Source organism: Aythya marila (genome assembly GCF_965140915.1).
Source record: "Aythya marila genome assembly, chromosome: 7".
Classification (NCBI taxonomy): Eukaryota; Metazoa; Chordata; class Aves; order Anseriformes; family Anatidae; genus Aythya; species Aythya marila.
In genome coordinates, this window is record NC_139048.1 from 19,363,112 (window position 1) to 19,506,815 (window position 143,704).

The 143,704-nt window shown below is 42.3% G+C and overlaps 2 protein-coding genes across 3 annotated transcripts; both read left to right on the forward strand.

Moving 5' to 3' along the window:
• The first annotated feature begins 9,561 nt into the window (after positions 1 to 9,561).
• Positions 9,562 to 104,047, forward strand: MARCHF8 (membrane associated ring-CH-type finger 8). 2 transcript variants are annotated; one of them, XM_082765455.1, is made up of 8 exons: positions 9,562 to 9,754; positions 31,583 to 31,761; positions 78,573 to 78,623; positions 89,472 to 89,551; positions 89,860 to 90,705; positions 92,663 to 92,843; positions 96,759 to 96,906; positions 99,091 to 104,047. In XM_082765455.1, exons 2-8 carry the CDS (start codon positions 31,666 to 31,668, stop codon positions 99,393 to 99,395), a joined length of 1,707 nt encoding a protein of 568 aa, XP_082621581.1. In that variant the 5' UTR covers positions 9,562 to 9,754; positions 31,583 to 31,665; the 3' UTR covers positions 99,396 to 104,047. The 2 variants fall into 2 exon arrangements, with proteins under 2 accessions (XP_082621581.1, XP_082621580.1); XM_082765454.1 differs by lacking the exon at positions 89,860 to 90,705 and having other exon boundaries at positions 9,565 to 9,754.
• Positions 104,048 to 111,577: 7,530 nt separating this feature from the next.
• Positions 111,578 to 141,696, forward strand: ALOX5 (arachidonate 5-lipoxygenase). The gene is made up of 14 exons (XM_082764390.1): positions 111,578 to 111,793; positions 119,132 to 119,330; positions 121,143 to 121,224; positions 123,022 to 123,144; positions 125,118 to 125,224; positions 128,386 to 128,558; positions 129,323 to 129,469; positions 129,567 to 129,770; positions 129,988 to 130,074; positions 130,466 to 130,644; positions 134,477 to 134,598; positions 136,895 to 136,995; positions 138,941 to 139,111; positions 140,385 to 141,696. Exons 1-14 carry the CDS (start codon positions 111,644 to 111,646, stop codon positions 140,562 to 140,564), a joined length of 2,025 nt encoding a protein of 674 aa, XP_082620516.1. The 5' UTR covers positions 111,578 to 111,643; the 3' UTR covers positions 140,565 to 141,696.
• The last annotated feature ends 2,008 nt before the right edge of the window (positions 141,697 to 143,704 follow it).

Here is a 143,704-nt window from a genome sequence, read left to right on the forward strand (position 1 = left end):
GGAGAGAAAACAATGAAAAAAAGCAATTTCCTTTGTGTAGTTGTTGTCCTGTTTAAGATTATTGCCTATTAAAGTCATAAGATGTGCTCAATAGAAAGATGAACTCTAGGATTTTCCTTGTGAAGCAAATGTGTTTAGAGCCATTGTGATTTTTTGGGTCGTAATGCTTGTTTTTTAATACACAGAACTGTAATTTTTTCATGTTCTTAGATGAAGTTTCCCAAAACAGTCTCCTGTTTAGCTGTTTTCAATTCCTGTTTTATATTTTATGTTCCTAAGGTTACTTGAGAATACTATTGAGTATTACAAGCATATCTGTACATGAGTGAAGGGAGGGATATTCCTTTTTGTGATATTAGTTTCAATTCTGCTTTTCCCTACACACTGAGCAAATACAGAATGAACAATTTTGCATGCAAAACTTTACTGCTAGTCAGAAATGCTTTTCTACCCATTAATCCAAAAAATAACAATTGCTTGAAAAGATAACAAGGGTCGTGTTTCTACTAAGGAATGTCATGCAAAGCCCCTAGGTGTCAGTGGAGATGCCAGTTTGAGCAGGTTCAGAATAAACCATTCAAACATACCTTCAAAATTGGACAGAACCAGGTATTTCTAATAATGCTTAGGTGTTTGCTGTTTTGACCTATTTTATGTTCATAGCCTATCTTTATTTCCTCATCAGTGAAGCTTAGATTCTTTTATTTGTCAGGTGACCTTCTTGGGCCAAGTATTTTAGCAAGCTGTTTTTTATCTTCCTCTCCTTGCTCTGTTTACAGTAAGGTGGATGCTTGCCTTATTTTTTTCTCATGAGGGAAGTCCACCACTCCCTTTTTGTCAGAGTTTACAGCCGTGGGTTAAAGAAGCAGGTCCTCTACTGTAGTTGTTAGCTCTGGGGACCTCCTGAGATTCTGTAGGGTTATTCCTGATGAATCTTTCCATCGGATAAGAGTTCCACTAAGAAAGTTGTGCAGTTAAAGAACAAGCTACACTTAAAGCCTTTCCAGTCTTTAAAGATTGACATGCCAGATTTTATGTGTATTTCTCTCAAAAGAGAAATAGCCATGTAATCCCACACATGGATCAAAAAAAGAAGAATGCACCATTTAAGAAAACTACGGAATCCAGTGTGCATCATCCTGAACCAATATGTGAAACTCTGTGGCTTAGGTAGGTTCTGTCTATTCCAGCCATTCCTTCTCCCAGCCATAATACTCTTGGTGACGTGGAAGTTTTGTGTTTTCAGCTCTTCTGTATTTCAAACATCATCTTAATCTTTTAAATTATAGCAAGTCCATAAATAAGCCAGTATGTTTGGGTTTCTTTATCACTCTTGTCAATGCAGCCTTGTATATTTTTTTCCTCTATTTTTAGGGCTATCTTGTGCATCTGTTATGGAAAATAGTTTGTCATTGCTTCAAGTTTCCCATTTAACAGTTCTTTAGCCAAGAAAACATATGCTTACATCAGCAGCAATTTAATAGCATGTCTGCAGAAGTTTTCAGAAAAGAGGAAACCAGCCATTTCCCAGCTTACTCTTAAGTCATCTTCAGTGCAGTCCGGGTTAGTCTATTGGAACTCCAGCTAATTTGGAGTAACTTGGTCTGGAAATGTTCAGCATAGGACATTTTGGTTTTGTTTGTTCTTCGGTATCTTATTAGAATGAATCTTGCTTAGTAATTTTATCTTTTTTAGAAATTATTGTAAGCACGCCAAAAAAAATAAGTGTCTGAAAGTGTGGTCCACTGTTTTGCAGCATAACTTTCCTCTGGAATACGGCCTTTCTGGCAAAGAACTATGTGAGGTGTTAACTTTCTGTATGAAGCTGCAGGAAGAAGACACCAGGGGGCAGCGGAGGATTTAAGAATGGGAGAAATTTTTGGTTTTATCCAATGAGTTCTGCAAAAGAAAGCCATAGATAAGACAGCAGTTTTTTATGACCCTTATTTAGCCCACTCTGAACAGACCTGAGGAGGGTACCTTGCCTAATTCTGAAGTGTTTCAAAAAGCTTTGAAAAGAACAGAAGAATGATGCAAAAATATGCTTGAACACTAATAGTTTTTCTTATGACGAAAACTATTATCTAATTTTAGTATACTGCAGAATAGAGAGGTTTCCTCTGTTCCTCCCTACTAACCACGCAAATGTGTATTTCAGCAGTGTCTGCTAGCTAAGTCATACAGGATGCTGTATACATAGTAAAAAATATTAACTGTGCCCATAATTTCATACTGCAAAGAGACAAATATTGTTGTCTTACGGATACAGAATGAGAATATGAAAGAATAAATTCAGTGGTATGTGAGGAGTGTATGCCAATAACAGGTCAAACAAGCTCTGACCGTCTCTTGCTGCTTGTCATTTCTGCCTTTGCAATTCAAGAAATTTTACAGGTCTTCAGCAACAAGAATTTATTCCTAATCCACACTTTCAGGTTGTTTTCAATCCTTTTTAAGCCAGTCTTCTGTAGGGTTGATGACTATGTATCTTTAGATAAGGATTATGCATTCTGATTGCAACTAGATGGTGAATTGTTACGGAAATAAGGCATTCTAGCTGGCATCAGAAATTTAAAACAAGACCTAATCACTAAAATAGTATGATTTACATGGTATATCATTAAGAGGGTTAATGAGTTGGAAATAAAAACCAATAAAGTTTTTCAAAAAAAAAAAAAAAATCAAGGGCTTCAAAACACCCTTTTCTTTCTCCCTTGTTTTATTAATTACAACTTTTTTTTAAAAAAAAAAAAAAAAAAAAAGCTTTTTTCTCTCCATAAACTTTGTGCAGACAGGTTTTTTGTTTTTTGTTTTTTTTTTACTTGAAAATAAGTTGTTTGAACACCACCAGATCTTAGATTTATTTGACATGAACCTATTTTATAGTTAATGTCAAGTTCTAGAACTGTTGCCTGTAATGGGCCACAATGGTTTGCTTAAACTCCTGTGCTGGCCAATGCAACGTTACAGTACAGGGATTTGTAATGAAATATCTTTGATTTTACGTGTGATTGAGAGTTCAGTGACAGGATTTCTTCCTAGCATTGCTGTTGCTGGTCTTGCTGATCATCCTAGGTAGTTTGCTTCAGTGGAAACATAGGATTTACCAAAATAAGCTGGATTGGCTTGAGATCAGTCCAGCACATGTCTCCAGGAATAGGAGCTAACAGACACCTTCAGAAAAAGGTGCAAGAATTCTTCAGTAACTAATGTGCAGGAACCTGTTTTCAACACTGGATCTTAATCTCCTATGCTAGAGGATGGTGAAGAATTTACTGTCTATATCTGCAGTATGAGATTAATTTGGAGGTCTATAAAAATCCAAAACAATCTTTGAATCTTAGTACTAATTGTGTGTACTGTGAAAATCATTTTCTTTCACTGCAGTTTTTACTTTCCTACCATTTTTTAATTGAAATTAATTTGGTCTAGTGCTGTGAGAAAGCATGAACAGTGTCTCCTAAACAATTCAATTTGTTCTATGTATTGCATTTCCTCTTACTCTTTTTTTTTTTTTTTTTTTTTTTTTTTTTTTTTTGTGGTACCAATTCACTGTCTTTGCTTTTCCAGGGCCTTAATTGTGCTTGCTGTCTGCTGAATTTCCTCTAATTTTGCAGTACACTTTCAGAGATCCTTCTGTCTTCTTCAGTTCCCTGTTTCCCATTTTCCTGTCTTGTATATTAAGCTTCAAGTTGCTCAAGGTAGTGACTGTCAGCTACTAGGTAATGGTACAATGGAAACCTTTAAAAACGTGATTCAAATGGTAAAATATACCCAGGGTTCTTCAGAGGGAGGTCCTACAGAAATGCTTAGTATTAATCTGTCCTCTCTGGACAGGATATAAATAGCAATGCAGTATGGGGAGAAAATGTAAGGGGAACATCTAGCTGAGAAGCTCAGCACAATAGCTGTGCTTAAGAGGAAGATGATGTCTGGGTTTTGTTACACAGAAACAGGCTGTCTATTTTTATGTCTTCACTGCATGCACGTGTTAGATGCATACAAGCTGTTCGTTACAGTAGGAGAGCCAAATCTGCAAACTAGATTGCTAAGAGAGGCTTAGCAAGGACAAATGTCTTTCCTCTGCATGTTTGAGGTTGGGAGGGGTGAGTTTGCATACCTTTGTATGCTCCTTAGGAGTCTGAGTAACAAACCTGGAACTGCAGCAGACCAGTCGGATCCTTTTTCCAAGTTCCGATCAGCAGAGCTTGGAACTTTTTTTGCATGTTGCAAAGTAGGAGAATAGTGAGCTGTAGGCATAGCTGCAGCACCATCTGATCTCTGGAGATGCATCAGTTCCCACTGAGCTTCCTTTTTATTTTTTTCCTCCCCTGAGTGGTGTATATCCTACTTGAACAAGCATTAAATTTATTGGGGTGCAGAGAAGGGACCAAGGAGAGCAGACTTTTTCCTTTCTTTTTTTTTTTTTTTTTTTTTCTGGATACCAGATAGCTTGTAGTGCTATAAGCCTTAATCAAGTGTGATGCCTTAATGTTGTGGTTTGGATTGCCCTAGAGCTGGCTCACCCATACCTAGACTTTATCTAGAGAAATTGCCTTAAAGGTCAATTTGTTGCATTTGCCAACCTTTTCCTTAGTTTTGAGGTTCAATAATGAGAAAATTCCTGTTAATACTTCTACAGAGGTTAGCGTTTATGAGGCCTGGGTTAGGCTTTATGACTGCAGAAGCTTATCTGCTCTGAGACAGATTCAAAGCTGTATCCAATCTTGTCAGTCTTCAAAGGCACCCTCACATGACTGTAAGGCCTGGCTGAAGCCTGCTGGGGTGTGTAGCCGTACGCCTGTTTGTCACGCGCCACGCCAGATTAAACCCACTGCGTGTAGGGCTGGCTGCAGTCATTGTCTGCTGAATGCACAATGTACCAGGGTCTTTCATCCCTGTACTGGGAGAAAGGTTACGATTTGGTTTGCAGGCAGGAATGCTTTTTCTTCTGTTTGCTTTCCAAGTGAAACTTTAAGGGTAGATGCCACTCAGTCTCAGAGATGGATGTCAGATGATCTCAGCTTAGTGATTTTTCCAAGGCTGGGTTTTACTGAAATGTATTACTGCACTGCTAATTTACAGCCAGCATCCAAGACAGAAGAAAGTCTGATAAATTTCAGGCACTTAGGAATGCACTGGTTAAGATATCTGCAAATCACCTACTTGGAGCTCTGGCGGTGTTTTTATTAAAGGTGATACAAGCTTTGAAATCTGGTGCCTCACTGGCTAAAGCTGCAAAGCAGTCTTTAAACAAGCTTTGGTGTGTTCTGTTGGGTGCAAGTCACAGACAAATGTTGCTCTCAGACGATCTAAGAAAGAAAAATGGTTTACTTCCCAGTGACTGCAGCTCTGGATATGTTGCCTGTATATATTTAATGAGTAACCTCACTTCTGGACTTCCTTTCTTCCCTCTTTTCTTACAAACAGAGGCAATGCTTTAACACTGTGTGGTTCTTGTTTAGTATGCAGTACCTTTCAGATGCCTGCCATGCAATTCTCATGCATCATCTAAATTCGCCTTTCATTTCTAAGCTGTTACCCTTTACTGGAGCAGAACAGTTTTCAGACAGTGAGCATCTTTCAGTCATTGTATGTCTGAGCACTGCTGGTTCTAACATTGGTGTTCTGGGCTGGTGAAGAAGGGGAGTGGTACTTGTTCCTTTCCTGTTCTCGAAGGAATTAGAAAAAAAAACAACTTTCTATACTCTTGAAAAAATGTCAGCAAATAGTATTCATCTTGAAATTGGCAAGAAAGGTGCATCTAGCTTTCTAGCTGGCAGAAAGCACTCCTGTTTATACTACAGAGCAGACTGAAATGTTGCTGTGTGAAACACACGAGTAACAGGTGTTAAGGAGTTCCAGAGGTTAGAGAGGTAAGTAAGGTGGTGTTTTGTTGTTTGTTTTTTTTCTCCTTTTTCTTTCAGAACCTGAAATCATCTTTGCATGGATAAAAAGATGGTCAGAAAGGACATAAACATTATTTTTATTTCCTTCCATCCTTCCACTTAGATTTGTCATTCTTTTCACCTTCACGCTTTTTCTTTCTTGTACCAGAATCTGTTTTATTTAGCACAGGCAGATAATGCAGAGACAGCAGTGCAGGAAGTCAGTCCTGGGTTCATCTGCACCAAGGGCCTTCAGAGAACTGAAGAAATTCCTCTTTTCTCTGTGAGTAGTGTGCATAGCAGAGAACAAACAAATGGGGTAACACAGCACAGGATATGCAGATGGAAGGAAGTAGAGGAACTGATCTGACTTGGAGAAAAGGTAGCAAAGAAGGTTTGGGAGGAGATCCTGTCTCATCTGCATGCTTGCATTTGTACATAATAAGCACATACACAAAGGGAGGCTTGCATGTTTCTAGCAGCCTGACCGGACACTGTCTAGATTTAAGGCTTCCAGGGTACACATTCTTTTCTTTTAGTTGTTATTATCCAGTCTAATAAATCTGCTGCTATACTTTTTTCGTTAATACCCACAGACGGGAGAGGTGATGCACATGCATGTGAAATGAATGAGCATGTATGTACTGAAGTGCATGAAGGTACTTACACCTGCCTATTCTTTTCCAAGGGTCTTTTGGGGATGAGGTGGCCAGAAGGATTTATGGGAATTAGTCCCCCATCTGCCCCTCGCATTTGTGTGATCCCCTGCAAGACATCTGGGGCTGCTTCCAGTCCTGAGTTCCTAATGGCTGCAACACTAATTAAGTACAGTATTACCATATTGCATGTTTTTGTGTAGAAAACTGCAAGAAAATGTTTCAGTTTCTTAAGATAACAGACTGGTATAGCTCATTAAATATGTGGTAGCGATAATTTCAATTTATATCAGGAAACAGATTTTACCCAGAAAATCTGAATAACTTGGAGACCCAAACCACAGTGGAATTCTGAAGTAATCCCTTGAAGGCTTGTGCAGTTTCTATGGAAACATGCAGGTGCTCAGGCTGAGTTTGTGGAATAAAATAATCAGTTATAATTATCTGGGAAAAGTGAGTGATTCTTTTCCACATAAGAACTACTGTGTGTGTTGTCATAACTGAAGACAAAGAGGAGTGCACGATTGTCCAATGCATGTTTTTTAGAATTCAGCATTTCTGCACCACAAGACTTGTCAGGCCTTCCCACTGAAAGGAGTAAAAGTATTTCTGGAAAGCATAGTCTTAACAATTACGTTAAATCTGTGCTGCACCTGCAGAGAATTGGAGTCTCGTGGGCACAGGGATAATTCTGTTATTCTGACTTTAAACAAATTGTATTTATTTTTTGATGGCAAGTATATAAAGGCCACATCAGTATGCTCACAGTCCACATCCCATCTGCAGGGCATCAGGACAGCCCTTTTCTGCAGACCTAACACTATCTTCAGCTAAGTGTGACATGTGTTTCTAGGAATACGTTGCCCAGCTACAGTTTCCCCTAAACTTTGAGCCAGTGGTATCCAATTATCGAGATGGAGATGTTCAGTTTCCGTGTTTTGTTGTGTTGTAGCATTTAAAATGTGGGATTGTCAACAGCAATGCTAGCTGGAAGAATGTAAGTTTTCCACTCGACTAATGGCCTTAAGTTTATAGTTTCTTCCTTATTTTTTAAATTAGTTGCAAATTTTGAGGGAAAACATTTGCAAGCGGTTTGCATTTTCTACTGAAGGTCTGTCAGGCATTGAGGGAGGGTGTTCCCAGTAGTGCTCCTCAGTACCAAGGCTTTGGTCCTGGTTCTGCAGTATTGCAAGCATGGTGATGCAGGGACTTTTAACTCCAGAACAACACGTTTAAAATACTAGACAAGCTTTCTGGGGAAACAAAAAGACTGTGGTGTGATAGTTGCAAAACACTGGGAAGGTTTAGATCTGCAAAGGAATTTAGGCACCTTGCTCTCCTTTGGAATTAAGGGGGTTGTACTGATGGTTTATGGTGGCTTCTTTCAATTCAGAAATTTCAATTTCCCGTTTACCTGGGAAATCTGCCCTCTATGCGGCTGGGTTTCTGTGTAATTTCTATTCAGCTGTATCAACAGTTGCCCTGTCTAGTCTGGCACACTGAGTACTGGGTGGTGAGCTGTGCTGAACCCATAGTGAGATAAAATCCTACCCTGAAAAGTAATTAAAAAAGAAAAGGACTGAAAGTATGAAGGAAGAAAACAGCCTCCTTTGAGATTTCCCTGTGGCCTCAAGGTAAGCCAGCAGCACATCTGAGAACAGAAGCTGGTTCTCTTTACCAGCCGGTGTCATACTACACTGCCTACTAACAGGACATGGTTATCATCACACACAGACATCACCACCCCCTGTCTCCTAAAGGGAAATGAACTGTCTGATGTTTTTTTTTTTTTTTTTTTTTTTAATTATTTTTTATTTCAGTCTATGTAGGACTAAATGGGAGCTGTAAACAGGCTCTCCTCCTCCCAGGAAGATGCACTGTATACTTGTAGGTGGTGCTTCTCACTCCTTCACTACATGGGTGTGCTGGGTCCTAGCTCTGATGTGTAATAACAGAATTTCAGCCCGGCATCTTTGGTCTCTGAAAACCTATCGTGGCACATTTTTATGTAGGGGGTGGTTGTGCTCTGCATCAAACGGGGTTGCCTTGCTCAGCTTATTCCTTTTCACTGTACTCTAAGGGTAAATGTAATCTCCCTGGAGCCCTGTAAATTATTGATGTGAAAAACTGCAGACTCAGGAGATGAAAAACTTTGCCCGGATTCAGTGAATGAACTTGCACGTCAAGTCAGGAGCTCTCCTTGTTTTCCGTCTGGTTTCTCTCTTAGCAGTGCCTGCTTTCCTGTCTGGGCTGCACTGACGGGAGCAGTTTAGCAGTGCTGCCCATATTCCTGTTCTTTTTCACTTATTCCCAAGTGTGATACATACCATGCCTGGACAGGGGAGTCTCTCCTTTGGCATTTTCTCATAAACCTCTAATTTTTCTTTCTCTGCATAGCTCACCTCTGTAGCATATACAATTCACCTGTTCCTGCAGATAACAAGCAGATGTTTATTACCAGTTTTCTGTCTTTAGGAGGAAACGACGAAATGTGCAGTATGCAAGTGTAAAATAGCTACAGCATCTGGCACCCAGACAGCTCTGGGGCAAGCTTCATTAGTACTTGAACCTTTTCATTTACGTAACCTTGGAAAGGATAAATTTACAAGATAAATTAGTAAGTGCATGTTAAAAATTAGCAACGCCGTCAAGGTGGCTCTGAGCCACCGCCAGGCTTATAGCATATGTAAAATAAAAAATAAAGTTATAGGGCAGCTCGTGGAGGTGGGGGAACGACCCCAGCCGAGCCATGCCCCGAGGAAACGCCCTCAGCACCTCCACCGGGGGCCGAGGTGAGCTCGCGGCTCCAGGTGAGGCTTCCCCCGGCCGGCGGGGCAGCTTTCTGCGGGCCGGCGCCAGAGGCAGCAGAGGGAACCCGCAGCCCGAGGGCTCCTCCCGGGCCCTGCCTCCCCCGGGAGGGCTCCGCGCCGCCCCCGGCCCGGCCTCGCTTCCCCGGCCTCCCCCGGGCCATGGCGGCGGGGGCGGGCCGGGGCGGGGCGGTGCGCTGACAGGCAGCCCGGCCGCCCGCCGTAAACAGCAGCCGGGCGAGGGAGCCGGGGCTGCCCCAGCCCAGCCGGAGCCTCGCAGCCTCCCCCCGGCCCCTCGGCAACGCCGCGGCTCGGCCGCCTCCCAGGGGCATGGGCGCGGGCACGGGCAGCAGCCGCAGCCGGAGGAGGAGCCGCCGGGCCGGGCCCTGCGCGGGGCACCGAGGTAGGCTCGGCCGCCGCCCCGGCCGCGGGGAGCCGCCGCCGCCGCTTCCCCCGCGGGGGCCCAGCGAGCCCCGCCGCCCCCCTGCGGGCTCGGGGAGGCCGGGCCGGGCGCTGCGGGGCTGCCCCCGCCCGGCGGCCGCCGCTCGTCCCCGCCGGGCCCCGGGGAAGGCGGCGAGCAACAGGCGGCCGGGCCGGGGGCTGCGCCCAGCACGGGGAGCGGGCGCCAGGTGCAGCGCTAAGAGGCTTTGCCCTCCGCCGCCGGCTTTGTCTGCGCAGCCTGACCTCGTCCTGCGGAGAGGGAGGGCGCCGGGGGTAGCGGCGCTGCCCGGGGGCAGCCGAGGGGGAGAGGCGCCGGCTCGGTTCCGAGGGGGACCCCGGCTCCCACCCGGGGAGCGGAGCGGGGAGAAAACTTTGTGCGAGGTGCGCCGGTCGTGGCGTGACCGTAACGAGCCGGCGGGCTGGGAAGCCGCATCGCCGGGCGGCTGCGGGAGCTGGAGGGTGGCAGCCGTCCGCCGGCTGTCTCCCCAGGGTAACGCCGGCTCCAGCGTGCTGGAAGTGCGAGCGAAGCCAGGCGTGTGAGATGCTCACCTTCCACGCTCACGCCTCTGGCTCTGGCACTGCACAGTCCCTGCGTGGTCCTGAGCAAACCAAACCTGCGGAGCTACCGGTGGCATAACCGGCCGGGGACACCCAGGGTAGGGCCCGGTGGGTGTGCACAGAGAGCTTGGGAGGAAGGTGGTGCTGGCAGAGGAGCCCTGGTCTGGCAGCAGCACTTCAGCACTCTTTAAGAGCTTGTGCCGCCGACTTCAGTTCTGGAGTAGTGTCAGGTCAGGCTGGGCTTGAAGCAGTAACAGCCCTAAAATAGCCCGAAAATTTTCAGAGGAAAGAAGTTTTCTTTGGAAAATGCTTATCAAGCCCAAGATGTTTGCTTTGAAACCTGTCAATGCTGATGAATTTTTCCTGACACAGAGTTCAGCTAATTTCGTCTCTGGACCAGGATTACTGGAAGCAAAAGTCCTGGCTCAGAGATGTGCTCAGGATAACAAACTGTGCCCAGGATAACAATACCTGCTGAGGGGTGCTGCAAGCTGCTCAGCTGTGACCCACGCTGTTGGTGCCAAACTCCCTGGAGCAACCTGTAGCTGCACTGTGAGAGCAAGACCTTCCCCAGCATTTAGTGCTGCTGCTGGACACCCAACAACTGTCTCTTCTCTGTGAGCTTCACCTAACTTCAGTTACTGTCTGATGTGAACCTGACAAATCCAGCATTCACTGACTATTTGGTGTTGTGGTGCTGTTTGTGGATTTTTCTCTGGCGTGGCTTTCTGCTAGCCCTAGTCAGCAGTCTTGCTTACAGAGGTAGACTAGTTGAAAAGAAGCAATTTTCTGTTTTGGGGTGTCAGGTTGGAAGAAATGCTATAACCTTTTTCATAACTGAGTGTACGGATATGTAGTCAGAACTGGCGGAGGTGTCTAAATGAAGCAGTTATTATTCTAGTACCAGGAAATCCACCTGTTCTCTGGTTGGTTTTGCCTAGTCTTAAGCGTCACAGGGACGTATTAATTCAGCAGGCTGGCTGAACTTCCTATATTTTCAGAAAGTTTTTCTGCTCTCATAGCTCTAACCCTTTGGACAAACAACTCTCCCATGTTCAAGGGTGAAAGGACTCAATCTTCCCAGCTGCTGGGGCTGTCAACACATGCCAAAGTCTCTTCTCTGCCAGCCTGGTTTCCTTATTGCTCTTCCAAGCACTGTTACTAGGGGAGGAGGCAGGTCACTGCAGGAGCGTGGCAGCTCCTAGTCGCGATGCTGCTCAAGGAAGGAGAGGTAGGTTCTTATAACAAGTCCTAAATTGATTCAGCATCCTGAGAAAAAGGAGTTTCCTGCTCTGGGTCTTTCCTGTCATATCTGTCAGAAGCAGTCAGCCCGAAGGTGACAGAGTGATAGCCAACCTCATAAATAGTTACTGAAGACTAGAGTGAGAAGGGTCATTTGCCAGGAAAAATGCAACCAGGAATTAAGTGTCCTTCTCTTTGTTCTTTTTGAATTTTGCTTTATATTTTCTTTTGCTATTGTGTCTGTACCTTCCTTGCCCCCAGTTAGATATAAGGAACTCTTGAGCCTTGTAAGTGTCTAATGAGCATTGTGTAAGAGCTCAAAGCTCTGCAGTGCTTTGGATGTGGCTGGAAAGACAGGGAGGTGCTTCCACTCTGTTTGCTGTAGAAAGAGGTGAAATAGAGGCAGAACTTCCACTTTTTATTTGTAACCAGAGAGCACTGAAAAAAAAATACAGAGGCACTGTATTTTTATCATGGCACTTTTTGGAAAAAAGTCTTTTCCATTGTTTTTTTTTGGTCTGATTTTTACTGTATGTTCTCAAATGAACAGTATGTTTATATAGTGTGTTCTGAAGAAACGCGTAGGAAGTAGTTCAAGTGCCTGACTTCCCTTAGATGTCAAGGCAAGTTAATGTTATCCACGTCTCTGGAAATCCACCCCAAAACTTTAATTGCATTATCTGTTTGTATATAAAGGTTTGGAGATCCAGAACTTGGGTAAGCAGCAAAGCAGAATTTAAGACATTCAGCAATCCAGTCAAATCCCCTTGTGGGAATGCTGTCCTGTTTTCTTAATTATGGTTGTTCTGGCCTCTGAGACCCTTGAACTGCTCATCCTCTTTTGAAACACTGCTTAGGAAAATAGGTCATCTCTGGTCTTTAATTTGATTTGATTGGTTCATAGGACCCAAAGATGTTTGTTGTTCATGGATAGCTGCCTTTCCTGGGTGCTCTTGTGGGTTTGCATACTGGAGAATAAGAACACTTGTAATTCTAAACAATTGCTCTTGTCTAGGTTTTGCATCCACTTCATCCTTCCCTGTTTCTAAAACCAATGGGAGGCTCATTTGTCACTTTGGGTAGCATGGGCTGAGCAACATAAGGTTCTTCTGAGTAAGACTTGGTCATGCAAAATTTTTAGAAACAATGTGCATTGAGCTTGAGAGGTCAACGACTGTCACTTCTATGGAAATGGCATTTTATTCTCTTCAGAATATGCTGAATTAATTTAATACATAGTATTTATGCATACAAATACTGAATAGCAAAGCTGTAGAAGGCTGTAAAGAACGGAAAATTAGAAGTCTGGGAAAACTTCAAAGCTAGGACATATTAAAGGGGCATTTTTCCTAGAGAACAAACAATGTTGTTACTGCCTACTCCGGTGCTTCCTTCTCCGAAGGGTCAAGGCTGGCTGCTGCAGCAACAGCACCAGGGAACCACATAAACCACACGTCTAATTCACTGTATGAATTCTTACAGTGAGATACGGAAATAGCAGTATTCATGGAACTTGTGCGGCGTTTGCTGTGACTTGTTTTGTTAACTTGTGCATTGGCTGTAACGATCTGGTGGCAGCTTGTTTGTGCATTGCAGAGCTGCATTCAGCTTGCTGGATGGGTTTTGTTAGTGGAGAAGGTCCACAACTCCAGGGCCTTGAAACCATCTTCACAAAGCTGGGGCCAGTTTTACTATTTCTGTTGTGTGGCCTTTCCTGAAAACATCAGCTGGCTAAAGAACTTGTAATTTCCAAAGCAGATTCTCTTTCACTGCTTACCACAGTGTTTTTGTGGGTCGTTTATCAAGCAATCTAACCACATTGCTGCGAAGCACTAAACAAGCATTTAACAGATTACATTGTGTTTATTGATTCTGGGTTAGGTAAATGGACAAGATGCCTTTGCACAGTCTTTGCAAGCACTGTTTTTTTCACCTGTTCAATGCAATTAACAGTACGATTTAAGAACTGTGTTATTCTTAAATGTAACTCATTGCCAGACAGCTCACAAACAGCAGCAGAGATCCGTCTCAACCATCAACGGTTTCTAGTGCTTGCAATTTCTTTCCCCAGGGACCAGGGGGAAAGCCGGCCTTTATTCTGTGCCCAGCTGGTTATCAGGTTTGGGCTGCTGTAAATAAAAGGTGCATGTAAATGGCTGTTCAGTTTCTATGTCATTTAAAGTAGGTGCCTGTCTGGAGTTCACCTGGGAGACCTCCAGACGAGTAGGGAATCTTGGCAGCGCATCTCGCGTTTAACCAGAGACCTGACAGAAAGTCAGAGTTGATTGAACTCAGCTGAAAACAGTGCTGGGATTTGTGGCACCAGGTATATCTCTCATGGGTTACAAAATATTAACAGATCCTGGAAACTGTGGTTGAGATTTTCCAGTGTTGGATGAAATGAGATGCTTAGTCAACTAGGAGGTGAGCACTTTGCTCTGTGAGGCTCATGTAAGGGTCCCAATTTTAAACCTTGCAGAGCAGGTGGCCAGGATCAATACAGAACACGAATATCATATACATGTATGTAAGGATGGGTAAATCCCATGTTTTAGTTAGGCATACCTTGATACCTGCCACTAAAAGTTTCTGTCCTTAAAGCGCAGTAGGAGGGCAGAATACATGTCAGTGTATTCAAGGGCAACTTTGTCCCCTACTTTGACCCCAGTTTGAATAAAATCCTTCTTTTACACACCATGAAGGGTAAGAGGTTCATTACAAGGAAAAAAAATATTCCCAGCTGTTCATCCCTACCTAAGCAGGTAGCTTGACTTCTGTCATGTTTTGGACATGCAACAAGAACTTGACCGTCTGAACCAGGAGGGGCAGCTGAACTGAACAGAGGAGAAAAAAAAAAAGAAGGAACTTGGGTGCCAGGCCAAAAATACCTATATATGGATAGAAGCTCGCACACATGGTTGCTACTTTTTAGAAAAGCAAACCGATCCCTTCCTCTCAAACATACTTTATTTTTAAAAAGCCTTTTGGTTCCTCTTTATCATGTGTGCTGCTCCTGCAAGGAAGAGTATCTGGGGGGGTGGGGTGGGAGGGGAAGGCATTTCTTAATAAGCAGTCAGGCTTCCCTTGGGTCTGATCTGCTGGTTCCGATGACCAGAATAATCTGTCACTCTGACTTACTGCTAATAACTCTGTGCCATGGGTGTAGCTTGAGGATGGGAAACGTTCTTCTGTTCTTATCAGCGGTTTGTTTATAACTTCTGGTCTCCTGTTATCCAAGAATTTTTGGGGTTGCAATGGTGGGGGTCCAGGCATTGCCGTGACTCAGCACCGAAGGCTGTTCCTTCTTCACAGGTGAATTTTTCGATAGGTGATTTTTGCCTGTAGAGGGTCATTTGAATAATATCAGCTGAAGAGGAAGCAGCAGGCTCCCTGTGTACGATCCACCCTGCAGCACCAATTAAGCATTGAGGAAGTGTTCAGGCAAACCTTACTACGGTAAGTGCTTCACGTGGCAGCAGGCATGAGTCTGGCCTCCCCCTTCCTGCAAGGAGGAAGGAGATGTTATGCGGGTCATTGATGGGAGTGCCTACTCTCCTGATTACTGCAGGAATTCCTTTATTTTGATTCTTAATGGCCTCTTAAAGCATATCATGCTGACAGAGTCTCCTTCAAAATCAGCTAGGGGGGTGCTGTATCAAGGCGAAGAACCATCTTTGACTATTTCTATTTGCTTTCACTGTCCCCGCTCCTCACGTCAGCCAGGACAGAGGATTAATCTCTCTGATCCCTCTATTTCTAGTTGTAAAAGCGCAGTGTGCTATTGAGGGTGATTCACTACTAGGCCAATCCTTGTTATAATCTATTGTAACTATGAATGCATCAGTCAGAACAGGAAGGCTAATGGAAAAAAAATGGCTTATTTCTGTGTTGACTGTATGTGTGTGTGGGAAGATGGATGGTTTGAAACGCGCAGTCATGCGATGCAGGCTCTGCCGTGCTTTCACACCATGGGCCATGTTACAGCATCAAATTCCTGCAGATGCCTCATCTTGCCCTGTCTGTGGTTTTGTCTCCTCCTCGCCTGTTTCCCGTGGCTGCCTTCAGCAGGCTGCTCTTAAGGGACTTGCTCTGAGCAGCCGGACAAACTCTGCTACAACAGAGAGAAAGTGAAAGTTCGCAGTGGCTTTACTGTTCTTAATGAGGCCGGTAACATCTGATATTATCAGAGCAATGTGAAGAGCACTAGGTAAAAGTTTACTGTAGGTGACAACAGAGTGCAAATTGCACATGGAAACAGTCCGGGGGGTTATCAGTAGAATTCAGTTTTTCCTTCCTTTCTGGTAAATGAAGAGAACTTCCCTTTTAGTTCTGCATCCAAAAAGTTGTCCTTTTAAATGTGATTATCATCATCGTTGCTTTCAGGGTCATTTTCATACACAGTCTGCCTGCCAGATCTGAACTGGAGGTGCCAGAACAATGAAGGACAGTTACCATCAGTGTTTTTTATCTAGCTCAGTCCATAACAAGTCAATTACATTGCAGCTGCTTCTGTAAAGTGTATATGTATATATTCATAAATACATACACATAATAGATAGAAACCAAGGAAGCTGAAAGCTTCCAGAGGAGCTGCAGCTCTTTGACACTGAAAATTATCTCTAGGTGAGAGAGTTTTCTTATTCCACACAGCATAAATGTAAAGAACTAAATACTGTCTTGTTGCAAAGGAAAAAAATGTCTGCTTAGCTCTATAAAAAAGAGGAAGGTCACTTGCAACTAAAGGTTTATTTTGAAAGACAGGAAATCTGAGTCGTGTTCTGCTTCTGCCCTGTATATTTCTGGTGTAAGCTACCTCACCTATGCATACGTTTACTTTCTGCAGATCATTTGTCATCTGTCCTATGTGTTTTGTAATATTCTTGGAGTTTTTTAGTCTGCTTTCCAATGGGAAGTGTGCTTATGCAATTGCACTGCAAGTAACTTCTGAACCTGTTGGCCAAATGTCAGATATTTGCTGAAACTGTAGATGTAACAGGAGGAAGGGAATGTAAATTGCAATGTCATGACCTAGAGCTGTAGCCTCACCCTGCGCTGAAGCTCACAGAGATAGCACTTTTTTAGACACAAGGTATTTCACATGGGTGGATGACACTTAGGAACACTGCAACCACAAGATACCAAAATGTATGCTCTGAGGGTGCTGATCCTTCTGTCCAGTGGATGTCCTTCTTGTTTTGCAAGGTGTTTTGAGAGTGTAAGGGAGGGAAAAGGTTAAGAATTGTTAGTAAATTAGAATTGGCACTGTGCATCAGACTCTTCACAAAATTAATGTTTGATAACATAAGGGGGTGGAGGGAGGAGAGATTCAGTTGTAAAATTACAGGAGTCTTGTCAGACTGGCTTGATCTGGAGAGTTAACAAAAAAAGTAGCATGTTTGATTAAAAGATAGAAGGGAGTTTTAACTTAGCACTTGGCATGACAAAGCAGAAGCCAATAAAAATGAGATCAGATTTCAGCCTTCTAAAAGTGTTTGTGTTCTTTTGCAGTGTGTTAACACTGTATTGTTAAAATATCTCTGCTTTGGGGTATGAAAACTCTATAATTGCTGTTTAGCAGTTCCTTTGCATGAGAAGTGTACTGTGTTTCTGTGATTCCCATGACAGTGGTGTTCAGCTATTTTGTACCCTTTGCCCTGGGGTCAGACCTGAAAGAAGAGGATAACCTCTAAGTGAGACCCCTGGAGTTAAGTCTTTCAAATGTTGTGGAAAATATTCACCGTGTTGTTTTCCTTGTAAAATTGCAAGGCTTGAAAGGTCTCTGTGCTGTTCTATACAAGCTGCTACATGTTTTGGCAGATGGGTGAGAAAGAGCCATGCTCGGGTACACCTGAAGAGCTCTGCAGCTCCAAGGCATTTTAGAGATGAGGTTCTTTTTATATCCCTTCCTGGGAGTGTAGGAAAACTGCAGTGTGGTGTTTTCCAGGTGAATTGCTCAGAAGGTGAGGTTTGCAAGGTCCTGTTGTATTTTCTAAATATCTAGGGTTTCAAGATTATTCCTCTTTGAGCTTTCCTGATATAATTACTTTTTTTTTTTTTTTTTTTTTTTTTTTCTTTAATGAGGTGTATAGCTTTGTTTCTAGCTGGACATTGTGCAAGTGAAAGATGAGAACTTCAGCTTCAAGGCTCTGTTCAAAGCAGCAATAGACAGCCCCGCCAGAGCCCTGTGGCTTGTACCAGCATTGTCTAAGAGCTTCTTGCATTTTGTGTCTCCTCACCGTAGATGCTTGTAGTGAAAAGTGGGTGCATCTCCTCTACTTACCTACCTGCCACACGCAGTTGGTTAGTCTGATGTATGCTTTGTAGTCTTTTGGTGGTTTTATTCTTCCCAGGATCTGAGTCTCCCATGGTCAACATCTGGTGCGTAGGGAGCCGAGACACTTGTATCTGCACCAAGCCCAGGCTTTTATTCACTGCTGGTGTTGATATCAGTTTTCTCACTCGTTTTCCTCCATTCAGTGATACCCTGTTAAGAAGCAAGTGTGGCATTGTGTGGTTCAGCTGACAGGGATCCTGAGCGCAAGGAAGCTGAGTCAGGATCAGTTCCTTACATAGAAAGGGAATTAAATACATCATGCATTTGACTCTTGGCTGTGATCTTCCATTGTGTGTGCATTAGACATTTGTTATGGTTGCTTGCTTTGTCTGTGTACTTGAGCTCTGCTTGTCAGCTGGGACACGTGCTCCATCTCTGAATGCCCCCTGGGGTGTATACCTGTGCAGTGTTACAGGTGCTGTGCTCAGACTTGGCAATGAGCCCATGCTGCCATCAGGGCATCCTGCTGGTGAGGCTGCTGGCTGGCTGCTGTCAGCTCTCAGCTCTCTTTTCATGTCCTTCCTAGCTGCTGTATTTGGGCTCTCAGCTTTGCAAGTCCTGCATGGGTTTGGCTGAGCCTGTCTTAACTGGCTGAGCCTGTGCAGGGGTGGTGTGCTTGTGGGTTTCACACTCATACTTCAGTATTGCTGTGCTTTCCACAAGACCTCACAAACCGTATACTCATCCCTTGTCACACAGTTGTAACTGGCATTATTTCTTGTGTGAGTAAGGGAAGGAGAAACGGCGGATTGATTGTCCAGACTCTGACTGGCCTCCTTTGAGCTGTGTCCTGTGAGCCTCATGGACAGTTCTTTGTGACTGATGTAATCTAACTAATGCATATTAGAGACATCTGAGCCAGAATAGGGAATTTAGTGAGATGAAGAAACTGTTGGGTTTCAAGTCTGGAAACAGCTCTTGCCAGCAGAAGATGGGGTGGAAGGCAGCATGGCCATGCACAGCACGTCCCGCCAAGGCCGGTGGCATGGCCGTGCTGGAGCACAGGCCTGCTTTTCCCGGGTGCTGTTTGTCCTCAGTGTCCAGCAACCCCCGTGAGTCAAGGGAGAGCTGGCAAATTTCTGTGCTGAGCCTTTCCTCTGCTGGAATGTGCCAAAAAAAAAGGTGGTGGTGTGGGGAGAGATAATCACTGGCGAGCCAAGTCATGCTGTAACCCAACGAACAAGAACACAGTGCAGTGTACTGTCGCTGGGCCTCACAAGACCTCTTGTGTAGGAGATGCCACTCCAGCACGACAGCTGTCAGGGATAGGTTATTCGAGCCTGTAACTGTCTTCAGCACAGCTGTGAAGATGGCTGTGCCTCTGCAGAGCTCTTTATCTCCCCTTGCCCTTCTTTCTAGGTTTTGAACGAGAATCCTGAAGATCTTAAGAAGTCTCTTCTGGGCTGAATGATAGCTGCTTTCCCTTTTCTCTGTTCCCAGCAAAGACGACTGATAGATGATGGCCTTTGAAGAGCTACTAAATGTTGCATTGGAAGTTGGGGCATAAAATATAGTTCTAGGAAAGGCAGTGACTCATAACTGACTGTGACACTGGCTCAATCAGAGGGCTGCTAAAAATAATCCACCTTCTAATCCCATCATTGATCTCTAATTGAAGAGGTATTCTAATTTACAGCCTGCAGATGGAACAAGATCGGAGACTGAAGTGAAATCTTGGGTTTGTCAGTCAGGAAGAAAGTCTGGGCAGAATCAGTTTGGAGGGGGAATTTTGAGGGGACACCAGCTAAGGGTAATGGTGCTGATCTTGCACTGAACTGCTGAATCTTGTCCCCAGCTAGATACTGTAGGGTGCTGTTTCGTCAGCAGTGCCTATTTTTCAGGCAGAGGAGATGCCCTCCTTGGTGTGTAGCCCTGAAGGAAGTGATATGGTTTCCCCCAAACACTGAGCATACAAACAAACCTTCTCACGTTGTGTGTCCGTGGTATCCTTTTCGTTTCCTGTTTCAAACTGTTACGTAGCATTGGTTTAGCGTTAACAAGAAAGCTGCCTGGTTTTGCTGCAGAACCAGCATGTTTTGGCAACAAGGGAAAAAAGAGCCTTTTCCACTGGGTTATTTAACATCTCATAAGATTGGGATTTGAATACTTGCTAGCCTCTTTTTTGTTTAGTTTCTAAGTTAGTCCCTGTCCTCTATAAGAGTGTAGTGAGAGTTGAGCTGACCTTGCAAAAGTGTGAAACTTCCGTTAACTTCGCAGGAAATGCAGGGAATGTGAGATTTGTGCCAAATTACTTCTTCAACAGGGGGTGGTAAAGGGAGCTTGTGAAAGAGGAGCTTTGCCATTGCCAGCTGATACTCTTAAGTAAATAGCTTGTGTCCCTGTGAAACAGAAGTGTGACTTCCCATGGGACCAAGGTTTAGTGCCTCTTTCAGAGAGCACAGCTAATGCGGCAGTGTGCAAGGAGGAACTGGGCGCCTTATGGCACTGAGGGCTCAGCGCCTGAGGTGCTTCCTCTTGCACCCGGGTGCTGAAGGAGAATGATTGCGTTCTCCGAGGAGAAATCAGAAATGTTTTGGTCACTTGCAGGCTCCTGCCACTTCCAAACTAACAGAATCCATACCCTGCAGCATGAAGTACTTTATGTCTGCCTTGGTGCCGATGTGAGCCTGTACCGAAGCTGGGGCTGTCTCTGGGGTGGAACAGGCCAGCTGGCCTGAGCGAGCAGAAAACTGAGGGGATTTTGTCTTGGTTCTCTGACATCATCTGTTGCACTTGGAATAGAAAGTAGTTTTCTTTTTTTCTTTTTTTTTTTTTTTTTTCAATTACAAAAAAAAAAAGAATCTTACATTTGTCATTTAAAGCTGCTTAATAAAGAAATATGTCCTTATTGCTCTATTAGGCCAGTTCAGCAGACATTCAGGTTATTTGTCAGTAGTAATTTTTTATCTACTTTTTGGAAGAGCGGATATGCCTGGATACTGTTTTAATTCTGACTACTTAAAGAAGGAAACCACATGAGCACCAGGTGTAGGTCCTGGAAAACATGAAGGAAAGCAAGATGGGCTCTTTTTCTTCTTAACTGCAGCTTTGGATGCAGCTGATGTAAAATTCTGATGCAACCTCAACAGGTTCAACGCTCCCCTCTTTCCAACAGGATGTTTTCTTCTCAGACTGATGAAATTTCAGTTAAAAAAAAAATAAAATGACCTTTTTCTTCTTGCCTTCAGTTTCAGTAGATGCCTGATGGAAACTGCTGTTCCTTCCAGTTTTTGTCCTCATAAATGTTTCAGGTTTTGTAATAGTGCTCACATGCACCAGAATTGCATGGGCTCTATTCAGCACACTTGTCTTATCTTGATGGCTCCTCTCTAAACTAATTTAAAGGAAAACCCATCTATTAGGGAAGAAGACAGAAAAAACACTTATAAATGTGATAGGGTTGAAAAATGTGACCAATTGGTATCGGTGCTGTGGTCATGATCCTGAATTTTATTTTAAGCCTTTCTCCGTATGGACAGCTTCCCATATTGACTTCCTTTGCTTGCCCTGTGGATATGCAACTGCATCCCAGAATCCATTCCGCTGCATTGCCCTGGCTACTACCAGCTTCATCTAAAACATGTTTTGTCTGACAGTTTGCTGCTCTCTAATGGCCTGGGTTTCTTCCTACCTTTAGTAGATACCTGAAGATTGGTTGGAGCATCTCCTGGGTGAAAAAACAGAAGCCATTTTGGCACTATGAGTCAGCCTCTTCCCAAGCAGCAAGAAACAGACCTGTACAATTCTCATGGTTTCTCATGAACAGGCACAGTTTCCGTTCACCTGCACACTTGCTGTCTTAGCAGCCTTTTGCATCTGCCCGTGGTTGACAGATGGGCTTAGAAATCCTGTTTTAGTCCTGGTAGATAGCTGCAATAGATTTTTTTCATAAGATTATATATAGAGCTTGTATGTGCATAGGAATGGATTGATGGAGTTTTGTTGTGTTTCTCTAAACTTCTTGTTAACTGTTTTTCCAGGCATCTAAATGTTTGTAGAAACGAAGGGACAAATTAGGGGTGGGACAGAAAGGGTGAACACTCGGTTGCAGAACAAAGAACAAGGACGGAGGGTGAGGAAGTAAGCAGTGGACACTAGGTTTCTTGTAAATATAAGAAAGGAATCCACAGTCGTGTATTCATCTCATGACCGCATCTAGCAGCTATTTTAGGTACAGTGGGGATGAATGGCCTTTTATAGACCATGGTGAGGAGTGCCTTGTCTGGGGGGCTCAGTAATGCCAGTTCCTTCTTTTCTGGTGGCACAGAGCACAGTTGAGGGGGGAGGACACGCAGACCCGACATACGCCTTCCAGCACACTTGCATGAACCAGCTTGCTAGTGAAAGGAAATTGTTTTTGCTGACACTTCTCTGCTGCCAGTGCGCGTTGGTGTCAGCAATGTGTCGCGTGGGGAGCTGGGATGCGGGGAGCCTGACTGTTTGTCAGCCCTCTGAAATCACTTGCCTGGGCTTTAAGCTACAGTATGGATACTTGAGATAAGAAGAGAAGGTGCAGGGTTTTAATCTCGCTGCGTGCACTGTGACAAGCTTGTAGCTGGGAGAGACTGTCTTGTTCTGGCACTGGAGGGGAATTAATTCTGTTCAGACCTGCACTCTGTTTGTAGGCTTTATGCAGTTTTGCTATTTAATGATAATGCTGTTACACAGAGGTTCTTAAACTCTTCATAGTGCAATTTCCATGTTGAAATTGATGAGAAATACCATATTTGCCTCGCTAGCAACTATGTCAAATCAAGAATCGCAATGGTGGCTGTGCAGGTGTAACCCCTGCAGGAGTGATTAACACACATCCCGCTGTTATTGCAGGCCTTACCATAGCGTCTGGGATTTGGTTGTGCCAGGTACTGTGTATTGCCACAGTAAGGAGCGATGCCAGTCCTACAAGTTTTTTGTGTGGGTGAAGCATCCAGGAGGTAGGGAAGTTGGAAATACCATTGTCCAGCCATGAAGTAGACGTGCTATCCATGAATATATCTGTAATAAAAAGTAGTGACCTGTAGCATTCCCTTGGATTTAAAATGTATTTAAAATTTAACACTCTTAACTTCAGGGCATAGCAAATGACTTCATGTACCTAGTTTTGCATCAGAAGGTCATTTTATTCTAAAGCATGGGGAAATATGCTTGAAAATGATGTTATGTCATGCAAGTTTGTGGAAGAATCAGGTACAAAATGCTAGGTACATTGACAGTCTTGTTTAATGCTTGAGCTTTTGAAGAAACTGGTTTGGGGCTCTCCAATTCCTGTACTGTGCAGGTTCTAAGGAACTTTTATAGCTGTTTCCTTAAAAAGAGCCTAATGGTTAGGCATAATGATGCAGAAATCTATATTTGTTTGCTTGTTTGCTTTAAAGATTTCCAGAGAAAAGATATGTTGTAACTTAAGCCTGTAAGTAGTGATCTGAGATTTAACTCATGAATCATTCAAAAGAAATGCATTCTGATGTGCATCAGTTTAGAAGCTTCTTATTCACCCAGCATCAGAGAAACAACGATTTCATACTTCTCCAAAATGCAGAATAGTTTAGTCAATACTATCTTCTTTTTACTCTGGCTTAGGATGAACAGTTTGCCTGGTAGCAGTTAAACAATGGTGAAAAACGTTGCTTAGGCGCCTGTTGTTCTTAAATAGCTTTCACAAACGTTAATTTCTGATGTACTGGAAAATAAGTGATGTAGTACAGGATTACCCTAAAAATGCATCATTGTTATCCATGCATAATACAGAATGTGAGCAATGTCCTCACTGAACAATAATGAGATTGTTTTGTTTCTTCGCTATCTTGTGCTGTAAATATTTACATTGTTTGAAAAAAACAGACTTTCATTATCTTTGATGTAAATTTATGTATTTGTTTTTAATAGTCTTTATTAGTTATGAAGATCAAAATATAAAGCAATTTTTCTTTGGATTTCAGAACTGAGTTAGTTTCATGAACTTCAAAATGATTGCGGCAGAGAATGGGAGGTGATCATAAATTATAGGGGTGGCAATCATAAATTATATCATGAGGACTTCTATCCTAGACTAGAAGCTTGCCTACAAATCTATTTTGGTGCAGACTTCTCTCATTGGTCTGTACGTGTGTTAGTGTGTCCCTCTTTCCATTTGACTGCAACCTTCAACAAAATTTTCTTTCAAAACTCATCAGTCGTCATAGGGAATGCTTTGCCTAATCGTGCAGATCATGTGGATGTTTTGCCTAAGAGATTTCCTGTTACTCCGGGGGCCTGCGTTATTGTGCTGCACTTGATACCACTTGCTGTCTTTGCCTGGCATGTCATAGTTCTGTGGGCTTTGCCTTTTTCCAATAGTGGGGGAAAGGATATGTTTGTTTGTATCCAACAGATCGGCTGTGGACCCCTCTGTGCTGATCGCAGGGTGATGGACGATTGCAGAGGACTGACTGTGGTGCTCTTTACCATTCCCAAACTATGTTTGCAGTAATCTTTTTTTTTTTCCCCTTTCATTTAAGAAGTTCAAATGGTATGAAACCTCACCAATAGGCATTCCTATGGGTTAGTAAGGAAAAGATGCACTGGCTATCACCAGCAAGAGCAAGCAGCCACACGTGTGGCATGGTGTAGATTAACGCTGTGCAGTGATTTTGGACACACAATGAAGATGCAAAAGCTTTTCTTAAAAACTGCAGGAACAGTTATGGTGCTGTTGCATGATGAAGAAGCAAGAACCTGAATATGATGAAGAAGCAAGTCATCATCCCTATCTTTAAGAAAATATTAATTTGAGCCATGTGATCAAAACAGGTGAATTCTTGCTCTCAAGTGTGCAGTCAGTACCAGATCAGAGGGAGAAATGTCTTCCCTGGAGGAGGGCATTAATTTCTCAGAAAGCTGACCTCTACTTATTGTGGGAGTTGACAGGATCATGGCTAGGAGTGATAACAAGGCACACCCCATGAATGCTGTGATATTACATCCTGCTTGAAGCAAAGCCATGAAGAGAGGTTGCTGCACAACCGTGTGCTAGACTTGCTCTATTTGAAAGCACATTGGAGCAGGAAGGTGTTTGATGTGAAGGGATGAGTGAAATGGTGATGGTCTAGGCACGAAAATGTGTGGTACTTCCTAATGCAAATGGGAGTGGAAATTGAATGGTGCAGTTAGAGACCTCTGCATGCTGGCTTAGAAAACAGCATCCCTCTAGCTCTTGACCTCTCCCCCCTCCATCCTTAGGGGTTCCCAGTGTGGAGAGTGAAACTGAGGCTTTGCCTCTTTTTGCTTGTGATAGTTAGAGACTGTCCCAGGGATTATTGCTGATATTACAGGAGGTTTCATCAACACATATGCAAGGGGAATTTCTTAAAAATATGTACAACCTAGCAGAGCATGGATGTAGTCAGTGAAGTTGGGCCTCTGTAGCAGGAGCTGCACCCTGCATGTGCACTGAGTGCTTGGATGGCTCTGCAGGGTGTGATGATGCCAGTGGTGCAGGTAAGTCACTTCTAGGATAAGCAGAAAATAGTAATTTCTATGGTGGGTTTTTTGTTTGTTTGTTTGTTTTTCTCAGGGGAACATAACGGCTATGTTATTTTCTTATGGGAACAGAGAGAAGTGACGTTTTCTTCTCAGTGCTGCCAAGCTAGTTCGTAATTGCACTTAGCAACTGATTGGATTTGAAGGGGACAGCTGAAGGAATCTGTTCATGAGGTGCAGACCATGCTCGGCTTTCATTGAAGTCAAGGGAGGGGAGCTCTGGGACCATAATTTACTGATTCTGTAGTTTAACAGCTTGCTTGTCTAGTTCCATTATGGAGAAATGTTTGTAAAACCAATCATTTTTGTATTTAGAGAGTAGTCAGCCAGAGCTGGCAGATATCTCTGTTTTTCTATGTGGTGTGTGTAGTCTGCAGCTGTATGTTCCTGTATCTTGGGAAGCTTTTAAAGGGAACATGGAGAGCATGCAGAAGGATCTCTTGTCCCCTTTCTAACTTTCTTTTCATTTCAACTACATAATGTAATTCAAAAATATTAAAAGAAAAATATTTTTGAGTCTTCAAGTTGATTATTTTTAGTACACGTGCAGGTGGAAGAAAGGAGGAACTGAGATAACAAAGTGAGAAGTTGCAGCTGAGTTAGTAAACAATGCAAGATAATGTGTACAGAGGCATAGCTGTAGATAGCAATAATTCAGAATTATCTCTGTGTAGAGCAAGGTCCAACTCTGGCAGCTCTTTTCACATACAACATTGAATGAACCCTAAAATGTGAAAGGTACTGCAGGGAAAGAAGTGCCAGTTTTTCTTCCCTCTCAGCTTAAGCTCTCTTCATTAGATTTGTTTGTCAAGTTAACAAAAGCATGTGAAGTACATAAACCATGATGACATCTCTTAAATGATGCTGTTAACAAAGTACTGATTGAACTACAGTAAAACAAAATGAAACGCAGATGCAGGATCCTCTTTTTGAAGATGCACATCTGTCATCTCTGGAAAAGAATTATGTAAGCCACATTAGTAGGGGAGGAGTCCTGACAAGCTCAAAATAAAATAAATAAAAGCTTGAAACTAGAGCCAACACAAGCTAATAGGATTGGAAGTATTTACAAATATGGAATATACATTGTATAGAAAGTAGATATAAGCCCTATCCAGTTCAAATGTCAAGGTAGGTAAGCAAAGTAAGATGCACACAGGCATTTGCTAAATTCACTGGATGAGTGCTTCTGCTAACTTCAGGGGGGAGGATAAAATTTTATGCTTATGGGAACTTCATCAAGGCCTTCAGTAGAAAAACAGATTCCAAAGCTGCATTAATAGATTATTTCCAGTCTCACCTAAAATAAGCGTTATGCCATCTTGCAGTAGTCAGAGGGTGTTTTTCAGAGGGTTTCCATTCCTGTTTGGGTTGGTTGTTTTTTGTGCTGTGCAGAGGGGAAGTTTTAGAAGATCACAGTTCACATTGGTGTTCCACCAAGCCTCAGGGCAGCACTTTCCACCCTGCAGCCAGTGCATCCCCTGAGCTCTATGGACTTCAGCAGCTTTGAGGCAGGGTATTTGTGGCATAACACAGTGCTGCGCAGTGTCTGGATTATCTGGATAGCAGTGATCTGTTTCTTTATTTTTAACTTGCCCATCCTCCTAAAGATTATCAGACCACTGACCTATGTGATACAACTCACAGCCATCAATGGGGGCTAAGGGAATTGAATAAAGTATCAGAAGCCTTGGAGCAAACAGTCAGGAACAACTCGCAGGTGAAATTCCTTCTAGTTACCTCTTGCTTCATATTTTGCTTACAGTGCAGGTTACAGGGTTTGTCTTTCTTGCATAGGAAGTTGGTGGGTGTTTTTGTTGTTGTTTGTTTTTGTAATCCTGAGCATCTATTATACTTCAAATAGTAAAACAACAGAAATGTGAGTCTCTTTTTCTCCTCCTGTGGTCAATGTAAAGCATGTGTGCACACCTACATACATCCACAGGATGCTTTCATTTCGGTATGGCCTGCGAACATCTGCAGCCACTGTTACTATAGCACTAGAGCTTCTCTTGGAGGTCTCCAACATAGGCTGTGTAACAACCGAATGTGGTGGACTTTGAAGTTTAAATGACCTAATGTTTAAATGACCAGATTTTTAGATTGTGCTAGATACTAAGCCACGAACAGGAAACCAGCATTTGTGTTCTCTTGCCACAGTCTAGCTGGGAATCTTTGGCAAGGAGCTGTTGAGCCTTTATTTCGGAACATGTAATAGAAAAGTTGCTTTGGGTGGCGGACAGCAGAACATCGGCCTTGCTTCTTCCAGTGGCACTTCTTGCCATAGCAGGCCATGAATTTGCAGAGCATTAGGGCTCACCTCATGGCTGATGTGTTCTTGTCTTGTCAGCAAGGTCCTGATGGGGTAGATGATGGAAGCGGGGCTTTAAACAGTCTCCCAGCTGCTTTTGCCATGGTGAGGTTACCTGTTGCTGTCAGTTGTCACCTCTCATGTACTTAATGCCGGTGACTGAAAGGAATGTAATGCTCTGTTGCCATCAGGAGACTGAACTGCCCTGGGGTGTGCCCAGCCTGCCAGGCCCTCCTCATGCACATGCTTTTCCTTCCTTTCTTCTGGAGTACCTTAAAAGACTTAGTCTCATTCCCTCTGAATCTTACTGATCTTGCCATGGTTCTAGCAAGGTAAGGAGGGGCAGAGCATTACAACTGAAGTGGTTCCAGGTGTCTGCTGGTGTTTTTAGTTACTGTCTGCATGCCCTGCAGAGAGCAGAACTGGGCTACCTGGGTGAAATCATCCCTCTGTTGAGAGCTGTCTTGGGGACTCTGAGGCCAGGATTTTCTCTGTTGAAATGATTCTGGTTTCTGAAGGCTCTCCACAGTTGGCAGCATCGCTGGAATCCAGTTTGCAGGAACCGGTATGGCTGTGGATGGGGGGACAGGAGGGCTTCCCCTGTGTCCCGGACAGGTTGGTGGGAAGCCTGGGGCACGAGCAGCAGGCTGTGGCTTACAGGCTGTTGGCAGTATCAGTAAGGAACGCTCTCATGGGTCCAGCTATGAAAACAGGATTAGCTCATTATTGTTTGCTGAATGCCCAAACTCCTTAGAGGTTTTCTTTAAGTATTTTCTTAGAGTGAATGATACGTTACCAGCCCTGGGGGCAGGAGAACAGGATCCCTCATCCTTTGCAGGCAAATGTCTGCGCTGCTTACAGGACCTGGCTCGTGCATGTGCCCTATCTCTCCCTTTCCTGCCATTCCATGATTAATTCAGCTTTCCAGGCAAAATGGAGCTGGAAAGTCCTTCCTCCACAAACAAGACACCTATACGAATGGTCATGGGGCTTCCCTCGTGTGTGGGGTTTGTGAGACGGATCCTGCACAAGGAGGAGGAAGTAGACGTGTTATCTGCCTGGGTGTGTGTGCTCAGCTGTTGGGTAGGTGGGGAGAGGTGCTGCAGCAATAAAGGATTGCTTAGGCTGTACGAGAGAGGGCTTGAACAGCTATCTGCACAGTACTACTTACAGCTGCAAATCCTGAATGGAAGGGAGCAACTAGGAGCAGTCCCCTAGCCTTAGCATTGCCTGCTTGGGGAACCTTTCTGGCTGGTCCCCCATTTGACGTGCCTGAAATTTAAATCCTTGTTCCCAGGTGCCCAGCTCCTCGCCCCCCTGGGTCAGGGAGCCCTTGGTGTTAATTTAGCTGTGGGAAAAGATCCCACAGAGCTTGCTTCAATTGGTTGTGTTTTTTGAGTGGCGTTGCTTTTCTGGCACCTGGTCTGTTTGCACTTGGTTACTGCAGATGGTCTCTTGACTCGTGTAACTTTATCCTTTAATTAGCACTGCAGAGCTAAGGTGCTTCAGGTTGAGACCAACAGGCTTTGAGTCTGTGTGTTGTTAGGGTCCCTTCTGGCTGGAGATGTTACTGTGTGGCATCTGGGTAAGTTTAGAGCTTTTTCTAAGCTCCACTTGAACAAAGGCAGGCTTTATTGAGTGTCTGCCAGGCTACTTTACCAGCGGAGGGCTGTTTCACATCGTCTTTGAATATCTAATTGGATTATATCTGCTGGTTGGTTTCTGGCAAAGAATTCTAACACGTGCTATCCTCGAAGTACCTGCAGAAAAACTGGTCTGATGTGTTTGTCATAATCAGGAGGGTTTAGCTGTGTTTTCTAATAAGTTTCCTTATTCTTTTTATGGTAATAAAATGCCCCTGCCTGCAAGCCCAGGACCCTTCTCGGGGGGGCACAGAGCAGGGTCTGTCTCCTTGCCCTCCTCCCCCTTGGTTCAGCCGTTGCTGGCAGTAGCACAGAACACGTTACCTGACATATTTTCATTGGAGCATGACGCTCTCTGGATTTCATTTCCTTATGTTTTCTTGGGAAAATACCTTCCATTCCTGCTTTGTTTACTTCAGTTTGCTATTCCTGATTCAGCCCATGATTATCTCTCCTCCTGGCACTTATGGATCAGCTCCTTTAGAGGATGAAACTAAACAGTTGTGGAGGACCCAGTGAGTTTCAGGGTTTTTCTCTTTTTGCTAGAGCTGATTTACAGTCGTGCTGATAAGTTCCATGTTTCCCTCTGTCATCCAATAAGGAAGTGTCCTTGTTGCCTATTCATGCATATAGATGTGCTTTATTGTTAAGATCAGTGGTGTCTAGAAGTTATGGAGGCATTGCCTTCAAAGCTTCCATGAATGCGTTATGATGTGCTGTCTTGGCACTGAAAGTAATAAAAATCCTGACCAGGTGTCAGGAACGCTCTTGAATTTGGCTGAGCGCTCTAATGGGCAAATGGAGTGTGTGATTGGGAAGCAGCAGGCATTGCCTTTGTTTTTGCTGGCGACTTTCTGTATGACCTCTGGTTACTCTTTTCCCCCTCAGTGGAAAGAGGATGCTGAGCTATCATTCCCTGCATAAAGTGCCTTGCGATATGTAGTATATTTTTCCCTATTTAATCAAAAGCAGTCAAAGATCATGCAGGACTCCTGTGGAGCCTAATGGTAATAAGACTGGACCAGGCCAGCATCTTTCACAGAATCAAGAACCTAGGAAGTTTGGCCTATCTTTAAAACCTAAAGCTAAGTAAATATTCAATAAGAAATGTGTGCCCTATGTGCTAAGGGTATACATTAAGTGCTGGCTTATACCTCTTCCAAACTGTTTAGCAGCGTAATATATAGGCTATCTAGTCCTTGTTTTCTGCTGGGACAGATTCATGAGCAAACAAAAAGTTGATCTGTTATGGAAACAGAAGAACAATGCATCATCCTTTTGCCCCACTTATATAGTCCCTCCTGTGTTAATTCCTCTCTAATCCTTTCCTTAAACACAATTGATTGTTTCTAATTTGCAACAGGTTAGGTTCCAATTAAACACTCCATGATCCTACATGTTTCAGAAGGCTTTGTATTTAATGCAACTTTGCTAATTTAATAAAAGGTATGGCTAATTATGCATGCCTTTCAGATTACAGCTGCCAAATTTGGATAATTTATATCTATTACTGTCTTTCTTGTGTGTAATGCTCCTCTGTGTAAAGTTGTATTAGTGAGGGGAGGAAAAATATGTAATCCAGTGGATTCTGATTCCTAGCAAGGGATTTGGATTATAATATTCTCCAATGACCCTAAGAAAGCATAAGCTAACATAACGTGTCTTCCTGTTGTTGGTACATATTTGAATGAATGTCAGGAGCCAAATGCAGACCAGAGTGTTTTTAAATAAAGCCATGGCACTCAGCCTCATTCAGGACTGTTTCTGAAGCACTTTGATCTGGTGTGGTGAAGCTGGCAGCTCAAGAAACTGCCCATGCCAGCTTTGCTTTCTGTACCTCCAGGTAGCACGCTCTGGCTGCTCAGCAGGGAGAGCTGCTCATTCTCCTCCTCTCTATCTACGCATGCTCAAGCTTGAGCCTTGCCCTCTGTCCCGCTCTGGGACCACTTCCAGAACTGTTGATAACTTACTTAATTATTTGCATAAACTGTGCTCTGACCTGTCAGGTACCGGCTCCTGAAAAGTCCTGTGTCTTTTCTCACCCAGCCAACGCACCGAACTATTTCCTGTTCAGAAACCAGAGGGAAGGAGGTGCACCTTGGTTTACTTGATGGCTTAGCTTTGGTTTAGAAATAATTGCATTTCAAGCTACTTTAACATCATGTTTTTTTGTTGTTGTTTTAGGTGCAAGGCCTGACAATGGCACTGAATGAGTGCTGCCTTCAAGCCTCCTTTCTGTAAATGATTGGACCAAACAAGGCGGTGTGATGAACATGCCACTGCATCAAATCTCTGTCATTCCAGCTCAGGATGTTACCTCTTCCAGAGTCTCCAGGAGCAAGACCAAAGAAAAAGAAGAACAGGTAATGTCAGATAACTTCCTGTGAAAGTTGCATATGTCTGAACATAAAATGCTACAAGTTACTAAACAGTTATGATCAGAATCAGACTCAATTCTGATTCAAAGATCCAGCTCTTTACATGGTTACTGCTCTTAGTGAAAATGAATGTTACCTAATTATCTCTTCATTCTAATATTTGCCATTTCAAAGCAGCTGGCTGCAAAAAACTAGAACTCATTGCTGAATAACTTCAGCAAAACAGAAACTGACTTTTGATTTTGCATAACAGTTCAAGGCACACAGGAGTTCTGTATAACAGGTCTAGTAACGCTGTCATGAAAGCTATACCAGGTGTATTTTACCTTTTGAAGAGCAAAATATTATGGAGTATGAACTCCTACATGCAGCCATACATTCTGTTTTTTTTTGCAGCATCTAGTAGCCATGTCATGGTTCATATTGACTGGAGTATTGTAAGAAAGGAAATATACACCTCTGTGTATATTTGCTGTGGTGTTTCCTGAAGATATGGTTTGTATTCTTAACTTGGGAGTGAAACTTGAGTGAAATCATTTTGAGGTCTTGTGGTGCTAGAGAGAAATTGAATGGAAAAATATCTGAAGCCTACCAGAATTTAATTAATAGACTACTTAAAAAAATAATGATGGCATATTGTGTCTGATCTTTCTGTGTCAACCTTATTTAACCCCTGGGCTGTGTCTTTGGTCAAGCCCAAAGATCTTGGTGTGCATCACACTTTAGTTGATGTTTAGACTAGCCCTTCAGATTCATAGATGAGTAATTAATTACCTGGACTCCTGAATCCAGGTAGGCTGGAGCAACACTGCTTTTGAAGAAGTTGTCTTCACAGCTGAGGTGCTTTAAGTCAGTGACGCATCTTTTCTTAGGTGTCTGCTGGATCTCTTACTCTCCACTTAGAGCGCTAATGGCAGTCTGTGACTGTGCTGGGAAGCTCTCTGGGTAAGAGGGGTTTTTTTGTTCGTTTTGGTTCCCTCCCATATGGAAACTCTGTGTGCTGAGAGAGCGTGAAACAGTCACTCTGCAAATACACAGCAGTTCTGTGAACTGGCTTCCCTCCAGTAGGGTCATGCGAACTGAGAGGCCAGTTGGATGAGAACAACTCATGGCGACTATTTCAACATGCCCCAAGCCCAGAAGTGAGAGTCCCAAGTCTCTTTCTAAACCTGTTTGTTTCTGACACAGCAACCTCAGTGTTAACAAACCTTCTATATGTTTTCTTGGAGGTAACTCATTGAAGGGTTGATTGTTGTTTTCCTCACCAGGCCACCACTGTACTTTCATCTGTGACATCTAAAACAGAACAGAGTATTACAGTCAGGACTGGAAAAAGCTGCTGCTTTAAATATGTGAAATATTGTGGAGAAAATAATAGAGGTTGAGACTATACAAAGAATAAATTAGACTAACCTGGAAACACTTCTTGTTTCCCAAATCTTGTCCTTCCTGTCTCCATTAGTATATTCGTTCAATCCCAAGTGTCCATTCTTCTGCCAGACCTGCTGCAGGAGCTCAGGGTGAGCAGCCCACCACCCTCAGCACACAGCAGGCACTGCGGGCAACGTGCTGTCCCCTCTTCATTCTTCCCCTCTCCTGGAAACTGCCTTACTTCTGGTGTTAACCTTTAACATTGGATCTAATAAATGAGCTGGAGAGCAGTCAGGTTGTTAATGTGTTGACTTTGACCAATCCAGTTAAATTTTCATACTGCATTGGTGAGCACATCCCAGGCCACTTGCTAATCAGAGTCGCTGTCAACTCTTGGATGCTATCAGGACCTGCTGGCCATGACTGTGAGTTTTGCTTATATTTAAGGTAAAGGGGAGATAGAGTGCAAGAAAATGAAACTGTGGATCATTGCTGACACTTCTAAGCACTTCAAAATGCCTACATTTGAGGTAGAAACCACTGCAAGATGCAGAGCATGATTCTGTATTGAGCAAACTGTACTGAGCAGTAGTAGATGATTTTTGTGTCCTGGATAACATCTGCAGTTGATGCAAGAGAAAAGACACTAGGCAAAACTGAGAAAGAAGGCATTTTTGCTTCAGTTTTGTAAGTTTATTGTAAATTCAGTGTAACATCGATACTCTCCAATTTCAACAGTGCAACTTTTCATTATGTAACACAGCTTACAATTATTTTTCCATGTTGTGGCTGACATAGACACAGTTTTCACATGGATATCTATGAAAATATATCATATTTTTGGGGGGAGTGAGTAAAACATTTAACAGTTTGTTTTCCAGTACCATAACTTTCTTAACGTTACCTTTTTTATGTAATAGAAATACCTCTCTATGTAGGAATAGCAGTGAGCACCTCAAACCAGTGTGTACACATTGTGTACACTGTGGTCTTAAGAAGTTGTGAGTTCTACAAAGCCACTTGCCAATCTGAGCAAAATCAAACAAACCTCAAATCACAATCAAAACCAACATTACTTTTTTGCAGATAATATGGAGGTTTGCTTTATTATACCAAGTTCTTTTTTTTTTTTTTTTGACCAAGTGCAGGTTAATGTGTTTTGTAGTCTGAGCAGACTCTGTACATATCTGCCTTGTCTATTACCAAGCTCTGATTAAAACCAAAGTGTATAAAGGTATAATGTCAGCTAGCAGATCAAAAGTTTTTCTTGCTTTTATTCTTGTTTTGATTTACTTTTCCTTTGGGAACTTGATATTTCAAACCAGACCATTAGCTTGTCTGTACCTGCATTGTAGTGAGCCTGTCAGAAAAAAAGGTTGAAGAAGTACAACAGCAGAAAATGAAACACGTATGTGTCTAGAGAGGGAACTTTGCTGGTATTTGAAAAGTCTGTGTTTGACTTATTCCCCAGAAGGAAGATGCTTTATATCCTATTCTTCTATGTTTTGTGAATATAGACGTGTTTAATTTTCCATATTACATTTGTAATAGAAGTGCAGAGGAAATTTTCTCCAGCTGAATAGTTCAGATCTTTTAGTGTTTCTTCTTTCTCTCTTGCTTCTGGTCAAGATATAGCTTCGATATTTCAGGTTAAGGCTTGACTGGTTTTAGTAATAGTTTTCCTTGCTACAAGAACAAGTTTTCTGGACTAATGATTTGGGACTAACAGTGAAGAAAAGCAAGAAATCCTCACCACCATTATTGCACAACAGTTTTTAAAATGGATAATCTGTAGTCCCTGGGCATGTCTACCACCTGCCTACCATTTCTGCATTACGACCTTAGAAGTCAGGGATACTTAATAATAGAGGAGCCTGGTAGAATTTTATTCCAATTAGTGTAGTTTTCAAGGTTTAGAATAGTTGAAAACTGGTTAACAACAATCTTGGATGAAACTTTGTCCCTTTTCATAGTAAAAATGGAGAAGGTCATAAAGGGATTATTATTCTTGCATTTAACTCAGATGAACTGTTAGCTTTAAGAGCTAATAATAACAACCATTAGCTTCTTACTTATCCTTCACTGGGAATAGCTTCATACCTACCTGATTTAAGGGAGAGTTGCTCTATTGTTTGTGAGGTGCAACACACCCTGCCCATTTGGTGAGCATTGTGCTGGCAGTGATGTTGCCTAGCCCAAAGCCAACAGCCCTCAGCATTTGGAATGAATATGGGGCACTGATGCTGGCATGTGATTAAGGTGTTGCTTTTGTATTGTCTTGTGATGGAGCATTGCCTGTTGGAGAGTTTTGTACAACACGAGTTGTTGGTAAAAGTTATTGTGGTGAATGAAGCTCCTTGAGGAATAGCTTTTTACACGGCTCTTCTAAAAATCTGAGTAACTTCACAGCACTGACCTTGTGTGCTGTGATCTCCACAGATCTCATAAACAGATTGGAGTGGACTGGATCGGTGTCTGAATGGGAGATGCTGGTGCAAATCACTTTGGGTGCACAATGGCCTGGACTCGTGAAGAAATACTGAATTGCTGTCAAAGGTCATGTAGCAAAGACAGACCACAGAAGCAGATAAATATGCTACTCCCTTCTGTCTTCTGTTCTCAGAGGAGCTACCTTCTTGTCTTTGAGTGCTGTGAAATAATTACTGGCTGCTATGTGCTTAGCAGAGATTTTCTGACAATCTCAAATATCTCCAGGTGCTTCTCAAAGCTGTTGTCTTGCAGGTACTATGACTACCCAATTTGTCTGGCTGAAATTATGATGAAAGAAGTGCATTGTGCTGTGTCTTGCTAAATTTATTCTGTCTTCTTAACGATCTCTTGCATTCTATAACAGGAAAAGCACTGTAGCCTAATAACTCACATAAGCCATGTCTTACTGGAAAAGAAGGACTTTTAAAAAAAAAAAAAAAAGAGGCAATAGATGTATTTGCACGAATTTTTAGTTGTAGATCAGTAGTGTAATAAAAGGTGAATGCTTTGTGTTGTTGAGTCTAGCATGATGCTTTGTGAGCTCTTACATTGTTCTCAAGGTACAGAGGCACTCTTTGGACTTTGTGTATGTGGGCTCTGTCTGCTTGAACTTGATTCAAATACTTCTGCATTTGTAAGGCAGTGTGTGCTTAGTTTTGCTTCTCCATTGAATTAAACCAGTTATTAAGCAGCCAAGCTGTGAAGCCTCTGAGAATTTCTCCCCTCATTATTCTTATACCAAGATCTGTGTGTTTATGTGTAGCTATGTACTATATTAACACTGTCTCTGGCATTTTTCTTTTATTAAATTCACTTCCTATAGAAACCAGTTAACTACAGAAGATTTCTTGTTCAAGTATATTTTAACTCTTCTGTGGGAAGCAAAACTTCTCTCTTGCTGTAGAGAGGCTTATAAACTTACCTTCAAAGGGGGAATTGCAAAATCCTTTCCTGGCAATACAAACCTTGGCTCTTACTTAGTGTGTTTTTCAGTGGATCATAAAGCTTTTCTTGGAAAAAGCTAACATCACACTTCCTATCACACTTCCTTTTTAAAAAGTTGCAGTTAAACACATTTTACCTGACATAACAGCCAGCCTGTGACAGAAGCATACCTGAGGAGCTGCAGTGAAAATGCTTTTTTTTTTTTTTTTTTTTTCTGCGGTATTTGAGCAGGTAGGAACACTTTCCAGACCTCGTGTTTTTGAGAGTACATCAGATGATGGAGGCAGTTGTTCAGGCAGCTGTCTGAGTTCTACCCCTGCAGTGATGCTGTCATGCTGAGAGTCGGATTTCCATGACTGATTTCTTTGCTAACACAGACTGACTTCTTCTGACATATTAGTACCTGTTTACATAGAAGCACGTGCTGAATGTACTCCCACTCAGCAGGTAAACACTCTACTGAGGAGCACTGTAGAAAAATTGTTTGAGACTGCTTGACACCAAACACCTCTCTTTTCTCCACGGGAGCACAGGTAAATACTTCAACGCCCCTCTGCCTGTGATCTCTCCTGTTGTTAGGAGGGTCCTTGTGCTTGTCATGACAGCTGAGCCTCGCATCAAACCCCAGTTTTTGCATTAAACCTGCAGACGTTGGGATGTAGGGTATTTCTTTATTGCTACAAGCATCTTGATGTTTGGAGGTGGTGCTTCTGCCCTCACCTGCCTTCCTTCTCCTCATGGGCACTTGCCACTGCTTCCATCATTTGCCAGCTTCAGGGCTTCCTTCTCACCCCTGTGTTACTGGCAGGAGCACCGCTGACCTCCCCCTTGAGCATGGTACCTGGAAAGCTGGCAGGAAGTGCACTGAGTGCAGCCAGGCCTGGATTAAACCACTGGTCTGGAATTTGGGATTTAATTAGTCTCTTCCCACCCTGCTAGGTGGAACTGGGCAAGTCCCTTCAGTGCTGACGCTATCCTTCCTGCTGTCTGTGAAAGAGGGCTGGCACCGCTGACTGAAGCCTAGGAAAGGGCGTTAGGTTTACAGATAAAAGCTGAGGAGCCAGAAGTAATTGTCCTCTGAGATGGCTGTGTTGCAAGAGAGACACTTTGCAGTCAGTTGACTGTGACCTTCTGAAATCCCCGTAAGTGCCCTCTGCACTCATTGTGCTGAGTGCAGGATGAGCAGCTTGTCTTTGCAGGCCTGCTCTTGGGAGCTGAATGCAGGAGCACGCAGCTTCCCAGAAAATTTGACAGCAGAGGAGGAAGAGAGGAAGCGGGAAGTGGGAGGGAGCTGCTCTCACTCGAGCAGTCGTAACAAAAAAAAGTGAGATCACGCAGTTAGATTCTGTATTGTGCTCGCCTTGGAGTGTGCGTAGCGTGTGTGTGAGGAAAGGAGCAGATGGCTTCTGAGTGGAGCTGAATTATGAAAGGCGAACTGTGGGAAGTGGTTTCTGAAAGGGATTTGGGAGAAGAGGAAAAAGATCTTAAAAATTCAGTAGACATTACAGAAACTAGCAGCAGTTGATACAGCAGAGTTTTATTTTATGTAGTGATACTTCAGAGAAGAAACTCAAAGTTTCAGGTTTCACTGATTGCCTGTAATTATATTCATTTACACACAGTCTCAGTTTTGACTTTTTGTCTGCTTATTGCATGAGAAATCCTTGCTTTGGTGTCTCAGGACCAGAAACTTATAGTTAATTGTTATCATCTGTAGCTGTTGCATTAACCTGAATCCTTAAACCAGCTCTCTGATATTAACACAATCTCTGTCTAGTTTTCATTTGCAGTTCATGTCCACAAGCTGAGCGTCATTTTAGAAAAAGAAAATTTGGTAGAAGGAATGCTGGCACTGTTTAATTGTGTGATAGCCAAATGCATTTAGTCAGTGGTTTGTAGGTATTCGTGATCCTGGAGGTTTTTTTCTTCCCTGGCAAAAGCATGTTTGTTTCTTTGCTTTCTATGAAATGTGTGGCAGCCATGATGCCACACTGAGCTGTATCTGCATATAAATGTATGTGTCGGGGCAGAGTACTACTGAAACCATTGCAGTTCCATAAAGACATGGGTCAAGGCCCTAAACATACTTAACAGTGATTTTCATTATCCAGGGGCTATGCTGTTTATTGAAAGTGATGCTGTCAAGCAAGCTTCTTGCAGAATGATTTTTAAAGCTCTTTGTTTATTATAGGCAATTTCTGTAAATGAGAGAACCAGAAATGCAGGGACTTGTTGTTTGTTTGTTTGTTTTTTCTTTTTTCCCCCTGTAACATGTTTTGCGTCATGCATTGATAGGTAGTGAGTGCCTTTGGTTTTGCTTTTTCAGACAGGTCTGTTTCTTTACTTGATGAAATACTTGAAGTGGGTTGGATCTTGTGTTTTCAGCTTTTTTTTGAGAGAGAGAAGAACAAAGCCTAGATAAAAAATTGTGCCAGGGAGGCATAAAGCGGTAGAGTATCCTTAAAGTATTTGTACTCCGGATTTTTCAAAGCTGCATTTGGCATTCAAGTTGCTGATTTTCCTTTAAACTCCCCACCCCAGTTTTCTGAAAAGTTATATGTGGCCTTAGATTTGCACTTCTGACTTTAAGTAATTCTGCATAGCCTTTATGCTATTTATGAAGAATTCTTGCTGGCAGAGGAGGGACAAAAAAATCCACTTCATTCTTCAGAAATTGCTTCTCTGCTCTTTGCAGAAATCTAACCTCTTAGGACTGTGGCCTTCTGAGTCAGGAGTCCTCACACCTGGAAACAAAATCCACCTTTGGGATCCATTCAGCTTCTCACAGTCCCAGAAGCAATGGTCTCTCATCTGCCATTAAAACCACATGTTTCTCTTTGCTAGTTTACATTGCTGCTGTTCTAGAAAGTCACCTAAGGAGATTTTTTTATGACAGCCGAAAGACCGTGGATTTTTTTTATTATTATTACAGAGCAATCCTAAATGTGTTTTTATGAGGTTAGTGGCTGAAATTCAGAATTCCATTTTCTGTCAGTTGAGAACTGAATTCTGTTACCCTCAAAGATAAAGGGAAGAATGGGATCATGTACTTGTGGAGGTTTATATTAATTTACAACTCAGTTCTCTCTTTTTTTGTAAATGAGCACTACTTTGATGTTAATGCAAATGAGTGGAAGTAGCCCTTTTATATTTATTTCATATCCTTGAATGCAGGATGTATCAGTTTCCTCATGGACCTGACGACAGGTGGCTTTGTGGATCAGGGAGGGGATTGCCCTCATGCCTGCAAAATTTGGCTTAGCCTTTGTGCTGTGTACATGCTGTGTGCTCCTGGCACATTCTTCGAGGGTGCAGCATGTGCATGGTGTTCCTGGAGGCAATACTTGGAGACTGTGTGACTAAACACACTGCACACACGTTATGCACCTGTCAGTGAAACCACAAGTGTGTGCATTTAGTTTGGATATTCACGTCCTTAGATTCTGAGAGCATCTGGAAGCAGGTTTGGATATAGCGTTAACATTAGAACATTTTCAGTATTAAATTTCTATCTTACATTTCAGGTTTTTCAGGAAGCTTGTAGCAAAGAATTGTGACATACATCTTATTTTTTGTATAACTTAAGGATATATCAAAGGTGGGTTTGGAGGTGCAGATTTCCAGTGTGCCCAGCTACCCGGAAGGAAAATGTGCATCATTTGGCATATTAGCTAATTACAGTTATCTTAACCATATTTCTCTGGGTTTGTTTGTACCAGTGCTGTGTTTATCCTTCATTGCAACCTTCTTGGATAAGCTTCAGTACGGCCAGGAAGCCAGGCAACACATAATTAAATACCTCCCCCTCACACACACACTTAATTTATCCACAGGATTTTCTGCTGCTCCAGGAGTACCAGATTTCTGCCTGCCTGAGGATGCAAACAGAGGTGGGTGACAGCCAGTAGACGGGAAGATTGCAGAACGGGTGATATATGGGGAAAAAATCCTTGAGATGCTATTCTTAGCTCAGGTGCACTTGTTATTGTATAGTTTTGGAATCACAGCATTGAACTGAGCAGATGCTGAGGGCTGAGTTCTGAGTGCCGCGCAGCCTCAAGGCTAGCTCAGGAAAGAGGTGATCTCAAGTGGCAAGGCCAGTCCAGGAGGCATTTCAGCAACAGAAGTAGCAGGCTTGATCATAAGGGGAAGTGAGAACGCAGGATGAACATTAGGAACACCTCCGCATACCTGAGATCACAGCTCCTGGGGATGCTGAGCCCCGTGAGCGTGGTTGAAGCTGGCCTGATTCATGAGGCGGGTGAGGAAACGAGTCTGGGAAGGAGAGGTCGTGTGCAGCAGAAGGATGTACGCTCACTGGCAGGCAGGCGTGGATGTTTTTTCCTTGACCTTCTGTTAGTCATGGAAATCTTTTCACAACGAAATAATTGACCTTTCTGCAGGTGGAGCTTTATACAAGCTATTACATTAATAGATAAGTTTCTGTAGAGCTGGCAAGGGTGGACGTTAAGAGCTTGCTCCATGTCACACCACAAATCTGTGTAGAAGCTGGTTATTTTTTTTCTGAACAACAGTTTTCTGAGCCAGTGTATTAGTCTTTCATAGAAACACAGAATGGCTGGAAGGGACCTTAGTGACCATCTGGTTCCAACCCCTTGCCATGGGCAGGGACACCTCCTACCAGTACAGGCTGCTCCAAGCCCCATCCAGCCTGGCCTTGAGGACTAGGCCTTAGTTTCTTCTGTACTTAGTTACTAGGAAAATAAGAAGTGACTTAGAAGAATGACATGCCATGCTGTCCCTTTTTATTTTCAAGCTATTTCAGGATAGCTTTTCAGCCTGTACCAGGACTCCTTTCAGAGGTGGCTACCGAGTTTGATCTGTTGTGTATAATCTCCCGTGTAGACTTCTGCTTCCCCGTGGGGGGATGTTGACCTCTCTTAAACAGAGATAAAGATGCTTGCCGGAAACCAGAGCCAGATACATATCTCACATGTATCTTCTAGAATTTGAGGAGTAGCTGTACTGAATAAAAAGTTGTAATTCCCACAGTTTACTGCTGTCTTTCCAGGGCAGATGTAAGTAGGCGTGTCTGTAAATTCTCCAAGGCCCCACGGGAATGTTGATATCAGATTTGACTATACAGCCCATGGAAATTGTCAGTCTGCAATATTTTGTTTAGCTTTTCTTTCTTCTTCCTAAATTATAGTTTAAATCCCACGACCTCATTGTTCAGAATTAGGGATTGGCACTGAATTCTTAAAGGAAATACGAGATCATCCTTTTCCTAGGAACTGGAGACAGAAGCCCCCCAAAAAAGTCAATTGATTTACTTTTTTTTCCCTTTAAAGTGCTCAAGGGAACAGCATTTTAACATAGATTGATAGCTTTTCCATAATGGAAAGCTTCAGAACAGGAAACTTAGTCAGTTCTGACTGGATGCACAAAACCCATACCAGTTGTGAGGTTTCTTTACTGGCAGTTGTCTGCCTGCCTATTTCTGATAACTATTCCCAACCAGTAGATGCCAGACGAATAGGTTTCTGGATTGATCAGCTTGAAAAATCACTACATTTTTACTCAGCAAGTAGCTACATTGACGGTTTTTGGTTTCAGTTTTTATGCACAACAGTGGAAATTTCTGATTGACTCCAGAGAATAGGAAATACAGGGGCTCTCCCCTACCTCCCAGTTTCCAGTCCTCTGTAGCTATGTTTACTGTAATGTGAATGGCAGAAAGCACATTATTTGGGTAAAGATTGCAAGGCAGGCTTGTAGTCAACCAAGTGAAACGTTCACTAATTTTTGCATCTTAATTTCTATGAGCTGATGAATATAACAGCAGTTAAATAGATTTATAACACATGAAATCCTGTGCAACTTCCCTTTTGGCTGCAGACAAGCATCAGGCACTGTAGAGCCACTGGAGTTACTGAAACATCCACAGGAAGAAATGTTGAAGTGACCCCCTAAATAGGATGCTCTGTTTTCAGATACCCAGGTTAGGATACTCGGGAAAAGAGAAGCACAGCTACTGAGTACCTGTAAGCTTTAAACCAAAGCTGTTTTAGGTTAAGCACTTAAAAGGGGAGTGTTAGGGTACATCACAGAAACATTTACCAGTTAGGGCCACTGGGTACTTCCAGTGTTACGTTGTGCTTAAACTAATGCAAGGTACCCTCTTCCATTACAGTTGGGAATAGAACAGAACTGGTTCTCTTCTGTGATTAATATGAAAACCTTGTTTATTGGGCTTACATTGTGTCAAGTTATCAAGTAAAAAATCGTTATCATCATACAATAATAATAGATGCTGGCTTACATGGAAGAGAGAAAGGCATGCTGGAGTACAGATTTTTATTTTAAAATCTATTCTAGTTGAATTTTTTATGACGTAAAGTAGAACATAAAATAAAAATATATTTATGTCCTTCTAGGCATTGCTAATAAAGGACTGATTGTCCTTTAAACTGAAGTCTGCAGCACCTTCCACCACCAAACCCTTTCCCACAGTCAGGTTGAGAATGCCTTGTTTTATTTTAATGACTTCTTTGAAGTTTTTGATGTTGAAGGCCAGCAGGGATGGTCACATCTGACTTGCAATGACCTCTGTTACAGCACTAACCAGATGCAATGTACGTTAAGCTTGTAACTCTTGGTAAGAAGATGAGCTTTAGCCAAGCCTCCAGCCTTGAGTTGAAGACAAAGGGGTAGATCTTCCAGTTTAGTTGGTAGTTTGTTTCCATGCCAACCACCATCACAGTTTACAGAAACCATACCTGCCTTGTATTTTCTATGTTTTTAATTCTGAGTTTATCTGTCTCTATCTCCTAGTAGCTAGTTGTTGGTGCCTCCTTCTCTATTAATTGAAACAGGCTTTAAATTGTGCTCTTGGACCTATTGGTTGTTGCAAGCCAGTTAGGTTTCTCTTTTTAGAGAAACTTACAGATAAAGTTCTTAAATCCCTCCAGTAGGGTGTTTCCCGCAGCCTTAAAAATGCTTGGGGGCAGGAAAATAAATCCTTTTCTGCCCCCTCTCTTTCTATTTGAAAGGAAAGATTGGGATGCTGGAGTTGCGTATGCAAGAGTCTCAATTACAAGGCAAGCCACACTTATTTCCTGTTAGTGTTTTGTTGCTGCTTCTGCTGTACTCTCTTAGTTCTCCAGCACGTTACTTAGACAGTGCTGTGTTTCAGTGGGAAAACCGATCCCTCCTTGCTCTAACACAGCGGCGAATTGTGTTGATCTGGTCCTTAAACTCAGTTCCGGTTCTCATCTCCAGTTCTTACTTCACTGCAACTTCCTAAATCCTTCAGTGTACAGGAGCTTTATGGGTCGAAGCCTGTATAACTGCAGTTGCAGTTTGGTGTCACTGACTTGCTGAAAGTAAAACACAGTTTGAGTTCTTTTTTTCCCTCCCCAAATCAATTTCAGTTGCTCAGTGGCAGTCAGACTCTTCATTTTTACCATCCTGCAAGGGTTTGTGTCACCTGTAAATGTAGCTGCCAGTGACTTTTCTACATTTTTTATTAATTTCCACATGATGATTGAAAATATTGACTGATGCCTGGTGTGGGACCAGTAGGAAGATCTTTATTTGATTGTATATTAACAAGGCCAACTTCAGATTTGCCAGGAGCCATCTCTTAACCATTTAGCATGTTTTCTGTTAGTATTGCTTTTAATTTTTAGATGGAAAATCACATAATGTAAAGCAATTGTAAACTTCTACTTGGTAAAGTTACCTGCCTTCAAAAAAATTCATAGATTTAAAGAAAGAGGTGGGGATCATTTGGTAACATCTCTCCTCACCTTCCTTCTCTGATGTCAGTTATGCCTGTGAATAGCGAGTGTCCCTTTCTGTCACTTGGATGCAGAATGACGTCTTATGCTAACTCAGAGCTTTGCTGTCTTGTACCCTTTACAAAGGGTCATCAGGCACTGCAGAAGGCTTCTCACAAAATCGTGATCTGAACTGAATGGTTTTAATGAATACTAATCCAGGCAGACTTAACAGTAAGGTAAGAGTTTCATAAACACCTTGGACAGAATTGCTCCTCTTCTTATGGACATATTTTTTCTCTTGAACACAGCAAATCAAATCCTCATTGTTTCTATTAATCTACCGTGGAAAATACTTCTAATAACATATGGCTTCCTTACAGCTCTTGTCAAATGGAATCCTGTTAGTTCATGCTGGTAATTGGAGAAGACACTGTTCTGTTCCTATCTCCAAATATTTGCATGTTTCTAGGGATAGCAACTAGTTAATGTAAAGACTGCAAAAAGAAAAAAAAGATACTTTGCTGTGCGCTGGGCAGCATCTGACCTTAGACTGCTGTAACTTGTGGAGTGCGCTGGAGGCAGGAGCACTCTACCATTGCAGGCATAATAAAGGTGGGAGTTTCAGTGGGCTAAAATAGGCTACTAGGGAATGTTAATAGGAGGTGATAGGCTGGCAAAAAAATAGATGGGGAGAGCACATTTCCAGCAAGACAGCCTTCCCTCCCTTAAAGTGTCCATAGTTTACATGGGAAATTGGTACGTGTCCTCAGTGGTAGGGCTGTGTTGTCCCACTCTGAGTTTTGGTTCCCACTCTTTTGCGTCCATGTCCTGCTGTTGTTTTTTTTAAAACCCTTCGTCTATAAACCTGTTTCGTTCTGAATGCAAATACAGCAAAGATCATGAATCAGTGCTGTTGCTCCTGGGTATATGAACATTTTCACAGCCCTCTCTGTGTCAGGATTGGTATCAGCTGCTTATTGTCAGAAGGCGTTCCTTGTTGTAGTCCTCAGTTCTGCCCCTGAACTGCCAGCAATCCCCCTGCTGTCCTCACCCTCCTGCCAGAGCTGTATTTAGGTCTCTGGGATTATTCAGGCATTCAGGATGCCAGGGAAGCTTTCCTCATATGTGTCTCCAAGTTACTGCATGACTGTAACTCTTGCTTGTGTTTGCATGGTGTAAGCCTGAGTTCACTGAGACCCTGAGGCTACCATGACATTAAATACTTAAATAAAATAAAAATGTAGTGAAGCCACTGGAAGCTTGTGCTGCTGTGAGGTGAGTAGAACCGGTGAGAGTGAAATGCCCAGGCAAGTTGTCTGGCATTGCAAGATGGCCCCAGCACCCTCTGGGAGCAGCACAGATGCAGTCAGCTGCTGGGGAAGGGGCTCAAAGCATGCTGTGCCATCATCAAAGCGTGCAGTGTTTTTGCTCGGCTCTGGTCTGATCTGTTTTGGGTCACTGACTAATGTGGAGAGAGCAGAAGTATGTATTGAATGTGCTAGGCGTGCTCTCCAGATACAAATATTTGCTTTCAAGAGCTCCGATATCTGGGTCTGAGTGTTTTGGCAACTTTGTTGGTTTCAGTGTGACCTTTGCAATATAAGCCCATCTGTAAAAACAGCTAGAAGATAACTATCCATTAGGAAAAGCCCTTAAAGATTTCCCTTTGACCTCTCCCTAACTCTAGTTGCTGCTCTACTCTACAGCTGCTCCTTTAAGGGAATTGCTTTAAAAGTGCTGTTCCCCAGGCCCTAACCCAACCAAACCCAGATGTGTTTTCCCTGTCTGCCTCTGAAATGCACTCTTACTGTTCATCCTCTGCTAGCAAAGGTCTTGCCGTGCCTTTCTACTCGTGTCTACCACCGATGAGTCAGCTGCAGGCTCTGGTGCCCCTGCAAAGCCCACCAGGATGGTGTGGGGTAACCAACTGGAACACAAAAAGTCAATCACTGAAGGACCTGAAGACTCGCTTCAGTCTTGCTGCCTGTAGTAAACCTGGCTGAGGCACGCAGACAAGTCTCCATGGATTACAGGGTGAAGGAAAGCAGACGAGATCAACTGATTTCATGGCCCTGCTGTTTTTCAGTTCATTTATTAAGACAAATAACTTGAAGTCTGAAGTTCTGGTTTATAACCAGAACTTTTGGAGGTGTTCAGTGCAGAGCGCTGACCCCACGTCTGTTGCATCTTCTCTGTTAAAATCTTGTGCAATATTTAGGTGGGTTTCAGCTGTTGCTAGGTTTGAATCTGATCTCATTTGTTTATTTATTTATTTATGGGAGAAGTTCTGAGGAAGCTCTTGCAGTTCCTCTTTATTACAAAGTTCTGTTTTTTACTTTTTCCTTAGATTTCTCAAATGGTTGTGAAAGTGTCTTAACTAGTTCCTGCATGTGTAGTTATGTTGGGCAGAACTTGTGTGCAATCCGCTATTCTGAACTCAGCATGGTTTTCTGAGGCCAAAAAGCAGAACAAGGAGCCAAAACTGTAGATGTGAGGGGAAATAAAACCATTCAGGAAGCTCAATATGCCCTTTAGTTGTTTGGCCTTTTCATTTCATGTTCAATCACTAGATTTTCTCTAGTGTGAAGTGCTTTTTGTGTGTGTGTGTTTTTTTTTCCTTTAGTCTTTTAACACTTTTTGGGGAAAAAAATCTGCAGACTGTATTGTTGTATCTCACTCTTGTTTGGTAGGTGCATTAGTGACACCCACAGCCCTTGGAAGGCACCATTATAGTGCTCTGCAGAAGTGTAATTTTACTGTGGCAGTGACAAACACTTGAACTGGGCACAGGCAGCAGCCAAAAGTCAGCTCCTACCCGCAGGTGCAGCTATCTTTCTGCCTGCCGCATGCAAGTGTGGGGTTTTATGTGGTGTTTGTTCATGCTCGGGAGAGAGTTTGAACACTGGTGCTAATTTCATTAAAAATAGATACAAACCCCTCACTTTCTAACACTGTGAGACACACACAGGCTGGGAGAAACATCTGCTACATCAGAGTGTGTTAGCTCCTTCACTGACTGCTGCAGCTCCCTCCTGCCTTGTTTGTTTGGAAACTGTCTCAGGTAGCATGGGCCCTGCAGTGCTGCACAAACTGGGGAGCAGGGCGGCTTTGCACAAGCATGGCCATGCAAATTCACAGATAAGAAACAGTGATATTTACCATCTCCTTATCTCCTCTTTCCTTCCTTACCCTTGTGCCATCCAAATTACTTCTTCCTTCCCTTTACCCCCCCCCCCCTTTGGATTTGGACATGGGTAACATTGCATCCATCAGCTGTAAGCCCCTCTCCCGCTGCACTGGGGTAGTTCTGGGGTCAGCAGCCAAAAAGCTGAAGAGATGCTTGTGGGCAACTCCTGCACTGCTCTGCAAGGCTGTGCGGACTCTCAGGTGAAAATATACTCAGCTAAAGATGCAAGGTATGTTGCCCGTGGATCATGAATGTCCTGTCCTAACCTGTGGCCAGGAAGGACCAGAAATGCTTCTCTTACTGAGGATGTATCTGCTGCAGAGAAATGACTGACCTTGCTGTCATTATTTTACTGATCAGGTGATAACTTTTTGTACTGCACGCTTCAGTTCACAGTACTTTTAATTTTTTTTTCTTATTTCCTCATCACCAACTAAACATCAAAGAAGTTCTGATTGGCAGCTTGGAAATTTGCGTAAGGTCTGAAAAGGAGATTTATAGGAAACAAGCAGATGGTCTACGAGAGAATTTCCCCAGGAGGTTGCAGTTATTTAAAAATGGGAGAAACTAAGTAGACTGTACAAAATTTGACTGTAAAATTAACTGGCCAGCCAGCAGCTAAGTACTTAACCAAAACAATTCAACTTGGCCCCTAGCTTAAGCATGTAATGAAGTGATGTGTCTCTGAGCTGACACTGCACACGTTATTTCAAGTTTCACCTACTAAGTGCGCATGAATGAAGGATGATTGTGCTCTGCATAGCTCTTGTTGGGGTGAGGCATCTCTTGCGTCTCTTTTCACGGTGGCAACATCACTCTTCAGGCATGCAGGAGAATGCGACGAAATGCTCCTCAGTTTAAATGAAATGTAAAGTGCCCCCAGATGCTGTGGTGCATGGGTGACATACAGAAATTGGGGGGTTTGTGTATGGGTGTGTGTTCTTAAATGGAAGATGAGATTTTTAGTTAAATGAAATTATGGGTTCAGGGAAAAAAAAGTGTTCATTATTCTTCAAAAGGTTAAGAAAACTATATTTTTTTTAATTTATCTCTCTGTGATAAAGTACCCTTTTGGGCAGGAAGATAGGGTAGAATTCTCTCATGCTACATTTTAAATTGAAATACCCAACTGAGAGAACTGTCTGGAATAATAAGCAGCATTTAATTACTCTTACGTTCATCTGTCTGTGTTCTGGTTTGTCTCTCCCAGAACTGTACTCCTAGCAGCCAGTGCTGTGGGAGCAGCCCTGTGGGCCATGTGCAGACAGCTCTGGGATAGTCCTTTGGCATAACGCTGGTGCACTGGGTGATTAAACTGCATTTCTCTTCCAGCTTGCCATGTTTGCACAGTTCTTTGTAATGGTAGTAAGATACCAATTAAGTTTAGAAACCGACCTTCATAACCTTTGACCTAACCTCCTGGAGTACTTAGAGGAAGAGGGCAAATATCCAAGGGATTATGTGAAGAAAAAAAAAAAAAAAAAAAAGCAAATTCTTTACTAAGCCTGGGTGATGTATACTTCCTTCTATACAAAGCCCGACAACTGTATGTTTATGACAGATTTTTTTTCCCTCCCCTCCAGTAATCCCATTAGCCCCAGTAAGTCAGAGCCTCTGAAAAACAATCTCAGAACTCAGTGGAAAACAATCTCAGAGATCAACTCCAGCTTCCATGTCGTAAGCGCAGATATTAAAGAAAACATCTAGAGAGTGAAATCATGACGGTGCAGATGCCCAGGCTTAGCGAAGGCAGAAATTTTGCTTGCAAAGTCCTTGTTAGCACTGGTGCTAGGAGAACCAAATCCAGGTATTGCTCTGCATGCACGCAGGAGTCTGCAAGGCTGGCCCTGAGTGGGAGGGGGATTCTGTTGTTTAACTGTAAAGGGTATGAAAATAGATGGGTTTTGAACCCTGCCATTGATAGAGTTAGTCTTGCAGTTGGATGTTTAATGCTTGCTAAAGTATATGAGATCAAGTCAAATATATAGAAACAAACGTAATATGTCCTGTTTCAAAGCTAGGAAGTGTATTGCACTCAGAATGATTAATTTCAGTTGTTTGTTTCACTGTTTGTTTGTCTTAATTTCACTATATTCACTTAATTTGTAGTGCAGGCTTTGAGAATGCCATATGACTATGTTTTCCCTAGCAAGGTGTATTTTTTTGGCTTCCTTTGCAGAAACAGAAGATCTCTCTATAAAGTAGCTTTCCTGTACCTGTCGTATTCATCAGCTTACTTACCTGGTAGTACGTAAGGTACAGGACTGGATTCATGCACGGACACTGCCTTCTGACTTGGGCAGCCCTGCTAATTCTTTGGAAGCTTCTTGGTTCCCTTTTTATAAAATAGTGATGGAGGACCTGGAGGAGACAGTTATGGCCCCAGCTTTTAGGTGTTTAAAACCTTAGCCTCCTTGAGGTTTATCTGGAGAATTTTGATAAGTATTTTCATAACCTTTGTTACGGATTTGGTAAATTTTTACGTGGGTTTGATTTTGCACAGGACTTTTCCGTTTTAAAAAGGGATATTCTACCTGGGGGAAGGAAGAAAGAGAGAGTTAAAGGGAAAAATCCTCACCTCACTGTTAGAGGAGGTGAAAGAAGAGTCCCTTTAAAGTGAATAACCAGTCACAACTGAGCACTAGGTGACTCTTGAGTGCGTTGAGTATCATTTTCTCTTTGGCCCTTCTCAGTTGTCTTCAGCCTCGGTCTCTCACTTTCTGCCTAACTTGTACCTGGGGCACTGAGAGAAAGCAAGGACTGCCTTGAGTTTCAGTATGACCTGAGAGGTGTCTGTGACCTGAGAGTTACGTCCCAAATGAACAGCCATGGTGCAGGGGTTAGGAAGTTGCAAGTACTCTCTCGCTGTAAATAATGCATTAAACCTGCATGCCCTTTACAGGAAGCTAAACATTTGTGAGAGCCTTGACAGTTGCGTTTGGATGGCTCTGTCGTTTGGATTGCAGCAGGTAACTGATAAACAGATGCCAGATAACTTGTGTATCTAACAGAAATCAAAACAAAACAGTTCTGATAAATAGTACAGAACCTGCAAGTGGCATTTATTGATATTTGCCTGTTGCAGTAACTGCACTCACAAATAAAGTACTTGCAAATTAGTCCTGTATTTGTTCACTCTTTGGAAAAATGTCTGAAAGTAAGTGATTTTGGTAGTCAGTTTGCAAAGTTGTAGTAGGTGGTGGAATTTATTGCTCAGGAGAAGAACCATGTGAATTTATACCCCATATTCTTCCACCCACTAACTTCCCCTGACCTCTTTTCTCTGTATACAGCCAACTGAACTCGCCAGCTAGAGCAAGTATTTATTTTTCATCTTCTTTTTGTTGTATTGTTTTCTGACTTGTCCCACTCTTTCTGTCTTCAGTGTTCATCTTTATATGGCTTCTCCTATTCCCTTAGGAATAAGAAAAAGTCATTTCAAAAGAACTGACTGGTATTGTATAGTCCAGAGATGTGGCCCTGTGCTTATCGTTCTTTCTTTCACTTCTACCTACATGGACTTGTAATATTTAAAAAGAAAAGAAATCACCAGATTTATTGGTTTCACTAAGTAAAGGAAAGAAACTGGATCTGGGAGAGGCTCCATGCTCTTTGAACACAGGGAAAACTGCTATGCTTCATAGCACAAAAATTGTTAGGGATTGCTTTTGGGAAGGGGGAAGAGGTGGACATCAGCTGCAGCAAGGAATGGAGCGTGTTCATGGGAGCTCTCATGCATTATTCATCACAGGCTCCTTTCACTTGATCAGCTGGAGGATGTAGTTAGTCTAGTTCGAGCTCCACTAGTATTATATTTAGGGGGCTTAAACAAGCCCGGGCAAGCACAGTACCAACTCCTTCTCTTCATCTGCAGGCAAATGTAGGGCAGTCAGCAGCTTTGCTTACACAGCTCCATCTCTTTAGTCTGCCTAACAGGAGTCATGCAATCAGGGGAAGCTACACTGAGGATGCACACATGCATTCGTGCTGGAAAATGAAGCTTCAGGTAGGCGAATGCCTTGTCAGCAGAGTATTGTGGCTTGCAGTTTGTTGTAGGGATGCTGTTAAACCTTGCGGAATAAATATGTATGTTAGGGCAGCCGTTTGAAAGGCTGCTGTAGAGGCTCCTCATTAGAGCGCTACATGAGCGATCCCTTGTAGTGTGGTACTTTGTTCAGTCCTAATTGTGAAGCTGCGTTTTGTTGTTATTATTAAGCACCTTTCTTTCATGCACACTAGCATTCTTCTGAAGGTGCTGGTTATTAAAAGTAGAGAGCTAGCTTGCTGTTGTTTTTTTGTTGTTGTTGTTGTTTTTTGTTTTTCTTCTGCTGATGGTTTTGGTCTTTTTTTTCTTTTAAACTCAATTTTTAATTGTACTGGTATTAGCACTTTTATTTGGGGGGAGGTAACCATAAGAGATTCTGCTAAAACACAGCTGGGTGTGATAAGCCTTAAGCTTCAATTGTGTCCTTTCAGAGTGTGTGCATTTGAATGGCTGCAGTATTTACTACTTTTTTTTCTTTTTTTTTTTCTTTTTTTTTTTTTTTTTCTGAATAAAGATGTTCGGAAATGGTGGCTTGCATTCTCAAAAGCTTGTCTATATTTTCTAATGATATCAGTTCTAAAAGAAGTCTGTATTCCTTCTCTGTACATGCTTTGTATATTTAGATCATCATGGCTCAAGCAACACCACTAGTTCAGTTTAGACAAAGAAGGGGATTTTGCAAAACCTTATGGAACAATAACAAAGGGTCTTTGTTCGGTTCTGTGAGCATTATTTGCTCTGTAACGTGTGGGTTTGTGCATGTGTGAGAAAGGGAAGAATGCAAACGCGTAATGTCGTTTGGCAAGAATGTTCAAATGTTTTTTGCTTTGTGTGTCTTAAGTATGGATGCTGCTTCTGGCAGTGAACTGCACGGGTGCATGTGCATGTGTCCTGCATGCCTGCCTTCCCTGTTGAGGGGGGTGGTTTGCTTTGGGGGGGAGGCTTTTCATTGTTTTTGTTGTTCATGTTGTTTCGGTTTTTGTTTTTTGAGAGAGAGAGGGGTGGGCTGCTGAAAACTCCAAACTTGAGAGTGCAAAGATTGAGTCCTTGCTGGACAACTAGGGTGAAATGTTGTGCTGTGCAGACAAGCTGCTTTCTTTTAAAAATGGTAGCTTTAAGTCTGATTCAGTGTTTAGTAAATAAGTATTACTAGTGGAAGCAGAAATTGTCAGCTTTAAGTGAAATCCCCCAGGAGGAGATTAATGATCACATGCTTTTGGTGAAGCTTAAATGTACACTGCCTGGCAGTATGTTTTCTTTCAAGATTACTTGATCACCTAAATAGAACTTGTGTGTACACAAGAATGTGGTATTTAGTGACTTCTCTGTTTTCCTTTTGCTAGCAACTAGGAGTGACTGTATTTTGTCACACACTACCACCTGTGGTTTTGTGGGGTGGGGCACATCAGTACTTCTGAGAGTCCTAAATAACTTGAAATCTTCAGTTTTTAAAAGCTTTCAGCTCCTTTGCACTTACTATGTTAAAGGTCCTTAAATTATATGCTGTGCATACAGCGAGAATTGATCCATCACTTGAATTATGCAGATGTTTCTGTATTTTTCTAAGGTAAGGAGAAGGACAGTCTAATGCTCTTTTGAAAATAGACTGTGAAAACTTCCAATGTGTAAGGTCCTTGCTTCATGGAAACTCACTACCAGGGCTCTTTTTCTGATTTCCTGAGACTTCGGAGGTTCCAGGCGTTCAATTACTTGATTGAGGTCAGTGGAATGAAGAGATAGGTTTGGGGTTCTGTTATTTAAACTTTAAGGTTTTGTTTTGTTTTTACATTACTAGCATATTTTCCTGCTGCACTACTTGGTTAAACCTGTAGTCTAGAGCCCTGTTGTCTGCCATCAGGGGATAGAGAAGGAAGTTATTTCTGCACTTTCATATTTAATGCACTGGGATAATGTGTTGATAGTTCCTAAAAGCATCTCTGTGTTGTTCTTTTTCAACTATCAACATTCAGGTTTTGCATAATTTTTATTTTTTTTAATTATCAGATACTGATTTAATACTGTCACTTTAGAACAAAATGGCAATTACAGCCTTACTGGTAAAGAGAGGACTCAAGCATGCTCATCTGTGGTGTAAACCAGTTTGGGCCCAGACAGGAGAATTATCTTTGACATGCCATTTGAAGGCACTCAGGCTTATGCCTGTGCTGCAGAAATTTCTCAGAATCCTTGTGCAGCTGAGGCATAAGGAACCTAGATGGACTATGACACTGCAGATCGCAAAATCTCATTCCTGAGGAGAGGAGGTTGCTTTATTTAGGTGCTTGCAATTTTCTAATTGACTCATTAATAGTAATAATAATAAAATAAGGAATTGTCCCATGTCTGGATCAAAATGACTGCAAAGGTTCACAAAGATTTGCTCCATTATCAAAGAATGAGGAAAATATTCGGACTGAGCAAGAGTACTTCAGGCATTACTTACAATCCAGGAAGATGAGAGCTTGCACTGAACAAAAAAGTTAACTAATGAATAAGGTGGAAAAAGGGTTTAACTCCAGTTTTTGCTAATTCTTTAATGGATCATGGTGAAGAGTTGGAATCAAACCAGAAAGGGAAACATGATACTCTGTATTGAGACTGAGGTGAGGAGGAAACCTTAAGATTTTGCTGGATAAAACTCCATATCAGTTTTATCTCCAATCTCAGCATGTCTATGTAATGGAATATAATGATTCCTACTGCTACAGTAAGAAATACAGTGAAAATATACAAAATTTGGCAGCAGCAAGAAACAACACAAACTAAAATGAAAAGTATGCTTATGTTGGTATTAAAGTAGTGAATGTAAGAGGTGTTATTAACTAGTTCTGTCATAAAAAGGCAACATCTTATTGTAATAGCATCCAAATGAAACATTTGCAGCTATGATGTCCTTGGGAAAAGTGGGAAAAACAGATAAGGCCAAGTGTGGAGTGGCCTCTTTTGTTGGACCTATCAAGCAGTGAAGAAACTTTGTTTTTATATTTCTCAGCTGACAAGGAATCTTAAAGGTAGATGAACAGATGTACATTTGTTGCCATTTCATTTTTTTTTTTTTTTGTTAATTTTAAAAGACATGAAGAATAAGCTTAGATTGAAAATGAAGTTTTCAGCAGTGCAAAATGAAACAGCTTCTTCCTTCTGAAGTGCTGGGGCTGCAGGTGGGAGGCTTCTTTGCACAGGGTTAGTAAGAGTAGGGACAGAGGCTGCTTGTCCCAAGCAACACTTCCCCAGACTTCTGTGTCTCATTGTCTTAAATGCTTACTACAACCACAGGATGTGCTGATACCATGAAAACAGAGCAGTGAGGAATGAAACCATGTCAATCCTTTTCCTCCTTTCCAACCTTGAAAGCCTTGGAGATTTGTTAGGAACTGTGAATCCGTGTTTCTTGTTTGTGAAGGACATGAGTGTGTGTTTCTGGTTCAGAGTAGCGTATATTGTCCTAAGGTCAAAGGGTGTTGTGGTCTGGCCATCCCCATGACCACTAGGAAAATAAATCATACTCAACCCAGACTGGCTCTCCTCTTCTTACTGGTGCAGTGGATTTAGTCCAAGACATCAGTAGAAGGATGCTGATGTCTTCATATGGTTACTGTTGTAGGAGGAGTGGTTTCAATAACAGCAACATTTTACTGTGTTCTCAGGAAGAATTGCTAGCAGTTGAGGGAAAGGTGGGCATGTGGCATGACAGTGACGGGACTAGAGGTCCTGGTGGAGAAGATTTTTATAGTAGATACCCCACTTGATTGTCATCTAATGGTGGCATACGGTGGTAGAACTTGGTGAACAGTAGAGTGAGCTGTCAGTGATTGCCACAGCAGGATGGGAATGACTGCAATGTGGGCAGAGGTTACAGTAGGATACTGACCATGTGCACATGGTTGTCTGACCACACCTTACACCTCGGTGGACTGACTGCAAGTCAGGGCTTGACTGCTGATGCAAGCAAACTCCAGTCCAAAAGCTGTGGAAGCATATCAGTGCAGAGCTTTGCCTAGCCACGTAGTCTCTGAGCAAGTCCTGGGCACAGTGCGCAGTGATATGCTATCTTGGTGGCACAGCTCTGGTTTGCTCTGACGTTATTTGTGCATTCCTATTAAAGTAACGGCAGAATTAAGAGGTAGGAGGTAAAGTAGTGTTCTGATGCTTTGCAAGGTTTTGTGTTCAATAAATGGTAATGTGGCGTTGCAGTTGTGCCGTGGAGCTCCCCAGCCTTGCATTTACCTCACAGTGAAGTTTAGAGACCAGTCTTGTGGTGAGGTGACTGTATACCAGCACAGCATCCAAGCTTAAAGCTAGCAGAAAGACATTGCAACACGGTTGGCAAATGTTGGTGTAGGGATGTTTACGACTTTTGGTTCAGATCCAAAATCATGAAGACAGATAGGCCAGTTGGAGCTGCAAACCTTTCCAAGTCAGACCACCTCTATGTCAAACTTTCGGAGCTTTGGCCATTGTGCCTTTCCTGTGTTTCTGGAGGAGTTTTTGTGAAGCTAGTGAACACTGGCTTGAAAGGCACTGAGAAAATTGGAGGTCAGGAAGGAACTGACAGCAGCAGCTATTGCAGTTTGGGATTTGGGGAATGCATTTTTGTTTTATCTTCCTGCAGTGGAGAGCACAGTCCTCTATAGGATTGTCCCAGGGTATTTTTATCTAAGGGGGTCTCTGCACCACATGTATCTAAGTCACTGCTGGTGGCATTTATTTTCCTACTTGCTTCCTGTTATACATTGTTGGTTTTCTGATTTCTCTATTGGTTTTTGTTTATTTTGTTTTTTATCCTAAGGGCCTAAATTCCATTGCTGGACAGATTTGTCTCCCATATGGGAGGAGAGAATAGTGTTCTCTTGAATCCTTCTGGACTAAATGCATATCTCATGAATGATGATTATTCCAGAGAACTGACGCAAAGAACAAAATTGTCCCTTATGTTCACAATAGAAGGAATCCTGAAGTTGTCAACAAAGTTGAAATCACAGATAGAATTGAGAACATAACTGCTGTACCAGGTTGGGCCAAAGCATTTTTTGTCAGTATGCAAAGTAGGTGCTTGGAGACCAGAATAAAAGCAGGCATATAATTATGTAATATGTCTAAAAGTAGTTATATCATCAAGCATATGCTTTTCCCCAGAAAGTTCTCCCGGCCTCCACTGATTTATAGCTCAAGGACTTTTCTGTATTCGTATTTAATAGTTCTTACTAGATTCCTCTTCCACTAATATCTCCAACAGGTTTTTGGACCCAAATAAAATGTTGAGAATCCACAGCCACATGGGGCAAAGGGTCCCACCATTAAATACAGATTGTACAAAAAATTGTCTCTCTTGTTCTGAATAGCTCATTTCATTGGCTGCCTCCTGGGAGAAAAGCGTGGTAGTTTCCTAGTTGTTTTCTCCATGACTGTCATGATTCTCTGTGTGCTTATCACATGCAGCCTCTCAGTTATCACTTTTCCATGTTGAAGAGCCCCAGTCTCTCTAGTCATTTCTTCAGTGGAAAACATTCACACATTTAGTCACCCCATTACCCATTTCGTATCCTTTTCAGTCTTACTAACTCTTGTTTGATTTCTGTGGGATTAGAATGGCACGTGGTATTTAAGGTGATATTTCTGAAGAACATGGGGATTCCCTGTTTTATTTTCCATCCTTTCCTTAATAATTACAAATACTTGTGGAGGTTTTTTGATTTTTTTGTTTTGTTTGTTTGTTTTTGTTAATTTGATCACTGCTAAGCACTCAGCTGATGTTTCTCTAAAATTTATTCTAGAACCTGAAGATTGTATTCCTAAGTTCCTGGACCCCAGCCTCGAATATGTAAAATTCAAACTGTCACTTCACATTTATCCATCCTGCGTTTCATCTGCTGTTTTAGCAACTGCTAAAATTGTTGTTAATATTTCTGCACCTTGTCTTTGTTAAAGACAGGAAGCTCTACAGGAAGACAACTTTGAAACCTCAGTATCTTGCTTTTCAGACTGTTTTGTATTAAGTAGCATGGGCCCTGGCATGGATACCTGTGGCACTCTACTTGGTGACTCCCTTTTGCTATGAAAACTTTGTTTTCTTTATTTGTAGTAAAACAACAACAACCATAACAACCAACACCTCTCCATTTACTTTAGTCCATTATTTGCCTTTCCTTTTATCTGTGGTAGCATAGAAAACCCAGAACTAGTCAACCTACATTACCTGGATTACAGAAAGAATTTGACAAAATTTCAACCCTAAATATCCTGAAGTCTATGTGTTTATTGAGGTGCTTTCAAGGGAAGTGGGGAAGGATCCTAAACTATTTAATTTGTGAAAATAACTTTCTTTTACAAAAGCAGTAATGTATAAGATTTATTCACTAGGTTGCTGGTGCTTTACTCACTGATCTTGTGCAGTATAGAGGTTGGCCTTCCTACTCTATATTTTCCTCAGTACCTCCTGGGACCTTTGCTAGAAACAAGTATGGCTAAAACAGTTTTAAGCAGGAGGCTTGAGGAATATTCTGACTTGGTACAAAACTTGTCTTTTCTGTACAAGTGCCTTTCCTTCTCAAACTAGGGTTGTTTTTGCTGGGGTATCACTGTAGAGCTATCTAACACTGTGCTTCTTTATAAATATTAAACCTTGGCATCAGTCATGGCAAGGTAATTCATATTGCTGTTGATTTATCAATAAATATTTTTTTTTTACCTTATATGTTTTTAAGTTTTCCATATATTTCTTTGGACTTCTAAGAGCTGAACTGGGCTGTCAGTATGGTCCTTGCTTGTGCCACCTCCAGTTTCTGGTGGCATTTAGAGTCCCTGTGGTGTTTATAGCAAGACTTCAGTTAAAGTAGCTTTTGGGAACATGTACTTTCCCTCTTAAAGCATTATTTTTTGGTACTTTGGAGTGATATTGGCACTGAAGATAACTCATATGTCTCGTTTTACTAGGTACTGTAGATATGTAGGTAAAGACCACCTTTGTTCTCAAAACTTCCAATCTAAAAAAGTGAGTCCACAGGGCAAGAGAAGAAAGTTCTGCTTGCTCCATTTTACATCCAAGGAACTAAATTATAAATTGAAATGGCTTGCCCAAGGAGCATACAAAAACAGTGATGAAACCACAAACTGAAAGTGTGTCTCCCAACACAACAATCAGCGATATGTCTGTGACTGCTTCTTTCACGGAAACTTCAGAGTGTTTTCAGTTGGGCCATTTCCTTCTGAGGCCTGAACTCTTTAAGCAGAGGAGATGCTAGGAGTACCTGGAAATGGAGGGAAAGGCTTATCTCCGGGTTTGTTTTGTTCTTCTGTTAAAAGCTTTCTGTTAAATGGTCGTATGTGATTACTGTAATTCTCAAAGCTTTGGTACAGATGGTATATTGATTTCTGAGTGGCATCAGTGGATTTTAACTACACCTAGTAAAGGCATCCTGACACTAACTAGTATTGGTGATTCCAATTAGCACAAGTTGTCGTCTCTTCATGATGATTACTCAGCTATACTGCCTTCTGGCAACACTTTTTTTTTTTTTCAAGAGTTAGATGTGTCTCCCTGGTTTGAAAGAAGGGTGTCTAGCAGTATCCTTTTTAAAAGATAATAATGTGGTGTGACAGAGTTGTCTTTCTCTCTCATACACATCATGACCATAAGTGTTGTAGCTACCAAATCATATCTTTTGAGCTTGTTAATAATGCTTTGAGGGCCATGTTGAATCTTTCTTTCTGAGATGTCTGAGATGCATCAAAAGGACTACAGAGGTTTTAGAAGAGTAGAAAGCCTATCAACTACAATAGAAATCAGTCAGCCCCAGTGGGGAAACTCTACTTGACAATGTTAGAAGAGCATTTGGAGAAGAACAAAGATAGTCAAAACTATTCAGTTGAAGCTACAGAACAGGCCTCAACTTTGCAAAGTTACTATAGTGTTGATTTCCAGAGGAAAAACAAGACCAGGGGAAAAAAAAAACAAAACAAAGGAACACCCTTCTTTCTGGCCTTTTAAAACCATAAACCTGTAAGGAACAGAGAATTTCAGATTATGTTGTTCTTGCCTCTACCTCTCCTTTTTGATGTCTTTTTGTGGCTTGTTCTCCTTCCCTTTCATGTCTTTTCTTGATGTGTTTTTAACATCAGCATTTAATTTTTGTTAAATATCACTTCTGGATATGTTGTTTTCACTTACGGATTCTTTTCATTTGTTGCTAAAGCTACCCACTTCTTTCCCATAGTTGCATTTGCTAAAAATATTCTTTTGTAATGTTTCTTAGAATCCATGTATTTCTTAACTAGCAACATCCCTTTCTCATCTGTCTACTATATATGGATGATGGACAAAGATCATGATTAGGGGCTTTTCTGCTTCTGCTTTATTACCTTGATTACAAGCTCACCAGATAACTAATGCTGCTAGATAAATATGCTTGATGACTTACAGGTGTGTGGGAACCTTACATGCCTTAAACATGGATGATCAAGAACTGCCAAGCCATCAACATCTCGCCGGTGTTCTTAGAAACTAAGATTTAATGAGTCAGAGGAGCTCAAGTAGCAGTCCAAAGACATTTGTTCTGAAGTTCCTCTACTGCCCTTAGGAGCAAAACCTATGAGATTCATATCACCTTTCAACTCTTGTTTTAGTCATTTACTTTCGTGCAAGACCAGTTCCACAATAGGTTTGAAAGAAGTGGCACTTGTCTCTCCCAGTATGGCTTCATGGTGCTTTTTTTGTGAAGATACCTGTGAGGAAATCAGACGGGCCCAGCTCAAGCCTTTTGTCATACAGCCAGACATGCATATCCCCAGGTGTTTCTTCCAAGTTTTCTTTTTTGCTATTATCTGCAGACAGCAGAAGGGTGCTGTACAGATGGGCCTAAAGATATAGGATGCGCTCCAGTGAGCTTATTGTCTCAGTGAAGGTGAGATAATGAAGAAGAGTTTTCGAAGAGGGTGATTTTTCCATTTCTTCAGTTAAGCAGTTCAGGACTGAAAGACTACACAGGTTTGTTCACTTTTTTCCCTCTATCTTATCCCTCATTTCTCCATATTCCATTGTTGAGGGACTGCATGCAAAGGACATAATGACTTGAACCCGTTGGCTATGTGGAAACCTTAAACAGACAGCCTTGCCTCTGCGAATGGCAGCCTTATTTGGCAAAAAATAAAATAAAATAAAAAATCCAGAATTTGAGTCCTAGAAAAGAAAATGGTGATATTTGCCTAAAACCAAAAAACATATGTATTGCTTCTGAGATTTAACACTTTTGAAAGTATAGTCTAAACAGGGTTAATAAAATATTTATATATATATATATATATATATATATAAATATATATATATATATATATATATATCTATCAGGAGCATGGAAGCACCATACCTATGCATCTGTCTTGCATGAAACTGAAAGAAAGGCTGTGAAGATAAAAGTACATTTTTTAACCTTATTCAAATTCTTTTTTTTTTTTTCCATCAGATGCTTAAAACTTGCATTTTTTCACGTCTTTTGCAGTTACTAGGCAGTGTTGCAGACTTATTTTTACCATGTGTATTTTGGTGTACTCAGCCTCAGTGATTGGGGATGTGCACACTCATACTTGTTTTTATGAGTTTAGAGCTAATCTCATCATTTTGAAACTTGAGTCATGTTTTGTGTGTATCAGAGGTTGACAACGTTGAATTGTAGTTGTTTAAAAAAAGTGGGGAACAGTTTAGCTTCTGAGTAATACATCCAGTAGTGCTTCAGTGGCACTTGGGTGACTTGAATTGGCATATTACTAGACCAACCTTATCCTAGGTCCTAGTCTGGACTGTGGAGATGCCATAATCTTTCACTTCATTTTAGTAAATCTCAGGCTTGTCAGTGATAGATTTGTAGTTCAAAAGAGAAGGCACTGGGGTAGCAGGGAATTGCTGGGAAGAGGTAGAAATGTCATTAAAATGTTCTTCCAAGGCCTGATTCCTGTGCTTTTTGTTGGGTAGCTAGGTTGCTGTCAACATGGGGTTTTGCATTTCTCTTGTTTGAGTGTTTTGTTTGTTTCCCCTCTGGATAATTTAATGTCAGCTTAACCTAGCGTAACAGGAAGCTATCTCAGAACCAACCAATTTAAGCTCCCTTATGTTGACCTTGATGGGTGGTTGGTCTTTGTATTGAGATGTTTTGTGGTTACTACACCCTGTTACTTCTTTCTCTTGATATTAGGTTAATAGTTTTCTTTGAATGGTTTTTGCCATTCCATCTGGTTTTTGTTAATAGCTAATTTTGTTGTTGTTTCTTGTCATCAGATTCTCTCTTGCTGTCTAATGGAAAATTAATGTTTTATGACTCATTGGGGTGCTTGTTTTATCTTGATTGCCGTTCACTGGTTAGCGTTATGACTTTGAAAGAACGATGCTCTTCCCCAAGGAAGCGTTTGTCTGTCTCAGAGGGGTCAGACGAGTTTGAAGAACCAGATGTAATACCTTAGGCTATTTGAGGCACCAGCTCTGGTTTCAAATCCAGTCTGGGCCGTTGTGGTTAGGGTAATAATCCGTGCGTTTTCTGTCTGCTTTGTCAAGGAACTAATGTTTCTGCTAAATTTTTTTTGTAATGCTTTCTCCTCCCATAACTGTGGCCCTGCAACCCCTATAGTCTCCATGAGAGCACTGACTGTGCATTGTTCTCCCTAAAAATATCCTTTGTTTGAAGTCAAGTTAATCTCTCGACTTCTGTCGAATCCCCATTTCCAAAGTTATGGTCAGAGTCCAGAGAAGGAGTTGACTCGCTGATTGTCTGTCTTGTAGCCTGATGTAGGTATTACAGTTGGTCAGAAGCTCTTAAATGTAGAAATGGTGAGCCTAGCTGCAGTCATCATCCCTGAAATGACTTACTGAATGGAAAAGCTTGGAAACTACTGGCCTCAGTGGTGAAAGTGTTCACAGCTGTCCGTGTTGATATGCATCAATCCTGAAGCATGAACTTCGGTGGTGTGCAATTGTTACTATACCCCATCCTTGCTATATAAGCATTTAGCAAAAGAGAGCCTGCCCCCATTTGACTAGCTGGTTCAGGCTGCCAGTGTATTTCAACTGGAAGCATTTTTGCAATGAAAAGACTTACCAATTTTTTCTTATAGCTGCAGGGCTAAAAACACAATTTATACTTCTAAGGTTCACAATTTAGCACAATGCCTGCACACAAATGGCAAATACACTGTAGACAAGAAAGAAAAAGTCTGTCCATAAAGCTTATTTTGATTGGAGGACTAACACTGGCTGCACAGGACAGGGAGTTTTGTGTGGGTATAAGTTTCTGTTGCACCACGATTTTCCTGGCATACCTGCATTTATACAAAACAAATAGAACAAAGGCCAAATTTCATATAATGCCATAGAAAAATCAAGCTAAGTACATGCAGTGCTATTCTAACACAAAAGCAGACCTGTCTCTTTCTCTCTCTTTGTCCATCCTTCCCCAAAAGGCATTTTAAAGGCATTTCAGGGAACTTTGCATATTCTGCAAACTCAGTCTGGAAGAGCAGTGGGAGCTGGTGTTGTTTTCCCAAGGTATTCCTGAGAAGCAGCAGCTGTAGGATGGACGTGAATGTTCTCTTTTCAGTAGCCCGTTAACTTGAAAGTGGGCAAGGTACAATAGGGATAAGGACATCTCTTGGGTGGGAACAGCTGGAAAGGGAAATCCACATTGATCGTTATTAGATATTTTCCCCTATCCCATGAAAAATCCCATATAAAGCATGCCCTTCAGTCTACATTTTTTTGATGCTTCAAACCATTAGTAGCTTCTGCAACTTGACTTTCATCAGAAGACCTACATTTCTCATACTGAATTCAACAAAGAAATGTAATAGTTGCCTTGCCATAAAAAAAAAAAAAAGATTGTTTCTTTTTGTTTGTTTTACTGCTTCTCAATTGTATTGATTGTAGGCTATATTGCTTATTGCTTGCTCTATCCTCCTTTCACCTTTTGCTCTTCTGTTTTTTATTTAAGAGATTTCACTTTTGCTGTGCCATGCCATGTAGCAGCTGCTTTTGATTTGTGGAAGCACAAGCGGAAACCTTCTCACATGTCTGACTGCAGGGAAGATGTTAACATACTTTTAACTGAGAGGAAAAGAAAGGTGAACACAGATTATTTGAAATGAAAACAGAACATCTGCAATATCAAGAAGTGTGAATTTAACAAGGAGGAAATTGTGAGGTCATGAACAGCACTGGGAAGAGAATTTAAGTACACCTATTGTAACGCTAGCATTTTTGCAGGTCGTCCTCCGTAAGAGAGGCTTCTTTACCATTTATAGGCATGAAGTAGTTTTACCGTCAGTGGTTTTCTGAGGTGAGGTCTGAATATTCTATACCATTCTTTTCAAATGGCAAACTTGAGATTCAGAAAGGTTTGGTATCCAAAGTCATTAAGGTCTGACCACAGAAAGTGCATCTCCTGGTTCCAAAGCCTTGCTCAGTGGTCATCCTAACCCTTGCTCTTACTCTAGGATTCTGTCTGGGATGTGGTCGAATGAGATCAACTGCTCTGTCATCGTAAATCAGACATTTCAGAACTTCTCTTTTGAGATAGTTTCTTTGACTTATATTTTACTGTGTCATTTGGGATTTGGCCTGGTTTAGAACTTTTTTTTTTCCCCCATAAAATGAAACAAAAATGTAGTTTGTAAGTTTATATATACAGTATACATATATACAAACACACGCACCTGTGTGTATATATATACATATGTATTTATTTTAATGCATTTGACATTAAATACTCCTGGCTGCTTTTACTCATACATAATAAACCAGTGTCCATCCCTCTTAGTGTTTGTTGTCTGGGTGTTGTAGTCACCTTTATATTTTCTTGTATTGGCTTATAAGCTTTCTGAAGCTATTGAACCTTTTGCTGTGTTTTATAATGCCTAGCACCAGAGTCCTGCTCTTGAATTCTGTTCTTTCTTGAAAGCATCATTTGAATTTGGCACTGTTTTCTTATTTCTAAATTGCATCCAGATAGGGTATTCAGTCCTGCTAGGCCCTCTGGCATTTGTAACTCTTGATAGTGATTTTAACTCTGTATCATTCAGGGAGCAAAACTCCTGCTTCTGTGAGTATTTGTTAGGAAAGCATATTTAACTGGAAGCCAAATCTAATGCTTCACCTTTGAGGAGCGTTAGCTAGCATAAAAATAAAATCCTCTTGGATTTAAAAATGATTACAGTCCTTTTTGCTAAAGCTTACAGGAGTTCCCTTGTACCCAGGATTAGATCTTTTGAAGACAGCTACATTTCTGCCTGTAATTTCTTGATATAGAAGTTGCACTCCTTTATATAGTATTCCTATACCCTTTCATTGTGTAGAATTGAAAAGTATTTCCAATTTGTTTACCAGCGGTGACAGGAAATGACACAGGATAAACGAATGCAGGCAATACAGAGACAGGAGAAAATGTCTGGTTCATGTGGTTGGAGCTGCAGCTAAGAAGAAATAAGGGTAATAAAAGGCACAAAGAAACAGAAAATTCAAGTATGATATGAGCTAAGATGGTGCTGGGGCCAGTGGAGGTGGCTGAAGATGCAACTGATATGGTCACGGGTTCATTTGCATTTCTGCTTGCTATATCTCATTGCTGATGAAGAATACAAAGCAATGCTTACTTTCAGGCAGCGTTTGTGTGGGCTTTGCTGTTTCTCACCCTGTCACTCTCAGAAGCAGCTCCTATCTTTTAATCCCCTTAAGCCTCTAGTCTCTCACCAAAACATGGCCCTCCTGGAATGTAATCCTCTTACTTCAGTTCCACAGTCACACTGGTTATGTATGCATGCGTGGGAGCGTGGGTAGCAAGGGTTCTGATTGCCAAAGGCTGAAAAAAACAAAATATCGGTATACCTAGATGAGGATTTCCAATAGAACTACTGTACAAAGTACTGTGTATTAGTCTTGAATCCCAAGATCCCAAATTCCATCTTTTTTTGGAAAAGCCTGTAGCTGCCTTGTGTTGTGGTGCCATGATAGTTTTACACCTTTAACAAAAAGAAGGCATCTTTTGAACGTTACTTTATTATCTATCTATATTAGCCTCAGTTTGCTTGCCTCCCTGTGTGGGAATAAGGGCATGGAGTACCACCACCTGCGTTCTCGAGAGCTATCATGCTTAGAGATCCGAAGGCTGTTGTACAGCAAGGGAAGTGCAAGGAGAATTTGGGATCACATTTACAGGTGAATGGGACAAGCAGTGTAAAGTTTCAAGGAGGAAGACTGGTAGGGTGATTGAGACCATTCTTCTGATTTCAAGGAAGAGCTTAATAAAGTGTAGTTGGTCTTTACCAGGTGGCAGCTCTTCAGGCAGATCCCAAAGTCTGATACCCTATGAAAATCAATGCCCTGACGAGTTCTAGTTTGGAGACTTGTGTTCTGCTACTGAGAAAAATGAAAGAGATCTCAGTGACAGTTTCCTTGCTTTGGCACAGTTTCACTATACGTAAAACTCACCCTGTGCAAAAGTACTATGCAAAATACATGCAGTGTTGTGCCACACACCTGTTAGAGGGCACAGCTGCTGCCTGTGACACTAAGAATCATTGTGTGTAGGTGTAGGACAAGGAAGGACAAATTTTAGAGGGCAGCAAAATTTCCCTGTGTCTCGGGTTTCTCAGCTACCAAGTGACCATTACATTTGCCTACTTCAAGATACTGGTATAGAGTGTAAGGGGCTGTAAATTGCAAACTGGCTTCAATTTCTCTCTTATAGTTTATCAAGTTGTTCAGTTCCTATTTTGAGCTGCTCCCTACTGCTGGTCAGCACTAACCAACTGCAGTATTTCACTTTGGACAACAGTATTTTGCAGGAAAGGTGTTAAACAAGAAGCACATTCATTCTGTGCTGAAGTTTCAGCCCAGTGGTCCAGCCTGATTTTCATTGATGATTTGGGTGTGTTACTTCAAGCCATACTTGTATTATGAGAGGTTCTTCCAATTTTACACCCTCTTCTTGGTATCATCCATTTTGTCCTCCAAGGTGCTAGTGGCAGATGTTATTGACAAACCCCACAAGAATAGTGTTGTGTTGTGTTTTTTTTTTTTCTGATTGTGTTCTTAGAGAAAAGGCCATTTGTCCCTTTGAACTCTTGCTTTTGTGATTTACTGTTCTGCTCTACTACTTCGTTCTTAGCTGAAGGACTAGACTGCCTGTTTTACTGGTTTTAGGAGCTTTGAGGTTTTTTTCTTCCCTTCCATGTGCTGAATGAGAGCTCACAAGGGAGGCTTATTTAGAGCCTACAGGGAGCATTTCAAAGGAGCCACAGGCTTTTTCCAGACCTTGTATTTATATATCCCCATCTCCCTAATTTGAGGATTATTAAAAATTCATCAGTTAAGTTTTGCAGATAGATATCATAACTGCAAGGCCAAACAGTACCTTGTGACCTTCCTCTGATCTGTTTTTCAGTGGGTACCCTTTCAAGGTGCCCATCCTTCCTGCCTTTATCTCTGAGTGGATTTCAGTTGTTCATGCGGCTTGTTCTGTTCCTGGAATCTCTGCTTGCTAGTCTCAGGTCTTGCCTGACCTAACAAATAATTTAATTAATGAATTTCCTCCTGGATGCCTGTGAGAAAACAATGATTTCTTCAAAACAAAGCACTTACGTATAGGATTGTGATAGAGAAGTACAGGGCTAAAATGCAAAGGACCCAGTATAAACAATATCTAACCCTTAGTCTTTCCGTGTAAATTTAGATCAGTCTTGTTCACCTTTTCTAACTGTCTGTGTTTGGAAACAAAGAACTGGGAATCTCCAGTATGGAAGTCTGAATTTGGACCAGGATGTTCTCGAGTCTTCATGCTTTTAGGTCTTTGTATTTTGGAACAAAGTCCACTTGTTCTTGCAGGTTGCATCCACATCCCATGCTGCTGTTTCATCAGTCTAACTGCCTGCACTGCGAGGTGCAGCTCAGCAGCATCTAATACTTGCCCCTGCTCTTTCGCCTCTCCCTGAGGTGGTAATCTGGCCATATCATCTATTGCATCTTATAAAGAATGACTATACATGATCTAATTTATTTTTTTCACTGTGTCCCTGCTGAAAGACCCATTTAAAACTAAAATATCAGGAAGAATTTTGACATCTTGTTGATGTCTAGGTAGGCAATACTGTTTGTCTGGGTTTTGGCCTTTAAGGAACATAAATTTCCAAATCAGCAGTTATTTATTCTTCAACCTCCTGGAAAATACTTGAGTGGTCATTGCAAACTGGAAGGATAGCATTCTCATTCTGGGATAATTTTATCTTTTGTATCTTCAAAAGTAAGAGAAATCAAAAAGGGATTTAAAAAAAAAATAAATATATATATATATACACACACACACACACACACATATATATGTAGAAGTTCTCAATCAGAACTTTATTGTAATGGGATCAGTAAACACTGTCAGTGTGATCCCTGGGGCATAAAAGCTTACAATCCAAGGATCCTACCCCAAGCATGAATCCTCTCTGCTGGATTCTAGAGCCCATGGTGAGCCCCTTCCTTTATTGTTTGAGTTTCTCATTAGTTCAATTACAAGCAGAGAACCTAAGAGAAAACTTTACATCCCTAGCAGTCAGACTTTATGTATTTTTCAGAAGGTATACAGAAATGCCTTTAGCCATTTAGCAGTTCTTTGTGCTCTTAAAAAAAATTGCTTCTAAAAACTACAAAATGTATTTTAATAAAATCTATTATCTTCTACAGCAACTGCAGATTTCATAGATGTGCAATATGATTTCCACAGATAATGAATGTGTACAGCAGTGAACAAAGAGAAGATTGAAACTAATTTTTAAAACCTAGCTTTGGTGGGAGTAAATTTAAAGCAGTTTGACAAAAGCAAATCATATAAGCTAATACACTTTTTCTGAAAACTTTGCTGCAATTTCCTGTGACAAAAACTGCCCTAGCTCAGAGCTCTCGGGAATGAAGGACAGGAGATTTACTGTGAATATGAGACTTATTTATAACCCTTTCCCCTTAGGAAATAAACTTTAGAAAATGCTCTGTCAGCTCATGTGCAAGAATGCAGTACGGTCCCCGATAGGTCAGGCTCTGACAGCTGCAGCTCATTTTCTGTTTCATGTGAATAAATGCGAGAGGCAGAGGAGCCCAGTGAAGTGAATTGTTTAATACTACTCACATAATACCAGGATTTTTGAGCTGATGCGCATGTGTTTCCAAAAAATAAATTCTGAAACCAAGCAGGATTTTACTGGAACTGGAGCATGAGAGCTGAGGAATAAGAATGAGTAAATGTCTTCAGTTAAGTGGAAAAGCTTCTATTTCAATAGGCTAATGGCCCTGAGATTTTATTTTAGCAGAAAATGCAAGCGTTCCTGGGACTGTGGTGATAAATTTAGTTCTTACGCAGCTGCTGGCATTCAGCTCGTTCAGCAGGCACACAAAAACCTCAACCCTCCTCATTAGACTGTGACGGCTCTGAAGTTTCCCAACTGGGTGAAGAGCAGTGCTCTTTTTGAGGGCTTCCTCTGCAGCCGGCAAGTTTTATTCGTCTCTCGTCTGATTGCCTCAGACAGTCTTCCGCTGTAATCTGACATGACGATTTTAGGATGACAGTGATGGGAAACGAGGACGCCTACACGGAGCGTCCCTTTCTCAGTTACGACAGCCCTACACAGAGATGCTTAGAGATGCTCCGAGCACCATGCTGCCTGTTCACACCACCTGCTCATAAAACTTCATTCCTTTGCTTCCTGTTTGTTGGCCTTTAGGTTATCTGCCCTGCCGTGCTGGGTCACTGGGCTTGTCCCTGCTTTATTTAGCTCCATGGGCTGCAGCACTGCTCAGTGTTAGCAGTGCACACGGGTATGTTCCTGTGTGGGGTTCCTGCTTCTCCCAGCTGAACGTCAAGCAAACATAGATTTCCATGTGCAAGGTAAACACGTCTTTTTCTAGCTAGCTCCTGCTGCAATTTCTTTCTCTGTTTCTCATACTGTAAGGCAAGTCAGTATTTATAAAGTGCTCTAGGTCCCAATATGCTAAGGTATGCCTTATGCCAGTTGCGGTTTCTGAAATACTTTTTTTCAGATCAGGCTGTTGGTCATGGCTCAGTTCAAGTCTCCCTGAAACCAGCGGGATTTCTTGTTGGCTTCAGTGGGACCACTATATCTACGTGGAGAGTTGGTTTGTTGCATCTTCCAGGAAATAATGCTTGATAAGCCACAGCAAGTGTATGTGCCTTAGTCTGCAATAACTGGCTTGCATCACCTACTTCCTGGTGTTCTGCTGAAGGTGTGGGACACAGCTGTGATGTCTTGTTTCTTAGCGGCATGTATTTTCTTCATCTTATTTATTTACTTTCTCTTTCAATAATATATTGCTTCAGCTGTCCTCATATAAAGGTTTGTCTATATTGTTCACCCCAATTGTTGCTCTGAATTCTGCGTTTCTGCCATAATATATCTCTGTTGATATCTGCTCATATCAACAGAGGCTGATCTCCAGACCTGATTGCATTATTGGTGGAATTTCCATCAACTTACATAAAGCCATGATTTAAACTCTAGTGACCATACGCAAGTTGGCTTGCCTTGTTTTTTATCCTGGTTTTAATACATGTATTCATTTCCACTCATTCTTTCTCTGTGCTGGCATTTTGTTGGCCGTGTTGACTGCTGCTACATTTTGAAGAGAAGAAATACCTGTTAAGGTCTTCTTTTTCAAGAAGCACTACTGCTGAATACAGAACGAAAAAAAAAATGCCCCTGACAAAATGGGGATGACGATTTTGCTTTCCATGCCTTCATGGAAGAATATCCGTTTATTCTATATGGCAATACCATCTCTTTTTTCTTCAGTAACATCTTTAAACAAAAAGTTGACCTTCCTAAACAAACAAAAGTTTCCTGTAGGATTTTTTTCATCGTGTTTTCTTACTCAGAAACGGTAAGCGTAACTCAGAGGCGAAGTATCAAGAATTTATAGAATCTAAGTCTCCTGAGCACTTGTCTTCCTCCCAAAAGATTTCTATAATCAATTTTCATTGGTGAGCATAAGCTATTGTGACAGATGTGGGAGAAAAAGTGGGAACATGACATATGCATATCCCAGTGATCAATATCAGTAAACTGGATAGCATCAGCTATTAGGTAGGCACGGATCTACATGATGTTAACTGATCTGCGGATAGATGCTGAATTCTTGTCCTGCTCTTACATCAGGGACCAGTTTAATGAGTGTTATATATAGGAACGAAAAACAGAACACATCAAAATTCTGCTTCTTTTTCTTTCCCTATATTTTTGTTATTTTTCCCCTTGATATCTTGGATGTGTGGTGATATACTTCCCCTTTCCCTGCTGTATGGTTGGAAGGTAACCAGAATTGGCTGGATTTTCTCTTACGAGTAACAGGTCCTGAACATCCTTTGCATGATGAAGTGCCAGAATATCTGCTTGCAGATGAACAATGCAGTATTTCTCAGTGCAACCCTCATTTACCAATTTCTGAAACTTGTTTATTTGTGACTCTTGGGAACTCAGCATTCTGAATTCCCTTAATGTTGCTAAATATGTTGATGTGTCAAGTGCCCTGACTGTTGTTCTGAAGTAAATGAGTACAGGTTTTTAGGCTACAGAAGGAGTAAGTACATTTACAGCATGTTTTATCTTCTGGGTGTAAGGAGAGGCTACTGTGTAGCCTTCTCTGGGCATGCACTGCTTGCCTGCGTACCAAAGCATCAGGCTAGTCCCAGGCGAGACCAACTGTGCTTACCTGACAATGTGATGGGTACGAAGTGTTCTTGAGTCACTGGCTGAAGTAGCCTGCTGCACCTAGAGAGTTCTTTGCTTTGTTCCTTGTGTACAGGGGCTGTGCTTTCAGGAAGGAGAGGGTAGTTTGCTGTGTGTGTATGCTTGGTGTAGGTTTTTTTAGTTATTATTAAGTTTGAACATTAAAACCTTAATGTATGTGTGTGTGTTCATTCACAGGCGCACGTATATGTTCTTAAAATGATTGGATGTAAATAATCAGTTGCTGGCATGATTAGCTAGGAGCTCTGAACTGATCGCTTGATACAACTTTTATTAGCAGACTTTTGCTTTGAGGTTATTGTTCTGCGGTTTGAATGTGCTGCCATTTCAGTGATGAGCATACCTTTTCTTTCAGCTTAGACTAGACATCTTTCCTTCCAGAGAATCATTTTCCTTAACTAGTTTTGAATTACTTATGTAAGGATGGTTAAATGTGTTTTTTCATTTGTGTGTTTTCTCTTAGATAATATTATGCACGTACTCTTTCACCTTACAAACTATCATTAAAAACAATTTGCTTAAAACTCTCCAAAACATCACAGGTCAGATTTTTACAAGGATCTCACTGTAACCAGTGTTTGGCTAAATAACTTTATTGGGTTCTGTAGGGCCCAGTTCCTCATTTAGCTAAATTTGTGTGGTTGTTTAACACTGAGTTTGAAATGCTGTGGTTCAGAATATTTTGCAAACTGCACTAATAAAAATGGGAAGATGAAATTTCAGGCAAAACCAGGCTGGTATGTAATAAGTAGGTATTACTAAACAGGGCTGATATCTACAAGTTCTCTTTCAAGAGCTTTTTGTTGCATGTTTTTGGCCATATCATGTTAAATGTTGCCAAAAATACCCCAAATGCTTTCTCAATGTCATTTTTGGGAGGTTCCACAGGATTAGCAAACTGTGCAACTGAGCATGGGGAACGTGTGGTATCAAGCATGTAAACAACTGAACGTACAAAGCTAAGTAGACACTGAGAAAGTCCACCTCTTCTGAGAGTTGATGTGGGCTGCAGTCTTCCTGTGTCTGTTGGCAGCTTAAGAAATTACAAATTATCGGTTGCCTAGGGGTTTTTTAATTTGTGAATGTTTAAAATTGTCAATTGCTTTGGCATATTGACATGTTTAGTGTACCATGAGAATTCTGGTAGTTGCATTAAGTGCATTTAATCTACAAAAGACAGTATGTTACCCCTTTTAATCTGTTCATAATTGCTGGCTTCTTGTGTTTGTATCCCTCTTTCTGCTTTTAAATACATGAAATTGTTTGAAATGGCATTTTCACACAGGTAAGCTTAATGCATATTGTTTCCATTACCATGAAGGGTGTATATTTTAGGATCAGGTCTTCTGTAGTTCATATAACTTGTTTCCTGAGGGAAGGATTCACTTTTATGCATTGCATCCCATAGACATGCATCCATTTTAGACAGGTTGTCTGGCAACAGCAAGATAAGAACATCCATAAACATCTTGTATGCCAAACACTTTGCAGTTTACTTTTTGTTGTAAATTGGGCACATGGCATATGAATGCACAAATGGATGTGATGTTAGTGAAACATAGCAGGCTTATGGTCTCGTGCAGAAATGAAAATTTGTGCTTCCAGGCCAGGCAGCCTCAGCTCAGCAGAGGTAATGTCCAGAAGTAAATGTGACACAGGAGCAGAGATGCAAGGCTCAGATGCCATTATTTTAATAGCTGCATGCAAAATCATTGATGAACCTTGATGATACCTGATTATATTTCATAGATTAAAAAAATTTGACAGGAGGAAGGACTAAGAAGTTTGTCAAGCACTGGCTTTATATAAACTATTAAGTTTATTGCTTTTCCATGATGGCCTGGTGACTGCCGAAGAAATAAAAGGCATGTTCATTTGATATGATGCAAAATACCATTTCCTGCAGAAATAATTAAATGTTAGGTTCTGTCAATCACAAGATCTAGTGCTGACAGATCTTTTGTCATTTAACAATCCATCAGCTCTGACAAAAGAAGAAAGTAATTCATAAAGACATTTCCCATTTCTTTCCTCTCATCGTAGGCACTTTGGACAATTAAGTGCATGTGCTGATACAGTCGATGACAATAACAGCCCCCTGCATGAACTAAAAGCACATGTTCTTTGTACTTCCTATATCCCAGGTGTAGGATTGCAGTGCAAGATTGCATAAACACTGGGAGAGGTTGCTTAGAAATCTGGTCACAGTTATGAAACCTGAAACAATACCTGGGTGTGTGTGGCTGCGTGCTTATAGAACAGCTGAGCATTCATGCTCTTGTCATGGTGCTTGATAGAAGAAATGAGTTTCACTCTTGGATGACTTGCAGCTTGACTGTGGAAGGGTCATTCAGCAGCTCAGTCCTGAGTAGTTTTGGAACACAAAATCCAAACCATTTCACAATTTTCTCCTTCTGTCCTGGCAAGGGACATCCAAAGCATTTTTCTTTAGGGTACCCACTTGCTAAGGCTGCATTGAGTCTACAGCTGAGTTTGGAGAAAGGGTGGTGTAACACATGGGTGTTGTGAGTGCACGAGAGCACCTCTGGCTGCTTGAACTGCTGTGAAGGAGTGGACAACCCTCCTGGCTCAGGCAATAGGAACGAGTGCTTTGGGGTTTGCATGGCTGTGTGAGTTACATAGCTGTTGCTCTTATTGGAAAACAGGTGCATTATAGTTGGGAAGCAAGGGTAAAATAACTTAAAGTAACAAGTATGGGAGACAGGTGGATAGGAGGGGAGTGGCAGCTTTGAGGTCTCTGAAGAGAGGCAAGCCATTTATGCGAGAGTAACTGAGGAGTGGTGGCAGAGGGAAAAGGAGCTGTCCAGGTGGAGGAGGCAAGGTGAAGGGTCCTGCAGGGGAACAGATGTGAGCTGAAGTAACTGTAGAAGGGATAAGACAGCTCTGCTGCCACAGTAGCGAGTGAATTCAAGGAGAAGAGAAAGAAAGGAAAGTTGGGAGGGGAATTCAAGCAATGGCAAGCAACTGCATCCAGAACTTAGAAAAACGTGCCACGGTAGGAACTGGTAGCAGTTCTCCTATTTGTAATTCATTTCCTCCACTCCTGCTTTCCTCTTTATTTCCCTGAAGCCTGGCTCTTATGGGGACCTCAGAGCAGCAGTGGGCAGTGAGCGACTTGTGAGAAGTCTTTGCTGCTCTTGCAAGCTTTTACTATCTGGATGATGATTTTTTTTTTTTTTTTTTTTTAAGTGCCTGCGAGGTAGTTCTATTTGAGTAGGATGAATTTTGAAAGGCAGGTTTCCCATTATCCCATGCAGAAAGACTGATCTGTTTAAGGAGAACCACACTTGCTTTGAGTGGTGATGACTGTGTGGTCCATGCTGGCAGATGCTGAGTTCATCCTGAGCTTTCCATTCAAGTGCGAAGACTAATGCTTTTGCAAGAAGGAAGGATAGCTTGTTTGGAGCTGTAATTACTGCACTGGAATGTGTTTTACTGTGCAATGAAAACATATTGGGAATAGTCTCTGAGTACCTTTATTTGTTGAATAGTGAGAGGAGTAATGTCATGGAGACTTCGCCTTTTCAACTCCTAAGTCAGTGTTAATTTGTGAATGATCTAAAAGATCCCAGGATGAATGTATTGGTGATGGTTATAGTGTGAAAAGTGAGCTTTTGTTTGCTTGCATTGAGCCTGTCATTAAAATACATCCATTGCAAAAGCTCCATCTATGGCTTTTCAGCTGTTTTCTAGCTTAATGACTGGAAAGTGTATACCTTACCCTTAATGTACTGCAGCATGGAAAACACCATCAAGTGCTGTCTCTATGTAATATCTTCCACAGTATATATTTTTTTTTTCCCTTAAGGATAGATTTTTATTATTTTATTTGTAAAAGAGAATTAAATGGTATAGCTAGACCTCATGAAACATATTACTTAGAGGTGTTTCTGTTGCTCTTTTTTTATTAAAAAATAATCTTTTTGGTTCTTTGCAGAAGTTGGAAAGAAAAATACTAAGAGCATTCAGTGGAGATGCTGTTTGAGTGGTCATAGTGAACTGGAAATTGCTGTTACACGATGAAACTCAGTTATTTATCTGTTTTCAGCCCACCGCATTTTAAAGTCTGGGTGCATGTAAACTGGGAGAGTTGGAGCAGCTGTTTCAAAAAAATGTTAGAAGGTGGAAGAAGGCAGGGCTAATTGGTGACCGAAGGTTGAAGCAATTTTAACCAGGTGAGGGAGTTGCTTGGTCATTGATAGGCCAACCTAACTGAAAAGATTGTGTGTGGGTATTTGCAAATCCATGTTGGATCTGGTAGTGGCTGTTGTGTCAGTTGTCATTCCTTCAGCACATGCCTGAGTTGGTGCTCCTCCTCTTTGCCAGTACAAGTAGCCCTTAAGAGGACAGAATTTGTCCAGTCTGGGCTAAGACTTCAGTGATTTCCTGTTGACTTTATGGACATACCTGTTTTATGTGGTAATGGAACAGAACCATAAAAAAACATTTACATAGCCGAGTCCTTTAGAAATATCTCAGATACTTATATATGTGTACGTGCACTCTGTATAGAGGAATATTTTATAAGCCCACTTTTTGTTTAGAAATGATTACACATGCAATAACAATACCAGCTGTTCCCAGTCATGTACTGACTAGGACCTCTGATAGGTACATAGCCAACAGTAGACCAATAAAGATGATACGAGCATCTCTCACACTGCTGGCATCCATCAGATAAAATCACAGTGCTGGGAGCAGAGCAGAAAGACTAGTTTCTGCGGCACGGCTAAGAGTGTGTTTGCTCTGCATCACTCACTGTGTTGTGCAAATACAGCTCTTGTCCTCCAGCCTCTTCAGAGTTACTGAGTTTTAGCACATGCTTTTCAACACAGGTGCCTGTGTAAGCTCAACCGTGCTCCCTTGCAGGCATTTTCTTCAGCTAGTAGCAGTATTTGGGGAGTGTTGAGTTAATGCAAAGAGCTCGGCTCTGTTTGATTTTTGTCTCCAGGAATTTCACCTGCAAGTCTTTGATGTCTAGGGCTGGATTTCAGACTGTCACCTGCGTAGGGCTCTATGCGTTGCTTCAGGCAGAGACTTCTTGGCCGCAGGTCTCACTCTTCACTACCGTTTCTTCTTGTCCCACATAGCTGAGCTTTGTTTACCTCCCACACATCCCTGCAAGGCCAAGCACAGCCTGCTTCCCCCAGCACCTCACACGCAGGCAGTGACAAATCTCCGTGCTTGCCAACTTGCGTTGCTCTCTCGTCGTCATAGCTTGAGAACACATCCCTGCCCCCCTTCTTTCTCCTGCATTCTGTAGCTTCAATGAACTTTTTTTTCTGTTGCTATAGTTACAATGTCTTTGATGAAATTAGCTGGGTCCTTCCCTTACAGTTGGAGTCAGTTCCTAGCAGTGCTTCTTCTGGCAGGAGCCCAGTCCAGTGTTAGTCATCACAGAAGCATCATGTCTGTATTCTTTGGGGGTCTTTAGCTGTTTGTTTCTGTTCCAGGGACACTGATACCCACATAATAAAAGCTCATAGTCATCTCTCAAATCAAGTTCAGCATTGCAGGATGCAGATCTGGCATTCAGGTCAATGGTAATTTAGGCCACAGCTACACCAGACCTTACATCGGTCCTTGCTGATTTTTGATTTGGCTATCAGTCAAAATTTGTCACTTCTCTGTTCTTCTGAAAGAGTATTTCACTGCCCTTTAGGTACTCAGACTCCTACAGATAGAGGATTTCAGAACACCTTGTCTGCTTCCTCAAATTTTTAAAGGAGGAAGTGCAATTTATATCTGTCAACCACGGCAGTGTCCATGACCGTGCGGAGAGGCAACCAGTGTTGTAAGATGGAGCCTTCCTGCTTTTGTAAGCATATGCAGAAATTTTTGCTTTGCTTTCACTTTTTCTCGGCACAGAGTTCTCAAGCTGCTCAGGGAGTGTGCTGTAAGGAGAAATGGCTGGGGGTGCAGAGATCCCAAAGTGTGGGGGTTGCATCTGGGTGCCCAGCCACCCAGGTGGGCTTGATGCAGGATTTGGTCACTGAAGGTGACTTGAATTGTGACAAATTACAAGCCTAAGATCTGAAACCATGTGTGTTTTATCTGAGCTGACCTAGAAGCAAGTGCAGTTGGCTTCCTTTTTTTTTTTTTAAATGTCCCCGTTTGTTATGTATGCAGGACTTCTGTTCTTAGTCTCTGATCTGTTGGTGCCAGAGAGAACTGGAAGAGGGTGCTATCAAAGCATCTCTGTTAGGTTCCTGAAATACCAGATGGAAGGGTGCACTTCTAGAAGCTCTTAGCCAGCACAGAGCCCATAGGAGGAAGTAGTAAATGTGCCCTGTTTCGGGAGGTTTAAGTCTCAAACAGCTTTTCCTCCCAGCTTCACAGAATTAGAGAAGCATTGATACAGATCAGTAATGAAATGTTATGACTGGCTCTGTTTGTAATATTTTTAGGAGAACGTTTTTGTTGTTGGATTTTATTCAGAAAATCGAACAACAAGCCTTTGCAGATCAGTTTCTAGGTTCCTACCTGTGGAATAATCACATCCATTTGCACTGATGGTAAATTGATGTTCAGAAAGCAGGAAGCCATAAAGGATGAAATATTTTGGTGAAACTTGTAGTTTATTTTGGTAGGAGATGTTTGTTATCCGTCAGGGCTTGCATAGTGAAAAGTAACAGATATGTTCGTCACCGACTTCAGTTTTAAGAATTGTGGCTTTTGATTTCCATCTTGTATGATGTTTCCAGCTTAATTCTGAGTTCTGTGGTAGATAAGAAGTTCCTCAGTAGTTCTTGCTTCGTCTCCTGAAATGACATGCATGTGGTTATTCAGAATTGTTTCCAGGCACCACTGGGATACTTCTGTTTACATCACTGGAATGTTTTCTTTAAGCAAGAGCTTTCAGTTTTAGTGGTTGGATGTTTGCCTTTAGATCTCGATGAGGCAGGGCTGAAAAATATCCTTTCCAAATCAGGTGGCATCTGGGGAAGGAGCTCTGCAGTACAGGTAGAAGAGGTCATTGTTCTAGTGTTTCTCAGTTTGTATTTGTCTTGCCTATTTGATTTTCAGCAGCGTAATAGCTTGTTAAGCAAACAAAACAGCTTAGTAAATGCGGCAAATCAAGCTGATGTCAATAGAAGCAACATCCTTAAAAGTCACAGCTGTAAGACTTTCTCCATAATACTTGGTTACTAATACCAGGTTTAAAATATCCTCATAACTGTAATTTGTTCCTTCAATGATCTTCTTCTTCCTCTTTCAGAATGAGAAAGCTTTGGGCCATTCTGTGAGCCGCTCCAGTAACATCTCTAAGGTATGTTCCTCGATATAACTGTCTTTGATAAATTTGGGGATACTGGGTTTTCTTTCATTTCAAAATTGGGGTGGTATATTTTAGAGCGTGACCAGTAGAAAATGCTGCTCATGACAATCTGTAGTTGATAGTCACTCTCCTGAAACAGTAGAATCCTCTGGTGTTGTGCAGATTGTCTTTACAGGTCAAATGAAATGGAAGCTACAGTAGGTTTTCTCTTTCACACTGTCAGCCTCCTTAGCTCAGTAGGAGCAAGATAGATGGCACATGCCTGAGATTTTATCTTGGGGAAAAAATGCTCCAAAACCATCAATCGAGTATGTTCTTTTTTTTTTTTTTGCATAAGCTGTCCAGTGTAAGACGCGTATAGCAATATACCCCATAATATGTATTGGATACGTTCTTGAGAATTACTTATTGTCACTTCAACATTGAATTATATTGCTAGTGTCATGACGTGCATTGCTATTAGGTCATGGCTATGTAAGTATTTTGAATTGTTTGCTATTACAATCTTGGTCTTGTGAGGGAAACATGATGCGCTGCTCCTTGTAGTCGCACTTCAATATAACAAATGGAGACCTCAAAAGCACAGTTGCTTTGTTTTTTCATCAGGAAAAGAACGTCTTCTGTCCAAGACAACCTATGGCAATAACACACCCTATCCCTACTTCTGCTTAACAAATAAGAGGACTTCTAATTAGCTGAAATCTAATTTGCTTTGAGTTTACCTTTTTGCTTGCATGAATACAATTGTTTAAAGCCTTCACGCAAGCAACATTGTTCTGGCTGACCAGTATTTTTCACAGGGTGCATAAACCTTATCCCTTCTGTTTCACCGCTGTTGCTGGTAGTAGTGACTTCTAATGGCAGACTCAAATCACTTTATGCCATTTGGGTACTTCGGGATATGTGAAGCGATTTGTGCCTATCTGCAGCAAAAGAAACAGTGTCTGTACTTAATTTATGGTTTATATGGGCACAGATAACTTTCACTTTGGAATAGAAAGGCAGGATTACTCGATGTCTTAAATAACAAGCAGGGCAACTGGCTGAGTGCGTAACATTGACCAAGCCAAAGGTGTTGTTATTGTGGAGTGATGTAGGACTGCATTTTGCATTCAGCTTCAGAAAATGTGTATTCACAGGATTTTGAAGTAAATATCAGGTGAGTATAACTTTTTATTTGTACTTTTCTGAAACGGCACTGTTGCTATTCCTTCTTGCCCTTGCTATTCTCTTCTTAGGGATCCTTACTGTTAGTTTTTTTTTTTTCCAGGCATTTTTCATTAGAAATTTCATTTTTTTTTATCAAGTATCATTATATTTTTTCTTCGTGTGTGTGTGTGAAATTCAGCACAACAAGCCTTTTGGCAGCAGCAGTTTCATTCCCATTAGGTTGTTCTCACAGAGGAGGCCAGTCCCAGCAGAAGCAGCATACGCAAAGCTGGCTGCACAGTTCGTTCTTAATTCATCAAGAGCTGGTGGCGTGGTAGTGCAATGGGAAGGACCTTGTACTCTGGCAAAGCTCTCCCTGGTGAATGAGATGCCAATATTTGCATTCTTCTTGGAACACTGAAATGTTCAAAGTGATTGCTGCGTGTTGCAAAAGTTCTCAAGGGGATCTAAAGTCAGCTTTGCCAGTTCAACTTGTGAGAATTTTTGTTTCCAAACATGAGCTTCCCAGAGGTACAAACATTCTTGCTGACCCTCTGTTGCCTGTGTCTGATCCACAACCACTTCACTCTGGAGGTAGCTCCTAACAAGGGCAAGAGGTGGAAGTCCTGCCAGTGAAATCAGTCACCTGTTTTGCCTCTTCCATCTGAATGCTGCCTTGTGCATCCAGACAATTCAGTGCTAAGCTGCAGTAATTTATTTTGCAGTTCACCACTGGGATGGCTGTCACAAGCAATTTGTGGGGCAAACCAGGAAGGATTATAGTAGCGGGATGCTGTGGGGAATCTTGAGTGTGTGAAACATTTTTCATTAGTTCCAAGGTTTAATATGAAAGTGCCTTTTATTTTTATTTAGAATAGTGTAACAACCTAGAAAGTAATTCAGGTTGAATACATGTAGAGGAAAACGTCGGGCAGTGCTTGGCTGCCTATATAGACCTTTCTAGAATCCCCAGAGCTTGCTGACACTGCACTATTTTAAAAAGAACCATTTAACTGAAGTTGAGTTTCATCAATTATATGCTGCTTTACCAGATATGTTGGGGTGTGTGTGTGTTTGTGTGTACAGAAATAATGATCACACTTTCTGCAAATGACTGTTTCAGCTGTTATTTTTTCCATCCAAATCTAGCTTACAGTGTAGCAGAGCTGCTACAAATGCTTGGTGCTGGCACTTGATTCAAAGCCCTTTCTGGTGCTGCTATGTCATTATGAACCTGCTGTGATTATTACTGTGTGTCTTTCCACTGTTCTCAGTTGCACAGTACAACCTGAGTGGAAAGGATTGAGTCAGAACTCAGCCTCTAGCCAAGAGAGGATGCTGTGTTACTCAGTGTGACCAAGGAAAGGAGTCAGTGCCCTTGGGCTAAAAGTGATCAAGGAGGGAGGCAGACAGATGGTGCCACTGAAAATAAAATCAGCTGGTGAAGGTAGCAGGACCTCTCCGAACTTAGACCTCTAGTGTTGGGGCCAGGTGGAGCCCTCCCTTGGGAGGAAGGGGCAAAAGGCAGTCCTCCAAGGGGCAGATGCTAAGAGAGGCTGAAGAGACACTGGTACATGCGTCCAGGCCAAGAGAAAAGAAGAACATTTGGCTGGGGATGGAGGCCAGAAGCAGCAGAAAAAGAAGTAGGGGATAAGATGTAGGAGGATCTTCATATGGTGCTATTAGGTTTTATGCAGTCTGTTGCACGCTGGGGGATGTGGCATTCCTCCAGGCCCTTCTTTGCTTTTCTGGTGTGTATATTTCAAACATTCTTTTTAAATCTGCTCCACAAGAAATGTTTGAATTTGTGGAATCTGTTCTATGTTTGTTTTGAAATTAAAAAAAAAAAAAAAAAGTGTTGGAGGGAGGTTGAATTGATTCAGTCGTGGGACTCGGGCAAGGCGCAATTCCAAACTTGCCCTGTTCAGGAGCAGTGACACTGATTGAAACATTGCTGGCTGGCACACAACTACACAGTCAAGGTTCAAATCTCAGCTGCATACCCTAAGCCAGCATTTTTGTCAGGAAGCCACCATTCATTAGTAAGTACCTTCATCATACAAGCCACACAGAAATAATTAAGTGTAATAGAAGTTTCATCCTCTAAATATAGATAAAATTGACCCTTAAACGCAGCTAGTCACAGAGTAGCTAAAAAAAAAAGGATTTGCATAGTATTGGTAATTCACATCCTCTGCTTTTAAATAAAGAAACTGAAAGAAACTGTGCTAACTAGCACAACTGGGGTCAATAACAAAGCTGGGCTGTAAACAGTTATCCTGATGTTAGTGATATTGTTTACCTTTAAAGTGTCTGATAGGCCCCGAAACTGATGACATGATACAGGGAAATGTCTTAAGGTCATCTGCGTACTGTTCCTGTCACCTGATTGCTGTGGAGGGCTGATTTTAGCATAGTGAGGAAGCACTTTGTAGTCTTATTTTTATAGCCCTCTGAGAGGTAAATTTTGAAAATGTTAATACTGGGATCACAGCAAAGGAATCAAAAGTATGCTCCTTAAAAAATGTAAATGCTTTTGTCTTTTCTGAAGGCCTGCATAGCTTTATCTTTTGAGCAGAAGCATGCTGTAAAGTATTAAATTATTCTTGGGCTGAATGGCAGCCAGTGCAGATGCAAAGTGGTAGCCTAAGCTTGCTATAAAATTTAAAATCCATTTAGGCTGTTCATCAGCTTGGAACAGATTTAGGAAAGCATATGAATACACACGTCCACTGTTGCCTGCAGCTTTGATGGATTCAGTGAGCGTTTGCCCATAGAAAAGCAGTCCAGGTTTTTCAGTCACTGGGCTTAGCTGTCCTGTAGTCTATCAGCTGACCAGGGCTAGCTGAAAGGTCTGCTGCTCAGGTACATCAGTCTGGGGGGAAGGAGGAATAGGGAAAGAGAAGTTGCTTAAACAAAATAAATCCTGATTCTGTTGAGCTGCTAGGGATAGGATAAGACAGGAAGGAAAAAATGCCTGACATGAAGGGTAAGGTATACTCTTTTCCCCACTCAGAAGAGAAGTAAGCTTGTGCTGGGGCACAGTGCAGTAATGTTGGTAGGGATGTAATAGTCTCCTTCTGCTGTGATGCCCCTCCTGGCGCCAGATTCTTACTTCATATAAGTGTGAAGGGAATCCTGTGAAGGAGAAACCTGGAAGAGTTTTCTTTCCCCAGTCTATTCAAGGTATTTTGAGGAAGCTTTTATAGTTGATGGGCTGTTTTTTTTTTCTCCCTGCAGAGTCTGTGTAGTTGTTACTGTTTTCAGTCAACTTTAATCCTGTGCTATAGGCAGGCTGAATTATGCCTGGGGAGATTTTGAAAGGATAAATAGCCTGCTTTGTGTTTCCTACGGCTCTGATATCTCTAGGAAAAATTCCTGCCAGAATTCACCTTTAGAGTTCTTGGGGAAATGTGAGGAGAAGCTGACTACACCATTACTCCTAGTTTCTAGATGTAATTTTAGCTCATGTAGACCAGATGTTACTGATGTTTGATCCTGACATGCTGGTATTTAGAAAAGGCTTTCAAAAACAACATGCCATCTAGGGCTGCCCACCCTCCACAATGCCTAGCCTGCATGCAGGTAGCCTGTTCTGGCCACCTCAAATGCCAGGTTGGTTGCACAAGTAGCTGTCACTGTCACATTGCACTGCTGCATGGGTGTGCTGGTTCAGCTGGAGGCCTCCTTTGTCTCATGTGCAGCAAAGCTGCAACATCTGTTCCACAAATACGTGCCGGAGACTACAGCTGCAGTGCACTTCTGCAGGAGCCCTCAGCCAGTGAGTAAAGGGAATGCAGTGCTTGCTGAAAATGTACAAACACAAATGCGTCGCATCCTTGTGAAGTCGGATGGCTCCAGCAAAGCAATTATTTCTGCAGTGACTCCGATGTAATGATGGATGCATCTCTTGGGTTTGACTGAGACTTCCCTGCCTGCCCTCAGCCCAGGCTCGGGATCTGTCAGGCAAAGCTGAATTTTGCCACTTTGGTTGAGATGAGGCTGGGGCAAAGGAGCAAGCAGAGAATGGTACAGAAGTAGCCCACAGAGAGAGAGGATTGGGAGTGTGTGGTGGAGGAACAGTTAGACTGGTTGCTCCTGTTGTTTCCCTCTTAACATGGGGAAAAAAGCAGAAGAAACGTAGCTGATAGGTAACGCAGAGGTGAGAGCTGGGTGTTTGAGCAATGGCTGTATTGCAGAGCCTAGATCATAGCTAGCTGCAGTCTTTCTTGGCGTGTGGTACAGTTGTGTAATGTACAAAATGGCATCCCCTTCTTGAAGAACAACAGATTCCCTGGGTCTCTTCGTAGATGTCGTTCAAGTACCTGAAGAGTAGCCAGGTTAGCTATGGAGTGTATTGCAGTGGCACTTAGGGCCTCTTTTCACAAGGTCCCCATCACTGTATGGACTGTACCTAGATCCTGCCAGGGAACAGATATAGGGTGGTGGTTTCTGGTTTCCATGGTCGAAGTTAAGGAGGCAGCAGAGCCTGGGGCTTTTACTGCCTTTGGAGATGCACAGTGCAAGATAAGTGTCTGCCATGTCCACATCTAGTAGCAGCCTTGCCTTTTTAATACATGTTTAAATGGGGTCTGCACAAGAGAGATAAAATAGCTCTTCGGTAATGAGTTCCTCTAAAATACAGCACACGATGACCATCCCTCTGATTCTGTCTTTCTTCTGTTTATACCACATTGATCACTGTGATGCGTTAATGCCAGCAGAGATGAATCTGATTCAAACACAAGTCCCTGTGGCCCACTGCAGCACTGTGATGTCCGGCTGAAAAAACACCGTGCCGAGGCTGTGTGGGGTGGGGAGTAATGTGGTGGGGCTAGGCCTCTGTTGTACCTGGGGCACAGACAACTCCAATGCAGTGGTGATGTCTCTCCTTAGCCAGCAGCTACCATGATTATCTGTGTCTCCTTAAGCCCCCGGAGGACCTGGTGGTCACTGGATTTGGCTCAGTGGAGATAACTATCACTGTCCTCCCATTTTATTATTTATTTTTTTTTACAGGGAAGAGAGGCAGACAGAAACAGCTGCAATGGTCTGGTGGCACTTGACACATCTTGTAGCATCAGTCTTTTTGGCAGCAGGTGCAAGCTACCTTTTGAAGCTTTTTATTCCTTTTTTTTTTTTTTTTTTTTTCTAACTCAGCAGGAGAGTAGTTTTGAAATGGGTTCATCACAGTGTAAAATAAAGGCAAACCTATAATCAAAACGCCAGGTTGAGATTAGGGTTGTGGAGTGTTGGGCTGCTTGCTCTATTGTTACATTTGTATTTTCCTGAAGCTTCTTGTGCTGCAGTTCTCATGAGCGGAAGATTTAAGATTGTGCTGCTTTTCTTGAACTCTTTGTCTGCCTTAACATCAGCTGTATACCAAAGGAGAGGTATGATCCATTTTAAAATGTGTGTAGTGCTTGTTATGTTAATTGCCGGGTCCTTAGCTAAGCCTTCTAGATGATTTTGTAGGACAAATATTAGGGGCACAATGTTATTCCTATTCATGTGGCACCAAGAAATAAGGTTTGCAGGTATGGGGGAAACCCTTTCTTTGCTTCCTTCAGACTTTCCCTCAGTGGAGAAAAATACGCTGGACTGAAGTTGTTTTTTAACTTTCTATCATTAATAAGTAATGTAATTACGTTGTTAAAATGTGTCAGGCCCTGCTCTTTAAAACGAGGTATAACTACTAGTACAAAAGCACAGCCCAGAGTGAGACGACAACAACTATACCCAGAAGTGACATCTCAGGGAAGCAGGTTGTTTGCGAATGTACCCAAGCCCTTGACATGTTCACTGTGGCTGACTTCAAAGATGACAATTTTTCTGAGGCAAGGTGGGGTGTGGTTTTTTTTTTTTGGTGTGCTGCATGGGGTCACAAGTAGGTAATCAGAAAAGACCGAGTTACTTTACCAAGAAATCACAGTTTGCAGGATAGGGTGAGAATGAGGACAACCAGCTATGGCTGCACACACACATGCATATTTATACATATATATATCTTATACATGTAAGATATAAATATTTATATAAGGTATGTAAGATGTATGTATATCTTCTTGATGGCAGCACTATAGAGAGCTGTAGTCTTCCAGGGATTTCTGCCTTCAGAATTATAGTGGTTATCCAAATACCAGTGCAGAGGGCCGCACTGTGACCTCACTGAATTGCATTAGATGGGAATGTCAATATACACAATTAACTATCTATTGACCTTTATTTCTGAGCTATTTTAGGCCACCAGTCTGGCTGTACAGGATAACTCTCTAGCACATATCTCCTAGGGCTTGTCATTGAAGCTGATATTCACCCAGAGTGAAGGGCATGAAAGTCCACAGTGATTCAGCAAGTGATTCTGGGGTTAGACGGGTGAAATTCAAGCTTAGGATACTTGTCAGAGAATGAGCATGGCAGAAACTCCCTATCATAAGGAGTGTTTTAAAACCTATTGCTGCTGTCCACGTCATAAGTAGCTAGTTTACCCAAAGGTGCTACCACTTGGGAGGATGCTTCTGATGCATAAAGGATGATGGTAAAGGCTTTGATTGCTTATTTTCTCAACCTTTTTAGAGCTAAGCCTTGCATGGGAGAGCTGTCAGTGCTACAAGCTAGCTGGATCCACCTCTCTGCTGCATTCTGCCATAACATCACCTCTTCTTTGTCCTGTTCTGGTCCAGGGCTGCTGGTATTTCTTCCTTTATTCTTTGCTGTGGCTTCCTTACTTCTTGGGCAGCAACTTGCATTTTTTTTGTGTTCTTCTCACTGTTAGAGACTCATTGCTGTAACTAACTAATGTTCCTCTGGCAAGCGAAGCCAGAGAAGTGACTGACGTTAAACAAGCTCAGCAAAATAAGTGGTTAGTTTGGCCTTACCTCAGTATCCTAATCTGATCTGCAGTGCAGCTGTGTAAATAGTTTCACGAGTGAAAAGTATGGGAGGAAAGGAGGGTGGGAGGTACGAGAGACTGGAGGTACACTGAACCACGGCTGTTAGCGGTAGCCACAATTACATCAGCTTCAGCTGAGGGTGGGATATAACTTCCTCCAGTACCTTGTTGTTCCAATTTGTGGTGCCTTTCCATGAGTGTTATCTTATGTTCATTTTTTGGCTGCATTTGCATTTTGTCTGAAGATGGAGTAAAAGACCTCCTGTATAAGAGAAGCAGGAAGATAAGAGCAAAAGGAAAGTTGTTTCACATGTGTGTTTGTGTATGGGTGGTTTTTTGGTATGTTTGTTGGTGTTTTGGTGTGGATTTGTGGTTTTAGTTTTTTGTTTGTTTGCAAGCTATTGTGAACAGTGCTGGCATCTAGCCACAGAATAACAATCCTGAAATGTAAACAAAATTTCATAATTTCTTGCTTGTCCCAGCCTTTTGATTTCCCAAGCAGTGTGACTTTGACATTCTATCATGGTGACAGGCATTTGGATCAAGAAACAGGTAACATGGGTTTGGAAGGGAAATTTTGGATTACTCAATCTAATCATCTGCTATTAGACTGGCACATTGTATACACATCTGTCTTTTTTAATGCTTCATTTCTAAAATGAAGAAGTAAAGAGAGTGGATTCTTTACAAGCAGGTTACCTTTTGTGATAGATTCATAACAAAAAAAAAGACACAGATTTATTAATTGATTTGTCACTGCAGTTCCAGCAATATATGACTCTGTTTCCATGGCAGAATGCGATGTGCTGTTTTACTGGTTCAATATTTTGTTTTTAAAAGATTGCTAAATATGTCTTTTTAAATAATTCATTACTTAAGTCATATTAATTTTCATTTGCGTAATTACCGCACCAGATTATAGTGTGTCAGCTCTTTCGCTAACTTGTATGTCGTAAAAAAAAAATAAATAAATAAAAAATTACTGCACTCTTTTTAAGAAATAGGAGTTGAGTATTTGTAGAATAGATTAAAGACTAAACAGAAAAAATCCAAGTAATAGCTGAATTCATTTCCCTGTATGATCAACATCCTGTATCATTAGCATGTGCAAGCGGTGTAAAATATAAGAACCATACTTTCCAGGATAAAGCCCAAACTGAACTTTACATGTTTAATTTGTTTTGTCACAGTCAAGACATTGTTCAGTTTGCCTTCTAGAACGAGGTTATCCTCCTCTTTTTTTTTTTTTTTTTTTTTTTTTTTTTTAATTATTTTTCTCTATGCGTACCTATCTTGGTAGGATGGGAAACAAGTTCAGGTGTCTCGCTGCAGACCACGAGGTGTGTGTTTGAGCCTTGCCCTTGATTCTTGCAGGCCCAGCTGTAAATGGATACATGTTTTTTCAGGCCTGGTGTACCTGAGACATCCTGCTGCAATGCAAGGCACATTGCCCTCTTCACTGCTGGGCTAAAGAAACAAAACCTTAACAGATGAGTCACGTAACACGGAAGATGACGGTTGTGTTTGTATTTATAAAGTAGCATAAGTCTCCCTGCATACCCACCTTCTCAGACAAAGAAAGAAGAAAATATTGTGTGACAAACATTGTGTATTGTAAAAGCCCACAGTGGTCCTGTTTAAATATACCATGGGGTTCTTCAATTAGTTAAATACAGAATTGAAGAGACCTGAGAGAGGTGATAATGTATGCTTGTGTACCAAGAACAGATGCAATGCAGTGGTGTGGTGTGGTGTAAACAGTTTTGTTGTGCTGAATGCATTCCTCTATTGTGGTTTTCAGGCTTTGCTTGGGCAGGTCAAGAGAGCTATAAAGCGTTATTTGAACTGGGATGTGAGAGCACAGATTTGCAGCAGCGGGTAAGCTGCACGGCATATCCAACAGCTGTGGAACATGGGAAAAACTGCTTCAGAGATTCTCTGCCCATTAAGGGGGTTGTCAACATCAGTCTCATTCTCACCAAAACCTTTGGGAAGTGTCCTGAATTTTCAGATAGTGACCCACAGCGTATAGCAGCAAAAAAACCCTGTAATAATAGGCCATCAAGTTCCAACTCTGAAACAGGATGCTGCTTACTCTGAATTCTTTGCTTATTCTATTTCACACTGTGATCTTGTCAGGTCCCCTGAGTGTGGCTGCTGCCACACCTTTTCTGCAAGTAGGTGGAAGACCCTGTCAGAGTAGGAGCAGGGATGAAAGGCCTCATGAAGTACAAAGAGTACTTCAGGGAATGGTCTGTTTTGGCAGACGGTGCTCGTGTACATATGCTAGTACTGAAAATATGTCCCCATATAGTGCCTGAGTTGTTGAATTACTGATGGTGATGTCTTGTGGGGAGAAAAAAAAAACAAAAAACAAGCCACTAATCTCTTGTATTCATTGTGAGTGGAAGGATTAGCTATTATGTGGTAGCTCAATTACGACTAGTCTATATACACACCTCCGTCTAATTATGCTAATTACTGTAGCATTGCTCATTTCCTGAGCTATTGTTCTGTGCAGTGTCTGACAGCTGGCAGGTTCTGCTCCAGAGATGGCTGAATTTGACCTTGGGGAGAAATGTTTCTGTTCTGATTTCTGTTTTCCCAAGGATGAGGCTTTGTGACCTCCCTTCTTAGCACTTGACAATGAAGCCTCACTTTCTTGCAGCTCGCCCTTGAATGTGATGTAGAGTGATATCTGGCTCTATATGCTGTGTTTAACCCTGAAGGCGACTGCTGTGCTTACCAAACTCTTCAGTTTCTGACTGTTTTTTTCTCTTTGATTTATTTCACTGCAGGCTGGAAGTCCAACCTCTATCTCTGCTCCTCATAGTTTCTCTCGGACTTCTGTTACACCATCCAATCAGGACATCTGCAGGTAAAGTGTGATGTTTGCGTGGCTACAGCAAGGCTCGTGCAAGATTCAAGTTGAGAAAAAACAAAAACAAAACTGAAAAAGCATGTGTATGGGGAAGTAAGCAACACGGGGTTCTGATCTGAAGCATCCCATTTGTTTGACTCAACTGCTTTCTAACACTGCTTCATTGAATCCCACTGACTGTTTGGCCCGCTACGTATGACATTCCCACACTAGCTGTAATTCTCATTTCTTCACTTTTAATTACATGTTCTCTTATGTAATTGTGTTTTACTTTCTGTGCTTTTATTCCACTGTTCTGCATGCAGTTCCAGTGCAGTGTTTTCTGAATGTTGTCATCACAGTCCAGTGCAGTCTGCTGTTGTCTTGAAAAATCCTCACTGCCAGAGCTCTCTGACACAAGGGGTCACTGTGACAGTAATCTGTCAGGACACGTTACATGCAGCAAAGAGAAACTCCCGTGGGCAGGATCGGGGCCAGGCACTCAGGTCTGCTAAGAATGTAAAGCCCACCCGCACCATGAAATTCTCCAAGTCCCTCAATGACGTGGACCAGAAGGCACAGAGCACCAGTGAGTGCTTTGACTATGTGGAGCGAACATGCTCAGAAGGCAAATTGACCCCGACTCAAGAGCAGTATTTGAGGATTAACAAATTTCATCTTAAAGAGAGGAAATCGTTGAATCTCAGGCCTCTTTCTTTTAGCAATTCTAAGCACTCCTACATCCCTTCCCTTTCCAACTATTCGAGTGCATCGGGAGGAGCAGAGAACCGCAGCGCTGTACACATCCCCTTGCTGGAGGACAAAGTGGACCATGACACCTCAAGAAGCAAAAAACTGTTGCGTTACCTTTTTTCCTTCTCCCACAACTCTAGCACCAGCAGCCTGCATAAGTTCCATGAACTGGAGAGCTATTCCAGTCACTTTCAAGCTGAAAAGTCCTCCAGCATGCTGGTGGAAAGCACGGACTTCTGCTCTGATGATATGGGAGATGATGACGTCTTTGAGGACAGCACCTCAGTGAAACTGAAAACAAAAGAGCAGCGGGCGCCGCTCTGTTCAGTTGAGAAGGACAGTGACCTTGACTGCCCTTCCCCTCTCTCAGAAAAATTCCCCCCTGTCTCCCCTGTGTCTACATCGGGGGATACCTGCAGGTTGGTTTATTGGAGAACCGCCGACCTTCGAGCCCTCCCGTGTGCGGTGGTGACCATTCTGCTTTCCCTGCCTTTGTGCTGTTTGTCTCTTCCTTCACCCTGTCACCTTGCTTTAATTTGTGCAATTTGAAGCATGCAACCTTCTCTCTGCTTCCTTTAACCCCTCTGATGCACTTAACAAGTCTACTAAACAAAAGAATTTCCTTGGGAGTCAAATAAATTGTCTTCAATTTGTTTCAGGTTCAGGGTTCTGAGGCTGTATTTTTCTCTCATCAGTGCCCAAACTGGGAATATCATGAGAGAATCAGCTACGCATACTAAAAGCCAAGCTGAAAATTCATTGGCTTTTAATGAGCAATGTGTTTTCCTGACAGCCATTGCTGGTTTGTGTCAGAGGATGGGAAATGAGGAGGAAAAGAGGCTGCTTGAACATTGGTTCTGAGATCGGGTCCATATAGCTTAAGATTGTTTTCTTGACTTTTTACCTCCCAGTTTGTATCCCAACATGCTGTTTTATTCATAAAGAGCTTTCTGGATGCCTTCGTTGAAAGGGAGACCTAAGCACTGGGTGCTAGTGATGAGCCCATGTGATGTCTGTAGTATAGGGTCCAAAAAGGATGGGGTGTTCTTGTTCTAGCTACAGAGTATTAATCATATATGCAGGTGGTAAGAACATGCTACTCTGGACTGTCTTCGTGGTGAATTGTCTGCAGGTCTGCCCCATCTCAGCTCCAAAGAATGTCTGAGGAGCAGGAGACACCAAGTACAGGAGTAACTGTCACATCCTTCTACCTAGCATTTTACTGTCCTAATCTTTCTCCTCCCTGACACCACTTTCTGAAGCTGGCTGTGTTACTACCTGCCAGTTTTTGGTGCCTCCCCCCCCCACACACACTACACCACGTTACCAGCAATATGTAGTTCCTTACTGGCTTGTCATCAACAAGATGCTCTTGTAATCTGCCTACTCCTTCAGTCCCACTTGCTAGCTATCAGCAAGGTCGTGAGAGGCAAGATGCTACACATCAGTAAGAGATTTCAGTAATAGACAGGGATGGCAGCATGCCAGGATGTACTTCACATATGCTTAGTAACTTATTTTCATTCCCTGAGCTCCTTACCATCCCCCTTTCAATTCATGACCACTTCCGCATGGTTAGAAGGAGTTAGTGGTGTCTGATGCAGCCCAAGTGCTGTGTATAAATTAAAGCTGGAAATCAAATGCCATCACCTGGCAGTAGCACTGTATCAGGTGTCCCTTCTGTCTGCATGGTTAGGCAGTAAGGGAAATTGGGAATTTTGCAGAGCTGTTCCTTCCTTAGCAGCTCTTGCACGGTAGGAATTGAAGAGCAAAGCCATTAGTCCTTTTAGAGTAGGTGTATTTGAGGAAAATCGATGCTATAGCTTTGCAGCGTGGTTCTGTTTCTTAGCAATTGGCACCAGAAATAATCATTTCCCTTGTGCAAAACCCAGGCTAAATTAACTCTTCATGATACTGGGTTGGGCTTTTTCACAATTCATTTGGGATTTTTGTTTCATCTTCTGTGTTAGATCATAATCCATGAGTAGATAGCAGTGCCTCTGCATATTTTGTCTTGGGAAGTGCTGTCTGATCTGTTTAAATACTATTTTCAGTTAAGTGCTATTGTTCTGGTAGATGAAAGGTTGTCGTTTTGTACACTTTTTTTTTTTTCTTTAGGATACCAAATTTCTGTCAGGCTGTGTGTGTCCGCCTCATCTATTAGTTAGCAGTGTCTGCACTCAATTATTTTGCGTGTATGTGTGTGCTTGTGCAGCAAGGGAGTTCTCTAGTTGTAGCTCCTTTATGAAAGATGTTCCTTTGATATGTATGTCTTAGGATCCTCAACGGACAGCCGTGTGTGATCACAGATATTACATGCCTCTTTCACATCCTTTCTGCTTCCTCTTCTAATGAGCAGCTTTGCTTCTGATTCAGGATATGTCACTGTGAAGGAGATGACGAGAGCCCTTTGATTACCCCCTGTCACTGCACGGGAAGTCTTCATTTTGTGCACCAAGCCTGCCTGCAGCAATGGATCAAGAGCTCAGATACGCGATGCTGTGAACTGTGCAAGTACGAGTTCATCATGGAGACAAAACTGAAGCCTTTGCGAAAGGTAGGCTTTGTTACACATGCATCCATGCTGAAAGAAGGCTGTCCTTGCCCACAGTCTCACAGAACCAACGTATTTATCATATTTCTATGGCTCCGTAGCAAATCTGGTCAGTTTTGTATAGGTGCAGAATTTAAATTGCTTAACACTCAGCCTCGCAAATTCAACATCGATGGAATCCAGCTCTGAGAGGCAGCATTTTTCTGCTTTAACCTTTGTCGTGATATTTCTGCTTTGAGAATTTAAGGTGGGAATACTGTTCAACTGCCCAACCTGAAACTGAAAATGAGTTCCAGCCCTTTCTCTTGTTGCATTGCCCCACATCTAACAGGAAAAAAATAATTGAGATTTATTGTAGCCCAGCAGCTCTCTCTGTGTAAATGTAAGTACATACATGCTTGCTCATGCGTATGTGCATGCAGCAACCTGTTTTTTCACGTCACATTTGCATTTCTGAGCTAATGCACAAAGGCATTTGCTTTGCAGTTATCCATATTGTTGTTTTTTTATTTCTTGAAAGACTGAGCTTTGTATTACTTTGTATGTACTGAGGTCTACATGGCTTTTAAATTCTTTTGAAAATATGAAGATCTCAGTTTAAACTTCTTTTAAATCATACATTCCGAATATAATTCGGTTGAAATTTGTAGCATTTTTTATCAAGAACCTGTTTTAGTGTAAGTAGAAGAAGGTTCACCGATAAATGTTTTATCTTTTCTTTGTGTGTGACTAAGTTTTAGTACTTCATGTTGCTAGAACCTCTGTTTTTGTTTTATAAAATAGGAATACCTTTAATAAATCTGGTGATTTAAAGTATACGTACTTAAACACTATTTGTATTGTAAGTCCAGTTTTGTGCTTGAATTCTTTTGTTCATGTCCTCCAAGCTTTCAAATTCAGTTAATCCTCACCATTGTGATTTTGAGGTGGAAGTCACTGGTATTCTTAGCACAGACAAATCTTGCCACATCTACCAAAGTGAAAGAGGTTAATAGAAATAACCTTAGTCTGGAGCTCGAATAAATGAGAGACGTCACAATCAAATATGATGATCTTAAATCATATAGGGTGGGAAGTCTAGACAGCAGCCATCTGAAAGCTACTGTGAGGACTTGTCCAGTTTCCACAACCAACTCCTAACAGAAAATGGAACATAATTCAAACACTCTCATTTTTTTTTATTTTTTATTTTTTTTAAGTGGAGGTGTGCAGTTTGCAGTATATATAGCATAGTGTCTCCTGTTGATAGGATGACCTCTGCTTATGACTGGAGCAAATCATTGCCTTCGAAGAACCGTAGCTTTTTCCTTGGTAGCCCCCTTAGCACAGAGCATTGTCACTCTGAGCTGCAGTACTGGTTGCCATAGGTTCTGTTATTTCAACAGACAACTCTTTGCGCAGCCCATTCATAGGGCATGAAAGAAATTATTCTAGAGAAGCCTGAGTAAAAAGAGGTGCGATAGGTGCCAATTAGCTGCTTATTCTTCTATGCTCATTCTGCCTGGAGTGGGCAGGGGAGGCATTTTGTGCGTATTTGTGAGAGAAAGCTGTTGACCACCTTCAGAAATGAGTCATTTGGCATCATTAGTTATATCTGAACAGGTCATCCATGGAAGAGAGACCAGATGCTAGAAGGATAAGAAGGAATTTACCTTTCAAATACGTCTAAAGAGTCCTGTAGAGGTTCAGCTACAGCCAGAAGACAAGCTGCCTCTGCATCTTCAACTCATCCTTTCTGGTATCCTGTCAGTGGGGACAAAACAGTGTGGAACTGGTGATTATGAACAGGATGGAACAAATAACAGGGCTTGTGCATATTTGTAGGGTAGAAATGGAATCTAAAATCCTCAGCATCTTAAGGCTGTATTGCATCACCGTCTATTGGCCTGTGGCGTGTTAAAACAGTAAGTTACAAAGGGAAGGGAATGAGGAACAAACCATGTCATGGTACAAGTGAAAGTGAGGAGAGAGAGAGGGAAGCTTCATTTTTTAATTTAATGAGGAAAAAAAAAAAAAGACAATTAGACCTGATTTTTCTGTGTTTTTATTATTATTATTACTATTTTGTTTGTTCTAGCAACACTTTAAAAAAAAAAAAAAAAAAAAGAAAAAAAAGAAAGAAATATTGAGTGTTGTAATTGTGAAATGCCATTTGCTCTGTCATCAGAACAGTGCACCAGGGGCTTCCAGATTCTAGTTTCCAGTTGGGGATGAGGCAGAACAAATAATTTGCAGAACAACTTCTCTGATGTGGACTTGTATTAATGGAAGAGATGGAGTGATGTGGGTTGGTTTGGTGACTCCAATGGCAGCAGTTCACAGGAGATATAGCCGAGGAGCTCTAGCTGCAGAACTGAAAAGAGGAGCATTAACTAGTCAAAATTCAAGACCTTGTGACTCTGTAAGAGTCTGTAGAAACTAAACATCTTTGTTTAAATACACAATCTAGTTCTTATTTAAAACATAGCATCCAAATGGAATGTTTTGTCCAGTCTTTTTCTAAGGAAGTTGAAAGAATATAATTTTGTAGCATGGCACGAATCTTTAACGTCATTGCTAGAAGTCTTCAGTTCTTGTGCCATAATGAGACTTGGACGCCCACTGATGTAGAAATATGTCTTGAACTAGCCAAAGACATTATTGGTAAGACAGAGGATCACAAAGTCTCTGTTTTGTGGTTCAACCATTCTTGCATTTGAAGCACTGGTAACAATAATTCAACATGATGGGTGATCTCAGTCGTATCAGTAAGGTCATCTTCATTATCTTCCACACTTTCCCTCTTTTTCAAAGTCAACTTTTTCTATGAGTTATTTCAGGAGACATCAAATGCAGCTCTCTGTTAACACATGGGTATGTATGAGAAGCTTAAGTACCCTGGTATATATTTTATGGAAGTGTGAGGGGAAAAAAAAACAAAACACCTTAACACTTTGTTCCAAGCAAATACACTGAAGGATGCATAATAAACCTGCAAAAGTTTTCATCATACAGAGAAAATGTGTTTAAAAACAAACAAACAAACAGCTTCCAGGTGCCATTGGTTAATAAATAAATAAAAGCTGTTTTTGAAAATTTCCATGTATTTTATGTTAGAAGCATCTATAATAATTGTCTACATTCTTTCTATCCTTCCTAAATGTCAGTGACCTGATTTTGTGGTTTCTATTGCGGCTGTAAAGACATTGCTGAAAGATGCAGGTCTGGGAGTTTAACTTGATGCATAATCTCACTTTCTAAAGCTGTTAGCCCAGTTCTGCTGTATATTCTTAGGGCACGTGTTTAAGTGCACTTGAAACACTGAAAATAAAATATGGGTGTTGCTGCTGTAAGTAGCATTAAATATACGTGAAGATCGAATGAAACCTCCAGAGGTAGGAGGTGAGAACTAAACAGCCTTCAACTGAGAGCTAAACAGCCTTGGCTGTGCACCGGGGGCCTCTTAACAGCTCAGAGTGAGATATCTTACACGTACTGGACGATTGGATCATGTACTACTCTTACTGCTGTGTGTTATTGAATGCCTGCCTGAGCAAGGCAGCCCTTTCGCCCTTCAAGATGTTCATTTTTGAGTGTGAGTGCCTGCTGCTCAGTTACGAACGCACTGAGAAGCAGCCTTGCTTGTGGATCCCGCTGTGCTGGAGCCTGTGTGGGTGAGCAGGGTGTGATGACTTTGTGCTGAGGCTCCAGGTGAGAGTTGAGCCCTGATGTTCCCGTCCTGCACCAGGACCGATTGTTCCTGTCACAGCAGAGCAAGCTGCCAGCCATCACGTGCATGCTGTGGTCAGGACAGTCGTCGTGTGACTTCTAAAACTGGTCTGCTGTCTGGTTTTGTTCTTATCAGTGTTTGGTTTTTATACTCTCTGTTAACTGTGATAAATACTTAATCTTTTGCTCTGCTTCTGGATTTCTTGACAGTGGGAGAAGTTACAGATGACAGCCAGCGAGAGGAGGAAGATCATGTGCTCTGTGACATTCCATATCATTGCCATCACCTGCGTTGTGTGGTCTCTGTATGTCCTCATAGACAGGACTGCTGAAGAGATTAAACAGGGACAGACTACTGGTATGTTACTCGGTTATCTTCCCACTTACTCCCTTGGAATAATTATTGATCCTGAATGCAGAGAGGGTGTACAACATGAGTGTGCAGGTAATGCTTTTACTTAGATGAGGCAGCTTTAGCCTGAGGTTGGGTTGGGTTAAAAGCAGTTTTTAAATGACTTAGTTAAATTGGTGTAAATTTGTCTGTGGGTGCTTTTAAGTCTATTTCAGAGCAATTTCTTTTGCAGTTATGAAATGCACAGATACGGGAACCAATCCACTGTAGCAGACACAAAATTGCATTGGCTTAGCTAATGTAGTTTTCAACTGCAACACTTACAGAGCAGATAGGGATGTAAGCATTTGTTTGCTGCTATGGCTACCTTTAGCTGAGCAAAATGAGAACAGTTTAAAAAAAGAGAAGAAGAAAGAGGAACCTAAATCCAAATCTTTGAGCCAAACTAACAGGATTAGTCTTTCTATTCAGCCATCTGTGAGATGGGTTAGCACAAGTTTCCTGTGAGAGACATGTTCAGCTGGAGAAATTGTAATTAGTGGTTGTACACGAAGCAGAAGAAATTCAGGTTGATTCTTAGGACTCCAATTCATGCAACTGAGATGAGACACACTGCAATTCATGCAGTGGTTGCCACCCCACTGCAAGGATGTCTTAACTTCTTGAACAGTAAGTTTTCTTCAGAATGCCAGCTGTAAATTTACCAAATTGAAATCTGTTTACCTTGGTGTGCTGGGCCATGATTTCCATCTGTTGTAGAACGGTTTCTCAGGCAACTGAGCTCCCCCTGAAGGCAGGGATAGGAGGGACAGGGTGTGTAACAAGGCTGGGAGCGATTGTGGCTGATTCAAAGTAAACTGTACTGGCTTGCAGAGCGCTGGATGCCAACTTGATAAGCAGTTGGAGAATGCTTAGCTTGTGGTTGAAGAGCATCATCTGTGGAGGTAGCTGAGCATCAATAGACCTGCAAACCCACAGAGCCGTTATTCTTTTCAGAACAGAATCACACTTTAAACAGAACTGTTTTGCAGTAATTTTTAATTTTAGCTGTAGTTAGATTGTTCATAGCTTCAGTCAGGAAGCTGCTTTGAATGAAAGCTTGTAGTTTTTGTTCTATCCAACACTTTTTTCTGTGTATGGTAAAAATTGTTGTTCTTTCAATGTAAGGTTTCCATATAATAATGAAAAGCATATGCTGTCAAAGATTTGTAGTCTCCAGGTTATTTTAGCAAATAAATATATTAGATGAACATGACTAGGAAGAGTAACGGAATATTTAGCACGTGTTACAATGCTGTCTTTGCTCCCTTCATTTGGATTCTAAATCTGGGGAGTGCTCCGAGGAGCTGGGGTGCATGTGGGGAGTGTGCATACATTTATGAATTCATGTCTGCACAGTGGCAAGCGTAGGCTATTGCTGCCTACAGATAGCATCAGATAGCTCACCTGTGAGTCAGAGGTTCAGATATTAATCACTGGTGGGATTTCATCAGTAGTCATGTTGCAGTGCCCTTTGGGTTTGGGGAGTAAAGTATTTTCCATCTTTTCACACTACCATGCATTTCCAAAAGAACAGTGGCCTGCACATTGGTAAAAACTTTGAAGACTTGTCTGTGATTTTGCTATGCTGCTGCTGATTCTGTGAGAAACCTGGAAGTGTGTGATTCAGTGTGGTTTCATATCCATCTTGTGATGCTTATCTTTCAAGAGGAGAGAGACTGAGTGGATTCAGGACCTATAAAAGAAGATGTATAAAATATGTAATCCCTCATTTAAATGTAGGTGATAGAAATGTAACAAGATCCAGTGGCTGAGTGTTCAAGCCACACAAATTCAGGAAAAGTACAGGTGGTTGTTCTTAATATGGCAGATAAGCTTGCTAGAACACTTCAGTATCTTCAACACTTGCCATTTTGCACCAGAAGAGATGCTGTAGTTCAACTAGAAGATACTGGGTCTGATGAGGATAAAATTGTCTGCTCATTCAACATGTTATGTGAACTCAACTAGCTTAGAAGCCTGCATATGTTTAACTTAAAGGGAGAAACAAGGCAAAACAAAAAAAAATTGGCAGAATACAAACTCTGTGATAGTCTCCTTAAGGAATGTTTTTGAGAGACGCCATATTGTCTACCCAATATTGACCTGGTCCTTTTTATATATTCATTTTTTTTTCTTTCTTTCTTTCAGGGATTCTAGAATGGCCATTTTGGACTAAGTTGGTGGTTGTGGCTATTGGTTTCACTGGAGGACTTCTGTTCATGTATGTACAATGCAAAGTGTACGTACAGCTATGGAAGAGACTTAAAGCTTATAACCGAGTAATATATGTACAAAACTGTCCGGAAACTAGCAAAAAGAATATTTTTGAAAAACCTGCACTAATGGAGCCAAACTTTGAAAGTAAAGAAATGCTTGGGGTTCACCATTCAGATACAAACTCTTCACATTACACAGAGCCAGAAGACTGTGCTGCAGAAATCCTTCACGTCTGACTGCTGGGTGGGATGGGTGTTTCTGTATGTCCTTGAAGATTTAAAATATCATTGTTTACTGCAAACTGCTCTACCTTTTTAAAATTGGCTAACAGCCGAGGTCTGGCAGATGAAGTTTTTTACATTTGCGTTTTGTGGGAATTTTTTTAAATCCCTTTGGCGTATCTGTCAATGTTATCATGGTTGCATACCTCTCAACGTTTCGTCTCACGTACTGGGCTGATCGAAGAGCCACAGGTTACTGAGTAGAATGAGCCTTGGTTGTGGTATTAAGCAAGCCGCTGGTGAACTGTCATCAACTTCATGGAGTCTGTTACTTTAGAAGATGACTCTAAATGATTCTGGAAAACGTGTAGAGTGTTGGTTGTTGTCTTTTTTTCCTGTCTTGTGTTTTTTTTTTTTCTAAGCAGGATGAAGGAGGCTGTCCCAGAAACTGAGGGAAATGAGAAAGCTAGAGTCTAATCTACTGCTAACACTGCCACTAACATTTTGTCTTAGGCAGCAAGTGTAAAATTATGCTTTACATATTGTGATGAGACTCATAAAGCATATAGCACTTTTAAAAATCTTTATTTTGTAATATGTATGTCCAATGAGAATGAAACTTGAAAGAATGTGTCATTTTTCAGAACATTTCTTCATTCTCTACCCCATCCATTCTACTGAAACGTAAACCTCTTGCCTTATTTAAAAAAAAATTAAAATTCCAACCTGTGATTTCCAACACATGAACACATTATCTTACTAAACATAACACTAAAAAACTGCCTCTTTGGGTTTCCTTTGAGGAACAATGTTTTTTTCAAAGAATGTTGCACTCGTGACTTGTGTTTGGGAAGTAGTGGATGTGTACAGTGTTTGTTTTCAATACGTAATGGTTTCAATGCTCTGGGGATTGGTTTTGCTTTTTTTTTTTTTTTTTTTTTTTTTTTTTTTAGCAGGTCAGGCCATCAACAGACCTGCACCTATATACCTGATGTAACTTTCATTCCGAACCATTGGTTAAGATTTTGTTGGTATATTAGTAAAAATGTGAGCTGTTATGGAAAAAAGATACTTAGTCAATACAGCTGAAATTGGTTTTCCTTCTTTAGTGCTGTGTCATGTGTGAATTACCCAAGAATTTGGCATTGTGAGGGGAAGTACTAAGTTCAAAGTTGAGGAAGTGAATGTTACATTAAGTGTATGAGTTTAAACATGGTTTTAGTCCTGAGGCGATGAATTACATGGTCAGAGAATTGCTTTGGCTATTGCTTTGAATTTGGGACTTCTTTTTAATCAGTCAGCTTTAACAAAAAGAGGGACAGTATTAAAATCTGTTTGCAGAGCTTTAGACAGACTTACCCATTTACTTGACCGTTCTGCTTCACTGAACCACTGTCCAGTTTCAAGTCATTTAACCAAAGTCTCACATCAGTGTGACTGGGGCAGGCCCAAAGCCCCACTAAAACTCAGCACATGAGGCTTCTGCATCTGAAAGCTAACTTTCTCTACCAGAGCCTAGTCTGAATCTCTGTAAAGACAATGATAATCTTCTGATTGGTGTTAGTAGGAGTTGCCTGGACTTCTCAGTTAGGTAAAAGCTTCTGCTTATTTACTGAGATACTGAATTAAATCCTGAGGTCCAGTTCAGGTTTTACTTTGTCCTTTCCAAGTACAACTTTCATTGGGCATAATCTTCTCATACTAAAATTAGTTGCTTTAACATATCCCAAAGAATAAGAGATCAGTGATTTATTTTTTTCTTAAAATGTAATATTAATTTATTTCTAAATTAATCTTAAAAAAAAAAAAAATAAATGCCTCAGAGGGGTGTATGGTAAGAGAACACACACTAAGAGCTGTTAGAAGAAAAGTGTGTGCGCACCTCTGTATGATCTCATGCTTGAAGCTTACTGGCTGTGATCTTCATGAACAACATGGTACCTTGTTCTTGAAATGTTTTAAAATATTAAGATTTCTGGACAGTCCTAGCAAAGCTGCGCTGGCATGGGTTTGCATACTGTGTGAGGTGTCAGGATATCCCATACTTATGTGATAAAGGCAGAGAAGCCCTGCTAATACCTGGGCAGCAGTCTTCATGGCCACGTTCATGTAGAGTTTGTTGCCTACACCTGCCATATTTTAAAGTGCAATTACTTGGACCCTTTCTTGAACTCCACTGTGGATGATCCTGCTCCGAGAACTCAGATAGATAACATTGAGTCTTGGTTTGGTTTTTGTTCTGTGAAAAGGTTTACTGGATAAACTCAGGTGGGTTGATCAGGTCTTATACACCTTCATCGTTTTCTTCTGAAATGCCCAAGTGCACACGGCTTTCGTGTCTGCAAGATGCACAGAATCAGTTGCAGACTGATGCTGTGTGTGTTCTCATCTGATCTGTGGCCACTAAGGAAATGAAATGAAAATGGACAAGTTCTGGTATGAAACCTGTGTGTGCTCCAGTTCACACCTGAGAAGCAAAAGTGTCTGACTGATGTTCTGACAAGCGCCAGTATGGCATACTGTAAGATGCTGGTCCTGTTTCAATCACTGTCACAAATGATTCTTGGTAAAGCATTGTGAAATCTCATTTGGCATTTTGGAAGCTCCATGCAACATATGCCAGTTGGTGTTCAGTGTATTCAGGATGCTGAAGTTTTGTTTTGTTTGTTTGTTTTTGCTGTAACCCTATGTATCTTCAACTTGGGAAGAAAAACCATCTCTAGTAAAATCTTCTGGGGAAAAATAATTGCAGATAAAATTGTTCTAGCCAGTGTTGCTGCTTACCGTTCCCTTTCCACAGTAGCTTTTTTCTGAAAGAAAAGCATAGTATTTAATTCTCTGCTCTACTGAGGATTGCTTAAACCAGCAGGAGCTGGTTTGAACTAGAAGAGATCCATCTGTCAGGATTTTTTGTTTATGCCGATCACACTTGTGCTAATTCTTGCCTGATGTTAACAGGGGGCTTCTGGAGCTGCAGTTCTCTGCTTCTGCATGGTGCTATCAAATGGTGTAAGAAGGCTGAATGGTGCTTTTTCTTTTTTCCTCCTTAAGGAGATTCTGTTGACTTGTTTTCAGCTTCTAGCTGTGAGGCACTGATGCTAGCTCAGGTGAGCACCGTTCTTTCTGCCCAATGTTGGTAAGGGAAGCGATCATGCCCCCCATCACACCAGGCATTCCAAAACTTCCTTTTGGCAGCTTTCGAAATGACAAATAAAGTCTGACTTTTCTGGTCCTTGTCCTTTCCCCGGGATTAGCTCAGATTACATGTGACTTCCCTGAGATGAGAATTTAAATAGGAGGGAATGTAGGCTCAATACCATCTACCACAGCCCCTTTGCTAGATTGCCAGAACCTTTACTGGTATGGCCCAGACATCTGACCAGACTCCCTTTGCTATTGACTCCTAAGTCCTGTCCAAAAAATCACTGACTATGCCAAGGAAATCTCCCTGCTATGTCGTGTTCAGCGCATCTGCCAGGTCATGAACATGTGTTGTGTTAGAAATACAGGCATATGCTGCATAAGATTGCTTCACTTTATGAGATCATGAAATGTTAAATTACTATGATTTCTCAGGACTTTCTTCAACTGTAATCCAGTATTTTGCAGAGGAGGTCAGTGTTTAAAATGTTTCCCTGGGCTCTGAAGAGGTGGCCAGTTCCACCACCATTACCTGGTGAATGTCATTGAGGTTGGCTTTGCTTCAGCAGAAGGGACTCAACAAAGGTTACACCAAGCCTGCAAGGAGCTAGACAAGTCCTGGGCCTCTGTCCCACAGCATGAGAAGTCCTGGGAATCAATAGTAACTCCCTGTCCAGCCCTCCTACTGTGTCCCCTGTGCTGATCAGGGCATCCAGCCTACTTGTGCTGGTGCTGTATCAGGAGCAGATTCCTTCTGCCCTGTGTTTTCTGGGTAAGTATCTATTACAAACTGGGACTTGGCTCCCCTAAAGCTGAGGCGTGTTAAGATACAGATTTCCAGTGTAGTCTGCTGTGGAGGTTGCGGCCAGCAATGAAAGGGAGGTCTGTGTTTCTGGTTGGATCCCTCTCAAATATGCGTGAAACAGGGCAAATACAAAAGCAAGGATATTGCTGGCTGGATTTTCGCAGCATTATATTAGATATGCAAAGAAAACTTCTAAACAGGACCTTTTATTTTGTGATTATTTTCTAGTTCTGAGATATTGCAGTGTCTGTATATTCCAATGAAGTACTGAAAGCACTTGTCTTTGTATAGAAGATAACTGTTTAAAAATTGCAGCTGATCTTGTACTTAGGTAAAACATTTGTAGATAGGTAATTGTATAACATTAAACAACTTTACACTGGCATGTGTTGTATAGTTTATACAAGACACTTCACAGTTCTGCAGAATTTTTTAGCTAGTAAATTTCTAGTAACTTAAATGTATAGTTTTGTATACTTTCATGTATGTTCATTTTCTCAGTATTGCCACTTGCAGAATTATTTTTAGTTTCTTAAACTGTAATTGGTTATTTGTGTGTGATACACAGGGTTATTGACTGCAGCAATAAAGTGTTTCTATAAAAAAAAAAAAAAAAAGAAACAGAACAAACCAAAATCAGCACAGTATCCATTTTGTTTCAAACAGCACTAGCAGCCCAGCCTGGAGAAAAGTTGAGCTTCCCAGTAGTGGGATGATCAAATGAAGTGAGTTAATTTCACCAGAGTGAACCCAGGACCACATGGCTCTTCAGCATAGGGCGCCAACATGCAGTAGGATCCATGACAATTAGATGTCATAGATCATAAAAGGTTAGTTAATCACCAGAATAAGTGGGTGACTCCTTCATTGCAGTGAGAAGATAAAACTTTGTATAGGTGCTTTGGGGTCAGGTGTAGGAATCGTGGGAAGAGTTGTCTGTTTGTTCCATGCAGGAGGTGGAGAGAGGACTCCTGTAGGCAGTAAAATCTGTGGAGCTTCTTGAGTCAATGCTGAGTGTTGCTGTGAGTGATGTCTGATATCGTCATTCTCATGTGCATTGGTGCCGAGCAGATGATGCTCGTTACACTGATTCATGTCTAAGAAGAAAGTTTGCATAAGCATCAAGTGGTGGACAACTGCAATAGCTGTTCATTGCATAAAGCACAACTGCAGTGCTATATGTGCTTTCATGGCAAGACCAAGCCTCAGGCATGAAGTCTTCAGCAGTTTGTATAGAATAGGTTTCTAGCACCGGTATATCAAGGAAAACTGCTATATGCACTGATATGAGACAGCTTGTAACAAAAGCATAAGTGCCAAAGAGTAAATAAGATCTGGAAAATTGGCAGTAACAGACACGGGGGGGTCTCAAAGAAACTTTTAATTTATCTTTCTTTTTTAAGAGTGACTAATTTTGAATTTTATTTCAGGTAAGGAATGGGAGGATATTTAATACTGCAGCCCTAGAGAGGTGTTTTTCATGCAAAGCAAAAATGTCTGTGTCCTGTATTCCTTAGTGAAGCACATCTGGTGATGGTACATGAAACTGCTTGTATAAAGCTTACTAAAATGCACCAGCAAATCTTATATACAAAAATACCTTGCTGGAGAGATGGTAAGTGAGATACAGGGCCTGCCATTTGATTGACAGTCTCTGGGCTAAAAAGCTGATAGGCTTCTTAAGGAGCAGAGCCTGTAGAGCTGTTTGGACTCTGGTTTAAAAACGCTTTTGGCATCAGGCACCTCAAGTTAATGACAAAATAACTTCTTCCCTCTTGCAAACCTCACTTTGATCTGAGAGTCTTGCTGTCACTGTGTGAAGCGTGCCCATCTCCAAGGCAGAGCAGAACAGTGGCACAGCTGTGGCTCCAGGGACTGAATTTTTCAGCTGACCTCAGGAGCTGAAGCCATGTGGTGAGTAGTGACTGTCAGCTGGTGGACAGCGTCAGTGTGAACTGCGTCTTGCACCAGGACAGAGGGAAGCCATATGAGGCAGGAGGGCAGTAGCAGGGATTGGGAAGATCCACCTGAGTGTCTTCTAGGAGCTGTGGAGGTGTTAAATGGAGACTGCAGCTGCTGCCTCCCGGCTCCTCAGAAAACCAAGCCCCTTGAGAGCCAGACTTGTGCCTGCTAGCCTGCTCTGGTGGGACCCCTAGGAAAGAGGGCTGAGGGAAGCAGAGGGATGAGGTGCAGAAAGCAGGGTTCACAGGACGCCCTGGCTGGAGAGGAGATGACCTCTCTGCAAGGGCGTTGTCAGGAAGCCACTGTCCAGATTTCCCCATCCTCAGCCTGTTCACCCGTATCATAGTGTGTTTGCCCTTCCCATTCATTCTACTCATGCAACCCAAATTTCCTTTGTCTTCCCTCCAGCCCTTCCTCTTTCACCACTGTCATTATTTTCTCAGTCCTCATCTTGTCTCTGGGCAAAGTAGGGCAGAGAGGGTTGTGTCAGGAGGAGTCAAATTACGTCAGCATGTGATTCATAAGGATAACTATGGAAGTACTCGAAACTGGCACTGTGTATATAAAGCTCAGTGTCAGCCTGACATCCCAGTTTTTCCTGTAAATCATGTGTTTGGCTCCTTTCTCTGATGTGTAGGATGCTCTCTGATGTTTTGGGATTGATGGGGTATGGTGTTACCACAATCCAGACAGTGAGAAGAGGATGCTTTTTCACAGCCTTAGGATGGATGGATGACATCAGAAAATCAGGCAAAAATATCTCATAGAATACGAACCAGAGGTTTAAAAAAAATAAAAATCGTCCTGGCCACATGGAGAGGAGTAAGTAATTCAGAAGGGAGGCAGGGAAGGTTTTAAAAATGATAGAGCTCTGCATAAAGGAAATATGGAACAAGTTCAGTGCATTATTACTCAGGATAGAATAATTGAAAAAGTAATACTACTCAGAAAGGGTCAAGTGATGGCAAACTTTAAGAATACTCTTTTAAAGTGTATTCTAGAGAAAAGGCAAGATTGGTGACAGAGGAACTGGTAGCTGAAAATAGAGAGGAGACCTTGGCTGGCAGTGTTAAGGGGCTGAATTAAGTTGTCTCAAAGGCTTTAACATCAGAGGAGGGTTTGAAGTAACTGAATAAAACAACCCTGAGGCTGCACAGAGCGGAGGAGGGCGATCACCACTCAGGGTGCGCTTGTTAAATCCCCAAACTTCAAGGAATCGGGCTTGCAATTCCTAACATTTTAAGACTTCACTAAAATTAACCTCCCAACCATTTTTGCTGGGAGCTTGGTGGTGTGCTGGTTTGCTCTGATGCTCTCTTCCTCAAAGACCACCTGCAAATAGGGCAGACCATGCAAGCTTAGGAGAATTCATCACTATTAGAGCTGTAGGGTCTGGTGTTGGGGAGAGCATGTTCCTTTGTCAAGGGAAATGGTTATCCTTGTGGTTTGGAGAGAATAGGAAATGTCTCTGACTTGATTCCAACTGAGAAAACAGGTGTCTTAGGCAACATATGTAGTACTTCATATGGGCTTTTTACCCCTCTGCATCCTAAATTAACTCATAAAGTTCCATTGCTCCCTTCCTGAGGATGAACAGGAAGTTCATCCTCAGTCTTTCTGGAGTCTATCTTGCCACTTGTCTTGTTCTCATGCTTTACTTCTTCATCCTGAAAGTGCTGTTACAGGAGGATAGATTTTTTTTCCAGGACCACAGGATTACCTAAGTCATTCTTCTGCCAGCAAGATGATGGTTAATTTTATCCCAATAGAGCACTTTCTCATGAAAATTAAATCCAACAGTTGAGCTTTTTGGTAGCACGTGGCCAAAGTAAGTGGAGGCAGAAGTCAAAGGTATTATTTCAGGGATGAATTTGGACCTGCCTGCCCTCAAATTAGAGCTGATATTGCACGTGCCTCTGTTGGGACTGTCGCCAGGGCTTGGGACATTTGCACCAGACTTCAGTCCCCCACAGCTATTCCAGTTTCATGATTCTCAGATCTCGAAAGGTTGGCCCCAAATGCTGCTGCATTCCTTGTCTCTCTGCCTCCTTTCCTCTCTCTTCTTGCAAAATGCCAGAGCAGCACGGCTACATCTGCAGGGGCAGTGAGAGGATCTGCAGATTTCGGGTAAGTGCTTAAGGATACACAGACTGTTTAAGGATATTGTGGTAAGCGTTGGTATAGCAACCCTGCTTCGGGTTTGTGATAGACTCAACTGGTGTCAGCGTCGCCACCACCTGGATAGCAGAGCAAGGACACCCTGTGCTGAGCTTTGCCGTCCTAGAGTTGACTTCTGGTCCCTCTAGCTGGGACAGAAGCAGGCTTGTGAACAAGGAGCTGCTGCTTTCTGGTCTGGTGGAGCAGTGCAGTTAGCACTCGTGTGTTCTCAGCTACTAAGCCAATGCCCCCTAGATTACTTATGTAGCTTGTAAATTTCTGCAGGCTCTGCTGATCACCTCCATCATTTGGTAATTACCATGTTGCATCATTCCTCCCCATCCCCAGTCCTTTATTAGCATACTTCAGGAGCCATCTGCTGATCCAAATTATCTGTAGCCTCAGGGGAGCTATAAGGGATGTGACATCTTCACAGTACAAACCTGTTTCTCATTGGCATTGCAAGGAGATTGAGAGGGACAGCAACTGCCCTCCGCTGGGAAGTTCGACACAGTGAATCTGAGCACTACTTAGAGGAACAGGACCCATGAATAACCCTCCTGTCCCTGCAGCGGGCTCATGCCCTGCTTCCAAAAAGGGGCAGGGAGTTTTATTTCACCATTCTGGGTGTTTTCCCCTACTGCAGGAACAGGGCTACCAGGCAGAGGCAGCGCCTCCTTCCCAGGCCTGGCCAGAGGAAAGCAGGCTGCCTCTGTCTGTGTGCCTGAGCAGCGGGCTCGCTCGTCCCTTGTCCTAGTCTTTAGGACACTCACCTTGGATGCAGCCAGGTGATCCAACTGCCTTTTCCAAGTATGGTTTCCTTGTCCGACGTCAAGCAACCATCAGGTAAAACACAGAAGAGAATCATGCAGGGGTCTCATATGGTGCGGTCTCCTCAGGGGTGAAATAAGGTAGTCTCTTGGTAAAAGGGCTGGTTTTTCTTTTTGCACATAGAAAAATGATCTGTTCTGTTTGGCAGGATCTTGATATGAAGCATGTGCAATTCTACCAATAGTAAACACTATCATTAATAAATCACTGCAAGTGGAAATTGAGATAAAATTGAAAGGTTCTAAAGGAGCAGACTAAAAAGAGATAGAGTTGTGAAGGGGCTGGAGGGAGAACAACACACTCCTGTGGATTTCAGATACAGGACCAAACTCACCAAGTATTTTCTTTACTGTGTTGGTAAGGGAAGTTGCAGTACTGTAGGGAGACTCCACAGGCAGATCTGTGCAGAAGAGGCCAGAACAGTCTGAAAACAAAACCTAACACCCATGGGAATGGGATGGGTTCAAACGCTGCTTGGGAACTGAAATGCAAAGAAATGTGGAAACCCACTAAACAAGGTTTGAACAACACTTTGCTCCGTATTTGCAGCAAAACCAAAGGTGCCCAGAAGGTGGCCTCGTGTCTGACAAAAGCGGGTTCTGAGGAACCGATGTGTGAAAAGATTTTCAGGTAGCTCTGAGTGAAAGCTGACTGTCAGCCTAAATTTAAGAACTTTAGTGCTGGTGGCACCTGTGCAAAAATGATGTGTGATTTCTTTGAAATATGCTATAAAGGGAAAATCAAAAGTAAGGAAGGACTTAGGAGTTTGTGGTGCACTTTCATGGGATCACAGTATCCTTGGAAGGGATTGCGGTGTAGCAGGATGTCGTGGTTCCGCTCGAGTGGGCAGCTGAGCTCCACCACAGCCGCTCTCTCACTCCCCCTCCTCAAAGAGGAATGGGGAGAAAATATGTGAAAAGGGCTCAAGGATTGAGATAAGGACGAGAAAATCACACAATAATTATTGTAACGGGCAAAACAGACTCGGCATAAGGAGATAGTAAGATTTATTGCCTATTACTAACAAGCGAGAGAAGTGAGAAAACAAAGAAAAAAAAAAACAAACCAAAAGCACCTTCCCCCCCCATCCACCCTCTTCCACCTCCTCCCCCCGAGCGGCGCAGGGGAACAGGGAATGGGGGTTATGGTCAGTCTACAGCACTTCTTCTCTGCCGCTCCTTCTCGGTCACTCTCGTCCCCTGTGCTGTGGGGTCCCACCCATGGGATACAGTCCTTGATGAACTGATCCGGCGTGGGCTTCCCACAGGCAGCAGCTCTTCCAGAACTGCTCCAGATACAGGTCCGTACCACGGGGTCCATCCCTCAGGAGAAAACTGCTCCAACCTGGCTCCCCTACGGGCAGCAGCTCCTGCCAGGTCACCTGCTCCTGCGTGGTCTCCTCTCCACGGGCTACAGGTCCTGCCCGGAATCTGCTCCGGCAGGGGTCTTCCACAGGCGGCAGCCTCCATCGGTGCAGGGCCACCTGCTCCACCGTGGTCTCCTCCACGGGCTGCAGCGTGGAACCCTGCTCCACCGTGGTACTCCATGGGCTGCAGGGGGACATCCTGCTTCACCATGGTCCTCACCACAGGCCGCAGGGGACTTCTGCTCCGGTGCCTGGAGCACCTCTCCCCCTCCCTCTACACTGACCTTGGCATGTGCAAGGCTGTTCTCTCACTCCCAGCTGCTGTGTGGCGCAGCGTTTTTTCCCTGTCTTAAATATGCTCTCACAGAGGCGCAAAACAACATTGCTTATTGGCCCAGATCTGGAAAACAATGGGGCCCTTCCCAAACATGGGGCAGCTTCTAGATCTTTCTCACAGAAACCACCCCTATGGCTCCCTGCTACCAAAACCTTGCCACGTAAACCCACTACACAGGAAGCCACTTGCTGCTTAAACCTCAGGAGGAGAGATCAGAGCTCTGGGCTGGGGTTCTGCAGCTACCTTGGGTGTGCAATGTGACCATTGCCAGTCTTGCACTTCTGGGTGTTTTAAAATTTAAAAGCAGCAGCAGACTAGAGACTCACACTGAGCAATTCCATATAGCCAAAGAAGGCACAGTGATTTTTTTTATTTTTATTTTTTTTGTGCCTACATGTAAATACATACTCTCAGTGTGGAAGAGTCTTGATATCTGATGGTGTCACAGTATAGCAAGTGGCTGAGTCTCTGTACAGAAGAGATGTAGGAGCTTAGTCCAGTGCCGTCACACTTCCCAGATGGAAAAACAGGGCATTGCAGGCTGTCCAGAGTGCTGTGTGGCCACTACAGTGGGTAAGCAAGCAAGCAAGCCACGATCCACGTGGATAACTCCAATTTTAGCAGCTGAAGCAGAGCCTCAGGAAGTGTATCTGCAGTGGTGCCCAGCAGCCCAAGTTGCTGCAGCTCACTGTTCGTGCTGGAGGGGGCATGAAGCACTTTGCAGCCCCATTTGCCAGACCAGAAGCAGGCAGAGCCACTGCTAACTTCAAGCTGCTGATGTCTGTCACTTCTGTCATCTGTATGTGATGGCTGGGGACTGATAATGAGTGCCTCAGGCTGTGAGGAGTGGGTTAATGTGTGTGAGCACAGCAGCTGGGGTGCCAGTGTGCCATGAGCAAAGCTGATTTTAATTTATCACTCCTCAGCTGATTTTAATTGTTCTTGCTCTGGGTGCCTGCCACAGAAATTCACAGCAGCACAGAAACCTGGCTGGCAGCGATGAAGCAAGGTGCTTGGTCTGACTGCAGAGCAATGGAGGCAGGACACTGGGATTTGCAAAAGCCCAGCCTGGCTCCTTTCAGCACGGCATCAGACGGCTGGGTTACAGCGTGTGGTTTTGGGTGAAAATAAAGGAGAATAGCATAGGAGAATAGGAGAATAGAATAGGAGGTTTTGGTGCCTAAGGGCCAAGTGTACAGCATCAGACAGCTCTTCACTTGTCCAAACGCTAGCATCTTAATTGTAGCAGAGACTCGGTGCTTGTTCTAGGCAGGATGTGGACTGTGAAATTATGGGATTTTTACCGTGGAAATGGTGTGGGATGTGTGTATGTACAGCGCTGATAGGCAGCTGTGCCGGGACAGGAGGGATTTTGACAAGAGGAGAGGAATTCCTTGCACAACGTGTGGGGTGCCTGGAGCCGACAGCCGGGTGCCCCGCGGGGACCTGCGGCTCTCGGGTGCGCACAGCGAGGGCGCAGCGCGGCTGTACCCGGAGCGGCCAGAGGGCGAGGAGCACGTCCCCATGTCCCCCCCCCGGGGGCGGCCCGGGGGGGCGGGCAGGGCAGAGCCGGGCCGGGCTGCGGGGAGGAGGCGGCGCTGAGCAGCGGGGAGCGGGCAGGAGGCGGCTGGGCTCGGCTCGGCTCGGCTGGGCTCGGCGGGACCATGCCGTCCTACACCGTCACGGTGGCCACGGGCAGCCAGTGGTTCGCCGGCACGGACGACTACGTGTACCTGAGCCTGGAGGGCACGGCGGGCTGCAGCGAGAGGCACCTCCTGGACAAGCCCTTCTACAACGACTTCGAGCGCGGCGCGGTGAGTGCGCGGCCCGGGGGTGGGTGGTCGGGGGGCTCCGGTGCTTCCCTGTGAACGCTGCTTGTGCGCTACCTGCTAACGGGTGGTGCTCCGGGGCGGCAGGCAGGGCTGTGCTGCCTCCGAGGTACCTCCTGGTGGGAGCTTCTGGGGGGAAGCGGGATGCCTGCCAGGAGAAATGCCCCCCCAGCTCCAGGGAAAGCTGTAAAAGAGCAAAGAGGTGAGGTGGGCTGGGGCTGGGCAGGTGGCTGGGTCACTCTTGCTGCCCTTCGCTACTGCAGCGTGTGCGTCCTGTGCTCTCTGGGGTCTTGGCACCTTGTCACAGTGTCACAGCTATCCGTCTGCAGCCTCATATGCTTTAGTTTATCCTCACCGTTTTAAGTGGTTTTGAAAGTTTTAGCATAACTCACTTTGGAAATGAGACCTACAGCTACACGTACAAGTGGGACTTCGCTGTCACGGTGCTGCCTCGCATTGAGGCTTATTTCTACCTATGAGGTTCACAGCCTAAGTCAGCTATCCGGCCTCTTCTGCATTAGACACCTCAGATATGGTTAACAGAAGTCAGCATTTTGAGGAAGGGTTGATGGTGTATGTAGATATGGTCCACGAATATTTTTAGTGAAAAGTGCTGAGGTAAGTGGTCTAGAAGGTTCGGAGGTGTGGGCACTTACCAGCTGCTGCTGTTGAAATTACTTTCCTTCATGATTAAACGTTCATTTGCATAGAGATTTTGTTATCCTAATCTCCCAGATGGGTATCCTCTTATTCTTCTTCCTTTATCCAGTGAACAGTCACATACTTACCAAAGTAAGTAACGTTAACCAAAGCTTAGCATTAGCGAGAGAGGTTGTAGAAGGCTTCAGAGTATTCTGCAGACTCAGGGTTAGGGTGCTCGCCCAGGAGTGAGCCCTTCCTGGCTAAGGAGATGAGCACTGAGTGATTCCTGCAACCAGGCAGTCTGCTCTTATTCCTAGGCTCCAAAAGAGGGCTTCAGGATCTTTGAGAGGTGGCTGGCAGTACTTTGAACATCTAGGGAGACAGGATCCTGTCACAGGGAGCAAATGCCATGATGTGAGCATCAAGTGTATGCCCAGCAGCTGTCCAGGAACTGCTGTGGGAACAGGTCCAGCAGGGACAGATGTGTGAGCATTGGGCTCTGCAGGGCGAGGGGGCAAGGAGCAGAGGTGGGTGGAGCTTGGTAGCCCTAGAAGCAGATCTGTGCACCTAGAAAAAGCCTTTATGTTCACCTCAGGATTGTAGCTTTTAGGTAGATTTGAAAGGATTTGTCTGTGTAAAAGTGTTTAGCTAGCATTTTAGACAAAATATTTTGTTAGCTAAGTAAGTTTTCAGTGACAGGGTCCATCTTTTGTTTTTCTGAACTTGTTTCCAGCTGCAAAGGTCCTTGACAAAAACCTTTACTTTTCCTAGTACCCAAATTAATTATTTCCGTTCATTGTTATATGTTTGTCTGATATGAGAACTATGCAGTCTTTTCTTAATGTGGTCTGTAGTATGCCTGGTTTATGGGATGTTTGCAGTATGATGTGCTAAGTTTTGTTGCTGCAGGCATTTTCTTGGACAGCGCTGTGGATTTCTCCAGGCACCTGTTCAGGTAATGCTATGCCCAAAACACTGTAAGTCTTACTAATACATTGTGCAAAGAGAGAAGAAAAGAAAAAATACAAATACACAACAACAACAACAGAAAACCCATCCTCCCCCCCCCCCCAAAACAAAACAACAAAAACAAAAACAAAAAAAAAAAAAAAAAAAAAAAAGAGAAACACACAGAAGGTAAAAAGAGTTTCGGGTTGGTTGGTTTGTAAAATGCAGCAATTGAAACCAGTCCTGTCTTGGTGTGTCACTAATATCCCTATAACTTTCTTTTTCTGTCAAGCAATTTAAATGTGATCACAAAAAAAAAAAAAGGGGGGGGGGGGGGGGCATTTTTCCTGTGGATAACAACAGTTCTACAGTACTGTCTTGTAAGGCTTTGTCCACTTTACAGTTTAGTTGCTAAATGTTGGGCCAGTCTCAGTAGTTCTGGTAATGGCTTCATTTAAATTAATGCAAATTGTGACTTTTACTAGATACAGTGGATGAGGGGCTCCAACCACTCCTGAATGGAAGATTTGTGTGCCAAATGTTGGTAGAGGGAGAGGGGTGAGGAGAAAACTGAGGGGGCTTGCACAAAGGCAGCTCAGTTTTAGTTTTAGTGCTGCCAAGTGCTGGACGCGGGCAATTTAGAAAGCCATAGCTTCTCTTCTTCACTCACTGTTTTTTGAGTAAGTTCCTGTTGGTGCAGAGCAATTTCAGCATGAGTGTCATCGTGTCCCTCAGTTCTGTTTTCTTCCTGTTACCCCTTCATCTGCTTTTTGCTGAAACTCACTCACAACTATTTCCAAAAGGGAAGTACAGCTCTGTCTGCTTTGAGCTTCGTGCTTACAGAAAGGGTGCTGCTCTGTCATCCCTGCTGCAGTATTAGGCTGGTCAGCAGGAGGCTCCCCTTAATCAGAAAGAGATGAGGTTTTACAGAGAGTAAATAGCTGGACAGGATGCTACAGGAGTTTGGAGAGTCCAGCAGCCATCACTAATTCTGTTCTTTCACTCTGAAGTCAGCCGTATAAAAGCTCCTGTCACCTCTGGCTCACTGTGCAGACATCAAGGGCACCATGTGTTTACCAGGAGACCTCATGCAATGGATACAATAAGAGCCTTGAACAACTAACCTTCAGCGTTTTTCAGGACCTTGCACCATCTCTATCGCCTGATGTACTGTTACTGCAGTAGCAAAATTGCATTAGTTAATCTCAGTTATTCCTTAGTCTTCCTGGCTTAGAGGTAGAGAAAGCTGAGTGAGGAGGGAATCCTTGCTTCCAGAATTGCCATTGACATGGAACCATGATGGTCATAAAATGTCTAAAAACCCTTGGGAACATTTAGGCTAATTGAATGTCCTTTTTGCATTACACTGACAACTATTTAAGGGCTCTTGTAATATTCTCAAAGAGATTTTTACCAGAGGAATGGGTTTATTCCCATTCCAAAGGCTTGGCTATCAAATTGACATTTCTATCAACAGATTGAGTCTGGTTCACATTGCTGTTTCATTTTTAATCCTAGATGTATTTATATAAATGTGAAATTACAGGAACTATAGACATAAATATATGAGGATTCTTTTTTAATGGAGGTTAGCTAAACATTTAGAGAAGAGCAATTTTAAAAAGAGTAGTCAGGCCTTGAGCAACAAGGATTTGGGGAAACGGTTTCAGACTTTCTGTGCTATACTAAACACTTGACAGAAAGAGGTTTTCATGAGGACTTGAGCTAAAAATGGTGCAGTATGTTTCCCCTGTCCAGACACTGTCTTTGTTCAGACTGTGTTTCTTCTGTACATGACTAACTCTGGAACTGGAAATTAGTGAAAAGTTGGAGAAAAAAAAATCCCAAATAGCAAAATACAAAGCAATTCCAATCCAGATGTAGTTTACTATTGCTCTATAGGTTATTGCATTAGTCTTGATGTGTTTAAATTCCTTTTGCAGTAATGAACACAAGCTATTTGCGTAGCTTTGTGGTTTCATTGGGTCTGTGTCTCTGAAAGGTGGTTACTTCCAGCTCTGGACTACCAAATGCAACAGGATTGTGTTGAAATTGAAAAGAGAATTAATTTTGTGTTGTAATTGTGTAAAGAGGTGCATGAGCAGGAAGTGACCAAGTTTGAGATAAATGGTATGATAGCCTGAGACTAGCGGCTCTTTTGCAAGGTGCTGTCTGGTCTTAGAAAAGGCATACGGAATTGCAGAAACACTGACTCAATGCGAAACCTGAGCCTGGTGAAAAGTTTGTTGTTACAAGCTTAGGGTCACTCCTCTTATTGAGAAAATGAGAAGTTGCAGGGAAATGAACCTGAATTAGAAACAGTACGAGTACTGCATTCTGGAAAGAAGATTTGAAGAATGGGAAATAATCTGAGCCTATTACCTATGTTTTCTAGGCATCATCCAGAATTGCTTGTGTCGATCGACAAGTGAAGCTGAGAATGTTGGACAAGGGGAGATAGGCAAAGATCAGGATGATAGTTGCAATCCGCATTTGTGGGAGGAAGGCATCTCCATCCATTTAGCCCAGGAGCACAGGTCTTGCAGTCACAGATCACCATAGCGGTGGCTCAAGTCACTGTTATGGTGATTTCTGAGAAAAGCTGCTTAACTTTTTTCAGTCTCCACATCTGGTTCAAAATCTTGAATCATCAAGGGAATGGATTTACCTGTACACATTATGTTTCTAGCTGGTCTGGGACAGTGTGTGTGGGAGGGGTGAAAGGGCTCAAGATCCAGCAACATAAGCATTCAAAATGTTTAGGATAAGTTTATTATCTCTGCTAAAAGAACTGTTTCTGTTCTGTTGGGATATGCAAGAAGAAAGAGAGGCATCATTTTAATATGCTGACTGAAGTCTTAGCTCTGGGATTTTCATCTCTCAGCTCCAGTCCTGGCAGGCAAGCTGTCGTTCCAAGCTTGCCAAGGACTGCCATGCTGTTTGTGAAGCACAGTTCCCCTGTTTGCTATCACCTTGTTTGCATGGGTGCACTGTTGACAAAAACATTGCAAATTCTGATTTAAGACATGATAAGCCTGCTTTTAAAAGAAACTGTTTGATATCTTTAGCTTTAGTAGGAAAGGGGGAATATAGCTCAAACTGAGATTAGTCTGTTAAGTCTCAGCATATCAAAATGCATGATGCTGATACTAATTTTAAATATTGGAGCTTAAAGTGAAATTAGGTTATGTATTAGAAGAAATTCATTATATTTGTTGGTTTGAAGCAACTTCATAGGAGTTGTAGTGTAGCAATCTGGCTTGAACAGTTTCGAAGCTTATCAAAGAACATCTTTTGGGGAAGACAGACAGACAGTCTTTCATTGTCTGCAGCTTGGACTTCAAAACCTAAAGGGTTTGGATATTTATTTTTCTCTCATTGCTGTGAATCAATTAGATGTGATGAACTTTATGAAAGCTGGTAGTTTCATGTAGCAAGTTGTGAGAGAACTAAAGTCTGTCATCCCAAATTTTTGGTGGACAGATAGATGTCTTCATCCTGAAGTGATTATCACAGATAGTTATTGATGCACAGCTCACAGAAAAGGGTACTTGGCATCAATAATGTGGGAAACTTGGGTTTGAATGAGAAAGAGAAGGATACTGAGGGGTCCTTCTTAGCCTGCGTGTTCTTCTAACTGTATGAGTGCTTTCATACTTTCATAAACTTTCATACTCTTACTTTCCTAAGAGTTGAAATAACAGGTACCATCTGGAGACATTTACAAATTATTATTATTATTTTTTTCCCTGTCTGGAATTTAATCTTGCTTCACTTTTCAGTTTTGGTCCTTATGTGAAATAGCTGCTTTTTTTTTTTTTTTTTTTTTTTTTTTTAGCAAATAAGACAGTAATAGTGCGTATATATCAAATGCCTGTAGAGAGCTTAGAAAGTCCTCCTGAAAAGAGCAAGTAGAACACGGTGTCTAGGCAGAGAGCCAAATGACAAAGCACATGCAGGCAGGTGAATGCCTAAAGACCCTGCAGCTTATAGAGAAAGAGTAGCTCACCCTTTCGATATCAGCAACTGATTTGTTTCCAAGATTATTGTCGGCATTTAGAAAACACATGACAGAATGCGGTCTCTACTTGTAACCACATTATGCTTAGCAGATCATTGCGCAGAGCGGGGTTTGTCTGCTGCCCTCCTGACTGCTGTAGCCAATTCTGCTTTGCTACAATGAGCACTTGGCTGCTCCTATTTGCCCTTAGCTGTTTATGCTGTTGGAAAGTGAGAGTCAATTTTCATTCTCCAGAACTACCTAGTACCATGTGGTTCCTTACTGGTCATATTGGAAATGATTACTCATTTCTTTCTGTTCTGGTAGTTCAAGTGCTACCAGAACTACAGTTTGCTCGGTGCTGTCCCTGCATGCAGTAAAAGACTGCATCTCATGGGTGGACTGAAGCACCTGTCTTTGGGATAAGAGTTCACCATCCTAAATACACTAGGCCAATTAGTGAGGCGCTTAATCCTCATTCATCACAGCCATTGCTCTGGGTTGTAGGTGCTTAGCATGGGCAAGAAGTGCTGAGGGGAGCAGCACGTTCACAACCAGCTTTCTCCCAGGCCTGGTCATGCTGCAACACTGAAAGTAGCATTGTGGGAAAGAGGATTTTCACAGTAAACTGGTGCCTGACCTTGGTGGGTATTTTGCTTTGTCTGGGTAACTGCTTCTTGGTGGTCCGCAGTGAAGCCACTCATCGAACCTCAGTAGCTAGAGCACTTGGCTGCTTAGGTTTGCTATTGCACATGGCCACAAATACACACTTTCTGGCAAGGCTGAGCAAGGTGTCTTGACTTTCCTTGCAAGGCCTATAGAGACAGAACCACGGTTTCTGGGTCCTGTCCCCATAGGCAGCTGGTGAGGACACAGCTGAAGGGGGAGGGGTGCGCAGCCCAAGCCTTCGGTACCCACTCAGTGGAAAGCTCCTGTGTATGGGAAAGGACTAACCAAACTAGCTACTGTGCCACTCTGAGGTCTCTACTCATTGCGGGAGTTGAGCCTTTGAGCTAACTCTAAACTAAGGAACTAAGCCACATTTCCACATGCTGACTTGTTTTCTGTGAAAGACTGAGTGCCTGAAGATCCTGAAGTACATACAGAGCTAGATGGGGTTCTTGTGAACCTTGCTTTCAGTTAGCTGCTTATATTCCTTCGTGAATCTGAGTGATACAGACAGAAAATTCATCATTGTCCTCATTTTTAAAATGGAGAATGGAAGCAGACCAGCCACAAGAAGCAAGAGGCAAAAGGAATTCAGGTGATCTGGGTGCTGTCCTGAGTCTGAAACCCATCTGAATAATACACACCAATCTTTTGATTCTTAGTCCAATGTCTTGGTCTCATGATCATCCTTCCAGTCCAGTTGTATGAATAGACTTGCCCAACCAATGTCTCTTTTGGCTTTTGCTAGGGTAGTAGCAAATGCTTTCATGGTCTGTAGGGTTTTCTCAGACTTGCAAACAGTTGAAGGAGTAATACCATTTTTGCTTTGCATGTGAAATGTTTCTTTCTTTCTGGAGTGCTCTGCATGTTATTTGTTCTTTTATCCATCTTTCTATTGCATTTCAATTCTATAACGGCCCTTCCTTTTCTCAACCAGTGGAAGCGAGAAAGTTCTGTTGTACCCATGCCATAGCAGGCCACTGGGAAGGCCAGGTATGCTTGTGTAGTGCTGGTTGTGCTCCCTGTGTATACAGTGGACCATTGACTGTATTTCTGCTCTGTAGGTTGACTCCTATGATGTGACAGTGGAAGAAGACCTTGGAGAAATTCAGCTAATAAAAATTGAGAAACGAAAATATTGGTACCAAGATGATTGGTACCTTAAGTATGTCACTGTAAAAACACCACTGGGTGATTATCTGGAATTTCCATGTTACCGTTGGATTACAGATGAAAAAGAGATTGTCCTTCGAGATGGAAGAGGTGAGCACCTTAAGAAACCAGATTTTCTGTGGAGTTCCCAGAATTCTCCCACTGCTCATTCCTTCTTCCCACTGTACCTCCCAGTCTTCTCTATCATGTGGAGAACCATTGCCAGAACCCTTCTGCATCCTAGGGAATGGGCAGTCCCTGCTGACAAGCACCATTTTCTTTGTCAGGCTGGACACTGGCGGTTGAGTTGGATGTTTTGGGAAACACACGCAAGGGAGCGCTTTTTCCTTTGCTCAGTACGCTGGTCTTGAAATTGAAGGCTGACCCTAATGCCAAATTTTTGTCTGTTCCACATCTCTGTAGCCCTTTTGAGCTAGTATAATTGATGTCCCATCTTTGTTTCATGGTAAGCCCCTAAATGGCCCATGATTAATTGATTGGAAATTGTCTCATTTTCCTGAGAGTAAAATAAAATCCCAAAGTAGGTTGTTCAGCAGGTGCAAGGACTGACAGGAAACAACAGCTCCACTTTTTACTCCTTCTCTTTGCATGTTATCAAGTCCAGGAGAAAGCAGGGTGAGATAGATATGGCTGCTGAAAGTAGCAAAGACCGACTGAGAGAAGTGTTATAGCACTTCTGTGCTGTGTTCAGAGTAGCCTGCTGGTCCTGAAATTTGTGTTTTAACAGTCTTCGATTACCCACTTACTGTGATCAGGGTTGGGGCAGGTTTTTTCACTGGTGTTTCCTTGTTCCCCTCTGTGTTTTCCTAGTATCTGTTGCTGTAGAAGGCTGCAGCATGAATGCCTGAAAACAGCTGACAATATACGAAGTGATTGAAATAAATGCTTGTCTTCCCATTAATCTGTTGGCTGTCTGGTCAGACATGCTGCGTGCTGAAAAACTGTGTTTAAAGCCTTTTGTCATGTCATGACAACTATGTGTCAGTTTCCTTATTTTTGTTCTTCGGGGGGGACTTTCCATACTTCATAGTTTGATTTGTAGCAACTGCAACCTTTCCATAAAAAGCAGCTTTTCATGGCATTTGGAGTATGGTGAGGTAGAGGACAAAATCAAGTGAAACCCTGTAACTTAAACACAACCAGCTGGAAATTGTTAGCCATATGTGTTAACAATTACATTACCTCTGAAGTGTCCAACCCCAAATACCTATTTCCGTGGAACTCCTAGGGCTTTATCTGCCTTTTCATTTGCATATGTAAAGCAAGCCATATACCTTGCCCTTTCTCCTGATCACTAAGGAAGTCTCTGTTATTTAGTGTTATAGTGAATATGTGGCCAGAAGAGCAAGCTGTCAGGGAACGAAGCCTCCCTGTTTTTCTTTCTGTTTTCATAGCACAAAAATGTGCTCATTGCCCCAAGCTGGTCAAGGAGAGTACAGTGTAAGGAGAGAGGGTAGGACATGTTTCCCAGTGTTGTTTTTTAACTTAGAAGATTTGCTAGAATAATGTGGTTGTGATTTCTTTGATCAGTGAAAACACCCTTACATGCTGAAATATGAAATTAATTCCCATGATCCTATTCAGACCATTTAACACCAGATAAGTGCAGCAAGTGTCTATGTTAGGAATCCAGGTTTTATATAGAGTTAAGACAGATGTTCCTAGCTTATCCAAATTTCCTGCCTCTTGGAGGCACCAAGTTAGGAGCTTATCTCCTTCCACAGACTGTGTAGGGACCTGCATTTCTACTTGAGGTACTCAATTGGATCATGTGAGCATTTATAGAAACTTTGTAAAGGTATAGGTCAAAAGTTTGAAGGTTTGGAAACATTGCTGTCCTCCTCAAGACCTGCATGGGAATAGAGAAACCTCATAACCCTGTCTTTTTTCCCTGGTTCACAGCAAAGCTCCCTCGGGATGATAAGACCCAGATTCTCAAGCAGCACAGACGTAAAGAGCTCGAGAACCGTCAAAAAATGTATCGGTGAGTCTCTCATAGCTCCCCAGAAAGTCCAGGGCCTCTTCTCATCAGGTGTCAGGGGTTGGAAGAACATCATATTCCTCTAAATGTTGAATTGCTGGGTAAAAAAAAAAAAAAAAAAAAGTTTGCATGTTGGCCATTTACGCTTTTTTTACGTTAGATGGAATTCATGTAAATGACGGCCATGCTGCTGCAAGTGGGGTTACGAGATACTTGAATCCCAGATAAGCCTGTCTGGAAGATTTAAGCTGGAATTCAATGGTACAGTCTCTACATGTGTACAGCCTCTGACCTGCAGTTGTTCTTTCAAGAATGGTCAAAGTCAGATTTAATTTGCATTTTGCAAGCTGTACTCCAGTTTTGGAATATCATCTAAGCATGTCATCTCTTAGCAGAACTTCCTTGGCTGCTCTAGCAAGTTAGTTTTAATTGCTTCTTGCACAAGGTGCAGTGGAAGATCTGGCCCTGTTTGAGTGGTCTGGAATGTGCCTTCAAAACACAGTTGTATGACCCACCTCTATACTGTCATGGACCTTCCTAATCAAGAGAAGGTCACAACAAGAAAATGCTATCTTTTATCAGTGGGCAATTCCAGAAGACATGCGTTTCCTTTCTGTAGAAACATACTCTCTGTTAAAAGAACAAAAGTTTCTCTCACTTGCCCCTCCTTATCAGTAGAGAATAACACTGGGTCCATTCAGAATTGCTGGATTGAGGTTTGGCATATGTGTTGTTTATATCATTTGACTAAGAAAAGATCTTGAACACAAATGATGGGAAACAGCAGAGGAAAAGCTAGATCAAAAAGATGGGTGGCACAAAATGTTATTTATGTATGCAAAAAGGAAGGCAAAACCACTTTTAATTCCAGGAAAATAGCGATTTGCAGTTCATGTGCATTAACTGACAGTGCCCAATGCAGTCTGTGTGCGGAAGGAGGTTTGGAAATATCATCAAAACCTTCTTTACAAATTGCCCTGCTTTCTTTTGAAGTAAAAATGGAGCACAGTGCAAGATCCTACATTGCCAAAAATGAGTGCCATGAAGGTGAGGCTTTTCTGAGGAGCTGAGGCAAGACTGTGTGTATCTCTGGTAGAGTTGCCTTTTGGAGGAAACTAAATACATGTCTGAGTATGTTAGATGCTAGTAATTTCACAGTATTTTTGGCAAATTTAGGGCAGATAATATTCCTGCTTAGTGATTTCTGCAGTGCCAGTTGGGTAAAGCACCATTTTTATCTTATGGAGGTAGCTGTCTGAGCATGCCTTTGGTCAGCAGAGACTTGTGGTACAAGTCAGTTACAACCCCTGTGTGTTTCTGTGTCTGTCTTCCTGTGTCTTTCCACTATACAAATACAATTAACAAAACCTTAACACATCACTGCTTACTCGAAATCTCAGGTTATTCATTTCACACTGTTAGGCTGTATTTCGTGAGGCTAATGTGATCAAACAGTGTGCATTACACAGCTGTCTTTCTTTCTGCCCCATCCCCTCCCAATAAATTTGTAGCTACTGATATTTTCAACCAAATGTGACAGGTGTTTGGAAATATCACAGATAATAAGATACTTTGGGTTTTGTGAAAGTAGGTGGCCAAGTAGATGCCTTCTATTGTACTTCAGGTTTCTGTAGGTTACTGGTGGGTATTAATGTAGCGTAAGTCACTATTTTTGTCCCAGATGAGTCTGCTGCAATTTTTCTTTATAGCTGAGTCACAGAAGCAGCGCAGGTGAATGAATGATACAGCTCTCATGCTGGTAAGGTTATGTAGTTAATCCAATCTCTCTTGTTTTCTCAGCTGGAAGGAGTGGCATCCTGGCTTTCCACTGAGCATTGATGCCCATTCTCACAGTGAACTGCCCCGTGACATCCAGTTTGACAATGAGAAAGGAATTGACTTCGTCCTGAACTACTCTAAAGCGTAAGTATCTGTGGAATTTTGCAAAAACTTTTTTAGTGCAGGATAAGGATGTGTTCACCTTCTATGTTTCATTGAATCTCAAAATTGCATTCTTTTCTCCCAGCTGGACCTGCAGTCAAATAAAATAGGAGAAAAAAATGAAGGAAAAATTGTCTTGTTTTAAATCAATTTTTTAGGCTTTTCACTCTTGGAACTGCCTATGCCTCTGCATTCTTGCTAGACAGTTTTGGGTGTAGATGGGGAGGAAAGGCTCTGATGAAATGCACAGGAAGAAGAGTCATTGTCATGTTCTACCTTAGGCATCTAACTTAGTGATCAGTGTCACCCACTGAAGATATTCTCTCCTCTGGCTATTTGGGAAAATTAGGCCTTTCAGTCAGATACCAAAAGATGGTATCAGGGTACCCGTGACACCCGGCTGAAGAAAAACTGTTCGCAGCAGCTCCTCACTTAGGTGATGATAGGTGTGGTTAGCCACATGGGAGTGTGTTCTGCCTGTGGCAATAGTCACGACCCACCCACTTGCACGTCTCATGTCATTGAAAATGGAGTCCAGACTGTTGGATGAGCCTGAAAAATCCCACTGAACTCTTTGAAATAATACAGGGTTAATGAGGAAAATAGGAGCCCTTTGGCCTCTGAGTCTACTTTGGAGCTGTCTCCCAAGGCCAAGCTGCATCATGCTGTATCAAATGGTGAGGTAGCCTGTGGTGAGACCAGGCTGCTCTAAGATCACCTACAATTTCTACATCTGTGATTCTGATAATGTGCTGGTCCTGCCATGTTTTGGAAAGATGTGCCTCCCAGGACATCAGATGGGGGCTTTGACGTCAAGCATAGGTCAATAAGAGAAGTAGGGAGCTTAACAGCCCATCTAGCCTCCTTCCCTACCAGTCTGCAACATACTGTCAGAGATCCTGACTCACAGCCAAGTAAAACTTGCAAAACATTTAACAGAGTGCGGGGACTTTTGTTGTGGTTTTTGTCTTTGGCTGTAAGGGCACATAACTGTGAAATAGAAATCTGAAGCTTTATTGTAGATAGCCAGCCATTCTGGAGAATTGGTATTACACAAAAGACATTTTCCCAAGGAACAGCAATGTTCTTGACTGGCACGTTTGGTTGAAAATCTACACTTACGTTTTTGGCTGGGTAGACTGAAAAGCTCTGGGGAATTAGTTTGATAGTTCCTATCTAGCTACCCTGTTGTGCTCTGGGGGCTTAGGATAGCTATCTGCACAACTGAGGTGAAGGCATGGGGTCTTCCTTTAGGTTGGATGCAGTAGGAAGGAAGACACCTGAGGTGTGTTTGAAAACCCAAGGGCAGGCACAGTGGAACAGTGGACAAGGGTACAAGCTTAAGGAACAATGTGAGAGTTGTGAGAGTTATATGGGAATAGGGAGTAGTGGAAAAGAGGAGGGAAAATTCCGTTTCTTGGGACATGCAAAACTGAACTTAGAAAGAAAGAAATATAGCTGGGAGATTCCTTCGTCTGTTGCAGGGTTGGACCTTCAGATGCTGTTGGCAGTGTATAATTCCTTAGATTTGCAGAGTATTAATCATGTGTAGGTGGGGCTAATTCTGAAGGCTTCAGGTACTTATATGACCTATACTACCAGCAAGCAGAGACCCTCACCCAGGTTTTTTGCCCTCTTCAGCCATTTCTAATGCAGTTCATTTTAGTGTTTCCTCAGTCTTAGTGTACTGTTTATAACTCCAGGCTTCTGGAGTTGTTCATCCGTCAAATTCTGTTTGGGAGGATTTCCTGTGACGCTGTGGTCTTTCTTTGCTCTGTTATCTTCCCTACCAATCTTTGCAGTGAATGTGCTTTTCTTTGCACATTTGAAGTGTTAGTGGAAAGTCAACCTTATTCTATATCCACTGTCATCTAATCAAAATAAGTTCTTTCTATTTAATAACAACAAGTTTAGCATTTATGTAGCATTTATTCAGGACTTTGTTTTTTTTTTAGAATGGAGAATCTTTATATCAACCGGTTTATGCACATGTTCCAGTCCTCCTGGAGTGACTTCGCGGATTTTGAGAAGATCTTTGTGAGAATCAGCAACACAATCTCTGGTGGGTTTACCAGCATTTGCTTGTGTTTGCGTCATCAAATGACTAATTTGTTGTCGAGAATATATCTGATTAGGATGGAAGTGGCTGATCTACACTTCTGTTCTCACATTATTTATTGTAAACAGACTCTAATGTTAGACTGCTGATCATAGTGACAGCCTGAAAGACCAAAAGATGAAGTTACTGTAGAATCATGGAGCTGTTTGGGTTGGAAGGGACCTTAAAGGTCATCCAGTTTCAAGCCCCACCCCACCACGGGCAGAGACACCTCCCACTAGATCAGGTTGCCCAAAGCCCAATCCAACCTGGCCTTGAACACTTCCAGGGATGGGGCATCCACAACTTCTCTAATTTATGATGTCATACAAGCTAAAACTGCTGGGGATTGCTCAGTGATGTTCTCTGTCCTAAGTTATACCAGAGAGAATATAAATGATTGTAGATATATAAATATATAAATGAAACGGGGGAAAAAAAAGGAGATAAAATAGTCTCTTCTGGCTTTTAGAAACCTATTTTTCAGATCTGTGCAAGTCCCGTTGAACGAATTTTCAAATGTATTTAGCATTTAAACCTGAAGATAGTTTAGTGGGGTTTTCAGAGCATATTAACTATTAAGGCCTTTTTGAAAGTTTGCTTACATATCTCCCATTTCAGCCACCTAAATACATGAAAAATCTGCCAAGAGCTCTGTTTGGAAATGTTCTTCAGTAAAAGTTAGTGCTAGGATTAGCCCTCTGGCCTCTTGCATAGTTCAAATTAAAGTCTGTTACCTAACATCCCAGCCATTTGCCTGGTCCTGGTTATGCTTCTGCTAAAGCTCCTGGCTCCTCATGCCATTTCCGACATGGGGAGGTTACCACTGCCTCAGTTCTGCTGTAGCTCCCCTCTGTCAGTTCTCGTGGGCCATCTGCACCAGTTATAAGGTGCAACTCAAATGCTTTTTGTGGTAAGTTGTTCCTAACAGGTCATTTTGACAGAACTTGTTCTAAGCGTGAAAATGCACGCCATCAGTCCAGCAGGTCTGGGGATGGGTTGTGCAGAGCTGAGAATGACCTCGGAGCTGTAGCTTCTTTACCTGGTTCTGCTGCAGACAAAATAGGACATCAGACCACAACCAGAGGAACCATAATTCTTACTGGAAATTAGTACAAGTTAGTGCTTAAAAAGGCTTGTGGCATCTACCCCAAATGTTACCTCTTTTAAAAAATGTGTCAGAATTACTGGTGCATACTGCATTAAATGTGGCACTGCATTTACCATTTCATGCTGGCATCTTCTTACTAGAAAAAAACAAAACTGTAAGAGCCTGAGTTTCACTTTTGTATTCATGCTTATTTGGTTTCTGGAGTATCTTTGGTACTGCTAAATCTTCCACTGATGTAGTATTCAGATACAAAGAGAAAATTCTTCTTTTCTTTAATCCTTCTCAGTATGAAATCTTAGCAGTTATTTGAAAGCTGAGTAAAAGTATTGCAGACAGAATGGGCAGATGGTGTCACTTCTGTAAAGCAGGGCTGGGATGCCTTTGATTTGTGAGCCAAACCCAACCTGATACTATGGCTGGCGGTTATATCACTTGGTTTTATTTTACTGTGTTACTGGATATAATAGGTAAACAGATACTATTCAGTAGTTCCTGTGTGGCTCCTCAAGTGCATGTAAGTGGCCTGTTCTGACTCTGCAAAAGAATATACTTTTCCCTCCTCCTCTGAAGTATTTCCTCTCTTCAGGCTGGCTAAGGACCAGTTAAGAAAAATAGGAGGAATTTCTACAGTTTCAGGTATAAAATAAAGCACACAAGGAGTCCAGAGCTATTAAAAGCTAATTACAGGAATTTGTTACGTTTAATAAGATTGCTTTCTAAAGTACTTCTAACACAAGGCTTAGATATAATTTATATTTAATTTAATTGATAATATTTCCATGTCCCTGAGGAATACTCCAATTCTGCCAGTTTTAAATTTTTAAGAATCAGTCTCAATTATATTAATGTAACCAAATCTCATTATTTGCAAGCCATACACGGCCAGAAACAGGTTCAAGACGTTTTTTAGTCATGCAGTTTCTGTCCAAGGAGATGAGTCATTTTTTACTCCCTATAGACTTCAGATACAGCTCCAAACCCACTGTGCAGTTGACAGAGATGATGTAAATATAAACTTTAAGTAAACTCAACTTTTCTTCCTCTGTTAGAAAAAAAAAAAAAAAAAATTTTAATCATCACTGCATTCCTCCAGACCTCTTTTTTTCATCCTTTCACCTTTCCTGGAAAAACAAATTGAGTTCAGAAAAAGGTTTTCTGATTTTTTTTTTTTTCTGAAATTTTTTTTGGAATTATTATTATTATTTTTTTTTTGATAATAGGCCATAGTGGGAAATGTTACTTGGTTAAGTCTTTTGTTTTTCCCTTGAAGATACTGATGGAATTTTTTATGTTAATCATGTTTTTTCTGGCTTTGAAGTTGTAGGCTGAAGTGGCAATATAATACTAGGAGACTGAGAACTGCAAGTTTGGAAACATGTAGTAATACTGCATTATGTAATAGTAAGAAGATGGAGTACCTAAAGCTACCATTTTATTCAGAAGAGTTGTTAATCTAGGTTTATATTAACAATTGAAAAATAAACGGGGAAAAAAACAAAACACAAAACACACATTAAAACAGCCAATGAGAAGCCCACAGCCAAAACCCTTCCCCCCAGGAAGCCCTCACCCAGCTCCAGGCAAGTGAACTGCTCCATTTGCTGCTGTTCTTTCCCTTCCCATGTTGAATATTTCCCTTCCCCTGCCAGTGCCGTTATTTTGAGGCTTATTTGTCTGTACCCTGAGAATTTGAAGAGTGAGGTTTAAAAATGCTGTGGAAGACCCGAGAAGGTGGTCTGCAGATGGAGAGAGTATTTTTCCTTGGAATGGAATATTTTACTCTTCATAGCTGCTGTGTATGGAGAAACAAGTTATTATCAATTCTGTTCTTCTCAAAGAGAAAAGCAAAGATTGCGTTGTCTGTTTAAGTGATTTTAAAAAAAAATCTACTTTGGGAATTCCTTTCTTGCAACTTTCTTTAGTCAAAGTTGCAGTGGAGTATAACAAAAGGTGGAGAGGAAGGCAGAAATTCAAAATGCACTGATACTGAAGCTGCAGACTCATTTTCCTTTAGAATATGTGATGCAGCACTGGAAGGAAGATTTTATGTTTGGCTACCAGTTCCTGAATGGCTGCAATCCTGTGCTGATCCGGAGATGCACAGAGATACCCAAGAAGTTGCCAGTGACTATGGATATGGTAGAATGCAGTCTGGAGAGGAACCTGACCCTGGAGGAGGAAGTAAAGGTGAGGCTCCAAGTGAAGTTGGACTCTATCTGCTCCTTCTCATGTTCTCTAACATCCCAATCCTGTTTTAGCTGCTTTCAGCTACATCTCCTCTCTTCGTCTGCAGGCCAGATTGCAGAGGTGTCACCAGGAGGTGAAGAGCCCTTTTCAGGGGCTTTGTCTAAAAGGCTAAAAGGTTAGGGAGCTTCAGAAGGACAAAACGTCCTACCCTTCCCTAGAATAATCTTAACCTCTGTCACCTGCAGAGCTGAACTGATCTTCTGAAGAAGGGTTGGCAGGGATGGTGCCTTCCTTTTGCCTGTACAGTAAGTATGGGGGATGAAGCAGCACGAAACTTGTTTGCACCTTAGTGTCCCCGCGTGAATGCCAAATACATAGCCACTCCTTGCTGAAAGGCTTGTTGTCAGGCTCAGCAGATACAGGTCAGGTAGTCTGTGTAAAGGTGCTTGCTTTGCCAGTGGCAAACATCACCCTTGGGCCACCATGAGCAAGGGTGGGCCTGCAGCCACTCGTAACTGCAGGGCATAAGCCAGTCTCTGGCCAAGACTTCCCAACTTTTGTTCTGAGCCTTGCTGCATGTGCCTTTCTGCTTTTCTTTCTTATCTTCCCTGTGTGCTGTCTTTTTCCTTTTTCTTTGTCATCTGCCTTCCAGCTGCTGCCCTGCCCTTTTTCTGTCCTTCCCACCAGGAACACTCTGCTGTGTTCTTTCCTCTTGCCCACATCTGTTAAAACACATCAGGCTTTTTTTTTTTTTTGTTTTCCAGCAAGGAAACATTTTCATTGTGGACTATGAACTACTGGATGGTGTGGACGCCAATAAAACAGACCCATGCACAGTACAGTACTTGGCTGCACCCATCTGTTTGCTGTACAAGAATCTGGAGAATAAAATTGTACCCATTGCAATCCAGGTGGGGTTGCTGTCAGGGTCTTTAAAGGAGCACATTTCTTATTGTCTCATCTTAAATGTGAATGACTGAGGTTTTGTATTCTTTTCATGTCTTTCAGCTTGGTCAAAAGCCTGGGCCAGAAAATCCCATATTCCTTCCCTCAGATGCCACATATGACTGGCTGCTGGCCAAAATTTGGGTTCGCTCGTCGGATTTCCACATCCACCAGACAGTGACCCATCTGTTACGGACACATTTAGTCTCAGAGGTGTTCAGCATAGCTATGTTCCGGCAGCTGCCTGCTGTGCATCCCCTCTTCAAGGTTGGTTCTTGCATGAGGGATATGTGGAGGTCGGGGAGGTTTTCACATTATCTTTAAGAAACCAAAAGTTAAATCCTGGTTGAGATGGTTCAACTAGCTGCCTTGCAAGGCAGCATACAGCTAGCTCCTGTCATCCAGGACATCAAACTCTATACATGGTTGCTGTTAAGTTCAGTCAGAGAATTTGCTTTCTTTCATTGTTCATCCCATTTTACAGCTCTTGGTGCCACACATGCGGTTCACAATAGCCATCAATACCAAAGCCCGAGAACAGCTTATTTGTGAATGTGGCCTTTTTGACAAGGTAAGTAATGCCCTTTGCATATTTTCATTATTCTTCATGGTTCCCAATGTGTTTTAACTCCTTACCCATCGCATACCACATTGTTTCTTGACCTTTCTACTAAAAGGGAAACATAACCAGCATCATTTGAGACACAGAGGTGGTGAATTCATTTCCTGTTGTGCTAAAGATGGTATCTTTCACCTCAAAGTCACCAGTTCAGAACTGTGTGAAATCTGAATGTCCAATCCTGGACCTCTGCAGTTTGGTGCTTTTTGTGTGTGGAAATGTGCTTTTCTGCTGGTAAAAACAGATTCACCAATGTTGACTGCCATCTCCTGGGGGTTTGGAAAGCCAACCTCAACATGAAGAAAATATTATCTATGTTCATGTCTTGCCATTCTTCCTGCAGGCAAATGCTACAGGTGGAGGAGGACATGTACAAATGGTTCAGAAAGCAATGAAGGATCTGACTTACAGCTCACTCTGCTTCCCTGATGAGATCAAAGCTAAAGGGATGGACAGCAAAGAGGATATCCCCTACTACTATTATCGGGATGATGGCATTAAAGTCTGGGAGGCTATAAAGAGGTAAGAGACTGTGGTTCTGGAAAGAGCCAATAAAGTCACTGTCCCACAGGGACAACTCTGTTTTCTCACTGCACACTTTGCTCTTCATCACAGCCTTGTGAGCATGGCACCGGCATGTCTTGGTAATGCCTGCACTGGGCAGTAAAGGTGCAACAGGGGATCAGTAGGTTATACTAGCTGCTGCCTTGCACTCCTCTCTGGTGCATTTGGTTTGAATGTTTTCTTTGGAATAGATGTGTAATGCCCAGCATCTGATGTGTCTGCTGTACATGTGAATTGTAACTTGTCTGTGGTGGTTCTTCCCTTCAGATTTTGCTTCCTCAGGTATAGACCTTTGCTAGGAAACACCAGTTTGTCCTTTCATGCGTCCCCCCAGAATCGTCAACACATCAGTGCCCACATCGCCACTGCTCACATACAACCTCACAGGCCAAAGGCTGTCAACATTCCTCCCTGTTCTGTTCTTGAGTGACATGCTGGTACCACCACTCTGCACTGGATTAGGTCATCAGGAACTGTGTGAGGCTGGAAAAGAGTGTGTGGACTCAATCCTGCCATAGCAGAGCTGGGAGGACCTGTGAACACAGTGTGCCTTCCCTCACAGACAGACATCCGTCCCCTGAGGAAGTGGAGAGGCAAAACCAGCAGTATGTCAAACAGTAGCAGTGGCGTGGCAGCAACAAGACCCAAACCACAAAGTGAACAGTGTGGTTTTGGAAAGTTTGGGGCTGATGGTACAGAGTCCGGAGGGGAAAAATGAGAAATTCAGAGTTAGCATTGTTTACGTCTAGAGGAGAGAAGATTGAGGGAGGGCTATTCAGAAGTTGTTAAATGTTTCTAGAAAGAATTTTTCCCTTTGTCTGTAGTGGAAAAGAAATTAAAGGCTAAAATTACAACAAAGATGGTGTTTGCTAGACTTCGGACAAATAACTGTTTGATAGAGAGGAGCACTGGAAGAGCTCATCTGAAGAGTCTGTGAGGTCCTCAAATGTGGGGGCTTCCAATACCATTTTAAATAAAGAACTTGGAGGAGTGGTATAGGTAAAGATGATCCTGCCCAAGGCAGGAAATAAATGACATCACATGGGGTGTTGTGAACCCATCTCGAAAAACACTTACGAGTTCACAGCTCCTGCTGGGTTTCCTATTCAGTGTTTTCTGCTTCTCTCAGGTTTACTTTTGTGAGGGACAGCTGAGCAACTGACAAACAGTCCCTTACCTGCAAAGTACTGTTTGTCTTCTGCCTAGTTTTGAGCTTGTACTGGGCTGGAGTCTGACAGCCATATCTGTAGCTTGCATCTCATCCGAAGAAAAAATATATAATGAAACACACACTCTTGAAAGACTTCTTATTCCTGCTCTTTTCAGCCCTGTTTTCTTGCATTCTGTATTTCAGAAGCCCTGAAATAGGAATTCTATAGGATTTAACAGGGTTTAGTGAGTTGGAGCTTTGCCTTGCAAAGGGAATTTAACTAGTTTTTTTTTTAGCTATGCATGAGCCAGGAGAAAACCCAGTGGTCTGTCTGAGCTACCCACATGAGCTTATCAGGGTTCTTCTGGAAGCAGAAGTGTAAGTGTGGCTTGCGTGAGAGAGTTGTGTTTTGAAATCCAGTAAACTATCCATTAACCAATTTGAACAACTTTCTTAAAATGCCTTAAAATTGCAAGACCCAGGTTTTGCCAGGAAGGGCAACAATTCTGAATCTGGAGAGGTCCTGCAAGGCTGCCATGCAAACATAGCTCCTTTTTGGAACTGAAATCCTAAATCAGAATGGACTACTTTTTTTAAAAAAAAAAAAGTTATTCTCCAATGGCATTTCATTTAACAAGCAATGTAGTTTTGCACCATGTATGTTGCTTGCTAAGTATACAGCTGTTTCTGATCCTGTGGCCTTTGAAAAGCATGTTCAGTAAAAATCAGATCATTTGTGTACATGAAGTAGAGTGGTTATATCTTTGCCTCATATGCTTTTTCTGTGTCTTGGCAAGGTGTTATCTTGCGATATTTCCTGCAATTGTTAAGTGCCCATTTGAGAGAAAAGGAAATTATAACTTTTCTGTGGTTGTTTTCTTGATGGAGTTTCCCTGCCTGTGTGTGTTTGTTCCTGCCACTCTTCTCTTTCCTGTGTTTTCTAGTGCTAACTGAGATATGATGCCTTTTCAAATACCAGACAGTGCTTAACTCAATTTAGTTTGATTGCTTGTATGTGTTAATTTAGCTGGAGAAAGGTATTACTCTGCCTCAGATGTGATTGAGAGATTCTTTATAAGTATTTGGTTTATAAATGATGTGCTCTTTAGAGCACATGATGTCCAGACCCCTGAATCAACAGTAATGCATCTGGTCACCACAAATCTGTGTGAGCAGTGCCCTTTAGGGTGTGTGAAGACACTCTGAAGGGGTGTCAGTCTCCACTCTTTTGATGAAATAACTTCTGTCTCCACCATCGCTTCATAGGAGGTAGGTGGTTTAGCCTTAAGAAAACTGCTAAGTGTGTCCCTCTAGAAACACTGAGGGTCACACAGCAAATTTTTAAACCTCTGATAGTCAGCTTTTTTTATTTTCTGATCTAACTGCAGATCTTGGCAAAAAATATTCCTTCCCAAAGACCTTATCTACACTTCATATCCTAATTTGTGTTTGCATGGAAGGGGGGCTAAAGTGTTGCTGCTGCATAAGACAAGGATTACCTTCTGTATGCATTTGGCACAGGTGCCAGGTGATGGAGGCAGAGGTCAGGCAGGGCAGCTTTATCTCTGTATATTGCAGGATTTTTCTTTTTATTTGGTTTCCAATGGAAGCAAAAATTACTAAAATCCTTTCTGTTTGTGCAGTTGTCTGTCTGCCTCCACAACAATTTTTGATTTGGTTGGCTAACAGAAACCACATACAGGTTTGTGAAGGTCTCCAAATAGCTATAAATTGATAGCTTATTAGAAGAGAAGTCTGGATTGGATAACAGTTCTTAATCTCATCAGTGAGCTTCTGCAGTCAAATGTTTCACCCTATGAGTTGTTGTCAAAATATTTAGAAAGAGATTATAGGTACCTGCAGAGCTAACAGAATTTCTCAGCACAGCGCATGTAATCATGAGATGCACATCTGCAGGAAATCGGGCTTTTCTGTTTTCACTGCTTCCAGAACCGTTTCTGTTATCTTAGTGTTTTCAGAGCTTTTCTCCCAGAGGTGAGTTAGCGTGGGCAGGCTGTATAGAAGGAGGGATTATGACAAGAGGGACTGAACAGCAAGGAGGTGTCTGCTGTGGGCATGGGAAGAAGCTCTAGCCCCTGTTTTGTCCCTAGCAGTAATATCCTGGGCCACCTCCACTTTAGAGCGTACCACCTGAGTTTTGTGAAAAGTACATGTGGTAGGAGGAGATAGGCTGTCTGAACGATATTCAGGAGCAGCTTTGGAGTGTCCCCCATAGAGGGGACAGTGCCCCTATCACAGCTTGGGAACCCTTGCTTGCAGTGCAAGAGCCACATATACAAGTAGGATGCACAGAAGTCTGTGCTAAGTGAAGGATATGGACATGAGGAAGAGGTTTGGGCAGGAGCAAAGCTCAAGTAAGAGAGTAAGGAGCACAGAGAAGCACTGGAACTGGTCAGGGTACAGAGTGTGATCTAGAGCCTTTTTGGTGGAGCAGGAGTGATGCTGCAATTAGAAATGACTGCACTCCCACTGCTTTTGGGAGCATGTTGAGTCCTGCTCTTCCCTCCCTTCTTCATGCAGTGTCCATCCTCTCTGCAAGCTCAGCAGAAGGCCTTCGGGAGTGGCAGGCTTTCTTTCCGCTTTTCGTTTCGTCTTGTTCATTTGTTCCTCTATCCGCAGTTTTGCAGAGGATGTGATTCACATCTACTATGAGACCGACGAGGTGGTGTGTGAGGATGTGGAACTCCAGGCCTTCGTCAAGGACATTTATATGTACGGGATGAGGGGCGTGAAGGCTGCAGGTAATGTACCTGGCCAGGTCTACAGCTTGTCAGGTCACTAGTGACAGCAAGGCTGTTTGCACAGCACATCTTGAACTGTTGGAGAGCCTCTCCTTTGGCCCAAAGACTCGCAGTTTTATGGGCGAGACCCTGGATCAGGTCCTCCTTCCCTCCCTCAGGAAACTACTCATTCCTCTTCCACAGATTCTCACCATAAGCTTGGGTAACACATGTAATCTCTCTTTACATGGGGGATTGGACCTTTGATCTTCTCTGTTGAGGCTGTAAGCTTGTCAGGGGAGGGGCTGTCGTTATGTGTTGTTGGCACCACCAGACAGATTGTGATAGAAATCCCGAGGAGCAGTGATACCCCCTTGAATCCTGCCCTACAAAGCTTGCATCAAATAACAAGTAAGAACCTCCCCAGAACTGTCATGCTGCACTTCGCATTTGTTTAGCTTACTAGTTGTGGTCAAGCTATTCTTTTCCCTGCAAGAGAAGGCAATAATTCTCATAATTCGTTAGAGGTGTTTTCTTTTGCTGTCTCCTCTTGCTGCCTCTCATTTCTTGCAAACCGTTACTTGACTGTAGGAGCTCTCACCTCTAATATGGCCCTGTTCTTCCACATAAGTTAATACTCTCCAGCCTTTTCCTAAACATGTTATTTTCTTCCACCCACATATTTTGTCCAAGAGGATTTTCAGGAGCTAATGCATGTGGGTGGGGATTCTTTGTACTGTCCTGACTGACTTAAATCTGGAAACACCTTTTGGCTGGTGATCTGTGTCATATTGCTTTGGCATTACATGCACATACGTTTATATGTGAGAACTCCAGGCAAAACTGTGATGTTCCCACTCATTTTAACAACCTCCTGGAGCCTACATGCCTGGACAAGCACAGGATTGAATGATACCTAGTTATTATCATTTTAATTTCTCCAGCTGTCTCTTAGGGTTTAAAAATAGCCCGCAAGTGGGAACTTTATGCTTGACCTTAGCATCTGGACAGGGGACAAGTAGCAAGTATGTCCAGGGCTACAGCTGGAGTGGGGCAGTACAAGCACCACTGGCAGCAGGACTGCCACTATAGGTAGGAAAATTTCCAGGCCTGCAACATCACCTGTCTGCACTGCTGCCACCCGAAGGGTTGGGTCAGAGAGAGCAGGATGACCTGTCTGGGTTTGTAAAGAAGAGAACAGGCATAAATGGGGGGTGCTGTTGCACCCTAGACTCCCTTTCCAGTCTCCACTTGTGCCCAGGGAGCACTGCTCTGACTGGGAGCATGCTGAGCCCCTTTGAAAGAAAAGCACAGTGTGCTGAGGATAGGAGGGTGCAAGAAGCAATGGTATATCCTCTCCTCTTTGGGTTTGGTGGCTGGCCAGAGTTATCATGTCCTCTTGCCCCTGTCAGGTTGAGTTCACATCTGCATCTGGTTCATGGTGGAGATGTGGCAGCAGCAGGCACAGGCAGGCTGGGCAGAGGCAGCTCACCCCAGGATGCTGTCAGCTCTCTAGGTATCCTGGGGCCTGTGGTCATGCTGGGCTGGGACAGCGACAGGGGGAGGAACACAGGACCATGATGTAATGAGGATAGGAGAGACGCAGGCTTGGGTGTGCTTTGATGACAAAATATTTCCCTTGTACCCGACTATTCCTTTCTTCCTTTTTGTATAGCTGTTTCATTATTCTTCTCTCAAAGACAGCTTGATGCAATTATTTCTGTTCCTCATTCTGCTGTTTCTGTTTCAGAAGTTCTCATTTCCTCACTTCCCTTTTCAGCAAATAAGCTCTCCCTGCACTCGTTCTTACAGAACGCTTGGTAGCTGAGCCTCGGACCTTTACAAACACAAGCACACACAGAGTTGCTCCTTGGCATGAACTTTCCCTGCTTGCATTGTAGATGGAAGAAAAAGGGAGCACCTGAGGCCCCTGCCCTGTGGACTCTCTGGGTTCCTTGCTGCAGGGTAGGTAGGGTGAGAGAACAGGGAATACCATATATTCTAAAGGTAAAATTGCGCTTTGCCTTTCTGTTAAGGAATGCCCCATACTTACAAGGAGTAGTGATGCCTCAAAAACCTGAATGGGGTAAGGTAGGATCACTCTGTTTTTATGGCTGCACAGCCAGGATGCAGACATGTTGAATAACTCCTGATAGAACGCATGGCAGAACCATAGCAGAGTCAGAAAGAGAATGCCCTGCTTTTCAGTGACAGTTGCGTGGTCCTCTAACTCATTTCTTTGACTTGTTGATTGCTACTGTGTAACTGGATTGTTTCACGGCTGGGTTACTTCAGTTACTTCTTCTCTGTCATTCAGGGTTTCCTAAGATGATCAAGACACGAGAGAAGCTAGCAGAATATCTCACAGTGATAATATTCACCACATCAGCCCAGCATGCAGCTGTGAATTTTGGACAGGTAGGAATTTCTGGGAAGACTGTTCTTCCTTCTGGTCTGGGAGATGCATCTACTGGGGCAAGGTATGAGAAGTTATTGTTAGTAGATAAACAGCTTTACATAGTTCTTTCTGGCCAAAATAACTGCAGGGCCATCTGCATATCCCTGTGAAGGTTGTGGAAACAATTGTTTTGGAGGCTTTTGTAATTATTTTGAGAAAGACATTCTGAGTCTTAAGTAGGTACCAAAGCTCAAGTTTGGGGGCTATAATTTCTATATTATTTTATATTTAAATTTTATTATGGGGACCAGGTTTTTTGTTGTTGTTTGTTTGTTTGTTTTTAAAGCATTTAAACAGGTTGCTAAGACCCATTTCAGAAATGCTGAAGGGTTGAGGTGCATAATCTCGCTATCACAGCCCCATACCTTCCAGACATCACCTGAACTGCCTGGATGTGTGCTGGTAGTCTGTGGCTCAAGATGCAACAAAATGCAAAGAGTTAAACTAAGTGGCTTTGCTTTGCGTTTTCCATGAGGGTGTGCATGGGTGACTACCATGAGTAGCTGTTGTAAGCAGTATATCCTTATATCCCTGAGGATCTTGGCTTTTTTTGATAGTTTATGGTCAGGTTTTTAAAAGCAGCTACATGCTTAATATTCCCAGTGCACGGATAGGGCATTGCTGCTCATTTCTCATGTTTGTGATCCAACTGGCAATTTCTCTGTGATGTTTAACGTGTCATATGCTGATAGTCTGTGTTATCCCTTCACTGACACATATCCACCCTGAAATTATAGTGGCAGTCTGCTTTTCAAATGCTGTTTCTCCTAGCATCAAAGCATTTTGGAAAACAGACTTCACAGCCAGAAGCAAATCTCTTTGTCAATCTCTTTTGCACAGAGCTTTCTTTGGTACATATTCTGGCTTCAGGCACAGATAACTTCACAGATAAGCAAGAAGACCCTTTTTCCCAAACATACCCCACATCACTCTCCAATGCTGACCCTCCTGTCCTCCCCTACAGCTCAGAAGCCCCTGGAGCAGGTCTAGAGCCAGGTGTTAAATGAACCCACGCTGTTCTTGTGCCACAACAGTGACTGGGGATCTCTGCAACTGTTTGCTTCAAATCCACTGTTACATGCGATCCTCTCTTCAGAGACTGAGAGGGGGAGTTTGGCATGCAGAGGTTATTCAGCTTGTCAGCAAAAGGGTCTTCAGCCATAGGAAAAAATGGCAGAGAGAGAGGTCTGAGGAGATGGCTGTGCAGTGTGGAAACAGACTGAGAACAGTGTAAGCATGGCACCCAGCTGAAATGGGACTTAGCATCAGGCATGGCAGGGAATATGTATGAAAATAATGAAAAACTACTTGGAAAAGAAGGGGTGAAGGTAACTGCAGCATCTCAGATGGCAGCAAAACTCAGGGTCATATCTCAGGCAAAATAAAATGAAGCACCACCATTCCACAACATTGGAGCAGCCCAGGAGTGAGACTGAGTTCCCAGTCTGGTGCTCAGCATATCCATATGCCATATTCACCATCAGCTGCTTCTCCAACCACCTTTCCCCAGTAGCCTGGCAAGGAAATGCTGGCTTGTAGCCATGTCTCACTCTGAGTGGGTGCCTGTCGGGAAACCAGAGCCCTGGTTTGACAGTGCCCCAGCACGAAGTGCGCATGTAAGCTCAGAGATGTGGTACTGGAGTCACAACCCCAGTAACAAAGATTATCAGCAAATCTGGGGATCTAAGAATGATGCATTATGACTGGAGGAAAAAAAAAATCTCCTCAAAACACAATAAAAACTGCAGGCTTGTTTTACCACAATACTGAGTATCTTCTCTTTCTTGAGGGGCTCATATTACAGAAACAAAATCTCCAGGGCTAAGACTTAAAATTTTCTGTGTAATGTTCCTAAATGGCAACCAGCCACTGTAGCTTTTCAATGTGCTTTCTTGCCTTGTGCAGTATGACTGGTGTTCCTGGATTCCCAACGCCCCACCAACAATGCGCTGCCCTCCTCCGACACAAAAGGGAACAGTCACCATCGAGCAGATAGTGGAGAGCCTGCCAGACAGAGGACGTTCTTGTTGGCATCTTGGAGCTGTCTGGGCCTTGAGCCAATTCCAGGACAATGAAGTAAGTCAACTTCCCTTCTCCTGGTGGATGTAGGTGAGACCCCAGGGACCATGGCAAGACCCTGTGTCTGCATGAGACTGTAATGCTGCTCCTGGCTCTGTGTTTGAATTCAGCATGAGGAGATGTGTGGGTTTGCCCTTGTTCTGACAGATACAAGCCAGCTCTGAGCAAGAAGTCGTTTTTATTCTGAAGCTGTGTTTCAGCCAAGATGAAAGTTTCTGAACTTGGGCATGGGGTTACCGAGTAAGGATGCTGGTGTGGGAGGAAGAGAGTTGCTGGGGCACAACAGTTTTCTTCAGTCCTTGCCCCAGTAGAGCTGGTAGAGAAGCTGTGGCACTCTTTGTCCCTTTGTGTCCTGTCCATTTGGAAAATCTGCCCCAGTGCCATGTGCAGTAGAGCTGTGGCTTATGTCTGGCTGGTGTGGACTGCAAAAAAAAAACAACACTATAGGAAGCTTTGTAGGTGTGGTCTATAGACATTTCCCTCATGTAAAATGATGGTAGGTTGTCTCACCCAAGGGCTGTATCTGGATGTCTTGTTTTGAAGTCCTTAAATGGAAGATACAGGCGAGAGGGTACTTGATTTGAAGTTTCTAAGGATAAAGCAGATCTCAGCTGAGAATCACACAGAATCACAGAATTTTCTAGGTTGGAAGAGACCTCAAGGTCATCGAGTCCAGTAGTATGGGTAGTCTTATGGGAAATAGTTACCTATCAGCTCACCCTTAGAATCCAAACTGACCAAAGCAACTGTACGACTGAACTTCAAAGGACAGTTTTAAGTCAGAAGTAACTTTCACTGTCACTCAAAGAAGCAGTCGTCCTCTTTTCTCATCCCTGGCTGCTCATTCCCCTCCCATGCTGCTCCTTCCTTTAGCAGCACAAATGTTTGAGTGGCTCTGCAGGGATCTGGCTTGGGAATCTGGTCTGGCTGACCACTAACCTTAAAAAAAAAAAAATAAAAGTGCTGATTTTTTGAGTGGATCAGTTCCTTGCAGGTGGAGATGGTTCCAAATAATCACCTGTACCAGCATTGTAGACGGAGACATGCAAGGATGAGAAGCAGCAACCAGGGTGGGAGGGAGAACAGGACAGCACCTTTCACTGTCAGTGCTACTGTAGGCTAGGTTAATAGTGATTGTACCTAACAGTAGCGTTCCTGAAGCTCGGGGTGTGTGTTCTACTGGGTGAGGTAACATTAAGACAGAACAGTATTTTGCTTTTTTGTTTTGTTTTAAATCTCAAAGCATGATTTCTTGGTGTTTTCCAATTAGCTGTTTCTAGGCATGTACCCAGATGAACACTTTGTGGAGAAGCCGGTGAAAGAGGCCATGGCAAAATTCCGCAAGAATCTGGATGAGATTGTCAGCACCATCACCGAGCGCAACAAGAGCAAAAAGCTCCCTTACTATTACCTTTCCCCAGACCGCATTCCCAACAGTGTTGCTGTTTGAGCAGATACCCAGGAGAGCTCAGAGGAGTGTAAAACTAATGTATGCTTTCCTGTTACATATGCTTCTTTCTCACAGTGACCTTTTAGAAATGGGTAATATAACATACCCTCTCCATCGGAGCTGATCCATAGTCTATTTTGGGTTTCAAAACAATTATGACTGACCTTACTGAAAAGCGAGTTGGCAGCTCCTTAGGTCAAATTTATTACAAGCTTATTTTTCCAGGATTTTTGTACTGTTTAGAAACATGTTTCTGTTAGTTTTCCATTTTCCAGTCAAAACAATGAAATCACAGAAATTGTTGCTTTCAAGCTGAGCACCACCACGTTACATGTGAGAATTGAACAGTAACAGTAAAAACTGAATGAAGATGAGTGTCTTCATATTCCTCATGTCACTCGTCTTACTCAATGAAAATAGTATCAGGAGCAATAAGCAAGTCATGTTTTAAAAATCCATCCTATTTTTAATAGATGACACTGGTTACATAATATCATAAACTTCAAAGTTTATATATCATTTTTTAATCCGATTAAAAGGCAAATGTTAAATTATTTCACTACAACTTTGAATGCTTCCATCAAGATGAAGGTAGAAGCAGGACATTTTGATAACATAGCTGAGGGGTTTTTTATCACTTCCTTACTGAGTTCATGTGAAATTATAAAACCTGATACATAGGAGATGAAAACTTTTTACCTGTATGGACGTATGTATTTTCTACATAAAACTAGCAAGGTTTGTTTCAGCCTCTGCCAGCAGAGTTTACTGTCATTGATACATATGGACAAATATTTTGCTTAGCACAGTAACAAGTAAAGACTTAACAGTGCTTATGCTCAATTTCTGTTTTGTTGCTGAGGCAGCTGGGTTTTGTGGATAGTTCCTTTTGTTTTGTGGGGAAAAAAAGGCTACATGTATACAAAATATGGAGAAGGTTTAAGTGACAGTTTGTAAGAGGAATCCTTGGATTTGTCCAAGTAATCGTTATCTATTTCACCTGAGAAAGTCATTTTTTATTTCATATATTTTTCAAAGAAATTATTCATTGTAGTGGTGTTGTAAGCCTGCAGTGTGTTTTTTCAATAAATAAGAAAGCTTCATATGCTAATAAAACAAAACTGAACAAGAAAATCTAGCTTTTACTTCTTAGCTCAATTTCTAATGCTGTATGTTTTGAAAATCTTTCAGGAATATGCACAATGTACTGTGTAGAAAAATGAAGCTTCAGCACTTCAAGAAATGCAGTTATTTCTGTCTTTCATGTGAGTTTCAGAAAAGGGTATTACTGAAGTGAATTTCCTTTCTGTTTCACAGCTGATTTTAGACTCTGTACAGTAGTCTGATTCCCTTTTTCTCCCACCAGCTGAAGAGTTACAGCAAAAATGTGGAAGGTGAGACCACTTCCTTTTCTTGAGGAAGTACATATTCCTTTTACCACAACACGTAAGAAGTGATGACTGCAGACACCAAGGCATGCAATTGCTTAGTGACGTTGAAATAGTACCTGGGGATCAGAGAACATAACATGCGAGCCAAAAAAAAACCACACAACCAACAACAACAACAAAAAAAAACACCCCTGAATTTCACAACAAACTGATGCAATATATCCAACTTACTAGCCCTTACATATGTTCTTTACCTGTGTAAAGTGAATGTCCTCTTGCCTCAGCTTTTATATGATAATGATCTGTATGGTCAAGCACCTGTCTAGGAAAAATATGGGAAGAGAGGCTGATGGCTGTTCTCTTGTATCTGTTCCCTTGCATTCCAGCCTGTGGACCTGGGGGACACAAGTACAGCTGATGGGAAGCATGGGGAATTGATTGTAAAACTTTGAAGGTTGATATTAGCAGCCTGATTCAACTGCAGCTGAGGTTGTGGAAAGAGGGGAGGAAGTTATAAGTGTAAAAAAAAAAAAAAAAAAAAAAAAGTGCTCACTCTTCAGATGGGTGTGGGTCATGCACTCAATGTGAGATAGACAAGGAATGATGCATGTTGAACAGTAGTATCTAACAGTATTTGAAAGTCAATGGTATGTGTCTTGGCTGGATGGCTGTTTTTGCTGGCCCAAGCAAACAAATTTAACCCGACTTTTCAGCTTGAGCTTCCTTGCTGTCTTTTCCAATTGTCGTGACTCTCAGTTGACTGGGAGACGTCCTCTGCAAATGTCCTGACAGAAAGTTGGGAGGTTCAGTTGTCTCTGCCCTTCCTATTGGCATTTGGTCACAGAAGACTATGCTCCAGCTGTAAAACATGATTAATGCTAGTGAGAAAGGGATGCCAAAGTGTTGTTGGAAGCTTTCCCCCTTAGGCAGAGTGAGACTTCAGTTAATTTCTAGAGCTTTCTTCTGTGTTGCATGAGAGAGGCCTCTCCCAGTCACCAGCCCAGTCAGGTTGCCATTGCTCTGTCACGTTCCTCTGCCCAAGGGGAGTGCCTGATCCCTGCTTACACTTACAGTTTGGTTCTAGAGGGCAGACAACATGTTCAAGGCTGGGGACTCGGAATTATTTGCTCTGTTGCACACAGGGCAGAGCATGGAATAGTCCCCAAAAGACCTGTTCATGAACAGTAACTTGTAATCAGCAGTTGACCTTTCCAGCCACAGTAGCAGCTAAGTGGTACCTTAGGAAATAATTGCACATGCTACAACAGCAGCTCAAAGTGCTTGGTTTGTTTTATTTGTACTATAAACAAGCATAAATACTGCAGAAACAGGGCTGGTAAGTTTGGAGGTTAATTGAGTCATGGGTTTTTATGGCTAGAAGATGTATTTATGATTGCTTAGACTGATCTCAGCATAACACAGGTCTTTGTGTTTCCCTGAAGGATTTTTCTTTTCAAATTCAACAGGGGATGCTTTAACTAGTAAACTATCTTCACTGAAAACTCACGATTTACCGAAGTACAGGATTCACCCTTTTTTCACTTGTCTCACTGGTGATTCCCTCTTGCTCTTAAAGTTACGTGACATGTTTCCAGTGTGCACGCATTCAGTTTTTCCTTCTTGCAACAGACAGCTTCTTGCAGTAGCTTTGTGTGACTGAAGATCCTTCTCTGACTTCTTCCCTTCTACATCCTTCCCCTTTCCTTTGCTATACTGAGTAGATTTAATTTCCTGGAGCCTTTTGTTGTA

Bases quoted from the DNA above. Each gene is read 5' to 3' on its own strand.
- MARCHF8 (XM_082765455.1), top strand. From the start codon at position 31,666: ATGAACATGCCACTGCATCAAATCTCTGTCATTCCAGCTCAGGATGTT. The intron at 31,762-78,572 runs GTAATGTCAGAT...TTCCTCTTTCAG, and splicing joins CCAAAGAAAAAGAAGAACAG to AATGAGAAAGCTTTGGGCCA. The intron at 78,624-89,471 runs GTATGTTCCTCG...ATTTCACTGCAG, and splicing joins GCTCCAGTAACATCTCTAAG to GCTGGAAGTCCAACCTCTAT.
- ALOX5 (XM_082764390.1), top strand. From the start codon at position 111,644: ATGCCGTCCTACACCGTCACGGTGGCCACGGGCAGCCAGTGGTTCGCC. The intron at 123,145-125,117 runs GTAAGTATCTGT...TTTTTTTTTTAG, and splicing joins GTCCTGAACTACTCTAAAGC to AATGGAGAATCTTTATATCA. The intron at 139,112-140,384 runs GTAAGTCAACTT...TTTTCCAATTAG, and splicing joins GCCAATTCCAGGACAATGAA to CTGTTTCTAGGCATGTACCC.